Source organism: Megalobrama amblycephala, linkage group LG11 (assembly GCF_018812025.1).
Source record: "Megalobrama amblycephala isolate DHTTF-2021 linkage group LG11, ASM1881202v1, whole genome shotgun sequence".
Lineage (NCBI taxonomy): Eukaryota > Metazoa > Chordata > Actinopteri > Cypriniformes > Xenocyprididae > Megalobrama > Megalobrama amblycephala.
The window spans coordinates 18,911,681-19,055,859 of record NC_063054.1 but is presented as its reverse complement, the minus strand read 5'-3'; the positions used below and the strand labels follow the sequence as shown (position 1 = coordinate 19,055,859).

Below are 144,179 nucleotides of genomic sequence, written 5' to 3'. Positions count from 1 at the left end.
TCCCAACTTAATTTCATTTTCTTCACTTGAATTTCAAATATATTTAAATGGATCGAAGACAATGAAATTAAAGGTGCAGAGTGTAAATTATAGCGGCATCTAGCGGTGAGGATGCGAATTGCAATATAGAGAAGCTACGGTGGCCAACACAGGACAAAGATGTCGTCATCTGAGACAGTCAAGCAAACACGCTCTATAGAGCAGTTTGTCCATTTAGGGCTACTGTAGAAACCGAATGAAATGCAGGCGCAAAATGGCGACTTAACATGTAAACATAACAGTTCAACAATAAGGTCTTTATACACCACTGAAAACATAGTTATGCACATTATATTGCATTTCTGACAATAGATCCTCCTAAAATGTACACATTTTATCTTTAACTTAAATATATTTGAAATTGAAGTTTACTTAATCCATTTGTGTTGGGACTACATGAATGATTTTTGTTACATTGACAGCTTGCACCTGCGAGGCCTTGAGAAGGAGCTTGGAAACTTTGTGAAAGTTACAACTTATGTCAAACAAAAAGATTAGAATCTAACTACAGTGGGAAAAACAGGAGTATAAAAGACTGAAGAGTTGATTGCCTCTTCGTAGACACAAGGCTGCTTGGTCATAATTGCTGACTCAGCTGTATTTTGTTCTGACAAGTTAGTTGCTTGTGATCCATACAGTGATAAAGAAGAATAATTCTATAGACATAGCCAAAGGTGTTTAGAAAATCCTGAAGCCATGATCAATTATGATGTTTTAAAGCTTCTGTGGAGAGATGTGTTATTATGAGATCTTGGACCATTTAATAAGCATTGGCTTTCTTCACAAAAGCATGAGATTCTTTGCCTCCTGTTTACAAAAATTCACAGTGATCATGAATGGAATTTGTTGACTGGAGCCCTTCAAGGCCTTAAAGAATTTCAGTCACTGTATGATTTTTACAAGAATATAACAAATTTACAATTCATCGTGTTTTATATTCAACCACATCAACAAATTATAAGGCCTAGTTTTTGTAATTCCATAATGCTTACCTTCCATTCGCATAAGATGATTCATTGTAATCACCCAAGACCAGTCGCTTCACATTTGCTGGTGCTATTCGTCAATGATTGGGTGAAGGGAAGCGATTAGTGAGATTAATCAACCATATGGTGTTTCAAACATATGTTGAGCCGACATTCTGTTTACCGTTCCCCATTGATCACCTCTACAAATGCAGTGCGTGAGTCCTATGACAGCCTGCAAGTGTGTGCTCATGAAGACAAAGCCAATAACATAGCCGATAACAGAAAACGGGGCTTATAGGGTTTTGAGGGGCAGATGAAAAGTTAAGTCCTTTAGACAAAAAAATAGCTCACAGTCTGTGAGTCTTTTTTCTGTCAATTATTTTCACCTCTCCAGTGCATTGGAAATGATGTATCATTTACAATAAACACACCTGAATGGTTGCAGGTGCATTGGGTGCAGGAAATTAGTGATGTCTGATTCTTTAACGAATCGTTCTTTTGAGCCAGTTCTCAGGAAGTAACCAGTTGAGCTGGTTCACTAAATGAACTAAACTGAACTTTAGTTCCAAGCGGATGATGCAAGACGCGCAGCCTAAGTAGCACGTCCGACTCAAAAAGACCAGAACGAGCCGGTTCAAGTCGAAGTTTGCCAAGGATTACAGAGGAGTCTGATGAGTGAGTTGACGATAATTTGCAAGCCTTACTAAGCCTTAAGGACCTTGAACTCTGCATTTGTTTGGTGTGCAGATTCCCCTTTTCTACTTACTTTGCTCATTGATATAGCATTGACACGGAGTTGTAAGAAAAAAAATGCATATAGTGGCATCATTGCATGATGACGTATAAGGAACGGATGACTTTTTTTGAACCGGTTCACTGAAACGAACTGTCCAAAAGAACCAGTTTGCGAAAATGAATTGGCCACTACAGGAAATATAAAAATACTACACACAGCTGTACATGAAAAAAGCAGGAGCAAGAGAAGGCAGGCAGAGATGGGGATTTAACTGCAGGGGTTTTAATAAAAGTAACAAAATAAACAAATAACCCTTCCAAAGGAACAGAAACACAAGCAAACAGGCAATCATTACAATCAAAAACTGACAAAGCAATAAGAGAAACACAAGGGTTATATAGCTATACACAGGGGCTAACAAACCTAACAAGTTAACGAGGTAACAAGACACATCTGGTGGAGACAATCAAACAGAAAAAAATAGCACAAAAGGACTTCAAATATGGCAGACAGAATATTAATCAGGAAGTATAACAAATGTACAGGGCTAAAACAGAGAACATATGACAGTACCATTGCAACAGGATTATTATCATTAAAGTGTAACTTCGCTAGTTTTCAATCTGCTTTGTTTTGTTACAATGTTGGTGGTATACAGGTGCTGGTCACAATTAGAATATCATCAAAAAGTTGATTTATTTCACTAATTCCATTCAAAAAGTGAAACTTGTAAATTATATTCATTCATTATACACAGACTGATATATTTCAAATGTTTATTTCTTTTAATTTTGATGATTATAACTGACAACTAAGGAAAATCCCAAATTCAGTATCTCAGAAAATTAGAATATTACTTAAGACCAATACAAAGAAAGGATTTTTAGAAATCTTGGCCAACTGAAAAGTATGAACATGAAAAGTATGAGCATGTACAGCACTCAATACTTAGTTGGGGCTCCTTTTGCCTGAATTACTGCAGCAATGCGGCGTGGCATGGAGTCGATCAGTCTGTGGCACTGCTCAGGTTGCTTTGATAGTGGCCTTCAGCCCTTCTGCATTGTTGGGTCTGGCATATCACATCTTCCTCTTCACAATACCCAATAGATTTTCTATGGGGTTAAGGTCAGGCGAGTTTGCTGGCCAGTTGAGAACAGGGATACCATGGTCCTTAAAGCAGGTACTGGTAGCTTTGGCACTGTGTGCAGGTGCCAAGTACTGTTGGAAAATGAAATCTGCATCTCCATAAAGTTGGTCAGCAGCAGGAAGCATGAAGTGCTCTAAAACTTCCTGGTATACGGCTGCGTTGACCTCAGAAAACACAGTGGACCAACACCAGCAGATGACATGGCACCCCAAACCATCACTGCCTGTGGAAACTTTACACTGGACCTTAAGCAACGTGGATTGTGTGCCTCTCGTCTCTTCCTCCAGACTCTGGGACCCTGATTTCCAAAGGAAATGCAAAATTTACTTTCATCAGAGAACATAACTTTGGACCACTCAGCAGCAGTCCAGTCCTTTTTGTCTTTAGCCCAGGCGAGACGCTTCTGACGCTGTCTGTTGTTCAAGAGTGGCTTGACACAAGGAATGCGACAGCTGAAACCTATGTCTTGCATACGTCTATGCGTAGTGGTTCTTGAAGCACTGACTCCAGCTGCAGTCCACTCATTGTGAATCTCCCCCACATTTTTGAATGGGTTTTGTTTCACAATCCTCTCCAGGGTGCGGTTATCCCTATTGCTTGTACACTTTTTTTTCTACCACATCTTTTCTTTCCCTTCGCCTCTCTATTAATGTGCTTGGACACAGAGCTCTGTGAACAGCCAGCCTCTTTTGCAATGACCTTTTGTGTCTTGCCTTCCTTGTGCAGGGTGTCAATGGTCGTCTTTTGGACAACTGTCAAGTCAGCAGTCTTCCCCATGATTGTGTAGCCTCAGAACTAGACTGAGAGACCATTTAAAGGCCTTTGCAGGTGTTTTGAGTTAATTAACTGATTAGAGTGTGGCACCAGGTGTCTTCAATATTGAACCTTTTCACAATATTCTAATTTTCTAAGATACTGAATTTGGGATTTTCCTTAGTTGTCAGTTATAATCATCAAAATTAAAAGAAATAAACATTTGAAATATATCAGTCTGTGTGTAATGAATGAATATAATATACAAGTTTCACTTTTTGAATGGAATTAGTGAAATAAATCAACTTTTTGATGATATTCTAATTATATGACCAGCACCTGTATGAAAATGAACAATGTTTACTTGTTCTCTGTTACTGGGACAGAGGAATTCACGTATATATTTGCCGGATGACATGTTTTGACACTTTTGACAGCTCCTGGGATTTCGTGAAAACTACAGATTATACTTATGCATTTTCATGAACAGTCGGATCGACAGAGGATTATTAAGAGAACAGTTATTGTAAGGGTAGGTTTATCACTGAAAAATTGTATTGTACTTTGTCTACTCTTTAAATAGCATTATGGTAAAAATTGGACACTATGGCAATAGCTTTCTTACCTGTACTCAACGGCGTCAGAGAAGGTCTTATTGGGAGGCACGAGGGTCTGTGGCTCTACCATTGGATAAAGTGGAATGGCCAACTTGAATCATGTGTGCCTTGATAACCAGTCACATTACAGCTTTGACGTCATTGAATTTCATTCAGAATTGTGCAACAGTCAATCACTGTTTGCGGATCCCATAGAAATGAATGAGAAGTGCCATAAACTGAATCATACCGGTCATGCAATTGTCCATGACTTCTCTTATAAAACAGCATTTTTTTCGCTGTAAACCAAAACCAATGTTTAAGAGCAAACATGTTTAAGATTAGCCGAAAGGCTGTCGATTCATTAAATGATAAGCTGTTTTCCCACAAAAGCAGCTGATTCAGCGTAGTGAAACCTCTCCTCAGTTGACATCCATTAAAAAAATGGCCTCTGGTCTCCTTCCATGAATACCACAGCGCTACACTTTTTTTTTGCTAACCTTGGTTGGAGGCTTGTCTTAAAGTGGCTTTGACGTTTTTTGTTTCGGGGGGTGTTCATAGTCATCCAATTTGAAATGTTGACCACAAACACGGAAGTTTTTCAGATTTTCTGTCACTGCATTCTCTTTGTATTTAAGATTCTTTGCAGCCTTTAGCCACTGCCTACAAGGCGCTGGATCCTTCACTGGAAAACGAAAGTAACTCACTCCCGGTAAACGTTTACTCTTTGAATTCTTGCACCCAAGAACCATACAAGTCAACAGCATTATGACTAAACTTTGCTAAGAAGTATTTCCTACCAAAGCAAGGCGGTATTTCACTCTGGTAAGTGTATACATAACAGACCAGTGGGAGTGGCCTTGGACAGTGACATGCTCAGTGCATTGTGGGTGTTGAAGTTTTCCTACCTATTTGGCAAAAGGGAAGATTGTTTTCTCTACTCAGGCAGCACCGGTTTCAATATATATTTTTTCTTTTTACCTTTCTACTGTATAGGCAGCCAAGTTTTATTGAAAACCCATTTTGCCAGCAGTGTAGTACCCCTTTAAGTTAAACTAAAATGATTAAAAACATTTTTGTTAGGCTAATTGAAAGCTATAAATAAAATGAAATATAAATATTACAAGACAAAAAAAAAATTAAAAATAGATATGTTGCCTTGACAACTAACTGAAATAAGTTTAAGTTTAAGCACTGAATTTACTAACTGAAAAAAAAAACCTAAACTAAAACTGAACTAAAAGTTAATTTAACCTAAATATTAATATAAATAATAATATTTATTTATTTAAAAAGCACATGGTAAAATTACTAAACATTTAAACTAAAATTGAAAGGAAAATTAATAAATATAAATACTGATTCAGAATATTCATAATAACTATTATACTATTATATTAGTATATAAAATACTAAAATAACAGTGCCTTGAGTACAATGTTTTGCTCATGAGACACCAAGCAGTGAAATTCAAAACTTGGTCTCTAACCCAAGTAAAATATTAAATTAATTGCTTTCAACAATCATATTAAAAGTTAAAGTGGAAATATGCAATTTCTGCACTACTAGCGTCATCACATGGAATTACAAAATAATCATTTTAAAACAGGTTTCAATAGTGAATGGTAATTCACTAATATAAAATACTAAACACAAAATACAAAAATACATACTTTTTTACAGCTTTTAACCATTACTGAAATACTAAAGTACTAGTAGATATATTTGGCTCTCTAATTAGTATTTTAGACATGTCATGTTGCTTTACTATATTTGGCTCTAATGATACTTTGTTCAAAACAACTGCATAAAAATAATTATGGGCTGTCATTAATCTCTCATTTTTGGACACACGGCCGTTGTGGCGGGACACAACAACAGGGGAAGCAGTAATTGGCAAAGAAACAGTTGAGATAGTGGCAAACAGCCTCACGTTCTGTCTCTCTGGCTTTGTATGATGTGTGATTAAATCCCTCTTGTCTCTTCATATCCTCTCACTCACTCACTCACTATCACACACTTATACACATGGCCCCGTTCCATAGCAACACAAAATTGAATTAGATCTCCTGGACCCAATCTGAAAATGATTAAAGCTATCTCTGGAAGGCCGGAAATAACATTTTATTCTAACGCACCTGGCACAAGCTCATAATCTCTCTTTTGAATCACAGAGTGAGGAACTAACATTTCCCCCTCTACAGCTTTCAATATGTATGCTAAAGTTGTATTAATCCATTACAGGTTAATTTATTGTTTACAGTCTCTCTATTTTTGTAGATTTTGCAAAGAGCGTTTGATTTAAAAAAAAAAAAATATTTTCCTTAATGTCAAAAATCTCCTTTCATTAAATTACTTCAGAGTCTATCATGAGTTAAAAAAGATAAGAAAATTTGTTTTTTCAAGTGTCATATAGCAAAATACAGGGCTTTCTGGAATACTTGATTCTGATTTGTCCCTCGCGACATTAAGTAACTTGGTATAATATCCACCATCCATATCAACTCTTTGTGTCAGATCACTCAATCAATATATTATATAGACCATTTTACGATAATGTTTGACTAACCTAATAAATAAATATGTAAAAATGACATTTTATATAATTTTACCTGTATATTACATTAAAGCTTCAGCTGAGAATATAGTCCATTGTAAGAAAAATGATGAGGACGTTGAAGATCTCTATGAAGAAGTTTATTGCAGCGTAGCAGTGACAAAGTACAAGTAGCACCTTGGGTTCATCAGAGTCGGAATGAACCCAGAACATCCAAATCTCAAACCTTTTATCCTGTTACAGTTCACCACTCTTCATGTAAATGTAGTTTCTCATGTTTTACCAGCTGTGGTCTGTATGTTAATGAAGTTGTGACACCTCATTGTCTGAGATGGTTCTCTGTGTCCCACACCCATACCCATTCTACAATTGATTACCATTTGCTCAGGATTTGATCAACCAAATGGTACATAAACAATATACTAGTTGACTTTCTTCTTCTCTATGATAATTAAGCCATTTTGGGGATGAGCTTATTCTAAAATATACTTTGGAGTGGAATCTGGGTCGAGGCAGACTACAATTTCTTACACCATTACAATGTACAAAACAATCAGACTGGCAATAAAACAAAACTGCAAAAATATTACAGTAGCCTAATATTAATATACAGAAGTCCTCAGTGGCCATTTACTCTACGAGAGAGAGTCGATAGTAGGGGTGCACGATTATCGCCCGATACGAAAAATAACGTTGAAATCATGCTTAAACATGATTCTTAGTGCGATTATGAAATCGCAAAGGCTGCGACTGTTTTTTTATGTGCAGCTTGTCAATGAAGTATGGCTCCAAATGCCAATCCATCTGATGCACTGCGAGTTTGAGTCGCTTATAATGTACATTTGAAAAAGCAACAAACATCTTTCCAAACATGAGAAGCATTTATTAACATCTTGTCCAACAAAACACATGTTTTTACTCCAAACTCACTTCATAACGACAGTTGAGCATCCTTCTGTGAGATGATGTGGCTTCATCACAGAATAATGCAGTCGTGTGTTTATTAGTCATGTTTAATCGATCAAAGTGTTACAATCTTCTGTTTATTCAGCTACAGCGATAGTATGGCATTTCCTTTATCTACTTCTGCAGCAGGGCATATTTGGAGTTTCTGCGCGAAAGCACCCTCTGGCTTTCAGATGGAGAAGCATTTACTACTGATCACAGATTCGTACAGCTCTGACAAGCTGCGCATAAAATAAATCACAGCCTTGGCCAAATCGCGTGTGATAAAATTAGCGTGACATGAAACTAGTGTCAGTTCACACCATGAACACAAAAACTACAATGATAACTTGTAGGAACCATGGACGAACCAGACAAATGAATCATTCAGATAATTCTTTCAAAACAACAAGAAGAACAGACAAGCCGCTAATTCAAGCCATCCAACCTTCACTCACTTTTCTTTTACTTAATTTTTCTTTTCCGCTGAAAGTCTTGTGTTCTAAGTCTTTCCGCAAAGTTCAACCAACGACTTCTGCCGCTTCAACTTTAACTCCAGCGACAAAGAGACTTCCCTTAAATTTTTCAGCAAGCTCAAACGTGATTGGGTTCTACCGAACACAACACGGACCTTGAAGACCCTGCGACAAATCATCGACTTGGAAAACCCTTCTCTACATGCCAACGAGGGATATTCACATTTAAAGTCGACACAAGCAAGTACCTCCAGATTAAAACTGAGCTGGTGCATTTGAATTATTGATTTATGGTTCGTTCAGGTCAGATCTTCTGAAGAGCATAATTTTGCTAGGAATTCATCATATCATATCTCTCTTAAAACTCTTTCTCTCTCATTTCCTTTCTTACTGCAATGCGTGAATAAATGTGTGTGTGTATATATGTGTTAGTTTGTGTTAGATTAGTTTGTGCTATAATAAAATCTTTTGTAGATTTTTAAAAGAAAGTGTCTTGTATTATGTGCTTCTAAAATTTAATGTCTTAAACTGTGATTTAGTTACCGTGCTTTAATCAGTGTTTTCACGATTGTTGGATATTCATATCCGCTACAAGAGCTTAGGGAACTCTCTATAATTCCCTATAAATTATTTCATTTGAGCTAATTTTACTTCCTAGGGTGTGTTTTCCCTACAAACTATAATTATAAAGTTTTAATAATCATTCCAATTCTATGAGAATATCGAAGTCCACACAACATCTATAACAATTACAACACAGAGTAACAATACTGTTGAAATCACTTTCAGAATATTTTCCAGCTGATGAACAATAAAAACCATCGACAGCCAATCTGAATCCATCCAGCTTTAAAGAGTTTGAGAATTTAAAGCGGCAGATGTTGTCTGTAGCATGTTTATGATAAATTAAATACATTATCTATTAGTGTGGATGCTAATTAGTTACCATTATAATTATCATTCTTTGTATGAACTATATCCTGGAAAGATGGAAGAAAGAAAGAATTCAAATGTTCAGCCATTTAGAACCTTTGAAGGATATAATACAAAATACTTCTTCCTTATATCCATGAAATATACATATATTAATAACAGAAAGAGATTGAAAACTGTAGAGATGAAGAATGTTTCTTACTAACAGTGCACCTCTAGTGCCTAATTTAGCAGTCATCTCAGCTTTGAGGAAATACCCAATGTGACCATACACAAATATCAGGAAAAAAGGAGAAACAACCAGACTCAATTATCTTTTGAAGCGATATAGCCACTCCAGGGACTCCAGTCTAGTGTTAGAGCCTCTTAGCAAACTGTCTATATCAATATGACGCCCCTGTTTGTTTCCACTACAGTCTTCCATGAATAAAAATTACAGATTTTCATGGACTTCATGCATAATCTTTTATTGGTACTTTTTTCCTCTCTATGAATAACTGAAGCTCTGTACGTCCCCTTCCTGTAGTGCTTCTCTTTTCAAGCCTCCCTCATGTTTTAAATTGTATGCAGGGGCGAGTCAGTGCCTCTCATCCTAGTGTGTGTCTCATCCCAGAACGGCATCAGGCATCCATATCATTACACCATGTATGAGACCACTTTTACATTGTATATTCTCACAGTGTTTCTCTGGTGCATAGACTGCAGAAGGATGCAAATCAAGGGTACAAAGTGTATCTGATTCTTGTCCTCAATGACATTGCTAAAGTGTAAAGGTTTTCTGAGGCAGTGGCTATACATTTATGAGGTCATTCAGGGTGCTAGGAACATAGACACAGAACAATACAACAATTTTCGGTCTTCATAGTTTCACCATTTCCTTCACCCTGAGTTCAAATGAGCTCATCCTGTATTAGATACCTTCTCTTTCTCTATTATCTCTCTCATTCTCTCTTTATGTAGCTGCTGTGTGCTGACCAGTGGCCATGCTGTATTAATAGTGGCTGACATGGCTTCAGCCTCTTTCCCACAATGCTCTATTTCTGTCACAATTGCTGCTTTCATGCATAACATGATTCCTGCTAACTGATCTTCATTTTGGGATTCAGACTGCCTTTCTTTCATACACTGCCACTTTTGTGCATAAACACACACACACACACAAAACAAATGAAGAGTTATTTTTGACCAGCAACATAATACAAAAAAATAAAAGTGCTTATGCCATTAGAGCTAATTTACTTTTGAAATTGATATTTGCTGCATTAACAGCTTAAATCTCTTCTGTTATTGCTGATAGCATTTTAATTAGTCACTATGTTTCAACTCGTTAAGCTCTGTAGATCAATGCTGACTCTTGTTTTGGACCATTTAAGTCTGCATTGCAGTATTCAATGGTGCTGATCAATTTTGCTGTGTTTGTTTTTCCTCCTTTGTTTTGATTTAACTTGAGGTTTTATGCCTCCATACAATCTGTCAGGTAGAGTGAATTCAGGTAAACTGGGACACTTTTTACCATTGAGATGACTGGGAAAAAACGTCACAAGTATCTTGAATTAAAGGTACAATATGTAAGAACTTTGCATTAAAATATCCAAAAACCACTAGGCCAGTGTTATAAATTTTGTTCACTTGAGTACTTACAATATCCCAAATGTTTCCAACTATATGTAATCGTGAGAAAATTGCAATTTTAACCAAGGCTCCGGGACGTGTGAGGAGTCGCCTGTCAATAATAAAAGTTCCGCTGCTCGTGAGGCGTGTGTTGCACAATCGCTCCAGCGGCCTCGTTCAGCTCCCACAACACTCGGTCCTGCTCTGCTTCATACTACAATAACGTTAATAATCGCATCCATGAACATGATTTCTTCCCGAGTCCTATCCCTAGTCTTTTGCACCATCCGTTGAGGTGAAGACTATACGGCTGCGTCCGAAACCGCCTACTTCTCTACTATTTAGTAGCTGAAAAGCAGTAGGCGAGCGAATAAGTATGTCCAAAGCAAAAGAGCAGGCGAAAATTACCTGGGTCGCGAGATTCGGCCGTGCGCCTACTTAAAGTGCGCCCGACTCCGAAACCGCCTACTTATATAATAGGGGAAAAGCAGTAGGCGAGCGAATAAGTATGTCAGAAACCTCAGCAATCATAGTTGAGTAGTTGAGAAGTTCCCGGATGATCTACTGCTTCCGGCGTGATTCTGAAGTGCTCCTCGCTGGATACATTTCTATCCCAGGAGGCCACGGGAGAGGATACGTCATAATCGAACACGGAGGAGAAAAGCGACGCGGATGCTGTCAAATGTGAGTACTGAAAACTAAAAACACGGTTCCTTTTGTTAAAGTCACATTTGTTGAACTACTGTAGAGGAAACTACTGAATGTGTAAAGATGCTGGACACTATAGTTGTGAATTTACTGTAAAAACACGTTTTATTGTGTATAGATAACGGGGAGCTCTAGTAAACACATATAACTTAATTCTCCTCCGAAGGATACATCTTAAAGATGCTTACTAAATGTTTATTTAACCTTTGACAGGAAAATATTTTTTAAGTATTATGATTTATGAGTGACGGATTATGTTCTATGTGTGATGTGTGTGTGTGCTATTATGTAAAATTCACTGTTGTCAACACTGCATTACATTAATGAAAATAATGTAAATAAACAAATGTACACTTAACTAGACAGACATAAGTTATCTATTTTATTTGTCTTGGTACTGTTAATAAAACAAGGAACATTTGTGTTGGATAAAAAGTGAGTTAAAACAAATCTTGAACTACCTCAACGTTTAAATGTAGTGCTGAGCACATAAATCTCAGAGGATCTTGTCTGATGTTACAGGGACAGATGATCACGTGTGTTTATCCGGTGATGAAGGAATCATGCCATCAAAGGCTTTGAGTGAGTATACTACAGTAATGAATATACAGTCTATTTAAATCTTAAGTTGTAGTTTATTTTAATTATTGTAATTTCAAACATTGCATTACAGCACTTTTCTGATTATTAATTTCTGTATGTTTGCTGCAGAGCTTTTGTGGTGGAGCAGGACCTACAAGGAAAGGTGATGGTGGCATTTGTGAACAAAAAAGAAAAGAAAAGGAAAACCTGAAACAAAAATATAAAGTAAGATCATTTTGTTACTTCTAATACAGAAATCAGATGACATTGTGCTGCTAAAATGATTGCTTTTGTATTATGTTTGTGTAGGATGTGAAATGTCCTCAGACTGGTGTGAGCACTGAGGACGGAGAGCCACAGCATATCCTGGGAATGGCTCAGTGCCATGGATGAGACCCTCCATCACTCCTCCTGCTCTTACTGCCTCATCTGGACTGATGTTGATGTGATTTCTTCATCCTCAGTGAGTCCAGAGCCAGCGAGAGCATCTAGACAAAGACCAAAGGACATTGAGGATGTGATTTTGTCCAAGTTTGTTCTGCTGGTTTCTGTTCATACAATGAAGCTTCAAAAGCATCATCAAATAATGTCATGAAGCTTCGGGAAGTCAGGCTCCATTGACTGATATTGTATGAACAGAAACTAGCAGGAAAAACTTGACCAAAATCACCTTTTGTGTTCAGAAAAAAAAAAAAAAATGAACAGGGATTGAACAGCGTGAAGGCGAGTGAATAATGACTGAATTTACAAACCCGATTCCAAGAAAATTGGGACACTGTACAAATTGTGAATAAAAAAGGAATGCAATAATTTACAAATCTCATAAACTTATATTTTATTCACAATAGAATATAGATAACATATCAAATGTTGAAAGTGACACATTTTGAAATGTCATGCCAAATATTGGCTCATTTTGGATTTCATGAGAGCTACACATTCCAAAAAAGTTGGGACAGGTAGCATTAAGAGGCCGGAAAAGTTAAATGTAAATATAAGGAACAGCTGGAGGACCAATTTGCAACTTATTAGGTCAATTGGCAACATGATTGGGTATAAAAAGAGCCTCTCAGAGTGGCAGTGTCTCTCAGAAGTCAAGATGGGCAGAGGATCACCAATTCCCCCAATGCTGCGGCGAAAAATAGTGGAGCAATATCAGAAAGGAGTTTCTCAGAGAAAAAATTGCAAAGAGTTTGAAGTTATCATCATCTACAGTGCATAATATCATCCAAAGATTCAGAGAATCTGGAACAATCTCTGTGTGTAAGGGTCAAGGCCGGAAAACCATACTGGATGCCTGTGATCTTCGGCCTTAGACGGCACTGCATCACATACAGGAATGCTACTGTAATGGAAATCACAACATGGGCTCAGGAATACTTCCAGAAAACATTGTTGGTGAACACAATACACTGTGCCATTCGCCATTGCCGGCTAAAACTCTATAGGTCAAAAAAGAAGCCATATCTAAACATGATCCAGAAGCGCAGGCGTTTTCTCTGGGCCAAGGCTCATTTAAAATGGACTGTGGCAAAGTGGAAAACTGTTCTGTGATCAGACGAATCAAAATTTGAAGTTCTTTTTGGAAAAGTAGGACGCCACGTCATCCGGACTAAAGAGGACAAGGACAACCCAAGTTGTTATCAGCGCTCAGTTCAGAAGCCTGCATCTCTGATGGTATGGGGTTGCATGAGTGCGTGTGGCATGGGCAGCCTATTCTGGAAAGGCACCATCAATGCTGAAAGGTATATCCAAGTTCTAGAACAAAATATGCTCCTATCCAGATGTCGTTTCTTTCAGGGAAGACCTTGCATTTTCCAACATGACAATGCCAGACCACATACTGCATCAATTACAACATCATGGCTGCGTAGAAGAAGGATCCGGGTACTGAAATAGCCAGCCTGCAGTCCAGATCTTTCACCCATAGAAAACATTTGGCGCATCATAAAGAGGAAGATGCGACAAAGAAGACCTAAGACAGTTGAGAAACTAGAAGCCTGTATTAGACAAGAATGGGACAACATTCCTATTCCTAAACTTGAGCAACTTGTCTCCTCAGTCCCCAGACGTTTGCAGACTGTTATAAAAAGAAGAGGGGATGCCACACAGTGGTAAACATGGCCTTGTCCCAACTTTTTTGAGATGTGTTGATGCCATGAAATTTAAAATCAACTTATTTTTCCCTTAAGATGATACATTTTCTCAGTTTAAACATTTGATATGTCATCTATGTTGTATTCTGAATAAAATATTGAAATTTGAAACTTCCACATCATTGCATTCTGTTTTTATTTACAATTTGTACAGTGTCCCAACTTTTTTGGAATCGGGTTTGTATATGTTTGGGTGAACTAACCCTTTATGCCCCCAAATAGAAACTGTATGAAATGTATGTATGCATGTATATTATAGTAGTACCTTGATAAAGTAAACTTTAAGAAATAAGCAGCTTTAATTAGCATTTGTGCCCGAGACACTAACAAAAAAAGGATTTAAAAAAAATCAAAAATATACTTTTGGCAGATGCTTTCATCCAAAGTGACTCACAGTGCTCTTATTACAGGAATGATCCCGCTGGAGCAACCTGGAGTAAAGTGTCTTGATCAAGGACACACTGGTGGAGATGCTGTGGAGATCGAACCAGCAACCTTCTGCTTACCAGCTCAGTGGTTTAGCCCCCTACACCACAAAAGTAATGAAGCTACAACAGAAATTATCATGTAATTGTGTAAAAATATGAAATGAAATATGGCAAGAAACTGAATGCTGACATGAATGAATTGTAAAATGTTTTAATCTGTTTATTTAATCATGCTGATGGAGAGCACATGAATGTTTGCAGCAGCCAGATTGTCCTGCACATCTTGTTTCACTTTTGCTTCAAGGTTGTGTGGTTCAGAAGACCATCATCATGGTCTTCCTTATCCTCTGGATCAACATTGTCCCCATTGAGCAGAGCAGCAGTGAGGGACATGATGGATGAAGGTGTTCATCAGCTGTTTGATCAAAATAAAGCTGCAGAATTGGCACAGCTGTGTGAGATGGCAGCAGGACTGTAAATACGTGATTGTTAGATCAATACATTTGAATAAAGCTTTGTGTTGTTGACTTGTATATGCATTTATTTGTCATTATTACTTTTATTAATTTATTATGCTATTATCAGTAAATTTATATATTTTATTTTCATTCAGTATCAATTTTAAACTATCGGTTGATTAATTGGTTCAACCTAGTTATCATTATCGGTTGACCTCTATTATTGACAGATTTTTTTTAAGTAAATAAAAACAGATATACACAGATGTGATATACTGTCTATCTTTTAAAAGTTTTGGGTCAGTAATTTTTTTTTTTTTAATTAGAGAATTTAATACTTTTATTCAGCAAAGATTAAATTATTTAAAAAAAATGCTTTCTATTCATCAAAAATATATCACAGTATCCACACAAATATTAGGCAGCACAACAATTTTCAATTATAATAAAAGTTACTTGAGAAAAAAATCAGCACATTACAATGATTTCAGAATGTGACAATGAAGAATGGAGTAATTGCTGCTAGAAATTTTGCTCTCACAGAAATAAATTACATTTTAAAATATATTAAAATAGAAATGATCAAATTAATGCAGCCTTGGTGAGCATAAGAAACTTCTTTCAAAAAATCATATATGTAGACACGTGTATAAGATTTTTTTTAAACGTTAAACTACTAGATTAATTGATCCAGTGCTTTAACAAATGTATCTTAAAAAAGCAAACCATAGTTCATGCAATATGCCAAATGAATCCATTACCAACTTGTTCAGACATCCATAACGTGAAGTAATGATGGAGTTGATGCCGCAGATAATCCTAGAGTAATCTGGTACATATTGATTTAGCAAGCGCTTGATAAAAACACAATCAAGTGGGCGGCAGAGTGTGTTCTGCTTGGACAGATGTGATGGATGTCTTTCCGCCCTAATGACAGATCCCCTGCAGAAACATTAGGCTGATGCTTTTTCATCATTTCAATGCATTAATATCATTGATGTTATTTTCAGAACAAGTTTGCTAAATAAGCTGTAGATCAGGGGTGTCACTCAGTTTGTTGATTTAACTGTAATTTGAAATTTTTAAGTAATTTCATCACATGAATATAATAATTATAAACACTGTGCACAAACTTGACTTCCTAAATATGTTAAGAATTGGTACTGCTCGTTACTTTGCCTTCAGGATACTCATAATGCTTAAAAAAACACCACATCACCAGAGAGTTTGATTGATGAAAAGTCGACTCCATATCTGCTCTCTCAAATTTGCTTATATAACCTGTAAAGATATAAGTGCTAAGTAATTTTCAGTGAGAAAATAATAAGAGAAACCTCATCTATGAGGGCCAGATAGAAATGATCTGCACTGGATTATCTGCGCTGGAAACAGATATTGAAAAGGTTATGGATGAAAAGCTTGTTCTGGTGAAGGATATTAAATATTTAGCTTTCTGAGCCTGGAAAACCTAAACTACTCCATAAAACAAAATGTTGTGTTTTTCTTTCTTAATTGTTACCCAGAATGCTTCATCTTGGGTCTGGATTAATGGTTACAAATAAATGAAAAATAAAATAAATCACAGTATGTTCATGTGTTTGTATGTGTGCTTGTGAATGTGAGTGTGAACACCGTATGGTGCAATTTTCCTGGACTATTCTCTTATGTCTATAGTTACATGTGAATATTGGCCCCCTGGTTCCCATTGAGGCAGGTGAGTAATGTTTTAACATTGGCAATGGACCGATCAACTTTATTGCAGCTGTAAGGTGCTTTGCATTTGTGGGCACTTACTGCTTGCAACATGAATAATGCAAACTGGTTATCATTTTAGTAAAACGTTGTGTGGGAGCACTTCAGATGATTCATGTACTGAAAGAACGTGCAGTCATGGCACAAGATCTGACTGCCTGATGAATTCTGAAAAGAAAGGGATTTCAATGATTTTTTTTAGGTTGTATTGTAGTCTAATCTTCAACTTGCGGGATTACAATCACAAAATAGAGATGCATTCTAATACAGATGCTTTAAATGAATGCATTTGTGTTGTAAAATTAAAGATTAATTAAAGGCTTGAATGTGGGCATGACAGAGTTGTTCATATGAAGTATAATAATTGGCGCTCTGCTTTGATATCCGTATCCGCAAATTTGTTCAGTTTATATCTAAGTTGTTGAATCATTTTATCTTTATACAAATATTTACACGTTAAAGGGTTAGTTCACCCAAAAATGAAAATAATGTAATTTATTACTCACCCTCATGCCGTTCCACACCTGTAAGACCTTCGTTAATCTTCGGAACACAAATTAAGATATTTTTGTTGAAATCCGATGGTGCAGTGAACTGCATTGCCAGCAATGACACCAAAAATAACGACTTATATAGTGATGGCCGATTTCAAAACACTGCTTCATGAAGCTTCGGAACGTTATGAATCAGCATGTCAAATCAACGGTTTGGAGTGCCAAAGCCATGTGATTTCAGCAGTTTGGTGGTTTGACACGCGATCCGAATCATGATTCGACATGCTGATTCATAACGCCCCGAAGTTTCATGAAGCAGTGTTTTGAAATCGGCCATCACTATATAAGTTGTTATTTTGTTTTTTTTGGTGCACCAAAAATATTCTTGTCGCTTTATAATATTAATATTGAACCACTGTACTCACATGAACTGATTTAAATATGTTTTTAGTACATTAATGGATGTTGAGAGAGGAAGTGTCATTGCAGGCAATGCAGGCCTCACGGAGCCATCGGATTTCAACAAAAATAACTTAATTTGTGTTCCGAAGATCAACGAAGGTCTTACGGGTGTGGAACGGCATGAGGGTGAGTAATAAATTACATTATTTTCATTTTTTAACCCTTTAAGAAATTTGCTAGGAAAAAAGCATGAGACATTTGATGTCGGAGGACATTTGTTTTTTTGCCGAGTTTATATTTTTAAGCCTATAGAGTGCCCCAGGGATGATGCGTTTTTGTAGGCCAACCCGGAAGTTAGCGGTGCACGGTTCCCTCGGTTGAAAGCCTATGCATTTTTCCCATAGACTTTTGGAAAATCACAGAAAATAAGCTCTGTGTTTAACAAAGGGTTATGTCACTTACACGTTTTGTCTATCAAGATAATCTTTACAAGTTAACACAACATTTAAAGATTTTGAAGCCTAAATAAAGTCGTCAGATTTAAAAGGCTAACAGTAGGCTATAAACGGACTACAGCACACCATGGTCGCGGATCAACGTCGTCACCACCAAACTTCCTCAAACTGTATTTAAAAAACAACTTTATTTACAAACATGTTCGCTGATTATGATATGCGCTGTATATGAATACTTATCCACTTTTTCATGAGAAATGTCCCGTTTTTAATGATGACGTCTAAAGTCCCCGTCAAAGGAAGTAGTCCCTTTTAGCAATTTGTTAGCAACCGCCGATTTTAAGACACAGTAAAAGTTTAAAAAATCACAAGTGGGTTATAACTGGTGTGTTTTATATCATAGATCAAAACGTGAAAGTATTTAGAGGCTTTGTTAACCACAGACCTTATTTCAGGCGATTTAGCAAAAACCCATTCAAAAAACCCATAGACTTTATGGCGTTGGAACCGGAAGTCCAAAAATGCTAACTCGCTTCCGGGTTTTGCCTACAAAAATGCGTCATCCCTGGGGCACTCTATTTACTACTCTAAGGCAATAGAGAGCAACAATGACTTTCCAGGTTTATAATTTTCTCCATTGTGATTTAAAAAAAATCCTCACTAAAGCATTCTAAGCCATGAATCTAACCAAGCAGCTCCTTAAACATCAAACTTTGAGGCAATAAAGAAAAAAGAAAAAAGACTTTTAAGACACACTGAACATTGTATAGACATGTATAGACACTTATCACAAATAATTAAAATGCAAAATATTTGAAGTTTTTTGAAAAATAGTCAAATATAAACAAATATGTAGTGGTGCTGCAGGATATTTCTTAAGTTCTTTGTATTATGTTATACATTACCCACAATGTTTTGACTTATGGCTTATACTGCAACATTTAGAGCTCAATGTAAGTCAATGAATGGTTTACATTATTGCTAAAAATCTATTTCTCTATGAAGAAAGTGAATGGGACTTTTATAACTATTTTTATATTCATTTATACTTATATAGTAAAATTACAAAATTTTAAAATTTGACTATTCAAAATAAATCTTTGTATCAATACCCGAATGATTTTTTCAGCATCCAAACGATTGAAGAAATGACTGGCATTGAATAAATGAAAAAAGCAAATGGCAATGAATAAAAACAAACATTGTATTACCATATTTGGAAATTGTATGAAAGAATTGCATTGTACAAAAACATGTATGACTATATATGAATAAGCTTTGAGATTTGATATCGGCATGTATATTTATGTATGACATAAAAGGATGAGACATGAGGGTCTTCCATCAGCAGAATGTTCTCAAAGAGGATTCCTTTGTGCAGGTGTCCAACCTTTGATAGCCCCTAAGACGAGTCAGTATAAATTACAACTGAGTTTGGAGTGAATGCATTGAAATGTTGGGTTGATGCATGTGGAGTCTGGAACTGAGTTTGAATTATATATCTTGTTGAGCCTTAGTTGTTAATGTAAATGGACTGTTTGGATTTAGTAATGTTGTTATTAACTGTTAAGGTTAGAAATAGATTTAATACATTTGCCATTACCGTGATTCACACTGAACAAAAATCCTTATATACTGTACAACAACCAAGTGTGATGAGAAAGCATACTGTACACCATATCCAAGAGGACTGAATGAATGTATGATCAATATTAAACGCCTATGCTTACGAACACCACTCAGAAATTTAATGGACAGGGTGTTTTGAACACACAATTGTATCACATCAAATTTTGTGATCGGATATCATGTCACAGAGAAAAATATATTAAGTTAAAACTTAAAGGTGCCCTAGAACGTCTAATTAAAAGATGTAATATAAGTCTAAGGTGTCCCTTGAATGTGTCTGTGAAGTTTCAGCTCAAAATACCCCATAGATTTTTTTTTATTCATTTTGTTAACTGCCTATTTTGGGGCATCATTAACTATCATCATTAGCACCGATTCAGGCTGCGGCCCCTTTAATTCTCGTGCTCCCCACCCCCGGAGCTCGTGCTTGCCTTGAACAGCATAAACAAAGTTCACACAGCTAATATAACCCTCAAAATGGATCTTTACAAAGTGTTCGTCATGCAGCATGTCTAATCGCGTAAGTATAGTATTTATTTGGATGTTTACATTTGATTCTGAATGAGTTTGATAGTGCTCCGTGGCTAAAGCTAACATTACACACTGTTGGAGAGATTTATAAAGAATGAAGTTGTGTTTATGAATTATACAGACTGCAAGTGTTTAATAATGAAAATAGCGACGGCTCTTGTCTCCATGAATATAGTAAGAAACAATGGTAACTTTAATCACATTTAACAGTACATTAGCAACATGCTAACGAAACATTTAGAAAGACAATTTACAAATATCACTAAAAATATGACATCATGGATCATGTCAGTTATTATTGCTCCATCTGCCATTTTTCACTATTGTTCTTGCTTGCTTACAGTCTGATGATTCAGCAGTGCACATCCAGACGTTAATGCCTGCCCTTGTCTAATGTTGGGAACATGGGCTGGCATATGCAAATATTAGGGGGGCGTACACCCCGACTGTTACGTGTCGGTGTTATGTTGAGATTCGCCTGTTCTTCAGAGGTCTTTTAAACAAATGAGATTTATATAAGAAGGAGGAAACAATGGAGTTTGAAACTCAGTGTATGTCTTATGTACTGAACTCTTGTTATTCAACTATGCCAAGGTAAAGTCAATATTTAATTCTAGGGCACCTTTAACATCAAATCTTCCTTAAATTTAACAAATAAACAATACATCATCTTTCTCTTTCTATATTGACTAAATCATCATTTATTTGTGTGCATGTGAAAATCAATAACGGAGACATCTCATTAAATAAAGAAGAAAAAACTCACAACGGAGCTCTTCAGAGAGAAAGGAAAGCAAGCCTACACTGAATCAATGAGAATGATTGGAGTGGTTGGAGCAGCAGTGAGGTGTCCATCCTGCTGATCTAAGCACCGTCCACACTAGAACCATCAATCTCTGCTCAGCTGCAGATTTGGCCGTAACTCCTCTATCCTAACTACCTGCTGTTCTGCCCCTGCTCAACACATCCTCTAGGAGGTCACAAAATCGAGTCCCAAATTTCAAATCAAAAAGCTCAATCCATATTTAATCTGATTTATTCTTTTTATTATGAATAATTGAAATTCATTTAAAAAGGAGTGCAACTTTTTTGAGGCCTATGAACATAAACATTAGCCGAGGGATACAGGACATAACAGTCTCTACAGGCATAATGTGATTCACACTGTTACAGGACATGTTCTAACATGAAAAGTTTTTGTTTTTCCTACTATGATTAGCTGAGAGAAAAGTTGGATGTTGAGCCAGGAACATGTCCTACTTGGGTAAATCAAAGTATACAAGCCAAGGGAAAAGATAATGAAGGATGCACCGATATTAAATTTCAATTCAATACCAGTAACTGTTTTCATGTTATGGCTGGTGACTGATAAATGGTCAACATTAAAAATTCTATACTAATTTGTCTAAATTTACTTCAGTAGTACAATAGTTTTGAGTTATCCTCTCGTTCAGCTCCTGAGTTTGGCATTTTGTACTCTTTTCTAAGTCACTTACAGTATGTGCGAGCTCTGGGGCCTATAAAGACAGTGTTCACAGCCTGCCAGCCTTTTTATTCGTAATGGCACTTGCTTGTTCAAGAACATCTACTATATATGCCCCGTAGCAAGAGGAGAACTTTATGAATGACGGGCTTTTCATCTGCATGCAGATTCATTGTGGGCTGCTTCTGTCTCATATAAACAATGGTGAATAATGTTATGGGAATGAAGTAGCATAGTCTAATGGTGTATTGCATCTGCTTTGAATTCTCAACAATGCTTTCCCCTATTCAGATCACTTACAATGCATTTCAGCCATTTATGATTTGGCTTTTGCGGTGTCTGTAAATGTTAAAAGCCGTCCAGACGCGTATCGATTCAGGCTTGTTCAAATTTTACTAGCTATAACTGTCAGTGGCTCGGTTTCACTGGCAGTAACAGATTTCAATGCCTCTTTCTGGTGTCCAGATTTTCTCTTTACTCTCTCAAAGAGTGAAAAAGGATAACATAATAATAATAAAAACAAGCATATTTATAATTATAAAAAGACTAAAATCTAAGTGTGACAAATAAACTGAAAATATACGCAACATAATAACACCAAATTCTCAAATTTGTATGGAAGCCAGTTTCCCTATCATAGTAAAAAGAAAAAGGTAATTGTGAGAATTTAAACTATGATAAAGTCACATTGCAAGATATAGTTTCACAGACAGGGTTTAGGCTAAGCCAGGATTAGGCTTTATTTCAATTAAGGTAGCTTTTATAAACATACCCTAGAAAAAAACATTACTGGTGTGCATCTTGAGACAAAACAACGGCTCTTGACATTTTTTAAGATATGTCAGTGCAAGTTACTTTCAGTTAAAGCAGCTCAAACATGCATTTTAGTCTAGGACTAGCTTAAGTCTTGACTGTGAAACTGGGGGATAAAGTCACACTGTGAGATATAAAGTTGCAATAGTGGCAAAGCTGATCTAAAGTTTATAATTTATTTCCATATATTTGTGATATTCTCATTTCTGTGAAAAAAGAATGGATGTCTAAGTGCAATGACTTTGCATGAGGTTGGTTTTGTTTAAAAAAGACAAAAAATAATCCATGCCAATTAGTGAAAACCTATTTCTAATTACCTATTATTAAGGGAGATGATCTCACCCAGGAGAAGCTCCGTTAAAGAAGGAAAAATAAATAATAAGCATTTCAGAAGATCTCATCTATATGAGAGATATCTCTAATTGCCTGCTGAAAGACAAATATATTGAACTCAAATGATAAATGCCACTGCCAGTCCCTTTCAGGGAGGAGAGATAGTGATTTTTCCTGCTGAATGAGTTATTTCTCCACATCTATGGTAATGGATCTTTTAGGTGGGAATAAAACAGCAGGCTTATATCTGTCATGTAGTGAAGATGTTTTGTGAACGTGAATGGGTTGAGACCGATTTTATGAACAATAGAATGCAGCTAAGCTGGTTGGAGCTCTCTCTCTCGTCACGAGAGAGACATCGCTCCATTACTGGGTCAAAGTGTATTAGTGTATATTTTCTAAAAAATAAAGGTAACACTGTAGTTTAGAGTCCAATACCCACTATTAACTTGTTGCTTATTTGCATGCATATTGCTAGGATATTGGCATGTTTATTAGTTCTTAAGAAGCACATAATGCCTTATTCTACATGACAATATTTTATATCCCTTAATCCTACCCAATTCTGACCCAATACCAAAACTTAACAACTACTTTACTATTAATAAGCAGTATTTAGGAGTTTATTGAGACAAAAGTCATATTTAATAGTTAATAGTGAGAAATGGACCCTAAACTAAAGTGTGACCATAATAAAAAATAATAAAAAAATTTTTTTTATAAAATTTGCAGATTTCAGAACACATTTCCTTGGCTATTTGACCAATTCTCACCAGACTCCCTCCAAGGTTGTGCATGGAATAACCCTCATGTTTACAGATTGTTTGGAGCCGGAGGTTGTACTCCCTTGGGTAAAGTATGCACAACGTGTCACGTCTGCTCTAGCCCTCTGTGTGTCCCGGTGGACCCTACTTCAAGGACACAACTCCATCAGCCCTGTTCACAGAGACACCGGCAAAACACATTAGCATAATTGGGTGTGAAAATTGCAACTCAAATGCCTGCATCTCCTCATTCTCCAACCCATGAACCAGGAATAAGATCTTACTGTAACTAGTGGAGTAAAGCACTCTTGAGGAGGAGCAGGATTGAAATGAAAATCTTCTATAAGATTCATAAGCAAGCCGTTCATAAGCAAGAGTGTGTATCTGTGTCTTCACTTTGTCAGTGCGTCTGCTAGTGTGCCATTCTGTGGCAAAGATCCGTAAACGGCAGGGAATCTGCAGTCCCAGCAGGAGGCTGTTGAGCTGAACAAACCCATGGTGTTATGACAGACTGAAATTAATGTGGTCTCGCTTCTGTGGTCATTTACAGAAACGTTCTCATCCTGGAGATATATAAAGGGGAAAAATGGAAGATAATGATTTGATTTATCATTGATCATTTTGTAAATTATGTTTTACAAATGTTTATCGAACAATATCACCAAGCAAGGGATAGCTACACATTTAAATTATTAACAGTACAGAGAATTTCTTAATTTTTTTGTTAGAAAATTGTAGATTTTTTTTTTTTTTTTTACAGAAAAGTACAGTAAAATGCTACAGTAAAAAAAAAAAAAAAAAAAATAGGTTAAACAGGTCACTAGGTTAGTGGTAAGTTACCTGACCATGTAATTGTAAATGGCTTAAAGAGGACCTATTATGCCCTTTTACAAGATGTAATATAAGTGTGAGGTGTGCCCAGAATATGTCTGAAGTTTCAGCTCAAAATGCCACACAGATCATTTATTATAGTATGTCCAATATGCCTCTATTTGGGTGTTTCAGCTTGATTTGTTCGAACCTGATTCGGACACAGACAGAGAAGTTACAACTTTTAGAATGCAACAACAGTTTCTGAATGGTTAGTTTCTGTAGTTGTTGTGGAGTTAACTTTATTCAAGAGAATAAAGAGAATATATGCTGCATGGAGATAGAACAGGTATCGTTTTGTTTTAATATGGTTATAATTTATATAATCATCTTTAGCCACATTAGCCGTACAACATGATAACAAGCATATTCAGAAACACGATTTGGAAAATGTGATACTTACTTGTTCTGGATATGAAGTTTGAGCAAGAACAGTATCTTTCAGAATCAACTTTTGTGCAAATACAGTGTTGAACTGACCATCGTTGGCGAAAAACCCCCCAAAACAAAACAACATATTTCTCTTAATGTCTTCGGCACATTTCCTTCATGTGCGACTCACTCAGGGCAGGATCTATGCTAATAGGGCAGATCGTCACTAGTCATGGGCGGGGCATATTTTCAGATATTTTCTGATTTATGGGGATTAGAAAAAAAAAAATTGTGGGTGGGTGGATTTTTACCATTAGTTGTTTACACACACTGTGGACACACATTCATGTTCAAACACCATGTAAAAATGAATTTTGCATAATAGGTCTCTTTTAACATCTCATTAATTTTTACATAAAAATCAATTTTTTAGTTTATATAAGTAAAAATTACATAATTAACAGTAAATAAACAGTTAAAAAGGACATTATCAGAAATCTACTTTACATATTTTGGGGTTTTATCATATAACTTAATGAAATATACATTCTGTAATACTTGAAATATTGTCAGCATATTTTTTATGGTGAATTTTGCCATCCCGAAAGACCAGAAACATTGTCAGCATATTTTTTTACAGTGATTTTTACTGTAAATTTAAAATTTTTTACTGTGTACAAAAAAATCCTCCTCAAGTAACATACAATGCTATGTTTCAACAATAGAAGGTGAGAGAGAAGCCAGAACTTCATAATGTACCTTTAAATGACCATTGTGGAAGTCCTGATCATGTGCAACAATTTCATTCCATTCTTGAAATGAAGTACTTTGCAATTTAGCATTGTTATGAATTATCTCTAATGTCCAGGACTCAATAATTAAACCCCATGAATACAAAAGCCAAAGTTATATTATATCATTGCAGTTAACTCAATAATGTACGTGAATTAGAGTAAGTATATTCCATTAGATTCTTTCGTGCAACCAATGCAAATAATGTAAGAATCAATATGTCAATACCTGTTCTCCATTTAACAGGGTTAGCTGGAAGTTTTTGTTGAAGTGTTTGTTAGCACAGGTGATTGTAAACTAGCTTTACTGGGATCTATGATGAATGAAATCTTAAATGCAAACATGAAGTCTAATTATAGTTTAAATGGTTGAGTGTGATGTGTATTTCCTTGCTAATATCTAATTCATATAGATGTAACTGCAGAATAAGGTAGCTAAACCGCAGAGTTTAGAGTGGGATTGGTCTCCGATTTCTTTTTACTGCAGCAAGGGGAAACTGCACACCCCATTACTCATGCAGTACTTCTACAAGACAGGGACATCAGCTCACATCACTCAGACTGTGGACGTAACACTCAGTAACACCTCTGGACGTTTCTAGTGGCAGGTCTCGGCATGGCCTAGGTTTAGAGAGTGAATATGATTCATTTCTCGCAACTTCTGAATCTGCCTCTTTCTTTCTCCTTGTTTCTATATATTCACTTTTCATTTGCAATTTTACATATCCTCTTATCTGAGATTTTATTATCCAGCCTGCATAATATCTAGGTGTCATTTCACTTTCTCTCTCCCTTCGCTTTTCTTTCCATTTCAAGGACTGGCACTCATGTTAATACTAACACACACAGACACACACAAAAACAGCGAATGTATATGATCTTCCCAACTCCACCTGAGCAACTGAAGCCCTTTCCGTCTTCAAAGAAATGTCTGAATCTGTACTTACTCTTGAACCATTTAGGGATAGATCGCCCTAAAACAAAAGTCATTTAGTCCTTCATCATGTTTTAAACTTACATGACTTTCTACAGAACATAAAAGGTGAAATTTTTAAGAATGTACAGTACAGGTTCCTCTTTTCCATGAAATTACAATAAATTGGGTCTGGAGCTTTTAAGCTTTAAAAAAGACACAAAAGTACCACAAACATATCATAAATTAGTACATATGAATTGTGTTCTTTATTTAAGCATATTCACTATTACTTATGTTTTGGCATTGCTCATTTCTAAGAGTATATCTATCTGTTAAGCCAATATGAAACCTTAAAGGATTAGTTCACTTTTAAATAAACTTTTCCTGATAATTTACTTACCCCCATGTCATCCAAGATGTCCATGTCTTTCTTTCTTCAGTCGAAAAGAAATTAAGGTTTTTGATGAAAACATTCCAGGATTTTTCTCCTTATAGTAGACTTGAATGGGCACCAAAAGGTTGAAGGTCATAATTAGTTTCACTGCAGCTTCAAATTGTTCTATACGATCCCAGATGAGAAATAAGGGTCTTATCTAGTGAAACCATCGCTCATTTTCTGAAAAAAATTGAAAATTATATAAGTTTTAACCAGAAATGCTCATCTTGAACTAGCTCTCTTCGTCTTCTCTATTTGAATTCCAGCAGTATAGATGCTGCTAAGCGTAATACTGCCCTCCACAGGCCAAAGTTTTAACTAATGTTTATATGCAATATGCTAGTTCAATAGTATATAACAATTAGTTCAAACATTGACCTGTGGAGGGCAGTAATACGCTTAGCAGTGTCTACACTGCTGGAATTCAAATAGAGAAGACGAAGAGAGCTAGTTCAAGATGAGCATTTAAGGTTAAAACTTATATAATTTTCTTTTTTTTTTCAGAAAATGAGCACTGGTTTCACTAGATAAGACCCTTATTTCTCATCTGGGATCGTGTTGAACAATTTGAAGCTGCAGTGAAACTAATTTGGACCTTCAATCATTTGGTGCCCATTCAAGTCTACTATAAAGAGAAAAATCCTGGAATGTTTTCATCAAAAACTTAAATTTCTTTTCGACTGAAGAAAGAAAGACATGGACATCTTGGATGACATGGGGGTGAGTAAATTATCAGGAAAAGTTTATTTAAAAGTGGACTAATCCTTTAACACTGTTTCAGAATCAGGTGCTTAGGTGTAATTTTCTACACAGTTCATAAATTCTGTAAAAACTCCAGGAGTCCTATTAAATAAATTCAGTATTCCCCACAGCTCAAACACAGCTGCACATGACAGGTTTACACAGCAACTGAATGTCAATATGTCCTATACATACTTCTCCAAACACACTGCGATCATAAACGCAATGTAATATGTCTCCTGAGAGTGATATCGCCTGCCATTTCAAGTGTTCCCATAAAACTACTGATGCTACAACATAAACTCAACATTGTAAAGCCTTAAGTGAATTTACAGCATGAACACGCACCCTACCGTGCTGTACCAGGTGTTTAGCAATCAATCAAGATTACTGACACCGTTAAACAGTGTGACTGCTGGTATTGCAAATCTGTGGACTGCAATGCCTAATGCAAGTGGTTAAATAGATCATCCCGTCTCTTTACAGCAGGTTAAATTTAGTTTAAATATTAAAGATTTCTTACTTTTTTCTTGCACATGGTTCAAATAGTATATCATGCAAGCTGAGTCAGTGTATGAGAGTTTTCGTATCATTACCTGAGATTCATGAATATTCAAAGGCTGACTGCATATACATAGGCCTTGAAACTATTTTAAAGAGCACAGCTGCTAATTACTGCCTCTTAGCAAACAAAGATCCCGTCTTTTCCTGTTTCTTACACCTTCCGAATTTTAATTAAGCCAGTAATGTTTTCTACTTATACATTATTGTAACAAAAACAGCTAATTGGATTCTGAAATAGAGCAGACAAACTCTTCCGTGATGCATTACAGTGTATTACATAAAGCAATAAAGCGAGATGGCATTTCAATTTTATGTGACAGATTTGTGTGAATTTAAAATCTAAAAGTTAACTTTATGACAGCTAACGAAGTACAGAATAATCCCTCTTAAATAATTATTTAGCAATCATGACTTCCTGACAAATTCCTTGTATTAATAATTTATTCTGTCTTTCAAGCAACGTAATTGTGTACTGCCTTTGTGTGCTAAAAAGATAAATGACCTTCAAAGGCATAAATAAATGCCATCTGAATACCAGAGACAAAACATTAATCTGGCATTTTAATATACAAACCCTATTCCAAAAAAGTTGGGACACTGTACAAATTGTGAATAAAAACAGAATGCAATGATGTGGAAGTTTCAAATTTCAATATTTTATTCAGAATACAACATAGATGACATATCAAATGTTTAAACTGAGAAAATGTATCATTTTAAGGGAAAAATAAGTTTCATGGCATCAACATATCTCAAAAAAGTTGGGACAAGGCCATGTTTACCACTGTGTGGCATCCCCTCTTCTTTTTATAACAGTCTGCAAACGTCTGGGGACTGAGGAGAAAAGTTGCTCAAGTTTAGGAATAGGAATGTTGTCCCATTCTTGTCTAATACAGGCTTCTAGATTCTCAACTGACTTAGGTCTTCTTTGTCGCATCTTCCTCTTTATGATGCGCCAAATGTTTTCAATGGGTGAAAGATCTGGACTGCAGGCTGGCTATTTCAGTACCCGGATCCTCCTTCTACGCAGCCATGATGTTGTAATTGATGCAGTATGTGGTCTGGCATTGTCATGTTGGAAAATGCAAGGTCTTTCCTGAAAGAGACAATGTCTGGATGGGAGCATATGTTGTTCTAGAACTTGGATATACCTTTCAGCATTGATGGTGCCTTTCCAGATGTGTAAGCTGTCCATGCCACACGCACTCATGCAACCCCATACCATCAGAGATGCAGGCTTCTGAACTGAGCGCTGATAACAACTTGGGTTGTCCTTGTCCTCTTTAGTCCACCTTGTCCTCTTTAGTCTGGATGACTTTAGTCCCAGTTTTCCAAAAAGAACTTCAAATTTTGATTTGCCTGACCACAGAACAGTTTTCCACTTTGCCACAGTCCATTTTAAATGAGCCTTGGCCCAGAGAAAACGCCTGTTTAGGCTTCTTTTTTTACCTATAGAGTTTTAGCTGGCAACGGCGAACAACACGGTGGATTGTGTTCACCGACAATGTTTTCTGGAAGTATTCCTGAGCCCATGTTGTGATTTCCATTATAGTAGCATTCCTGTATGTGATGCAGTGCCATCTAAGGGCCAGAAGATCACGGGCATCCAGTATGGTTTTCCGGCCTTGACCCTTACGCACAGGGATTGTTCCAGATTCTCGGAATCTTTGGATGATATTATGCACTGTAGATGATGATAACTTCAAACCATTTGCAATTTTTCTCTGAGAAACTCCTTTCTGATATTGCTCCACTATTTTTCGCCCATCTTGACTTCTGAGAGACACTGCCACTCTGAGAGGCTCTTTTTATACCCAATCATGTTGCCAATTGACCTAATACTGTAAGTTGCAAATTGGTCCTCCAGCTGTTCCTTATATGTACATTTAACTTTTCCGGCCTCTTATTGCTACCTGTCCCAACTTTTTTGGAATGTGTAGCTCTCATGAAATCCAAAATGACCCAATATTTGGCATTACATTTCAAAATGTGTCACTTTCAACATTTGATATGTTATCTATATTCTATTGTGAATAAAATATAAGTTTATGAGATTTGTAAATTATTGCATTCCTTTTTTATTCACAATTTGTACAGTGTCCCAACTTTTTTGGAATTGGGTTTGTAAAAGAAAAACAATAAATGAACGAGTTCCCGTTAGGTTCACATCCAGGTTTTTAAACGGGATTTGCTGTTGTTTCCAGAGGCAGATCTCTCTGACCTCCATACATATGAGATGCATTGTATTTGTGTGTGATGCTAATGCCTCGAATTATTTCCAGTTGAGAAATAAACTTTTTTTTTATCATTCATTTTAACTTTTATCCATTTCTTTTTGTAGTGTGTTATTGTCTGGTCAAAGAATCAGACTTATTTCTTGCCAAGTCTTATTTAAAGAAACATTCAAAATGATTTTGAGGTCAAGCACAGACTACAATGCAGTTTATTACAGGGGAGAGAATATTTAACCTGATTACATTTTCTGTCATTTTGCATTTATAAACTGGAAATGATTCCAGTGCATCTCAGGTCAGACTATTGCGATGGTTATTTCACACAGAATCTTGTTCTGTTAAATGTGTTGGAATTGTGATTTTTTTTTAATAGAGTAAATTTGGTGTGAGAAAGCCTGCTCATCCAAGCAATGGAAGACAGGATTATTACTGAATAAAACGTTCATTATATTTGCAATTCTGTTTGGTGCCACTAGTGGTGCAGAAATTACACATGCCACCTTTAAGACAAAGAAAATATGAGAACAGCTACATGAGACTAGAAATGGTTTATTTAACACTAGTTTTGAATGGTTTTGAATTAAATAAAGTGATCGTGTTACATTATATGAGGCCTTACTGTCAGTGGCTGTAGTAATCCTACGAAGATGGAGGGAAAAAAAACAGTCTTTAATAAATCCAACAGGGAACACACAGGAGATCACAGGAACAGTTATAGCAAACAACCACATAAACTAAAGACAAGAACAAACAATGAACAGAAGTAACTAAGGACTTAAATACACACAGGGTATTTAAGTCCTAAGCTAAAAATGGAAAACATTTTATGCGTTTTGGCCATTCATTTACACGACAATGGCATTTTGGTGGCCTGAAAACGCAAAATGGGTTTCAAACATCAGCTAAAGTTGGTCCTCGTCGGCTTTTTTTTTTCAGCCGATTCGACATGTTGAATCAGCGTCGGAGCTTGTTGGTCCGTCGTGCCATCTGATCATTCTGATTGGCTGTTCAACTACTGCTACCTGCTGGTACGGAAAGGCATTTCATCTTACGCAGGCGCAGAACGGACGTGCTACTTGGCCGTCGGCTGTCGAACATTGGTTTGGTGTGTCAGGGCAACTTTGGACCCAGATGCTGCCAACGTGAGGTGGTGACGTTTTCGTCACCACTAGTTCTTGGTGTGTTCCTGCCTTTACATGTTTAGACTATCCACCTTATTTTTCAACGCAACGTGTTTTCTGTGAATGTGCGAGACTTCCGATTTATTATAGGGAAATAACGAGAAGAATATCAAAGTGCAGTAAACTGTAAAAATAAGGTGGGCATGCACATTTGGTGCAAGTGCTTTGTAAAAGAATGCTGTACAAAGAAAAAAACTATTCAGTTTTTAGCACATCATTGTCATGTAAACATACCCTAAAACACAATGGAACTAAACTGACAAATGACAATAAAAGGTATAGTCTAGGCTATATAAATTGAAGAGTAAAGTAAGTATATAAAATATAAAACTTTGTAAAATAACTACATTGAAAATAAAATTCCTAAGAGTAAATACATGAACATATCCTCCTTTATTTAATTAACAGCCATTTTTATTACCTCAGCAACCATAACAAACAATTTTGAACTGTTTCAGTAAATAGTCAGACTTCATAGTGATGTATACAGTTTACTCTCAGCGGAGACAGAGGAAACACAGCCGGATGGTGCAATGCAATTAGTATACTGCTCCAGCCAGCAGCAATCAGCAGAACCTAACCTCATTACTGTCTATGGACTACACGATCTGTTTCACTGAGAGGTGAATTAATTACACCAAATTAACCTTGCCGGGAATACATGACATGTTCAGTATGAAAATACACAGAATATTCAATATCAATGTAAACGAATGAGAACCTTTGGAAATATACTGCATCCAAATGCGAGAACTGAAATTGATAGGCAAGAAATATTTTTCCTTTCCTGTGTAATGTCAAAGTTAAGAGAAAAAACATGTGAACAAAATAATTAAACATGCCAGAGCCTAGACAGATGCTGATTATCTCATAACACCATTATACTGGATTAATCAGTGGTAAATCATATTTAAAGTGACTGGCTTTGAAGAGACTTGAATGAGAATAGATATTGGCATTTCTGTTTAACCCAGAGGTCAGATTTTTTTCATACACACACTGCAATAGTTTATAAGAAAATGGCCTTGATTAGATTCTCCTATCCAATTACTCTTCATGTCATTATCATTACATCAGCCTGCTTTGGACTCAATATAAAACAGCTTACCTTCGTGTGGTCTTTCTATTAGTATGAATTAAGCTTTTATACAAACCCCCCCCCCCCAAAAAAAAACAAAACACTACATCTTCACTAAACTGGTGTTTTAGTGAGAGCAGAGAGTCCATCTCTGAAATTCACTTAACAACGGTTTAAAAATAAGTTATGTTTCTAATGAGGAATCATAGTTGAGACTAGTCCAGAACATAATAGGATTATAAGGTTTACAAGCTTTATAATGTCCAGAATATTGTAAAAACACAACCACAATTCATATTCAATGTTATCAAAAAACGGCTCATTGTTTGGAATTAAATAGCATAATGAAACATGCCCCAGAATGGTGATTAGTGCTAGTAACTTACACCAGCCATCACATTCTATTAACCTCTTCCTCTCCACAAACAGTCAGTGCGTCACCTCAATTTAACTCACTATCTGGAGCTAAACGACCAGCGTCATATTGACCACGACACATGCATTCCTCCCCCTGAAACCTGAACGTTATCCAACCATGAAGTCACAGACTAAAGGAATTAAAGTCATTCAACCCTGAATGTAATGGAAATGCATGTGCCGATATCATGTATTTATACGGAATGTAATTACAGAAGAGCAAAGTAAATTGAAGCAAACAAATCAATTCTAGACTTGTAGTTGTCTGACAGTAAATTAAACTGAGTTATGGACTGTACTTGACATAAGAGGGAATGTGGCCATCATATGTTTTTCTAGGCTATTTTCTAGGTTCCTCTTTTGCCAAATGTGTGTATGCACAGTGCCAAAAAAATAATTTAGCACCAAGGATTTTTGAGATAAAAATGGAGCATTATTAGAAATCAAGAGTCCATAAAATGAGAAAAAAAAAAGTTAATTAAAATGAAACATATACACCTTAAATAAAAGTTTCTATAAACCACAGGCCATTTGATCTTATCTTATGTACCTTTTTTTATTATTTATAAAAAAACAAACAAACATGTAAGACAAGTATAATTTAAGTTGCAAGTTTTGCACATTTTTTTTTTTTTTTTAAATAAAAAGTGAAAAGTAAAATCAAAACTTTGAATACTGGTAAGGTGAATAAATGACTAAATCTAATTTAAAAACTTTACATTAAACACCAGCATCATAAAGTTTACATATACCTTTAAATATTTATTCAAAATTGTCTATAAATATTACAGGGGTTTTCTCCTTTGGAATTAATACTTACTCCAAATAAAACAAACAATTCCAAGTAATATTTACTTTCAAATTGAGTACATTTGAATTTAGGCCCCATTTTCACTAGTGTCTTTTTGTTTTAAAACGGCGTTTTAAAATGAAAACGATCCTTGTCTACAATGGCGTTTCCACAGCATTTCAGAAACGATCTCCGTCTACACTATACGGCCAAAAACGCATGTCACATGACCATTCATGCACACTGGGCATGCGTGTACAAGTGTAAACAGTTGCCTCTTGCGCATGTAGGCACCAGTATTAAAAAAATGCAGTGTTTAACTGCACAATGGCTGCTAAAAATTACAACAAAGCCAGCAAAGATTGCAGTTCAGTCTCCATGTTATTGTTTACACGGTCGTCAAGGATACGCAGAGTGAACGTGGGCAGCCACGCCATCGTTTTCAAATTTGGTCCGTTTACACTGAAACGCAACTCCGGTGTTTTCAAACTAAAACGGGGTCTACAGCATTTTCGAAAATATCAAAAACGGCAGTGTAGTGTAAACGACAGGTGTAACCGTAGCAAAACGTATGTGTTTTAAAACAAAAACGCACTAGTGTAAACGGGTCCTTAGTGTATTAAATCTTTGTTGCTGTACTTCACAAAAAAACTATTTTTTTTCTGTAATTGTATGATAACGTATTTTTAAATTAATAAGAAATGTTTTGTTTATTATTATAATTATTATTTAAAAAAAAAAATACATTTACAGCATGGATTTCTGTGATCCTATTCTACCTCAATTCAAATTCCTGAATAAGTGGAATGTAGAAGGAATTCTCCATCCAATTCTGAATGGGGCACAATCCAGGCCGCATTGCAAATTCAATTCAAACTGCACTAACATGTTTTTGCTGCAACATGCTTTCTTAAATATGTTCAGAAACAGGTATGAAAAAAGTCAGATCAATCCTCATACAGTACTTGTGGGCAGATATACGTTTCATTTAGAATTCAAGCACTCCTAACTCTTTCATGCATCAAATGCGCCTCAGCTTCATATGAACCGACAGGGCATGAAGCGACTGAGATTGTGTGAGCTTGTATCGCCACACTCTGTGTTGTACAATCCAGTACCGGAGCTATGAGTTAAGCACTGCAGTTGTGGATGTGACGTCCAATGGCCCTGCTACTGCCAATACATACAGAACACAACACGCTGCTGTGAGCAAGTAAGACATGCTCCTATTGTACAATATATCATACATGAATTACCTGTAGCAGATCTATACAGGTGGAGCTGGGGAAGGTGGAAGGATTCTGAAACTGCTACAGCAAGTACTAACCAAGTATCTGAAGGTTGAGCAGCAAGCTCATTGGCTACTGATACAGCAGGAACCAATCAGCTGTGCCCTATCCACCTGTTTCCACGGGGCGCTACTGTAAAAGAGAACGTGGGTACAACTTCCGGTGAGGTGGCGGAAGTAGCATACCAATGGTATTTTGTGTGCTAATTAGCAAAGAGGCTAAGTGTTTTTTGGATCATTGTTTACTTTGTAAAGTTACAAATCTTTATGAGAGATGTCGTTACGGCGCTCAGGGACAACATCTCAGTTTAGTACATTTATTAGTTAATAATATCACAATGCAATAAACAGTTTTTGTGCCCTTAATTGCCCTTATTTACTGACCTTACACAAAAGTGCTGCTGCATGACTAGAGCATCCTGACCCTGCAATACTTGAACAACCCGCTGTCTGTACTTCACCTGTCACTGATGCTAGCACCAAAGCCATATGATGTTATTGACTCCTAACGTGTCGTGCGTGCCAGAGCCAGTCGCGTTTCCACTGTCATATATGCCATGCTAAAGGCTACTTATGTTAACCATTGTGATAAATACACACGTTTATGGAAAATATCAGAGACTGCTTGAAGACAATTCTTATCTGATTATAATCGTGTATTTATTTGGTTTAATGTTTTATCTGTCTCTTCCCTGTGCCTGTTGATTCCTGACAAATGCATATCTTTCACAGATTCACACACTCCAACTCCGGTTAACTCGTATAACTCATAACTCCTGTTGTCTTCTCATGAGCTCCCTCTGTTGCTCTGGCTGAAAGGATCAGGATAGGCGGAGAGATCGCGCAAACGTCCTCGGATTGCAATCATCGCATAATTTAGAGGAAAATCAATAGAAATGCTCAGAAAAGTGATGTAAACATAGGGTATGTTATCAATATATTTCTAAATGTGTAAGCCTTTGGATTTAAAAGCCTTAGTGGAGTTGTTTTGTGCATTCTTGTGATCGTAAATAACTGGAAGCAGGCTGAATAGGTCTGTGTTTTCTTTTTATGTCAATATAAATATCAGTTAGATTTAGCATGATTGATGTGCACTCCTGACAAAAATTAATACATTACTATTACTGTAACATTTTTTTATTGTAAAACATTGTTCAAATATTGATGCTGCAATTTTAAATCTTTAAGTAAAAAACAAACGTTCGCAAGTTTGGATCGTTAAATCTTGAATGACTGTCAACTGTTGAATGAATGAGTGTCACGTCCAGCTTGTTTACTTCGAACCGGAAGACACTCCCACGTTTGACGCAAGGCCTCATGGGGCGTAGGAAACTTGTGGATAGAGAATGATCTGATTGCAAGCAGATTGAGTTAAGAATCTATCTATCTTGTGCCATCTAGAGTTTCATGAAAGTTGTATTTAGAACAAACTTTTAAACAAAGTTATTTTCAGTAGTTGATTGTTTACAGTTACTCGCATAATTTGTGCTAAGTGTCTTGGGATGCAGAAGAAAAGGTGAATGTAATGTACATTCCATTTATTCATTTCGGTTTCAATGTCCAAATACTTTTTGGAATCACTCTTTGGGGCCACTGTATGTCAGAAGCTTATTAATTTCAGGCTCCAGCTCTCGATGGTTTCATACTGATAGACCTCAACTGTTTCATAAATTATTTCTCCTTTGGTCTTCAAACCGGTTGCTCATCCTACAGTTGGGCAGCACATGCAAGCCTCACTAAAGCTGTCTTGGCAATTGACAGGCCTGCCCTATGTGAGAACATGCTGTCTGAGAGACGTGGATAGCAGCCAGGATTGATCGGAGCTCAAGGCAGTAGCTGAATCTTTCAGGGGATAGTGTGTATGAAAACTCTCTGCTTTTCTCTTCCCTCTTTTCATCGGCACCATCCTCCTTGCAGTGGATAATTGAGGTGCACGGGGATGGAGACAGGGGAATCTATTTCAGCACAACATCAGGCGAAAAGGACGGTTGAATGGATAGCCAGCCGTGTCCTGAATGCTAAAGCCTTATGGCTTGGTGGAACGTGGCGGGTAATGGTTGCCTTATCTTCTCAGTCACAGCTCCTTTGTGCCCGTTAGAGTGACTTCTGAGGCAATACAGATGCAAACAAAATGAAACTGGAGCTGTTTGGGTCACACTAGTAGGACAGAATCAATCCAGGTACAGCAGCATTTTCACATTGTTCAGGGTCCAGTTGCTTCGACTGACAATCTTAAGATTATAATAAATATTCTCGGCTGGATGTCAAGATTGGTAACATGGAACTGGACTAAAGTTTCTTAGCACAAAACTGGCAAAGTAAGGTCAAATATCACTCACAGCTTCATTGCAAGATACACCCAGTGACCAAGTCATTTACCATGGATAATGATGACTTAAGAGGAGTCCTCAAATCAATACAGTGTCGAGACAGCCCGAGCGTGAAAGGGACTGAGTGACAGTACACCTATCAGAAGCCACAGCTGCTTCTTAAAGCTGTCATTTCTGATCATATATTTACTCACCCTCATGCCATTTTTGGGTCCTGCCCCTTCAAAGTCAGCAACAGTGTACAGGTTCTAATCAAAAATAGCTTCTTGTCATTCAGAGCAGCACTCAGAACAGCAAACCTTTATTGATTTTTTTGCTGTGCCAGAAGGCAGCACTAAGTCTGCTGTCAGTCTAGTAATTTCTAATATTACAATTTATATATATATATATATATATATATATATATATATATAAAGTGTCATATAACCTAGATTATAGCTATTTGATGTATAATCCCATTAAATGTCATGAAAATACTTGTGGATAGAATACCTTGAATTAGAAAGAAAATCATTTACCATTATGTCATTGTTCATTGTTGTCACTTCCACATCTGGCTAAATGTCAATTCAGACTCTCCACTGCTAGGCCTAGGGTCATTCCGTGTCAACTCAACCAGAGATTCCCGGCTCAACTTTTTGATTTTGTTAATATTTTTTTCTGTAGAAAGACAAACATAAATAGAGATGAAAGCCAAAATATTAAATGTCACAGATGTATATTTACTGAGTAAACCACTATTTTGTAGAGGGGCGCCATAATGACAATTTACACCTGAGATTTGGAGCCAATTTGCAGGGGTGTAAAAATGACTTTAGAAAGATGGCAGCATCATTATTTTATTTTTACACAGAGATTGGTAGGTCTATTATATGCCATAGGTTTCATTATATGCCAACAGTGACAGTTCAAAAATAGCAAAAAGCACTTATTGTGTTTTTTGCCATAAGTTTGCATGCCTGTAACTCAAGAAGTATTATCTTAATATCAGTTTAGATTCTGGATTTTAAACTTTATTTTCATTTTTAATCCTGCCCTTAATGATTCAAACCCTGAGATATGGAGATCTTAATGTGGCTCCATGAGTATATTGGTAAACTGTACACAATTTCAGTGCTCAAAAACCAAATTTGGTTCACTTTGCATACATTGATCCTGCAGAGTGTTGCTACTCTGCACATGCTTTTTGATCATACAAATAATAATGCAAAATGATTATCTTAGAAAAGAAGATATGCTGTCTCTCGCATCACATAAATTATCAACAGTTATGTACATGGTCTTGAAGAGGATTCTTTTTTTTCTGTCTCTGTCTTGACTGTCTCATTTGGACTCGGTCTTGACTTGGACTCAAACCTCTTTCTTTGGACTTGGTCTTGACTTGGACTCGAACCTCTTTGGACTCGGTCTTGACTTGGACTCAAACCTCTTTGGACTTGGACTTGACTTGGACTCGAACCTCTTTGGACTCGGTCTTGACTTGGACTCAAACCTCTTTGGACTTGGACTTGACTTGGACTCAAACCTCTTTGGACTCGGTCTTGACTTGGACTCAAACCTCTTTGGACTTGGACTTGACTTGGACTCAAACCTCTTTGGACTCGGTCTTGACTTGGTCTCGACTAGTCCTGGACTTGGACTTGGACTCGGCAAAGGCGGACTTGACTACAGCCCTAGTTGCAACAGACCTGCAGTTTTCTGGAAGTTTGTTCCAGATATATTGTAAATAAAGACTGAATTCTGCTTCACCATAGTTTTGACTCTAGGGAAGCAGACCTGCCTCCGATGACCTGAGAGGTCTGGATGGTTCATAACGTACCAAAAGATCAGAAATGTACTTTCATGTGGTCACAACGCAAATCAGAAAATTAAAAAAAATTCCCTTTACCGGTCATTTTTTAAATGTCATTCCTTGTCTGCAACTGTTAACCACCTTAAATTGTATTATATTTTAGGGTTTTAAAAAATTCCTTCATGTCAAACTTCAGTATGAAGGGGGGTGGATCGCTGCAGAAGAAGGCTTTTGAGAACACTGCATTGTTTTTGGTCATTAGAGGTATGTGTGTGCATGCAAACATTGACCAGACAATGTATCTCTGTTTTTAGGCTGAATGGTGATACACAATGTTTTTCTTTTTTTTTTTTTAAGAGCTGGTAAGGAACTGTGTGTGAACTCGTAATGTGACATCAGTCTATATTGATATAAATGATATAGTCTCAATCTATATTGCTTTGAAAAATATGTCCATATATTCCTAAAAACTATATTGCCCAGCCCTAGTGTGCATCCAAACAAAAGAGAATGACTCCCTGATGTCAACAATGCTTTTCTCATGAATTTATTTTTTTTTTCTTATTTGGCAGATGAACTTTCCAGCGGCAACAGAGTTTGAGTTAAAGAATGCTATGGAAATAAAACTAACAATTAATCAGATTGTTTTATAAACCAAAAAACATTGTTAACCTCTTTTATTTAACTTTTTTTTTTGTCATTTTTTTGTAAAGTTGTAAAATGTTTCATATTTAAAAAAATAAATAAATAAAAAAATGTAATTGTATTTGTAATTTTTTTATATATTAATTTGTTTGAATGGATTGTCATTTATGAGAACCTGTTATATTTAAGTGAAAAGAATCCTTTAGACATTATTTTGTTGTCTATAACATGTATATATGTAGTCATTCATTAGCTGTATATCTGATGACTAGTCTATTCTTGGGCTGCGGTTAGACGTCTATTAAATTTTCACTGACAGCCCAAATTCAGCCTTTGTTTTAGCCTAGACCCATATTCACTGTCTATTAGATATAAATATGTAGTCGTTCAATAGCGGTTTAACTGATGACTAGTCTACTTTTGGGTTATGGTTAGACGCCTATTAGATTTTCACTGACAGCCCAAATTTTGCCTCGTTTTAGCCTAGACGTCAGGGCTGTGTTTTGACGGCGATTAGACGTCTTTTAGACATAAAATTGCTTGCTGGGTAGTTACTACATTTGAATTTGAACTTTGCAACCTTTAAAAAGTATGTTATATATAGTAGGAATAAAATACAGACATACTGCTTTGTTGTTACTGTCACATGACCTATCAGCAACTGCAATTTATAAATCCTCTCCCGTGGCCTCATGGAATAGTAAAGTCAGAGATTGTATTATTATAGGGAGATGAGAGGATCTGTATCTCTTACCGGCTAATATAATCACGTGCGGCAACTCTCAGCCTATCGTGTAATGGCCTCTGGTCTCCTTTCCTGTGTACTGGGAGTCTTTACCGCAGCATTAGCATTAGCATTAGCCGTTACGCTTTTTTGGCTAATGGTTGAAGGCTTGTCATCTAGTGGCTTTGGTAAAGTGTCCATCGAATGCACAATTCAGAATTTTGGCGAAGGTAGTACTTTTCCCCTACTGTTTTTCAAATACTATAGATTCGGAGATACTACACTGTTGGTGTACTGTTTTTGCATACATTATAGTATTTGATTAATATGGACTCAGCATTAAACCTTAAAAAATGACCGTGATTTTAACAGTAAAAGACTGTAAAAATGCTGCGGTGAAAAACTGTCAATTGGTTTACAGAAAGTTTCCGTACTATATACGGTGAATAACTGTAATAGATCTAACGGTACATTTAATGTAATTTTACGGTAAAATACCATTAAATTCACAGTTTTTGGAAGTGAAAAATAACAATTCATTGTCAAATTTACAGTGAAAAACCGTAAATTGACATTCCCACAATTCCCTGCGTGACACTTCACATTTGATATATTTTCGTTGAAATAACTCTGTTTCTTCTTAGTTTTTCTCATTTTTTTCTAATCAGTTATGTACATTAGGGATTTATGTTACATCTAATGTTGTTAAATTAATGTTCATTGCATTTTTAAATTTCATGCATGTTACCATGATGGTGTTTAGTGTGTGTGTGAATGACACTGTGTGCACCTTCTATATGTTAGTGTTGTCCTTTTCAGCTTGTGGAAAAGCTGCTTGTGATGAACTTTGATTCATCATGTGACTCTTATCACCACTGTGTTTGGTGACTGTCAGTGTATTATAAAGGTACAAAACAGATATTAGTACTTCATTAGGTTGGTAAATTAACATTATATCAGTTAATGAAATACGTTATTTTACCGTAAATTTAACAGATTTTTTTTTTACATTGCTACTGTATTTTTTACGGTAAAGTTCTGGCAACCACAGCTGCCAGTTTTTTACCATAAATTTTACTGGGATTTTTTTTACAGAATGCAGCAAAAAGCTAAACATCTGGTCTTCGTGTGTATATTGAAGTCGATGGAATGGAAAAGTGTAAATACAAACCAAGTATCAATTGGGAGACAAATGTAAAGTTGTATTGTTAATTTTTTTTAGCAAGTTATGGATTTGTCAACAAATTATTGAGTAGCACCAATGGACACCAGATATATTATCTTTGTGTGCTATTAAGTTGTTATAAGGAATTCAAGAAATACAATATGAATTCCCTGGTAGAAGGTATAGACTGTATAGGCCATTGTAATCTGCTGTTCTGAAGGTTTTGATACTAGGCGGCCAATCCTTTCTGTAGGTAAAAGAAAGAAAAAGAAAAGCAGTTTAGTGATGCACTCCAATTAGCAAAAGAGGTCATGACATTGCCAAGGAGGTCAACAACAGAAAAAAATACATTAAGGAACATGCCACTTCCCACATTATCCTCAATCCCTTTCCTGTCGCAATTTAGCCTTCATTTCCATCTGCCATATCTTATAAATATAACATGCTTTCGAGGTCTTTGAACAGAAACAAAGTGTTCTTTCTGGAAGCAGGAACACACAGACCCCCTGCAGAGAAAGTTCAATTGAACTTTGGAATGGAAGAGACATTGGACAGCTTCTTAAACCATAAAACCCTTCTTTCTTTTCTACTCACGCCCGAGTTTAGGAGGCTGTGATGTTCTAGACCCTTGGATGGTGACAGGCCCAGACTGTTAGATCCAGGGCTCTGTTTGATATCTGAGGCAGAAGTCTGTCTACACAATTGACTCCAGGCACAGAAATTGGGCCTTGATTTTACAAAGCGGTTACTGCTGTATTTTTGCAATATTTTAAAGGTGCACTCAGTAGTTTTAAACATAAAAAAATTCATAGAATAAAACATAACATAATATGATCCAATCTTCTAAAAAATGTATTTCATTTTACACAAAGCAGGTCAAGGCACTTTACAAAGCAAAAAACATGACATCTAAACAAAATAAGCAATCCTAACTAAATAACAACATAAAAGACACAATAATACAAGGCCAAAAATAAAATCCAAGTAATAAGTCCAGAGGAGCCAGGAAAACATAAACAAAGCATTTGGTACTGGAAAAGAGTGAAGGAAAACTGAATAGAAAAAGAAGATATAATACAGGGGAAAGATGAAAAGCAAACGAGATGAACTTGGGACATTCAGCATTCAGATTTGACCTTGTTCTGTCTCAGATGGAGCCACATTTTCCACCTTGAGGATCCCAAGAGCCATTTGAGGGATTTTCTCCCTCTGTGTCTGTCCAAGCATGTTTATTCCTTGAGGACCCCAGTGGGCTTCAATGTGAGAGCAGCTTTTTCCATTCCAATACGAAAGACATTATCATGGTAAATGGGCTGGAACAAGAAATGGCTCAATGTGGGAATCGTCTGCGGATTTAAAACTGCAAACTCAAAAGCCTATCCTCATTTTACAGCAAAGGATGGAGAAAAAAGAGAACAAATGCATGCACATTTATATTACTTAATATTTATCAGCTTAGTTATTAGAAAGGGGACTTTCCAGAATGCTAATTTTGGTGGTTTTGTTCCACTTTTAAGTTAATGTAAGAAAATGCTGAAATGATTATAATAATCTATTACCACTAGACCTTGATTTTATGAAAAGGACAAAGAGCAACGAATGCAGTTACAAACTAATTAATGCCACAAATTAAGACCAAATCATTAAGGCAATCAGTGGACCTCCAGGTAAGTAAAAAAGAACTTAATCGGCCACAAGTTCATTCAAGCTCAAATCAAATAATAATTACAGGCATGTTTAATTAAAGCAATATTCCCACCCAATCACACAAAAGCAGCTATAAATATGTCCTTACAAGTTTTACAATCACAACAAGGTGCCTTACTGTGCTTCTTTTTTCAAAAGATTTTCAGCGACCCAAGCTTTTTAATCAAACTGGTACCATGTCCAGTGCTTATCAGAACACTGTGGGTTTTTTTTTTTTTTACGACTGTGTGATTTACACACACTCCTGACATGAGCTAGACTCAAACAGCATCCATATTGAAATCCATATTTGAAATGGTACAAATATAGCACAAGACAGGCCTCTAAAGTACACACAAAGGTCAGGGGTCAGCAGACAGGGGAATTGGATGTGGATTAGCAAAACTGACAGGAGATAAGAATAAGTGCTGGGGCTGGGGATGCTGGAGGTCTGCTGTGGAACATTATACTTGAGCACAGACGCACAGGTATGCTCATCAAGCCGGTGCATGTGCACGCATTCACACTGTGTCTTGATTCTAACACAGGTGTTAGTGCGGCTGAAATGCAGCTCTTTGTTTCAATTTAGAGTACATAATAAAAGAAAAATAAAATAAGGATCTCTGTAAATTATTTATCTCAGAGTGATTCCCAAACAGGGGTATGTGTACACCTGGGGGAACACATTTTATTAAACTGAAAAATAATTCAAATAGTTATTTATCTTTTAAGACACACACACACACACACACACACACACACACACATATAAGGGCTAACTTTAACGTTAACGCATGCGATTAATTCAAAATCCTTAACATGTTAAAATAATTTAACGCATTTAACGCAAATAAATTACGGAAGCATGTGAAATTTGCTTCATAATGTAATTTACGTTAGATGATCATAATTAAGTTACAGTAGATGATCTTAAAGTCTGTGCTAAAGTCCATTATATCAGAAATGGCAGAGAGAATTATTCATTCCAGTGTCTGTTTCGCTTTAAAACACGATATTCTGTCATTGTATCTGAAGAGCGCGAGCCCTCCTGCATCGCGCTGTTCCTGTCTGAACGGAACGTCAAAATATCCCACCGCTGTATGGCCAGATGATATGAAATAAGTTTCTCGGCTGGATAAAGCAACCAGCTTCTTGTTATGAAAGTTTTGATGGAAGATAATTGCGGTGACGTACAGGAGTCTGTTATATTGATGGGCAAACAAATCATGTATGAACATTTCAGTACACTTACATTGTTTTCACACACATTCAGGATAATGTTTGGATTTGTCCTGCTGTGTACTTTAGTATATATGCACGTCAAGGCGGTTGGTTTATTTATTTATTTATTTATTGGCATCTCCATGTAGTCCTGTTCAGTATCGCAACTTGACTTGTCTAAAATGTAAACAAGCTCCTTGCTGTTGCACATACTATACACTGTGAATTCTGAAACGTTTTTTTGCTGTTTTTTTTTTTTTTTTTTTTTTTTTTTTTTGATGGGTGCTTTGGTGTACATAAATGTTTGAATTATATGAAATCATATAATTTGGTTATTTGGTGTCCTTTTTTGGAAAGACATCTAAATTTACCTTTAAAAAACCTGAAAAATAGAGTTTTGTGAAAATCACACTTCAATCTGTTGGTTTACTTTGCTGGACATAGGCAATGATGGCAAAATGGACATGTTAAACAAGATAAATGGTGTATGCTTAAAGGTGGTACAGAGGACTGAGTTTTTGAAATGAGCGCATGCGGAAGAACAATTCCCCTCCTTCACAGCTCATTTCAAGTGAACGCCTCCCAAAACTCGTGCATGAGTGTTTGTTTACCACCGGCATTCGCTGTGTTATTAAGCCGGGCACACATTTTACGACTAGCTAAACATTCTGACCGTGCTCAATATACAGCGATAGTTTCCTGCTCCTGAAGCAGATTTATATACTTTCACATGGAATTTGAACACCGACTGTATTCGCAGACTGAACGCAACTGGCTCTGACTGGACGCGTTTGAGCGCGATCAGTCATAAGTATCAATTTACATTCATAATCGGCCTTACAATAGTTAAGCCGCGCACACACTTAGTGGATTCATTATGTCGGACTCACCGCAGGTAACTCATAATCTGCAGTTGTTACTCCTGTCTCCTGACAAAAACATTGCATGCGGCGCATGTAGAGTGTGGAAAGTTACTAGAGCGCGCAGCCGTGCGTCTCTCACAAGGAACGTCATGGCAGTGATTGACAAGCCAGAGGGCCAATCCGCGCACGTCTCTCACAATGGCAGTGATTGACAAGCCAGAGGGCCAATCGTTCACACGATGATCGTGTAAACGATTGGCCGATGTTTTTAAGGCCCTACCTTGTGCACAGATGATGTATATTAATAATATTCCTTTCAGTGCACCTAATAAATAGTCTTTTATCACTTAGTAAAGACAGTTTCAAGTAATATTGCAAAAATGTATAAAACAAAACATCCTCTTTACCACCTTTAATTCCACGATAACTGTGCAATTTATCATGATTAAGGGTGAGCAAGTAATCGCAATTAAAAAATAATAATCTATTGACAGCCCTAATATATATATAAACAACTATCGGAGTGTTTGGCATGGTAATGGGTATGAGAACGTTGATATGTTTGATCTTGGCAGAATAGATATGCTATGCTGTAGCTGCTGCTGCTGTACAATATAGCGTACATGAATTACCCATAGCAGATCTATACAGGTGGAGCTGGGGAAGGTGGAGGGTTTCTGAAAGCGTGCTGCACTGCTAAGGCAAATGCAACTCATGTATTTGAAGGTTGAGCATGCAAGCCCATTGGCTACTGATACAGCAGGAACCAATCAGCTGTGCGCTATAGATAAGGATTTGATTACAAGCAGGTTGAGTTAAAGGGCTTATTAGCCTGCGCCATCTGGAGTTTCATGACAGAACTTTGTGTGTGTGTGTGTGTACATATATATATATATATATATATATATATAATAAATGTTGTTCTTTTAAACTTTTATTTTCAACACAGAATACTGAAAAAATATGGTTTCCACAATGCTTGCCGGTTGCCTGCATTTGCATTAAAGCAACACGAGCTCTTATTGCAATGTGCAGATATGCTGAACACTTCCTTCAGATCTTGACCTGAACGAACTGTGCCATTAAAGCAGTTGACAGATAATTGACACAAACAGTTTGGCAGTGGTCATATGAGAAAGTTTAATTAAGATTAAACTTAAAGGGAATCTGCACAAATACTCCGTTTGAGGAAGTGGAAACAAAATAGATCGCTCCAGGCTGTCTTCAGAGCAGAGGCTAATTTGCACTGAAATGAGTCAATAAACCCATTTCATCTGAGCTGGCAAGACACACCAAACAGTAAAAATGATAAATAGTCTCCTTTCCTAGGATGTGAAAATATCTATTTCAAACTGTAAAGGTATAAACAGCTTTCTATGATCTATATGCATGTCATCTACCTTTCAGACTGTGACATTTTTTGAGTATATTGTTTGTACAATATTGTTCTATTGCAGGGTGCATTTTACCCAGTATAGCTGGCAGTCCAAAAGGTCTGTTCTTTCACAAAGTGATGTACATGTACAAAGAAGGAAAATATCCAAGCCCAGTCTACACCGCAACTAAAAATGAATTTTAAAACTATTACCGCAGGCTAGGAAAGGCTATATTCTCAAATGGGAGTCACAGCAACCGTTGCCATGCATTTGATAGGCACATGCTGCCTCTGATGGGATTAATGCAATAGGCGTGACAGGCGGCACAACAAGGAGCAATTAACCCCACTACTATTCACCCTTACATTTCAATGTGCCAGTAAAAGAAGGATACCTCACCCTGTCACCGCTATGTGCCAATCAAACTGTATTCACCAATGCATACTCACAGTTTGTACTGTCACTGCAGGAAATAAGCCTTGTTCATTGCAAATGACTTCCCATTGCTTGGTTCAGTGCTTCAGCTCTCCAGTCAAGGTGTCAAGGCAAACTCAATCATAATAGCAGCCAATGCTTTGAGAACGAGCATTCTTGCTGTCCAAAAGAAAAATGCATGTTCAGGCATGAGCAGGAAATATAAGCAACATTAAACAAAACACAAAGCACATAAAAAAATACAAATAAAACATAAAACAATGGTTATTGCTTGTGGAAATCACATTTCTTCACAGTACATAAAACAGCAGAATTAGTTGAGCTGAAGTCAGAATAAACTATGAGTTTGTTGTTTGTACATGAGCTTTTTCATTATTCAATGTAATAATACCAGTTTCACATAAATGCACACTGATATTTGGCTAATATGGTGTTGGTGTGGTTTTATATCATCATTGTCCTGCTCATTTTATAAGTATATTATAAGTAAGTAATATTTGTGCATTCTGTAATGCTTTTCAAAATGTTTTCCCATTTATGGTAGTTTTCAATATAAATGCAAGAAGTAGCATTGTGACAGAGGATGGAATTGAAATACCACGTCTCCACCTCCATTTTGTCCATTTCTGTTGCGCATATTCAGAGGGTGACGGAGAACTCAATCACATTCAGAGCCTGGGGGTTGGACTGTCTGCTTTTGAACCTGCCTTCCCCCATCCATGTATGTAATGAACAGAGGGAAGCAGAATCCGAAAGAGATGCATAGAAGGTACTCACTGTAGGAGACCAACAACTGGGGGATGTGTTGAAGTTTAGGAATGACGGGTGATCAAATTCTCCGGAGCTTTCTGTGGGAACAGATTCTGTGTGTTCCTAGTCAGCAAATTTGACAGGGTCACTTGGTGACTCTCAGTGACACATTATGACATAAATGACTAGATGTCTTCAGAGAGACTGATTAAACCATCTCGATCCGTTTGATGAGACCATCTGCTGAGGAGAACAGGAGAGAGCAGGTGGAATAACCCGCCAATGGAATTACTCATAAAGGGAATTTACCCTGTTGGCCTTTAAAGCTCTCAGGTCTCTTCTGCGTGGCTAATGTTATTTTGTAGACTCACATTGCCCGCGAGCCTAAATTAATCTCTAAGCCAGTATACCATCATTTATAGTGCTAAAAACCTGACGGAGCTCAATCTGTGGTATGATTAAATTCTCAAATTTGTTTTGGCTCCAGCCATCTGTGTAGGAGCATCTCTTCACCGGGCCTCTTGTGACCAATGACAATTTAACAAGTCCACAGTGAACGATTGCTTTAATGTCATTACTTTGCATATAGTCTCTTCTCCTGCACATATGAAATGATCAGGGGATTTGATCTTTTTCATCTGGTTGGTAACTTGTACAGTTTTATGGACATATCACATTATACACTACCATTCAAAAGCCTGAGTTTGGTAAGATTACTCTCGGTAGCACAACCGGACTCTCTTATGCTCACCAAGACTGCATTTATTTGATTAAAAATACAGTGTTTTAGTTTTAAAAGTCACGTGATATACAATTTTTTACACACGTGAAAAACACAAAAGAGAATTTCTCAAATTTCTCACAGCCGGCCGCGTTCTTTGAGATACACGAATGTCCTCAAAGACAGTCTTGGCACCTTGGACAAAGACACCGCACACCAATTTTCAAGTCAATCAGACTTAGGGTTGCGTAGTTATAGCCATTTCTATTTTTTTTCCATGCTATAGCATCACCAAGTGGCCAGTCGCTGCATCTTTTTCAACAACAACAGAATGAGCTCTTACATATGTGTAAGAACGAATCTAAATTTCAATTGTTTTTGATAATCATTGACAGTCAGACTCCAGGGAATCTTGCTGCACTGGTTTGGTTCCGATCGGGTCAAAAACCTATAGGACTATTTCGCAACAGTAGGTTTTTCAAAAATTCCAAAATATACCAGCGTTCCAAAAATCAATCGTTTTCTTGAGCTAAGGATTCCAACGATATAAGACACTTGAGCCGTTTATGAGTAATAAACGATTTCATACTTTTCACCACTGTAGCGCCCCCGTCAGGCCTATCGGGGCGAGCCTTGGTGACATTGTAGACGGTGTGAGTAGCCTACTACCAGCCCTCAACAGCCGCGTTTCCACTGCCGGGCCAAAGGCGGGCGTTCTAGTGCGTGCCAGGGCCGGTCGCGTTTCCACTGTCACTTCCGGGGCTTGATTGTGCCTCTTCGGCCCGCCGAAAACCTTAGTCCAAAGCGGGCCAGCTGGGGTTTGAGGCGCGGTCGAGGTGAAAGGCGGAGCTAATCGTAGTCAGGTGATGGTCTACACGCTGAAATGGGTTGGGTTGTGTGACGTTTGATCAAGGGAGGTGTGTTTAAGGGCGGTTTTTAGATCAGCGCTGCAGAGCTAGCGGACCGACAGTGGAAACGCAACTTGATTTTGGTCTCAGTGCCTAAGGTCTGTGGCCACAGGCCCAGCCAGGCACGCTGTTAGCCCTGGCTCGCACTAGCCCGACAGTGGAAAAGCGGCTAATGCCTCTACAACTTTCAAGTCTCTACGACTTACGGGTTGGCCTGCCCGGGAGAATGCTGATCCTTGGAAATTTTAGCTTGAACCCCTAATTTCACTAATATTGTGAAAAATTATTGACATTTAAAATACATTTTAAAATATGCTGAAATAGAAAACAGATACTTGTGATGGCAAAGCTAAATTTTCAGCATCATTACTCCAGTCTTCAGTGTCACATGATCTTTCAGACATCATTCTAATATGCTGAATTAGTGCTCATGAAACATAATTATCATCACCATTTTTATTATTATCAGTGTTTAAAACAGTAGTTTTACTATCATCCTGCCACTGTGTCTTTCCTTTGTTTTAAAAATCCGATCAAGTGTTTACATGTATTATCGAACAGATTAGAAAAGGTTTAAACCACCCCTTACAATCTGAATGAAATTTCAGTTGGATTTGGCCAATTCATTCCGATTGACGTGGTTAAATGTGATTTTTTTATTCTGACTGTGCTACTAGTCCAATTAAAATGGATTATCATGGTCCATGTAAACGTAGTCGCTGCTTAATATTTTCAGGATTCTTTGATGAATGGACAGTTCAAAAGAACAGCATTTATTTGAAATAGAAAATCCTTGGAAAAAAGTCTTTACTGTGACTTTTGATCAATTTGATGTGTCCTTGCTATATAAAAGTATTAATTTCTTACTTACTAAAACGTACTTGCCTCAAACGTTTGAATGGTAGCGTACCTCTGGTAGTGTATAACCTGGTAAAATGCAACATATATATGGAAGCACAGATACTTTTAAAGTCTGTTAGAAACAAGTATTATGGAATTAATTTAATTTTCCTGTGCAAAATATTTTATGTGACTTCTACTCTGGACTTTATAACAGAAAAACCTCAATGTTCTTTAGAAAATACTATTAAAAAAATCTGTAGAAAAATGAAATAGTCACACTGCACAAAGAATTATAAAGATGAGACATTCTTTTTATTCATAATTTTATGTTAATGCAAACTTAAGAGTCTATACATGATTTTTAAAAAGGATAAAAAACTGTACAATATAAAGCAGGAACACTGATAAAATGGCATAGACATTGAAAAAGTCTAAACGCTTGGCAAATTTGTTAAACATAAACTATTAGTAGAAATCACAGACTAACATATAAAACAAAGAGAAATATTAAATTAATTTTACAAAGAACAAATAAAAGATGTCATGCAGCAACTTGGAAAAAGTCTTTTTTTTCCCTCTCTTTTAAATAAAGAATCATTCAACAACAGCAACAAAAAGAACTTTGTAAAAAAATAGCCACAAATTCTACTTAAAAACTTTTGCAAATTCAAATAATCTCTTTTAATTGTTTCTTTATGAGAAACAGCAGTCACACTTCTCTGCAGAGACACTTTAAGGATTAACATGACAAAAACAAAAAACAAACAAAAAAAATCAAACATCAGAGGCTGAAGATAAATCACTGGACACAGTGAGGAGGAGGTCCTGTGCTGTGAAGTTGTCAACAGATGATAGCCGTTTGTATATTCAAATATTTTGAAGTTCATCTTCAGCGAAGAAAGGCAAAATCTTTTGAAGTTCAGGTAGATACAGTGGATTTGTTTACCACGTTAAAAGAAACCAGCTTAACGCTGGATGTTGCATGATCAGAGAAGAACAGACACATGCATAAATTACAGTATGACGCATACAGCACACACTGTAAATACAAAGTACAAACTCACTTCGGTTTGATGTCCTGAGAAGTGTTTGAGACGAGCTCTAATTTCTGATCTGCCACCGTCTGCAACAATCAGTTAAAGTAGTAGAACCGGATCCAGGGAAAATGGTCTGAGAGCCAATCATTATGCAGAGCAACTGTAACTAAATGAGATAGACGACAATGTCACAGCTTCAACATCTTTATCCAATCGAGTGACATAACATCTGTCAGGGGCAAGCACATTTTTCTTTATGATGTTGAAGAAACATTGCATGTTAAAGTCGAACAGTTGTAACTGGGTAATTTAGATATCAGGAAAGGCAATAGTACGGGGAGTTTTTCTCAACTTTTTTATGTTTATTACCTAAAACTATATTTTACACACGTTAGCTTTTATAAATACACTATACACTGCACTGCAATGCAAAATACTTTGTTTTTCAAAGTGTACTTGGGAAAGTTGGTCTCAATACTAGCACCAATCATAAAACAAAGATAGTTCTTGGGATTTTTTGGTTTAAGGCACTTCCTGGTAACGTTAATGAAGATCTCAGGACACAGTCTTGCTGTTATTCTATTCTGTCTCTTTTTTCCCTCAGCATTTCAGGGAGTTTCTAACTATGCTTGTTCAATACCTTCACTTGTTGCATTGCTCAAAGCAGGACAGTCTCAATCCCAGAAAAAAAAAAAAAATCATGTTCTTCCCACAACTCGCAGCTAAACAATGTCTTGTTTTGTTGTCTCTTAGACCTCCATTTCTTGTTGTCCACTTTGTCCTGGAATCGCGGGCACTGCAATATCGAAGCAGGTCTCCATCATTACACGAGACTTGCATAGGTTGACACAAAACTCCAGGTCTCCTGTGGCCTGAGCCAGAGCCTCCAGGTAGGCCTGCGACTCCTGGTCCAGATCAGGGTCCACATCAACTTATGGAAAAAAAGGTGAAAAATGTTAACAAATTTGTTATTTCGAAACTTTCAGTTTATTAACTAAGGTTGTCAATTTAACATGCTAAATGGATAGATAGATAGATAGATAGATAGATAGATAGATAGATAGATAGATAGATAGATAGATAGATAGATAGATAGATAGATACCATCAAACATCTCTAAAATAAATAGACAATTATTGTACGACACAATAAGGATGTGACTATGCACCCCCACTGACACACCTAGATTGACAGTTTTATCACTCAAGACATAAACAAAAATCTATGAAGGTGATGGTTGGTTGATGTGGGAGATGGGCTTGCAGAAACAGTCTTCATTTTACTGGGCTCTGAAGAGGAGCTGATTTATACAGCATGACAGCCCCAATCATAGCTTTACCCAAGACAGCAGTCACAGATGAATAGTAAACATCACCTGGCCAGTGGGCAGGTAGTGATTGCACAAGAGAAAAATAATACCTTATTGATTCAAGAACACACACAGACACGCATATACACTCGCTCTCTCCATGCGCCTGCCATTTTCTCAACATTATTCTTTTATGTCCTGTGATTTCTGTTTACAAATGTGTGTCTTCTAGCCAAGCAGAGACAGATACTTTGCAGTATCAAGGTTCTTGTATTGGTACTTTATAATAGTTGTTATTCTTTTTTATAACTGAAACTTAGGGATGAATACAGAATAAAACAAAGAGAGAGAATCAGCACATTTTTTTTTTTTTTTTTTTTTGCTGCAGGCAATGTTCCTTTTCATTCTCAGTAGAGTAAACAATATTAATAACATAATTCAGATTTGATACTGAAAGCTTTTGAATTTGTTTCTGAAATGCAATAATAAATCATTTGCTGAATAGTGTGCTGTGGTGATTCTGGTCATTGTTAACCTGAAGGTTAAGTGTAGTAAAGTTCAGAGTTCGTTCTTACACCTAACACTGTGTCCAACAGCTTGAGGCTGTCTAGTTCAGGGTTGCCAGGTGTTCACAACAAAACCTGCCCAACTGCTACTCAAAACTAGCCCTGTTTCAGGGGGGTCCCCTGGTAAAAATTGTGTTACGGAAGGTAAAATCTGCTTTTTGATGGGGTTCTCCTGGTAAAATTCACATTCAGGGGTGAAATATCATGTTATTTGGGGTTGCTTCAACCTGCAGACAGTGTTAATGTAGCCCAATTCTGTGGGAAAACTGCAGACTTGGCAACACTGGTCTAGTTTCATCATCAGATGTCACGCCCACACAAAATTGGAAACACTTCAATTGGAGTTTTGTAGTCGTCATCTGATTGGTTAAATTCTACAGGATTTCCAGGAGACGTGTGTCACGTTCTTTAACAGTCCACCTTGAAACAAGCCCGCTGTGCGGGCAAAACCGCATGGAACTGTGACAATGAATGCTTATCAGGATCAACTGAATGCTGTATTTTCAAAAGTATGTCTAGTATGTCAAGTTCACAGCATAGACTCTTTAAAATAAGTCCAAGAGTTTTACATGCCGGTCTAGGGACAGCGACATTACATTTCCTAAACATGACACTGAACAAAGCAAACTGTGATTGGTTGCTTGACATGTCAGTCAGACAGCCTCTGGACGGTCCAATGAAAGCTGCTATGGAGTCCTAACCTTCTGTAGTCAGTCTGAAGGTCTGGCTACGCGAGACTAGAGGTTGTCTACACTACACTTCTTCATGTCAGAAGTAGCGCGAGAGCTTGGCGTACATCAGAAATAGAACAGGGCTTCAGTTTACTATCAGGGATTTGTTGTGTCGAGTCATGCTGCTCACGTCTGGTGTAGACACGTGTTAAGCGTTGAAGGCAGCAACAGAAAATGAGAATTACAACTACAAAAACCTCAACAAATTATTTTACAGTTTAGGTTTATGGCGAATATTCTGGAAAGCCAATGTCATCCATTCTTGCCATACATTTAGGCACCAATTCACAGTAGGCAAATGCTCAAGACATTTCTGTGAATGCACCATTGCCTCAGAATTTTCTTGCAAATCCACTGCCACTAAATTCAAACACTAAAATTAAAGTCATAAAGGGAGCCATTCGTCTACATCACATTACTGGGAAACACATGTTGTTTAAGATGCATGGTAAAATTAATTATCCTTGATTCATGCTAGAGCATCATTGTAAAAATGCCAAAAGAAAGTCCTTTTGGCTAAAAGCATGTGAAATTGAAGTGTTGCTCATGTAAACCACACCACTAATTTGTAACAAAACAAACAAAATGTACACACTTTTTTGTACACACATTTTTTGGGATAATTGACATCAGTATTGAACAGCACACATATTGTAAACATGCCATGGTAATACTTGACTATCTTCAGTGTTACATAAATCAGGGGGTTTCAAACTGGGGTCAAAACAGGCAAGAAAATTAGCATAAGTCAGGCATCAAAGTTAACTTGATGCCACAATTTTAAATAAATCATAGTTATTATTTTTTCTGCTTTTTAAAGACAGAAATAATTTGAATAATTGCACATTTTATTCTATTAACAGTCATAGTTTTAACAATAAGTGGATAGAAAAAAGACACGCTACCAGCTTAATACAAAGTAAATATTCTCCAGATAATATTTTAATAATTCACTTTGGTTTTAGTGCAGTCATAACATAAAATTAAATTATTTAATTTTAAAAACAACATGTTATTTATATCATGCGTCGATGGGTGGTCATACATAAAATATATATTTGCCATAATACCTTAAGAAGGGGGTCTCTCATAAAATCCCTGACACATACAATAATAATACAATTGGGAACTTACATTCTCCCATCCATTTGCTGGGGTCCAGCATGAGACGAATCTTGGCATCCTCCAACTCCTTTTTCAGCTTCTCGTGCTTGGCTCTTAACTCTCTGATCTGCTGCTGCCTCTTCTCCAGCATCCTAAGACGGGCGTTGAAGTACTGCAAACCCTGCAAGTGTGGGACAGAAGCGTGAGTTGTGCACAGTGAACCACAAACCTCTTATACCTATTTCAAGCACCTGCTAGACTCCTCAGGGCTGATTTAAAGTGCCGTGGCTTAAGCTGAATTGATTCAATCCTCCTGCTAACCTGTACAGAGGATTTAGGTCCTCAGCGCTTTGGTCAGATTAATTAGGGCCAAGCTGCAAATAAAATTAGTATCCAGGTTAAACACTCACTGGTCTTTTAGAGGCACGTTTGCTTAAGGGACTAAAAAGTGAGATTAAGTTCAAGAGGAACTGGTTACTGAAAGGTTGAATTACAGGATAGGTTCCTCCTGTCATGTGCATTCTGTCATTTACAGGTGGCCAGAAAGCAAATGAGGAATAAAATCACTTTTTCTTATCTGCAAATATCTGTTTTGTGAACTACAGATGAAGAAAAACGTATTCAAGTTGTTGTTACTACTGTATGCCCACGGCCTAAAACTAACTTTCTGCCACGTCTTCTAATGGCCGGTGACTTGTACTAGCCATAAATATTTTTTACAGGCCATGAAACAGTTTTTGCAAAAACAGGCAGTTATTAAAACTCCATAGTCTTCATCTTTATTATTTAATCCTTTTTAATGATACAAAAATTATTCAGACAAGAGCAGTGAGGTAACTTTTCTTTGTCCTTTGTTGTTTGATTAACTTTAATAACACAGACAGTAGCAGGCATATTAGGCTGCTGTCACTTTAAAAGTAAATGCACGGATCTATGGCTATGTTCACACTGTCAGTCCAAATCCGATTATTTGTGTATCTGATTGGAATCTGTTCTAAAATTATTGACGTTTCATGTGAATTTTGGTCATTCACACTCGCTAAATCTGATCAGATTTCAAACGGATATGCACAAAAATCGGATTTGGACTGACAGTCTGAACGTAGCCTAATACACATACTGTACACGTGTTTACTTTGTCAACTGTTCACATTCACAGACATAACAGACTATGTTTACTAGGATACTCTTTTTTTTTTTTTTACATAATCCCCTCAAGTGCAAGAAGATGTGAAAGAGAGCTCAGTTTAGTATTCACGCTCTGTCTGAGATGCGGCTTTCTGGGCGCGTGGTTTGATTGTGTGCGCATGTGCTTGAATATTTAAATTCTCAAGGCTTAAACTTTCGTGACGATGCAGCACTGGCCAACTGTCCCAAGAGTCGTTCATGTTTGTTCACATTCATGCATTGTTAGAATTCCTAAAAATGTTACCGGCCAACTGGCGTTTCATATACTCACCAATGCCGATTTCTACTCGAATTTGGCGCTTGGCGAGTGAGTGTGGCATATGTATGCCACAGCAAAGATTTAATTTCACGAAACATAAATAAACCTAGAAGTTATACAACCTCCTACACACACACATACATACAGATTTGCATAAAACAAGAGGGTGAACAGCCTAATTCCTCATGAGCTCTAATATGTGAGCTGAGATCATTTTTTCTTAATTGAAAATAAATCAGAGCGCCATTCGACTGAGTTAATATCTTTTCCTCTCGTCTTGTCCACACAATTGACTGTGTGATCAGAGTTAGAAACGCACAGAGAAATGGTTAATGACCCATGGACACGCTGTGTGGAGTGGGCCATAAAGACCGATCAGGCGGGCCACAGATTGTGGAGCCACACCTCATTCATCATGGCACCCATATGACCCCTCCCCAATGCTCTCTCTCCTTCTATCTCTCTCACTATCTCTTCCTCTTTCTGAAAAGACCTTTACTAATCTTTCCACTTCTTTCTGCTGTACAACACCAGTCATCTTGGTCTAACTAAAGCTATCAGTGCAATCTAAAATCAATTAGCCAACATAAGTAATTGTCACAGAGATAAGCTTCATTCCTGACAACTGAACTTGTCACAGGATGTGAGAGAAATCAGAGCTAATGCTCTGATGCTTTTGAGATTAGCATAAATGAAAAACTGATTTTACTCCATCATACTGGGACTGTGCCATATGCTGAACTCTAAAGTGAAAGGTATGATGAAAATCAATTGTAGTTTTGTTTTAGAAAGAATAAATATTAATTTAAAAAGTCGGATAAAGGGGGAAATATCTTCTCCACTCCTATTAGCATATTAGCTAACACTTATAATTATTATTTTTAAAAAAAAATTTTAACCAATGCCTTGGCAATGCATGACATAAAACATATTCAGTTTATTTTTCATTTCTCTAGACTTTTGGTATATATACTTCAGAATTGAACCAGAATGAGATTGAATTCATTGGGGGGTACAAGGCACAGCAAACAATATAGAATGCATACAAATAGCATCTTACCTCTGCCAACCCTTCTTTGCGTCTCTGAAGGCGTTCTACATCATCAATCTCGTACACTTTGATCTCAAAGGGCTCCTTCATAGTACCCCCCAGTGGGGGTAGATCAACCCACTGGCCTGCTGAACCAACCTTCCTGCCCAGAGAAGAGGTGTCTGGCAGAGGAGCAGGAATCAGACGCCGTCGCTGGAGGCCTAGAAGGGTCACACAAGGCAATGCTCTTCATGTGGGCTGCAAATGAACAGCAAACTTTGTGGGCATGCTTTTAGAAATGTTTATATCAGACTGTATGATACACATCATAGTGGAGAATTTGAACCCAACTGTCCTATCATACTGGATGACTGTAATGTAAAAATCATTCTGTCAAAATCATTTGAAACCATTTTGAAGTCGAAAATATTAACCAATATTTGTGGTTCTCTATCAAATGTATATGTATGTATAGTTAATTAACAGATACATTAAACATCTTAAGTATAGAAACAGTCAATTTCAGAGACTCTCCAATCTAACTTTTGAAGGCCATCTAATAAATTAATCTTAAATTGATCACCATAAATAATGTCCGGAGTGTCTTGACAGTAAAACCTACCATTAGATCTCTTTTTGGGAGATTTTGAGGCCTTTGTTCGACTGGATGTGGACACTCCACTCTCACTCATGGAATCATGGGCAGACGATGCACTGCCTGTAGTTTCACTGTCTCTGATCATGCTCTCATAGCCACTGCTGCCTCCACTGTGATAAAAAAGTGCAGTGCGCCCCATGGCAGGGGGCAGTTCACCACTAAGTACACTGCTGTTGTCACTACCGTGGCCACTACTGTAGCGCTGTGGACGGCGAGGGGCAGTGATTTTGCTGTATGGAGAGGGTAAACAAGCTGCCAGTGTCATCTCGCTGGAAGTTCGGTCATCATTGTTGTCATCTGCTTGGTCAGAGCCCCTGAGGTTTTTCTTGGAGCTACCAACTGCTAATTCACTGACCCGACTGTTGGCTGCACGAATCGCTTGCTTTGTGCCCATAATAGTGCCTCTTCCTTGTTTAGCATTGGAGCCTGTGACAGAGCGAGTTGGGGGTTTTCCAGTTGGAGGTAGACTGGTGTTCCGAGCAGCTGAGGCGGCAAGGAACTTGGTGGAGGAGCTAAGGGCCTTTGAACCAGTACTCAACAAGGACTTTCCTTTGTTGCCATTCCCAACAATGGCTCTAGGAGTTATACTGGCCTTTATCTGTCCAAGCTTACAAATTCCACTAGTAGATGGAGGGGAAGTGGCGGTTGGTGTAGATATGGAACAGGGAGTCCCAAGTTTTGGCACCATTTTAGTAGATTTGCCAGTGCTACTGATACTGACATTACTGCTCTCCCTCGAGGTTACTGGTTTGGAACCCACTGAGGTTAAGCTCTCACACCTTTCAAGGGACATAAGACTACCAAAATGCCTTCCATTGTCTCCTTTAGCACTATGTGATCTGAGACTAGAAGCTGTCTTCAGGCTAGATGACTTAAAGCTAAAGGATTCCCCCCTAACTCGAACATCAAAGTCCTCCTCAGAAACCGATGCTTTGGAGGAAGACAATCTTGTTCCATCATTACCCACAGACTTTAAGGCACTAGGAGACAACAAAATTCGTGTTTTCTGGTCAAGGCTTGACTTTCGAACAGGTGGAGCAGGGGGTGACATGCTTCCAGACTTAGGAAGCATACTACCCTTCTGTCCATTAGCTCTCTTTCCTAAGGACGAGAATTTCAGGCTACAAGTTGTGTGCGAGGGATCATTACCCCATTTCATCTCAGAGGAGCTATGGGGCACTGAGACCATGCCGAGAGTGGTGGCCCCTCGCCTGAGCTGAGGCATCTTGCTTAGGTCTTTCTTAAAACTGGCCTTCTCACAACCATCTACAACCCTTTGAGATGTGGATGACACATGCATTTTGGGAGGACGAGGTACACTGTTGCTATTCCCGCTTGTCTTTCTAAATGGAATCCCACTTGTGCCATTTTTTGGTGGTTTACTAACAGAGCTAAACTCAGAATTCCTGGCTGATGTTAGCCCACTACTACTGTGGGTCAACTGTTCATCTATTCTGCTACCTTGGCGTTGTAGCTCATGGGTGTAGCTATTGCTAGAAGATGCAATTTGGGTGCTCTTCCTTGGGAGTGTAGAAAGATATGAGATCTGGGCAGACTGTGAAGTCATGAGTCTATTAGATTTGATTGACTTTGGACCACTGAGGGATGCTTTGGTACTGTCATGAGAAAGATGGCACTTAGAAATGGACAATTTGTCAATGGTTGCAGAATCATAGTCTTGTTCTGAAAAGCAAATTCCACTGTCACCCAATGGACTATTTGTTCTTTGCTGGGAGAAAGATTCAACTTGTAAACCACCAGGTAAATCCATCATGGAGCTGCTGACCAGTCCCTTGCGCACTCCCTTTGATGAGAGGGTCCTTTCAGTCTCATCACTACTTGGGGTACAAATATTTGTCTTGCAAGACCAGGAGCTGATTGAAGAGTGTGCAGTGGCATGTCCATCTGTAAATTCCTCTTGTGACTTAGAAGCAGCACCTTGGTTCAGCTGGGAACTGTTCATCTGGCATGTGTAAGCATCAAACTCATCATTGATGCTGCTGATAATGCTAACAGGCCGTGAGTAAGATGCCAGGGCCTGCAAAGAGCAGTCACTATTGAAGCTAATGATGCTGGAGGGTCTCCCATTGTCTGGAACCAGACCAGCAGGCAGCTCTTCAACCACTGTAAACACCAGCTCATCCTCTCCATTGAGCTCCACCGGCTGCTGCAGTGTAACTGTAGTCCTTAAAACATCCCTATCAAGGCACCTGTTCCTCAGAGTAGCACGTAGGTGGCTCACCTCCATAGGACTTCTACTGAGGTTATGGAATCTGTCAGTAATTGGGGAGTCATTTCGTTCTCCTTGTCTTAGGGCTTGCTGGCTCATACCCACTGGAGGTGTCCGTGTGGCTAAGCCACACTCTGTTTTAAGAACTGAGGTCTTTGAGATGTTCTGTGAGGAAGAGGGTTTTTGTATAAGCCCTCTACTAAAGACTTTCTCCCTCACAACAGGCTCTGAATCTTGCCTTAAAGTTGTGTTAATTTCAGATACGGCCCCATGTTGCAGGTCTGGAAGCTTTTGAAGAGAGGACTTGGCGGTCCTGGATGATACAGAAGCACCTTCTGACATTTTGTCCATTCCACTTTTTGAGGCCATCTGTTGGCCTTTTCCTTCACTGGTGAAAACAGATGTACTCTCACTGCCATCAATACACTCAAGCCGTTCTTGTAACTCTGCAAAGGTGTTGCATTTGAGGTGGTCCCCATCAGATTTAGGTCCCTCTTTTACACGCTTCTTGTTTAGGGAGGGAATGATAGGAACAAATGCTGGAGGGCCTTCATTATCGCTGAGTTCACGGTCAGAGATAGGGGCCCCACCAGGCCCCACATAGATCACTGTATCACATGAGTGCTCACTGCTGGAGGAGTAATCTGGGTCACTGGATAACACTGAAGGGTGGTCTGGGTCAAGAGCCACAGTCCGAGGATGGAAGGGTCTTCGTCTAATGTGTCCCTCTTCACAGGAGCTCTCCCCTCCAGAGGAACTTGATGCATACTGAACAGAATAAAACCAATAACCACACTGACATCAATATACTGTCTCTTTGCAGATAGTTCATTCATAGCATGCAATAAATTCAGAGAGGCATCCCTTTATGAAACAGCCTGTCAATATCAACAAAGGTTAAAAGTGCACATCAAAGTAGAAGCTCAAATTGTTGCCAATACTATGCACAAGTTAGGCAGGGAAAGGATTTTTTTAGATCTATAAAATATTAATATATTCTGTCAAAACAGCTTAATTATGGTGAAAATTGCCTGTGTGATGGGAAAGGTTACATGCTGTTCTCCCTTTGGAGCAAATGCATTGATTACATTTGTTGATTACATGACATAGGTCACTGAGAAATTTTGCAGTTGAATTATCACTTTATCATTTGTTCCTCTGACAAAAACCAAATCATTATTTAAATTGTGGATGGTTCTGATGAATAAAAGCCAAAAAGTAATTTAAGAAAACAACAGTCATGATCTATTCTAGAATGTATACAGACAATAACAAAATGTGGACAAAATTCTGACAAAAATAAATACTTTTTTTGTTTTCATTATAATAAAGTCAAAAGAAACTTTTAAAAATATATAAAAATTATCTGGAAAATATTGTTCATTCAAATAATTATTAATTCAAACATAGTTATATATTGTTTTCACAATAAAAATTGGTCCAAAACTTTTTTTTCATCATTTTCTACTAAGAATAAAGTTTAGTGCAGTACTTGCTGTCTTATACGGTTACCTTAGTAACACAAATCAGTGCTCGGTAAAGTTGTTTTTAAAAAAAGACCATGAATACACAAGCATACATAAATGATCCATATATCAGTTTGAATTACATACCTTGGATTTCTTCTTTCTCATGCGGTGAATACGGGAGGCAAGCTGCACAGTGGTAAGAGATTCGGCATAATTGGCTGGCGAGTCAGAGATGTGGGCGATCATGGTGGTTCTACAGTTGATGTTGCCCAGCGATTCCCTCAGCAGCATGGTAAGCTTGCTGTCTCTGAATTATACATCAAAAAATCTTCTCGTTAGCCAAAAAGGAAGCAGGGCCTTACAACGTTCTGCCTCTCTCCCTCTAAGACCACTGAGAGGCTGTCTTAAAATAGAGGATTATGAATCATACTTGAATAAAAGAAATCCCTCCTTTTGATGCTCACTTTCTAGTGACCTGATTTGGAGTGTTTTTATTTTAATCTGTTGTGGAGGATGTCATTTTCTGAAGCCACATTTAAAAGAAAAAGATTTCTGCTTGTGCCACTGTATTTACTATCCCACCTTCTGATAAGTATTTCTTAATTTTCTTTCAGCATAAATCTGTTACTCCCCAACCCACATTCCTATCAATACATCCCACCTCAGTGCAATTCACACTGGCTGCCTTCTCTCTCTGCAAAGCTGGCTAATTGGCTTCATTGATCTGAGGTGGGTGAGAATGAAACCCCTGCAGATGCAGATCAGGAGGACTCAGTGGGTGATCGGTGACATATTACTACCATTAACAGAGATCTATCATCTCCCAGTATTGGTCTGTATTGATTAATTGAACCACAAAACTCATACCTGTATGGCACATGCTTAGCTCCATTGGCCAAAGCTAGGATGACATTTCCAAGGGCACCCAATGACAGACACTGGCCTCTCCCTCCATCTCGTGTTTGGCTCAGATCAGACTCGCAACTGCCTAAGTCCAGAAGGTGCAGACGGCTACGATTTCCAGACACTGCAAAGTTATACACAGCCTGTTAAAAAAACTTGACTTCTAATGTCCCTGTAAAAAAACTCATTAACATCCCATTTAAACACATAGTTTGACTGTTTACAGGGCACATGTCTATATTTCAAGTCCCTAAACATTCCAGAAATATATAAAAAGTGTAGACATCCATGACAAAAACATGTACAGTAAAGCTCCATTTTACAAAGAGTTCTGTCCTGTTTAAAAGAGTAATGCTTAGTTTCTAGCACAGTACCATCAGCAGTACCAAAATAACCATTGTTAGGACAAACAGAAAATGTTGCTACTATATGTCTGGCCACTCAAATAAACAGAGTGTAACTGTTAAAAAACCAGCCTATGAATGGTTAGTTGTCTCTGTGCATTAAACTGAGAAAGGAGAAAGTGTTTTGTTATCAAAAAGGCCACCGGTCACATTGTTGCAGGGGACCTTATGAGATGACAGTTGGATATAACATCTCTGCTAAGTGGTGATTCAATATTCTTGGCAGTCCATCAAACAGCAAGCAATAAAAGTAAGTACAGCTAGTTAGATTACAGTCCCATGTAGGTCACTAGACTAAAATTCATTCAGGATCATTACAGGAGATGCATTTATTTCACACTGAGATTGAGGCCATTAACCTCACGTCGGCAGGATTTACAAAGCCAGCGCTCAGAACCGAAAGCCTCTGTGGAGCAGGAATGCAAACGAGCTTCTCATTTCATGCTGGGCTCTATAAACACCTCTGCAGAAGAGACTCCAGCCTCATTACATATTAAAATCTATTCTGGCTAGTGTCAATGGCCAGCACCCAGCCCGCATTGCAGTCATGGGAGTGCAATACTAATGATCATGCTAATGTTGAGATACTGATTTGACAGGATGGCTACGCCCAGTATGAAAATGTGCTAACCCTTCTTGTTAGCATTCTCGTAGAACCTTTATCAGCGGGACTAAATTGAGGTAACAGATACTCTCTGTGAACATGGAGAGCATGATAATGGAGTCAGGTATCGGCCGCCCTGGGTAACAGTCTTCTCAAAATACTAATGATGCATAAAGACATATGATATGAAATCTTGGATAGTGATAAGAGGGTAAAACTTAATTTGTGAGGTTGAGCTAAATTACTTTTAAAAGCATTTTAAGGCCTTGATATAATGGTATAGCTGTTTAAAAATATCTTTTAGCATTTCTTGTCAATATAAAAAGTAAATAATATTGTGCTCTTAAAGGGTTAGTTCACCCAAAAATGAAAACAATGTCATTTATTACTCACCTTCATGCCGTTTCACACCCGTAAAACCTTCGTTAATCTTCGGAACGCAAATTAAGATATTTTAGGTGAAATCCGATGGTTCCTTGAGGCCTGCATAGGGAGCAATGACATTTTTCAAAACACTGCTTCAGGAAGCTTCGGAGCGTTATGATTCTTCTGTGTCGAATCATGATTCGGATTGTGTGTCAAACCGCCAAACTGCTGAAATCATGAGGCGCTTTGAACTGCTGATTAGACACGCTGATTCATTATACTCCGAAGCTTCCTGAAGCAGTGTTTTGAAATCGACCATCACTCTATAAGTCGTTATTTTGTTTTTTTTTGGTGCACCAAAAGTATTCTCGTTGCTTTATAATATTAATATTGAACCACTTTACTCACATGAACTGATTTAAATATGTTTTTATTACATTAATGGATCTTGAGAGAGGAAATGTCATTGCTGGCTATGCAGTCCTCACTGAACCATTGGATTTCAACAAAAATATTTCAATTTGCGTTCCAAAGATTAACGAAGGTCTTACAGGTGTGGAACGGCATTAGGGTGAGTAATAAATGACAGAATTTTCATTTTTGGGTGATCTAACCCTTTAAATAGCTTACTTATGGTTTTCCTAAATAAAATGTACACATAGCTGTGAAAATGAACACAGTGAGCCATACTTCCTGCTTTGGTGCTCTTCTCCATACGGTACTGGGAAATATGTAGGGTGAAGAGCATGTGAGAATTCCAGCGGTCCTCTTCCTTACAATCAGATCTGCTGGTGCTGCGTGCTGCCAGAGCTGCATCCAAGAAAAAAGCCGCCCTCTCTGCAGAGTATGCCCGTAACTCGCTCTGGTTCTGCAGCTGGACATATTTTAAAGAGAGAGTGAGACAGAGATAAAGAAAGAAAGACAGAAACAATTTGTCAGTAAATTGGATACTGTTCAAATGTTTGATTCAGAAATTATAGTGTACACTATATTGATCAAAAGTGACAGTACAGAAAAGTGGATTCGGACAAGCCCTAAGATCGTTAAAATAGGGTTAAAATTATGTTACATTTACATTTTTTTTAATCACACCCATGACCTTGGCACTGCTAGCACCATGCTCTATTATTTGAGCTACAGGAACATTATGTAGACCTACACATACTAAAAGAAACTCTAATGCACCTGGGATCCACAGACTGGGTCCTCTCTCAGGGAAATTCCTGCTCCCTGACTGTCCTGGGAAGTCCCTTTGGAAAAGTCAGCCAACAGGTCTCTCAGCACCTCCTCCCTACCACAGATTTCCACAGCGGACACACGGATGGAGAATCGTGTGCCGGCCTTCTCTTTCCTTTCCTCGATGAGCTTGAAGAGCCAAGATATAGCACAGGGTGCCACACCTAAGCTCTGTGTTGAGCTATCCCTGCCGATCATGGTGTAGCTTTTGCCTGTGAGGTAAAGGTGAATTATGGTGAGCTGGCATTGTTGATGAAAGATGTAACTAAACATTCAGGATTGTGGGACTGAAGGTTAAATATTAGTTTTTACTAAAAGTGATAAATACTACACTATATCATGTTTTAATGATCTTTATATGGTTCTTAGTTAGCTAAAAAAGTAATAAAATAAGTGAGCAGCATTGGTCAACACTGTGACATTGTCACCTGATTAACTTAGCTTGACTTAACTACATAATGATATAAGAGCAGGCCTATAATAAGATTTGTGTTAAAATTAGCACTGTGCATGTAAAATGCCCCTGAGCTAATAAAATTAACCTAACAGGATGTTAGTCATGAGAGAATATACCACACTAAAGCAGAGCAAATGAGCAGCCAAGCTAACTATGGGAGATTGAAGCAGCACGGTGGGAGGCAGACATTCTCTCACAGTCAGGGGCTGAACAACAAAAAACTGAGCGCTTTTCAAACACAAAGTGTAAAACGAGGGCACTTTGTGTTTAACAAACTGCTATTACTGCTCAAACACATATGCCCTTTCCGCGTTTTCTCTGCCTCCTTGCTAGGCAATTTCAAGTGCAGCCAAAACATTAGTGTATTTCGCATCACTTTGCCTTTCGCCTCATGTGAGTAATGGCTACTCTATCTGAAAATGGATTCTGAACAATGCATTATCTGTCAAAGCATGAGGAGTTGTGACAGAGGGAGGTGGGCTACAATAACAATTAAGTTAAAGGATTAGTTCACTTCAGAATTCAAATTGTCATCCAAGATGTTTAGGTCTTTCTTTCTTCAGTCAAAAAGAAATTAAGGTTTTTGAGGATTGCAGATTGCAGTTTCAAAGCAACTTCAAAGGGCTCTACACGATCCCAGACGAGGAATAAGGGTCTTATCTAGCGAAACGATCGGTCGTTTTCTAAAAAAAAAAAAATTATATAGTTTTTAACCACAAATGTTCATCTTGCACTGCTCTGCAATGCGCCACTCATTACGTAATCATGTTGGAAAGGTCACAAGGGACGTAGGCGGAAGTACTGAGTAAGTGTTTACAAAACAAATGTGCAAAGACAAACGGCCTTTACAAAAAAAAAGGTAAAACAACGATTTTGGACAATTTTGAAGTTGGGGGAGAAAACGATATACTACTGCAGTACTTCCGCCCACGTCACGCTTGACCTTTCCAACATCGCAGAGCAGTGCAAGATGAGCATTTGTGGTTAAAAAGTATATAAATATTTATTTTTTTAGAAAATGACCGATCGTTTCGCTAGATAAGACCCTTATTCCTCGACTGGGATCGTGTAGAGCCCTTTGAAGCTGTATTTAAACTGCAACCAGTTGGTAGACATTGAAGTCCACTATATGGAGAAAAATCCTGGAATGTTTTCCTCAAAAACCTTAATTTCTTTTCACCTGAAGAAAGAAAGACATAAACATCTTGGATGACATGGGGGTGAGTAAATTATCAGGAAATTTGAATTCTGAAGTGAATTAATCCCTTAATTACTGTAAAAAGTGGATACTAGGTTGAATCGATGTTTACTAACCGAGGTTGGCTTGACCAAAACAGAAGATGCAGCCATCTGCCCCGTTGACCACAGATTGGATAACCTCTGCCACTGTCCCTGAGCACACCTCCGCCTGAGGATACAAACAAAGATTTAAACATCAAATCAAACAGTTCTATTAGTTTTACGAATTTATAATTCACACAGACAGAATGATAGAACGACAGACAAAATAAGACAGGTAGAATGACAGAGAGATAGGCAGACAGAACAATAGATTGAATGACAGACAGACAAAAAGAGACGAAGATAACAACTGACAGAACAACAGAACTATAGATAGATGGATTGATAAACAGACAGACAAAATGATAGAATTACAGATAACACAGACAGACAGCCAGAATGATAGAGAATGATTCCCCTTGTAACATCTTGCTTGTCCTTGCCAACTTTCCAAACAGATGAAGAATACAGTAAGGACACAGATGAAGATTTTAAACCTTGGAATTATGTGTGTGTATTTTGCAGCTTGAGGAAAGCTTTGACAGTGTTGTTGTAAGAACAACCTCTGATGTGCGCTCGCTCAAAGCCTCTTTTGTTCTGAACAATGTGAGGTAGTCATTGATCATCAGACCTGATGTTTCTAGGACAGGAAACCCAAAGACTCCAAACTCCCAAAGAGTTCAGGAGGAAGCAGAGAAAAGAGCTCTGTTATCTTTTCCTCTGAGATTCCTTCAGGCACTGTGGGCTCAGAACGATAACCCCAACTCACCAACCAAACCTTTTATCTCCTTCACAAACCAAGTGAAGCTGAATATCTCCCTTATGAATGGCTTTGATCTCAGCATGGATGTCCTGCCTGTTTGACATCAATTCTATGTAGATTTTTGCTCAAAATGAAATTATAAGTACAGACAGGAAATTGGGGACATCTCTTTGGTATAACTTGCAAAATGCTTGCTTTTATTACTCTGATTGCCCAAAATTGACGCATTTATACCCTTACTGTACCTGTGAAGCATCTTGAGTGAAGACGGCATCAAAGGTAAACATCTTTGGGGCGGTGGCAGAGGTGGAGCGTGTGCAGGTGGGCGGCTCACAAAAGGTCAGCTGTTTCTTATGGGCGTCTACTTTGAGAAAGGACATGGATTCTGAGGTGTCTCGCGATCCTTTGGCAGGGCATATCCGCACCATTACTTTCACCTGCAAAGCACACAATTACACTCAAATCATAATTATATTATTACATAATTTTTTTGTGACAAGCGCCTTTTGAATTGGCAGCTATTCGACTATAATTGCACCCTCCTACCAGCTAATTCTCACAATTATTGAGTGGTTTGTTGCAAGAATAATGTCTTTCAGTTTTCTGGCCAAGGACTCCCCTCATACTGGCAACTTGGAAAGCATGTAATCAGCGGAAGATGAATGCTGAGATTCCCAAAGCCCTTCTGTTCTCAGAAAGGAACATCCTGCTGTAAAGTGTGGCTGGATTCACAAAACAGACCAGCCATGTTTTGACCAGACACTTTAAATCAAAATGAAACTGATCATCCAAGCATAAATATTAAAGGTGCCCAAGAATGCTTTTTCACAAGATGTAATATAAGTCTAAGGTGTCTCCTGAATGTGTCTGTGAAGTTTCAGCTCAAAATACCCCATAGATTTTTTTTTATTAATTTTTTTAACTGCCTATTTTGGGGCATCATTAACTATACACTGATTTTGGCAGCGCCGCCCCTTTAAATCGCGTACTCCCTGCCACACGAGCTCTCGACTATATTACAGTGCATTTACAAAGTTCACACAGCTAATATAACCCTCAAATGGATCTTTACAAGATGTTCGTCATGCATGCTGTATGCATGCTTCGAATTATGTGAGTAAAGTATTTATTTTGATGTTTACGTTTGATTCTGTATGAGTTTGAGGCTATGCTCTGTGGCTAACGGCTAATTCTACACTGTTGGAGAGATTTATAAAGAATGAAGTTGTATTTATGAATTATACAGACTGCACGTTTAAAAATGAAAATAGCGACGGCTCTCTTGTCTCCGTGAATACAGTAAGAAACGATGGTAACTTTAACCACATTTAACAGTACATTAGCAACATGCTAATGAAACATTTAGAAAGACAATTTACAAATATCACTAAAAATATCATGGATCATGTCAGTTATTATTGCTCCATCTGCCATTTTTCGCTGTTGTTCTTGCTGGCTTACCTTGTCTGTGCACAGATCCAGACGTTAATACTGCCTTTCCTTGTCTAATGCCTTGAACATGGGCTGGCATATATGCAAATATTGGGGTCATACATATTAATGATCCCGACTGTTACGTAACAGTCGGTGTTATGTTGAGATCCCCGTGTTTTCCGGAAGTCTTTTAAACAAATGAGATTTATATAAGAAGGAGGAAGCAATGGGGTTTGAAACTCAATGTATGTCTTTTCCATGTACTGAACTCTTGTTATTTAACTATGCCAATATAAATTCAATTTTTGATTCTAGGGCACCTTTAAGGAACACAACTGTTTTCAACATTGGTGATAAGAAATGTTTCTTGAGCACCAAATCAACATAGAATGATTTCCATAGGATCATGTGACAATAAAAACTGGAGTAATGGCTGCTGAAAATTTGTCCTCACAGGAATAAATTACAGTTTAAACTCAAAATGGAAAATTGGGAATTAAAATGGTAATAATATTTCACAAAAGTACTGTTTTTATTGTGTTTTTAATACAATACCCTAACAGTTTGAACATTAGTGTACTTTAGAAGCATTCAGAAGTCACCTGGAACATGGCACAAAGAACTTGATCAAAAGTGTCCTTCAAAATCATATGACTAAAGCTCCTCACATCGATAGCAATGTGGTAAAGCTATGGTTATTGTTATGTCGGCCATTGTTCATTTTCATCTCTAGGGATACTTTAATGCATCAGTGTTATTTTCAATCTAAGATCAATGCTTCTGGTTATTACTGTATAAGAAATCATCATCTTCCTTATTAAATCAAAAACTAATTTAAGTTCAACTTCATTTAGGGGCCATAAATCCAAAGCTATGTGTCTGATAAAGTAACATGAACTATCTATAATCACTATGAGACACATGATAGACTTAACACAATAAGGTTCCAGACGGTAGAGTTAGTGAAACATGCATGCAACATCCATCCATTTTTTACAGTCTTAAACACAAGCAAATGAACGATAGCAAAATGAAACGACACATCCCGTATGACTGAGGCAGAGCAGTTTATTACTACACCTACTCAGTGAAGCAATAATGTACTTGACTGTTAGTGTTTAATGCCTTATTTTATAGCTCTGCCACTAGGGACACTTTTAGAGTAGACAGCAACAAACAGCCCCTGAAGTTTACAGTCCTCCACTGAGATAAAGTATTCAATTGGCAGACAATATAGATCTCTGTTGCCTGATCAGACTCTCTATGTTCCTTATTAATAGTGACGTTTGGCATTAAAGACTGTTAGCTTTCTCTTCCAAGAAATAGATAGAAAATCAGCAGTCTTTCAAAATCACTTAGTATTCTAGGCAAGATAAAACTAAAAGACCAAATTAAAATATAAAATACTTTTACAACTATAAAGTACTTTTACAATTTAGGGTTGTTAAAAAGTGCTAGTCTAGAAGTATAACTGAGGATCCAGGTCCAATTCTGACATTAAAATAATAAAATAAAATAATAAAAATATTTTTTTAAATAAACCAAACGCAATTGCAACTGAACCTGATAGCAAGTGATCACCATATATTTAAGAAAAAACACCTTTGACATTATAATAGAAATTCCTTTTGTGTTTAAAGGGTTAGTTCACCCAAAAATGAAAATTCTGTCATTTATTACTTACCCTCATGTCGTTCCACACCCGTAAGACCTTCGTTAATCTTCGGAACACAAATTAAGATATTTTAGTTGAAATCTGATGGCTCAGTGAGGCCTCCATAGGGAGCAATGGCACTTCCTCTCTCAAGATCCATAAAGGTACTAAAAACATATTTAAATCAGTTCATGTAAGTACAGTGGTTCAATATTAATAAGCGACGAGAATATTTTTGGTGCGCCAAAAAAAAAAAAAAAAAAGTGACTTTTTTAGTGATGGCTGATTTCAAAACACTGCTTCAGGAAGCATCGGATCATTAATGAATCAGTGTGTCGAATCTACTGTTCGGAGCGCCAAAGTCACGTGAATTCAGCCGTTGGCAGTTTGACACGCGATCTGAATCATGATTCAATACACTGATTCATTTATGCTCCGATGCTTCCTGAAGCAGTGTTTTGAAATCGGCCATCACTAAATAAGTCGTTATTTTGCTTTTTTTGGTGCACCAAAAATATTCTCGTCGCTTTATAATATTAATATTGAACCACTGTACTCACATGAACCGATTTAAATATGTTTTTAGTACCTTTATGGATCTTGAGAAAGGAAGTGTCCATTGCTCCCTATGCAGGCCTCTCGGAGCCATCGGATTTCAACTAAAATATCTTAATTTGTGTTCTGAAGATTAACGAAGGTCTTACGGGTGTGGAACGGCATGAGGTTAAGTAATAAATAACAGAATTTTCATTTTTGGGTGAACTACACCTTTTAAATTACGAGTTTTTTAAGCAACTAATTTCAGTGATACAATTCAAATATAATTTTTGGGGGGGGGATTTGCAATAAAAATAGAAAAATGGCAAATCAAACAATTCCCTTGAGTGCAAAAGCACCATTTGTCAATCAGTCAATTCCACACAGATTAACTTCCATTAGCGCTGCCTTCCCACAATCACCTGTTCCTCTCTACCTGCCATCTTCTAAGCACTTTGACATTTCCTTCCTCCAAAAAAAAGAAAGAAAAAAAAGAAGTGAGAGTGTTCATACCCATTTCCTGCACAAGTGCATCAAAATCAGTAGGCAACGCACTTACACTCAGTGGGGCTTATTAGCAATCACTTCACTGTCTTTTTCTTGATAAACCTCATTAAAAACTTGCAGCTGCCTGCCTTTGGTGTGACTTTAAAAAACTTTTAATGCCTGTTGTAGCACATTTTCTAATGCTGTGTTTGCACAATGCATCAACACAGTCAGAAGGGAATGAAAATGCTTTATTTACATATGGTCTTCCAACTGCAATGGATATGATTGATGTAATAAGCTTCTCTTGAGATTTTGAGGAGTAAGTCAGGTGACCTCACTGTTTTTAATGAGCGAATTATCTCCCTGCAGACATGACGCCATAATAAACCTGCACCACCTGCTGGTGTTTATGAGTCAGCAGTCTATTATAGTATCTAATGCTAAGAACACACATTATCTTCTTACTTTCCCACAGAGAAGTCATCTTAAACCAGACTCTAATGGGTCCCATCTCTCTGAATTTATTTAGAGTACATCACCTGTGCTGGTCATACATGGGTCAATGCAATCTTCCTTGGCTTTTAGACCTCCAGGGGGTGTTAAGGAAAGGAATGAGTTTGTTACCCAAAATAGCGGCAACATGCTGAGATGTTCTTGATGCTCTATAGAGTCCCATAAGGGAATATATATATGGAACTGTCAGTTACATGGCAAGATACAGCAGTATATGTACAAATGTTTCAGAGAAGACAGTGAAAGGGCATGACCTCAGCTCATTATGGTTAGCAGGTTAATATTAAGCAGATTCTCTTTATACAAAGTGACTTAAAGTACACTAATTGCAGTAACAGTCCCCCTGGAGCGACCTGGGATTAAGTGCTTTGCCTAATGGGAAGCAGTGTGCTTTAGCATGACAGTAAACATAGTAACTGTCCAGACACTGAGAATTATGGCATTTTACAGGCGAAACAAATGGTCAACTCATCCCCGTATTGCCTGAAAGACTACACGAGGGAGATGTAGGAATTCACAATATATCGACACCATAACGATTTTTGGCCTATATTACAATTTTTTAAAATTTAATTGGTATTGGTTGATATTTAATACTGTTTTTACATTTAGATTACGTTTGCTGTCATCTAATGCTGTCATCTAACGTCACTTAAAGTTAATCATTATTTAAAAACACTGTTAAAAGTAATCTTTAGCAAATCTCCAAAATTAATACGGATTTTCATTCTGTACATTAAAATTGTGGGTATATTAAAGTTGTGAAGTCTAAAATTCACATGTAGAATTTCAAACAATTTCTTTTTTTTTTTTAGTGTTTTATATGGAGCCCCGCACATGATGTGTGCATGATTTACTATTTTATTTCCTCGATTTATAAATCATGTGCATGATTTTTAAAACGAGAGAACGAAATAGTAAATCGTGCGCACAATTTAGTAAATCAAGGGGACGAATTAGTAAATCGTGCGCATGTATAGCCTACTATTTTTTTCCTGCATATCATGTCCGGGGCTCAGCTCCATAGTTTTATCTTTTATAAATTGTATAGAAATTTACCATTCATCAGTTGTCTGCCATAATAATTATCGGCTTATCATATCAGACAGAATTTGAATACTGTGCATCCCTAAAGGAGATGGAATATTAGTTATTTACAAAGTTCTGTCATGAAACTCTAGATGGCGCAGACTAATAGGTCCTTTAACTCAACCTGCTTGTAATCACATCATTATCTATAGGGCACAGCTGATTGGTTCTTGCTGTACCTGTAGCCAATGAGCTTGTGTTCTCAACCTTCAAAATACTTTGGTAGCATTTCCTTAGCAGTGCAGTTCGCTTCAGAAACCCTCCACCTTCCCCAGCTCCACCTGTATAGATCTGCTAGGGTAATTCATCTGTGCTATATTGCACAGCAGCAGCATCTCTTACTTGCTCACAGCAGCGTGCCGTGTATGTATTGTCAGTAGCAAGTCCCGTACTTGCTCTGCAGCAGCAGTAAAAATCAACAGCAGCAACAGCAATAAAAGCAACAGTAGCAGCATAGCAGATCTATTTCGCCAAGACCAAACATACAGCATTGTCATACCCATTACCATGCCAAAAACTCTGAGAGTTGTCATGACAGTAAGCAGACAGGAAGCGAAGTGGGAGAGAGAGAGAGAGGGGGGCAGGATCAGGTGCTATATATCGGCGTGCTGCCTACGAGACTATCGGCACCGACCACAAACACATACAAGTTCTGATACTAAACTTCAGCATTGATACTAAACAACCAACATGGGGCAGCAGGGATGTCAGTTTGCTAATTTTATCCCTGCTATCTTAAAACAGTGTTATTTTTTACAATCCCAAATAGCAAACAACAACATCGGATCTGTCGATTGTTTTTCATATACTTATAGGGAATCCTCAAACACAATAATCCAGATGACAAAAAGTAATGCTCATAAGTCTGGTGTTCAAATAATCCAAGAATGAGACCCAGAAATGGCCAGTGGGCCATCATAAGCATTTCTATACTCAGACTGTCCAGCATTAACAAACAACCCTATTCTGAGAGAGAAATATGTCTTTTATCCAAATGCCCCCTGATGTCATTCTCTGACCCTTCTGTTTTCATACATTGCTTTTCCCACTCCCACGGCCTGTCAGTCACTTGCAGCGAAGAATGCTGTCTGGCATTCCGAAGGAGCTTCTTGGAATACCAACAGCCTGGGAAATCAGGACAACTGGGCCAACCCATGCTGTCACACACAGTCTGCTTTGATGGTAACCCGAGAACTAGCCAAATTGATAAACCCACTGAGAATTCTTGAGCAGAGGGCAACCAGAGGTTTACACATGATGTCAGTTTATTAATAAAAAAGAAAAATAGTTCCTATAATTATGAAGTATAAGTTGTCATGGCTTATTATTCACTTTGAGTTTACAATGATTTTCACAAAATGTTAGGCTTGGATCATGTTTTATAAATCAAAAAGCTTTTGAAGAACTGGTAAAGGTGAAAGAAGACTTTATTGTACCTTTCCCATCCCGGGGCTGTCCTTAGCCTTTGACCCTGCCCTGAGGAGACATGGGGGTACAGGAGGGGGCGAGAGCTGCAGGGCAGCGCTGAAGCCATCAGTGTAGAAGAACGACTCTTCTGGATCAGGTGGGGAGGGAGGAAGCGGCTGAGGCTTCTTTCGTTTGGAGAGGTTCAGCTTCTGGGCAGCCCTGTGAAAGATCAGCAAACAAAAAGTTAGGTCAAGGAGTCATGTCCAGAAGGCACTTCCTGCATTAGACCTGCATTGCTATTCGACTACATATCTGTCCTCCAAAGATTTGATAGAACATATTTTGAATGGATGAGTTTGCATGAGTTTGAGTCTGTGACAAACCAGCAGCAAAAGAATTTGATTACGAGCAACTACATTTATACACAATGAATTAAAGGCTGCATTCATCTGATCTAAATATACTAATAACAAAAATACTGTAAAATTAATACAATTTAAAATGTGTTTTTTACTTTTATATATTATATAGTAATTTATTCCTGTGATGGCAAAGCTGAATTTTCCACAGTCATTTCACTCCAGTCTTCAGTGTTACATTATCCTTTAGAAATCATTCTGATTTACTGATTTGCCACACAAGAAACATTTATTATTATTATCAATGTTAAAAACAGTTGTACTGCTTAATTTATTATTATTATTATTATTATTATTATTTTGGTGGAAACTGTGATGCATTTTTTTCAGGATTCTTTATTCTTGAAAAACAGCATTTATTTTAAATAAAAAGCTTTTGTAACAATGTAAAAAATGAACATTAATTATTTTATTCAATTAATTCACTGCTTTACTTGACCTCAAGTAAAGCCTTACTGACCCTAATACAGTGTCTTCCACTAATATTGGTACCCTTGGTAAATATGAGCATATCCCTTTGATCTTTCATTCAAAAAGTTCACAAAATTGTAACCTTTCATTGAAGTAAATCAATTGAAAGTGGGCGGGAAATCTCATTATGAAATAGACAATTTTCTCCAATGCACGTTGGACACAATTATTGGCACCCCTAAAAATTCTTATGAGTAAAATATCTCTGAAGTATATTCCCATTCATATTTACATTTTTTTTTAGCACACCAGGGTGACTAGGAGCATGAAATTGTCCAGCCATGACTTCTTGTTCCACAGGAGTATAAACATGTGTAAACACGAAGGCCAAAATCCCTTAATTATTCATCACAATGAGAAAAACCAAAGAATATAGATCTGATGTGCAGCAAAAGATTGTTAAGCTCCATAAAATAGAAAGTGGCTGTAAGAAAATAGTTAAAGCACTGAAAATCCCCATTTCCACTATCAGGGCAATGATTAAGAATTTCCAATCAACTAAAGATATTACAAATCTGCCTGGAAGTGGACGTGTGTCTAAATCATCCTAACGCACGGTGAGGAGGAAAGTTTGAGTGGCCAAAGACTCTCCAAGGATCACAGCTGGAGAATTGCAGAGAGTCTAGTAGAGTAGAGTCTTAGTTGAGTCTTGAGTCTAAGAAAGCCTAAAAAAAATGATCAAACAGCACCTATATCCCCACAAGTTGTTCGGGAGGGTTTCAAGAAAAATCCTCTTCTCTCATCCAGAAACAAACTCCAGCATATTCAGTTATCATACACGACTGGAACTTCAAATTTGACCGGCTTCTATGGTCAGATGAAATTAAAAAAGCGCTTTTTGGCAGCAAACCCACCAGATGGGATTGGTGCAAACAGGGATAAAAAGTACCCCATGCCCACAGTTAAATATACTGCTGGATCTTTAATGTTGTGGGCCTATTTTGTTGCTGGAGGTCCTGGACATCTTGTTCAGATACATGGCATCATGGATACCTAGCAAATACCAACAGATAAAAAATCAAAACCTGACCGCTTCTGCTAGAAATCTTATAATGGGCAGTGGTTCGATCTTCAGTCAGGGCAATGATCCAAAGCAAATATCAAAATCAAAACAAAAATGTGTCACTGAGCACAAAATGAAGCTTCTGCCATGACCATCCCAGTTTCCTAACCTGAACTCTATAGAAAATGAGTGGAGTGAACTGAAGAGAAGAAGCACCAACATGGAGCTGGGAATCTGAAGGATCTGGAGATATTCTGTATGAAGGAATGGTCTCTGATATCTTCTCAGGTGTTCTCCAAACTCATCAGGCATTATAGAAGACGATTCAGAGCTGTTATCTTGGGAAAAGGACATTGCAATAATTGGGTTCCAATAATTGTGGCCAACGTGAACTAGAGAAAAACATTTATTTCATAATGAGATTTTCCCCCACTTTCAATTGTTGTCCTTCAATGAAAGGTTACAATTTTGTGATTTTTTTTTTTGTGAGATTGTTTTTTTTTTAATAAAAGATCAAAAGGATAAACAAAGCAGATTTATTTTCACAGCTGCCTTTGCTCATATTTACCAAGGGTGCCAAAATTACTGGAGGGCACTGTAAATGTGCTAATGTGAAAAGTCAATAAAGAGTGGGATGCAGAAAGCCACAGAGAAAAACTTAAAGTCTTAAAAGAAAAGACAAAATGTTCCTCTCTAGCTACAGAATACGTATGGGCACAAGATTGCTGACAACTGGTAGTTAAAATTTGAAGAAGAAGAAGAAAAAAAAACAACTCATACAGTTAATGGTTTATAAAGACATAATGTCTTTGTTATTTCTAAAAATGCTAAATATTTTACTTTAGGTTTATGGTTAGGCTAAAGAAATTATAATTAGCTACATAGCCAAAAGTTTGTGGAGACCCCTGGTTTGGCTTTCCAATTAAGTCAAATCTTAACGTATACCAATGGCATTCGGCATTCTTAAGAAATGTGTGCTTCCAAAAGTTTGTGGAGTGCCCTTTTCCATATAGAAATGTTTGAACACCTTTGAGATTAATTGGAACAGTGAGTCAGACCCCATCACCCAATGGCAGTGTCTGACCTCACTGTGTAAAAACCTGCATCCATGTTCCAAAATCTAGTGGAAAGCCTTCCCAGAGGAGCAGAACCTTTTAAGAAGTACATGCTAATGAAAAATAAGTGTTCAACAAGCACATATTGTTGTGGTGTTAGGCTGTCCACATGCTTTTGGCCATACAAATGTTGTAATTGTAAAAAGGTGCAGGCTACCTAAAGCTCTCTGTGTTATCCAGCTCACATTCATGTCTCTATGCCTGTTAGCATGAGGCTGAAGGGCTTGAGTAGAAAAGATTGAGCTCATTAAATGCCTCACTCTTCCTCACATCCTTTCTCTCTCTCCCTCCAACTCCTTCAGCACAGCCTCTTCAGGGGTGAAAAATCACAGCGAACACTGTGTAATTACAGTCTCCATGAAGGACACAAGAGGAGGCCCCCACAGGAAATGTGTATGTGCTATGCATTAAAAGGTGTGAGTGGATGTGTGTGCAAACACACACAAATTACAGAAAGAAATTAGCACTGAGCATCATCACCATGTGTATGTTTAAATAGGGAAAAACTATTAAATTAGAATTTTTGGCTAAATTGAGAAAATTTAATGCCAATAAATATGTCTTACCAGCTTACTAATATAGAAATTAACATAATTTTTTTATTAATAACAATGCAAAATAAATCATAATATAACAACATAATATGTGACCCTGGACCACAAAACCAGGCATAAGTCGCATGGGTATATTTGTAGCAATAGCCAACAATACATTGTATTTTTTTTTTTTTTTTTTTTTTTTTTGCTTTTATGCCAAAAATCATTAGGATATTAATAAAGATCATGTTCCATGAAGACATTTTGTACATTTTCTACCATAAATATTTTTTTTGTGAGAGGATATGCATTGCTTAGGACTTCATTTGGACAACTTTAAAGGCGATTTTCTCAATATTTTGATTTTTTTGCACTCTTAGATTCCAGATTTTCAAATAGTTGTATCTTGGCCAAATATTGTCCTATCCTAACAAGGGCATGAAAAAGTGTAGCTACTGAATATTTCATATAATTGCTAAACATTTATACAAGCATACATTAGTATGACATACTAGCTTATTTATTCAGCTTTCAGATGATGATTAAATCTCAATTTTAAAAAATAAATTGACCCTTATGACTGTTTTTATGGTCCAGGGTCACATATATTATAAATTATACAAATATAATATGTTCTGAATGGCCAGTAGGATAAATAAACAAACAAGCAAACAAACAAACAATATAAAGTAACCAGCAGGGCATTTTACTTTCTCACCAAAGCCAATTTTTATTCTCATTTGGCACTTGTCGAGTGTTAATTTTGGACCCTGGAGTGTGAATGAGGCAGAGAGACTGAGAATGAAAAAAGAGAGCTTGTAATAGGGGGCATAAGAGGTTGGAAAAAAATACTTGAGTGAGAGGAGGAGGGTTTTATTAAAATTAAACCCACCTATGGAGACAAAGCCTCTTTTTTTGCCTCCTCCTCCTCCTCCTCCTCCACACACCTCACCTTTTCACACACACATACATACAGCGCATCCTCTAACATAAAGAGGAAACCCACGCCCACATGTAGGGCAGAGAGCCGCATTCACAGCGTCTGGCTGCACGACAAATGCTTTACAAGCTTCTTATGAAGCACAACACAGTCACATACACAAAAGATTGAGATATCAGTCAGGAGGGAACAGAGGTGAGTGACCAGAGTGGGAGAAAAGCAGCATGGTAGAGTGAGCTCCGATACGCTAGGCTGGGCTTTTTCCAGATGCACCCACCTGTTAAATCTCCCTTCCCTGCCCTGCAGTGAGCAGTCTCTCTCTCGATTTGCTATTACTGCAGGTGATGTTTTCGGGTTGCAACTGAGAGCAAACCAATGCACTGTGGTTACCAAAGCACTTTTACAACCTTAATGATGCATACTTAGGTGTTGAACAATGGAGCAGCACATTAGAGGTATAGTTCACTCAAAAATATAATTTCTATCATAATTTACTCACCCTCATGTAATTCCAGAATTTCTTTCTTTTATAGAATCAAACAAAAGAAAAAAAACTTTGAAAAATATCTCAGTGTTGTTTTGGCAATACAGTGAAAATCAGTTAGGTTCAGTGTTGTTTTGGTATGGACAAAAGCAATTGAAATATTCTTTATATTATTATTATTAAATATATTATTTTGTGTTTTTCAGAAGACAGAAGGGCACACAGGTTTAAAAAGACTTGAGGGTGAATAAATATGGACAGAATTTACATTTTATTGGACAAAACCCTGGGAATCAAACCCACATTCTTGGGCTGCAAACACCAGTTAAACTGCACATACCCTACAGAAATACACATGTAATGGTAAATGAGCAACTCAAAAGAGTCCACTATACTTACAGTTCTCTCCAATCCATTATCTCAGTTCAGAGGTCATATCAGCACAGCAGTGAGAAAAGCAGCTTTTTAACTTGTTCATTCCAGACCCCGGTAAGAGCACTCCACGGCTCCCGGCACGTGTGAGAGCAAGGCGGGGCGGGTGCGGAAGGCGTGCTGGAGATGGGGGACTAGAGGTGTCTGCTGGAGGACGGGGCGATGTGATTACTGTCACTGTCATCAGGGGTCCACTTCATGCAAATTCCCAGACGAGGAAGTGGATACAGGTGCGGCGAGATGCGAGAGGCAAGAAGCAGATGTCAGAAACGCTCATGATGACCCCCAAAAGTTTTCTGCGGAACGGACGGGTAAGTAGCGCTCCTGCAGTGAAGCATTTTCCGCCACGCTGTACTTCCACGGAGCACGTCACCAACGGTTGACTTCTCAAAGTTTAGCTCTTCCGTTCACCTGTCGGAAACTGATGTGTTTGTAACCCAAAACCTCAATCAACTTTTCATGTTTCTTTTCCACTTCCCTCCAAGGTAGCCCTCACTTCACCTCTGCATCGAGGCTGGGCGGGGGCACATCATCCCTCTCTGCTGCGTTCCTTTCCTCCGCTCTTTTGCGTTCCTCTCTGCCACTAGCCCATTGACAGAACTCCCAGGGAAGACAGAGGAAAAGGCAAATCCCCTGGGATGAGGGGAAAAAAAGAGTCGATTCCTGCTTCTGCTGTTGCTGGGAAACCCTGGCAGAAGTCCAACGGTCCTCTCCGTCTACTCTCCGCGTCTCTCCCTCAATCTGGTGAGTCGCTCTCACCTTCTCCCTCTCGCTTTGCTGCACCCGCTCTCTCCCTCTCCTCTCCTCAGCCCAGCCCCCTTTCCATTCCCCTCCCAGACACAGTGTCAGTACACAGCTGCTGTGCAAAGCGCCACTGATAGGCAGCATGCTCCACACACACTTGTCTGCGCACGCACACACACATATTCTCTCTTTCAATCACACGAACACACTTCGCTGACGTGCAAAGCATGCACTTTCACACACACTGGCATGAATACTTCATGAGTGCTGAGGAGCCCCCTTTCCTCATTCTGCTGGACTTCAAAGAGACTGAGTTAGTGTGTGTGGAACAGAAGCAAGGAAACAGTATAATAAGTGTCTTCCTGCTCTTACACATGTCAATCTGTTTCCTATTATTAACATAACAAAAAGAGAGCAAAGATGAAAATGAAACTTATTACAGATGATATTCTGACAACTGTGTGAAAATCAATCTAATTTGTACTTCTAAATTTGTTTTTGCCATACAGTGAAAGCAAAACAACATTGAACCCCTTTGACTTTCATTGTATGGACAAACAAAAGAAAACACTGAAGAAGAAATAAAATCATACAGATTTGGAATGAAATGAGGGTGACTGAATTGTCGTTTTTGGGTGAACTGTTCCTTTTAGGATGGCGATTAGCAGAATACAAATAAGGTCTGGTTGGATGAATGGATGGCAGCACTGATAGATAAATCAATGGCGCAAGATAAAACAAACAGGTGTGCTGCGAGATGTTAATGAGGACATTAGCCCGCAAGCAAAGCTACAGACCTCCACTGCTTCACTAATAGTCAGAAAACAATGCTGTTAACTATTAACTATGCAGACCCAGCCTTTAGGTGCTTGGGGAAAAGAAGAGTGCCAATTAACATGTAATATTTATGTGTGTGGGTGTGTGTGTGTTTGGGATGATGAATTGGTGAATGAGGTGGAATGAAAGAAGAGAGATGTTCTGTTCCAGCAAAAAGTATGACATATAGCCTTGCAGGACTTTGTCCAATAGTAGATTCACCCGCTCTGAGTCGCCATTCCCTCAACAATATGTAATATGGCCATCGGTCAAGCTGACAATGCAATAAACTCAGATAACTCTGTGTTTGCAGGTGGGTGAGAGTTTGTTTCAGTGTCTCTCCAAACTCGAATCTTTCCAAAAAAGTATTGGTCTTTTCAGTTTTTGAGTTTTAAAAAGGATTCAAAATCTAGCGTTTTTGTCTTGTCTTTTAAAAAGCAACAAATTTGTGACAAAATGTTTAAATGCCAACTGTTTTTAGCATGATATATGTTTGGCAATGGTTCTTTTAACCCTTAAAGATGAAGTGTGTAGCTTTTCAGTTTTTTTAAACAACCATGTAGGAAGACACATCATGGCCATATTCCAGGATGACAATGTCAAGATTCACCAGGGTTATGGGAACTCGAGTGAATGGGAACTCGAACAATAAGAGTCGAAAAAACTTGCATAGAAAAATCCAAATAAAACCCTGCAGCTCGTGACGACACATTGCTGTCCTAAGACATGAAACGATCGGTTTGTGTGAGAAACCGAACAGTATTTATATCATTTTTTACCTCTAATACAACACTATGTCCAACTGCGTTCAGCATTCGCTTAGTGAGGTCTGATCGCGCTCTGACAACGGCAGTGATGTCTGACACTCATTGAAGTATATGCGCGAGACATCACTGCATTTGTCAGAGCGCGATCAGACCTCACTAAGAGAATGCTGAACGCAGTTGGACATTGTGGTGTTTTAGAGGTAAAAAATGGTACAAATACTGTTCAGTTTCTCGCACAAACTGATCGTTTCGTGTCTTAGGACATCAATGTGTCGCCACAAGCCGCAGTGTTTAATTTGGATTTGTCTGTGCATGTTTTTTCGACTCTTATTGTTCGAGTTCCCATTCACTCGCATTATTTGACTGACAGATGGCAGCGGTTGGAGTTAAAAATCATCATTTGTGTTCTACTGAAGAAACAAAGTCAACTACATCTTGGATGCGCTGGGGGTAAGCAGATAAACATCAAATTTTCATTTTTGGGTGAACTATCCCTTTAAGCATTTGCCTATCAAAGTCCAAACAGCAACTTTTTTGGGGCCGGGCAGTGTATATTTAAAAGGCACAAAAAAAAAAAAAAAAGATTAACCCTTCAGAATTCATTTGAATATGTTGATTTGGTGTTCAAGAATAATTTCTTATTGTTATCAGTGTTAAAAACAGTTGTGCTGCTTAATATTAACTGACTTTTGAACAGTAGTGTACATGCATTCAAATCGTAAATAAGGTCAATTTTGATTTCATGCTGACGAGTGGCATCTTGCCCACTGGAGTCTCGTCATTGCAAGCAAGAGCCAACTTTGCAGCCTGGTCATTAGCTGAGACAGACTTTAGATTACTTAAGGACAATTTGTCACCAACCTCTCTAATCCCCTTGCAACCTATATCTTGAAGCTCATTATGTGACTAGACGTATAACACATCCTTAATTCCCCCACTTCATTCCTCTCACTTATTTTCTTTGCTTCAGTCTCCTTGAATCATTCAACTGTTCAAGAAAATCCTAAGCAAACCATGGCAGTAGATCAATCTAAAACTGAAAAATCAGGTGTCCTCACCTGTGTCATGCAATCAGAGATTTCTGCAGCTGAAAAAGAAGAATAGGCAAGAAGTTGACCCAAAACCCTCAATATGGCAGTATCAAGCTTTTTGCTATGAGTTATATTTCAAATATCAAGTTCTGTCGTGAAACTCTAGATGGCGCAGGCCGGGTCCTTAACACAACCTGATGATATTTACATCATTAACTACATGGCACAAACTGATTGGTTCCTGTCACACCTGCAGCCAATGAGCTTGCTGCTTAACATTTAAATAGCTGGTTAGTGTTCACCATAGCAGTTTGCAGCACGCTTTCAGAGTTCCCCAGCTCCACCTGTATAGATCTGCTACAGGTAATTTTATATATGCTATTTGTGCAGAGGCAGTATGTCTTACTTGCTCACAGCAGCACATCGGTGTATGTACTGGCTGTAGCAAGTACCTGTACTTGCTCTGCAGCAGCAGCAATAATCTACAATAACACCAATAATCAACAGCAGCAGCAGTGTAGCAGATCTATTTCACCAAGACCAAATACATTAACATGGTCATATCCACTACCATGTTAAAAATCTTCAGAGAGTTGTCATGATAGAAATATGTTTGACAAATTTCCACACTGAATCAATATAAGGCAAGTCGAGATTGGAAAGAAATTTCAAATAACTTTGAGAATTTGTCCAGTTGTCTCTATATGGACTGAAAAGCTGCTGTTAAACTGAAGATTCCTGCTGAAGACCTCCAGCAAAGTTGACCAGAGCTGACCCGTCGAGGCATGGACTCCACTAGACCCATGAAGGTGTGCTGTGGTATCTGGCACCAAGATGTTAGCAGCAGATCCTTTAAGTCCTGTAAGTTGCGAGGTGGGGCCTCCATGGATCGGACCTGTTTGCTCAGTACATCCCACAGATGCTCGATTGGATTGAGATCTAGGGAATTTGGAGGCCAAGTCAACACCTCAGACTCATTGTTGTGCTCCTCAAACCATTCCTGAACCATTTTTGCTTTGTGGCAGGGCGCATTATCCTGCTGAAAGAGGCCACAGCCACCAGGGAATACCGTTTCCATGAAAGGGTGTATATGGTCTGCAACAATGCTTAGGTAGGTGGTACGTGTCAAAGTAACCTCCACTTGAAAGGCAGAACATTGCCAAAAGCATCACACTGCCTCTGCCGCCTTGACTTCTTTCCATAGTGCATCCTGGTGCCATGTGTTCCCCAGGTAAGCGATGCAGACACACCCGGCCATCCACATGATGTAAAAGAAATCAGACCAGGCCACCTTCTTCTATTGCTCCGTGGTCCAGTTCTGATGCTCACATGCCCACTGTTGGCGCTTTCGGCGGTGGTCAGGGGTAAGCAAGGGCACCCTGACTGGTCTACGGCTATGCAGCCCCACATGCAACAAACTGCGATGCACTGTGTATTCTGACACCTTTCTATCAGAACCAGCATTAACTTCTTGAGCAATTTGACCTACAGTAGCTCGTCTGTTGGATCAGACCACACGGACCAGCCTTCGCTCGCCACATGCATCAGTGAGCCTTGGCCGCCCATGACCCTGTTGCTGGTTCACCGCTGTTCTTTCCTTGGACCACTTTTCATAGATACTGACCACTGCAGACCAGGAACACCCCAGAAGAGCTGCAGTTTTGGAGATGCTCTGACCCAGTCGTCTAGCTGTCTAGCTTATGCTTGCCCATTTTTCCTACTTCTAACACATCAACTTTGAAGATAAATGTTCACATGATGCCTAATACATCCCACCCACTAACAGGTGCCATGATGAAGAGATAATCAGTGTTATTCACTTCACCTGTCAGTGGTCATAATGTTTTGCCTAATCAGTGTATAACGTGATTTTGATTTTGAATGCATTAAATAAAAAAAACACAGAAAAACAAGCATGCACACGGTATCTCTAAGTCTTCGTGTCCTACAATGTACAATATGTTGGTGGCATTGTTATTTAACATAATTCTGCACAGTGTTTGGTATTACCTCACAATGCATATGTGACTGAACAAGGCTAATCCGCTATGCTGTTTCTTTCCTTTAAATCTCAGCGAATATACTCAATCTCTTAAATTATGAATACGAAGTCCTCCTCTTCAGTCATGGCATGCAGGGTCTCTTTCATTTCGACTATATTCCCTTGGTTAGAATCAGCATGAAACCACTGATTCATATATGACACACCATTGAGAGGCTTCAATGCCTATGGCTAGAAAAAGATCAGCTTAAAGGGCACTGGGGCTCAATAATTGCTGTGAAATCTAAATGGTGTACCCAAAACACCACGACATCACTCAACACCTTCTACTTCTTCCCGACACCTGTGTTACCTGCTGAGCCGCCATGCTCTCACTCGTTCAGCTCTTTGTCTTAATGTTGTATGGCAGCTGCTTTGAGCTCCCGTCATTATTGACTTCTGTTTCATGAATTGTGCACCGCGACCTTGCCCTGAGGTACACGAGAGCCTTTGTCATGTAGTGCCAGGGGGCATTACCTCCACAAATTATGAGGCAGCTCTTTAACAGCATGCTAGCACATCTGAGATTGTTGCCAACTATTAGCACGCATTCATTTTGATTCAGCCTGGCAGAACATATTCTGATTCTGTTTGCTGGCAGAGGATGAAAACAATAAAAAGATAAAGTAGAAGCCACTAGGAACCGATTCCAATCAAACATTCACGTTCAATATTGTGGCCAACAACAGGTTGAGCAGTTGGAGACATCAGGAGCTACCGGGGCTCAGCTGCTTCAAGGACATGGCAGCTCTACTGATCGAAACCCTGAATCCCACCGTTTCCCCCTTAGACATAATATGGAGAAGGGGGAGTTCAGTCAGTGGGGTGGAGGCACAGCCCCTTTTCATTTTCAAAGGAATACTGCCCTACTGGAAAACATCAAATAGTCCAGCTCAGAGACTCAAGGATCGACTCTGTCAATATCTGCCTGCCATGTGTTCTTTATTGTTTTTCCTCCCTCTTTTTCTACCCTTTTGAATGACAATGAATAGCTACTGTATGCATGAAAAAACCTCTTGAAAGGAGGTCAAAATGCAAAAAAGAGGTGGTTAAAAATGAAAAGCAGGTAATCTCCAGTGATCTTATTAGCATTCATCTATGGTGACATGGGGTGTGAAATGAGAGAGGCAGGTTTTTAAGGGGATGCCTCAAAATCATTAGAGGACATAAAAAGTCTGAATTACAAAGAGTGAGACAAAAAAAAAAAATTAAATAATTTTTAGATTTGAAAACCTGAATAAGGCCAAAAAGGATAATTTACTCCCCCTTATGTTGACTTTCTTCTGTGAAACACTTTCTTTTTTTCCCCCATTTAATTAAAGTTAAGTTTTTTGGACCCATTGACTTACATTGTGTGAACAAAAACTGTTAAATATATTCTTTTATGTTCTACAGAAGAAAGAAAGACATTCAGGTTTGGAACAACATGAGGGTAAATACAGTCAAACCAAAAATTATTCAGACAGTTTTGATATTTTTTATATATTTTTACTAGTGGGTGCAGGACACGATAGTTCATTTATGTAAGTGAGGATAGCAAAATAAAGTAAACTGTGACATATTATACCCAAAAATTCTTCATACAGTGGACTACCAGTAAAATTGATACAAATTTGGAACCAAAAATTATTCAGACACTTTGTCTTGATCATGTTTTCCATCCACATAAACTAAATCAGAATCGATTCGCCATGTGATTTCAAATTGGCTCCATCAAAACAAAATAACTTTTATTAGGCTATTGATATGGTTGGAGTCTTATGTGAGTTACATGATTTTAAACACATTTTTTCAAAAGTACTATTCATTTCATGTGTCAAACTTTTTTTATGAGGAAAAATTACAGGTAGTGTCCCTTTAAATACTCTACTTGGTGAAGTACAGGAAAGATTTGGCTGGTAATAATTTATAGCATTATCTTTATGATTCTTGAAATACTTTCCCCTCCAATACTGTTTTGCCCTTTAAGAGCTGACCTGGGGGAAAAAAAGCTTTGCTGCATTTGTGTAAGCAATTCATTGTCTTTCTTTTCCTTTTTCTCTCACTTTCACAGTCTGTGTTGAGATGTTTCCACTTTTGCTCAATCTGAAGTTTTTATGTCTTTCTCTCTCTCTCTCTCCATCTCTCTCTCCATCTCTGTCAGCTGTTTCCTGAGTGTCATTGTTCTACACACTCGCAGACTGATGTTTAATTACCACATGCCTTTACATACAAATAAACACACACGCGCACACACACACACACACACACACACACACACACACACACACACTGTACAGCGCTGTCAGGCAGCGTTGGTGCTCAAAGCACCTGAGAATATTCTCTCTGTAAATAGCATTTTAAACAGACTTCATGTCATGAGCTACTTACTGCGCTGGAACGAGGGTTGAGGAAGGAGTGAGGGAGCAAGGCAAAACAAGGCTGGAGGAACAAGGATGACAGGGAGTGATTGTAGAGAGAACTGAGCGAATGAGAAACAAAAATAGAGTGATGGGTGGAAATAGAGAGAGAATACACGCTCTTTCTCATCAGACTTTTAAAATTACTTATTCAGCTCCATCTCTCTGCAAACAAACTGGGTCATGGACTGAAACTTTGGCCCAGAATAATCACCACAGTCAGCCAGACCGGGGACATGGCTGTATGCCATGAAAACAACAACAAAACACACTCAACCTGAGGAACAAAAGCTGCCACATTACCTGCATACTGATACACACATATACAATACGTCCTCATCAGTAACATGAAGAGAGACAAGAATGAGGTGTCTAGATGAATTCATAAAAGTAATGCTAAATGTTAACTATGCTAAATGCTAATAATAAAGTACAACTAAGCATATCATCAATCATCATTAGGGTTGTAATTTAAATAGGCTTATCAGTCTTTAAAATGAAGGTGAAAACTCTTCCCATACCTTTTGGCTATTAATGTCAAAGGCCACAATATTACATTATTTTAGTGCTAATTCATGTCACTTGGAAGAAGCTAGCCAAATTAGCCAAAACTATGTATGAAAAAAAAATGAAAGAAAAAATGAAAATTTTGCTATTTGTTATTTTTTTATATTGTTGAAAAGTTCAAAGTAATGTTAATAAATATTAATATTTAATATTAATATAAATAAAAAGTGTGTAGTCCACATAATAATAAACACAATAATCAACACAATCAATATAAAACAAAAATACTCTTACTGTACATGCAAGTTACATGTTATTCTCATAATACACTGCGATCACTGTGCATTTTTGTACACCATGTAACTCAGTTTGTTGAGGAAAAAGTTGAGCTTAGACAGCTGATAAAAAAATATTCTTTTGAAACATTAAATATTATGCAAAATTTGCAATTTGATTGGACTAACCACATTTACACATTATTTGCAGCTTTATAGACAAAATGGTTTCGATTTCATAATAACTGTGAAAATCAAAAATGAAAATAGACTTTTTGAAAGGTTATTGAAAGTTCACTTGGCTCAGAAAAACAAAAACAAGATAAGCATAATGCAAAGTGATAAACAAAACAGAGAGAATAAGAAGCGTGGAGAGTAGTAGTAAACAATGTCAGTTCATACTACAGACGCTTTGTATTTATACTGCTATGCAGCAGTAAATCTCGTTACATTGGATTTTGTGTTGAAGCTTCAATGCTCCGTCACAACAAATTTACATATAAGCTTTTGTTTTAGGAAGTTTTGCAGGCGATAACTTTTCCTAACCATGATAAGCTGACACATATAAAGTGCATATAGTATCACACACATGAGAGAGCTAGGTTATTGTCAAACCTAAAAGCTTTTGTTAAAAGCAGGTTACAGAACTTGTTAAAAGCAGAAATGCGTGTTCAGCCACATCAGTTACATGATGCATTCCCAACCCCTGCATTCATTACGAGCACTGTCATTCAGTGCAAACAGGTGTCGTCTCTGTTGTTCCCTGACGATTATGCATTTCAGCACAGCAGTCAGCAGGACAATAATGCGGTGCATGACTCCAGCAGATAATACACACTCAGCGTGCCGATGAAAGCCCATGGAAAAGCACATGAGAGAGCCCCTCAGTCACAAAGCGACATCAAAGCCGGGGAGAGACGGTCCCCATCTACGGGGATGGAGAAGCCACTCTGCTTTTATCTGTAAATCTTTAAAGGCGAGATTACAGCTGGCCTTCAGTCGTAAAAACCCACTTGTTCCTGGTACTTGCTTTTTGCACACCTCTGCACAATTCAGCAGCATCATGCATGATGCGAAGTATATCACACACAATAAATGACACATATATGTTTGCCATAAAACATATCACTGATCTGCTTTATCCAGTCGTGATCCTAAAGGTCACAGGGCTGTTGATTGCAGGAGATAAGTGTAAAAATCCCTCCATCACAAAAGCTGAGTGTTTACCTCTTTACTTAAGGTTATGCTGTGCTATATCAGAAAATAAAAACAACCTTATACCTGAAACCTCCGAGGCAAATCTGTGAGTGAGAAAGTGTGTGTGTGAGTCTATATCTGTTCTTACACTCCCTCTGGCGTGTTTACTAGACTTGACACTTTCAAACAGATGAGAGGAAGGGAATCTGTCACAACAACCATCCTTGATCTGTATCTGTAAGGGAAACAACTGGGGTTAAAGGTCACTGAAGCTGCAGTATGCCTCTCCTGTGGGCTCTCTTGCTGCAGTGTAAACCTTGATTCGCACAGACACAAAGCTTGGATGGCCCAATGGGAGCGCATTAGGAATTTGGTATGCTCTATATGGGTCATTCTCAAAAAATGTTGACTGTCAGACTAAATGAGTAACTTGAAAATGAATACATTACATGGGAAATTTTGAACATTTAAACAGCATTTTCTTACTATGAATTTTTTAATTTTTAAAGTTTAACATTTTTAACACCAATGACATGAAATCCATGGACAAACATTATTTTAATTTATGCATAATACTAATGATAGATAGATTTTTTAAGGCACTTGACAAATTAAAATATATTTAAATGTGCAAAACAAAATGAAAGTCAAAACCTAAATTTATGAACGAATAGTTTAGGGAAAAGAGTAATTTGCCTTTATGCGCTACTTTACTGCAGCTACACGTGACAGAACACAGAACAAACAAAACGAGTATATTTAAACATGGACACAACAGCAATCTCCTCCTCCTCCTCCCAGAACAAAGACCATATTTAGAAAATTTGTTTTGGACGCTCAAGCACAGAGGATCCATTTTCACAGCCTGCTAGCCAGAACCTAGCCAGGCACCACCCATGTCCGAGCAGCAGCCAGAGCCCTCCGTGAACATCGAGACCCCAGAAACTGATGTTGTCCCGGAGTTCGAATCAGTCAAGGTGTGTAAACCAGCAGCAACATTGGCCATTGAGGGCATGTTAGTGGAGCTCACGGGGATAGAGAGGAGCCCCTACCCCTATCCCACCACTGAGGTAAATTTGCCACTGGTCTCTGGATATTTGGAGGAATGTTTGGAAGAGGTTTTCCCCCTCTGGTTCAGTCCAGCCTAAGATCTCCTGCGTCTCCTGTGTGGTCACCCAGCCTCCCTCTCCCACCCCCTCCTCCAAAGTCTACCAGTTCTCCAGGCCTGCCTTCGCTGGTTTCTGTCAGCCCCTCGAGTTTCCTCAGCTGACTCCATCATGTGCTGATGATCCACTTCAGGTCTTCCAAACCCTAGCAACGTCTCGGTCAGAGGATCCCCTGTCTCCGCCTCTAGCCATCGCGCCCCGGATTCCACCTCAGCCCTCTGACCCAGCAGTTTCACCATGGCGCAATGCTCCCTCAGCTCCACCACGGACTGTCATTCCTCAGGCTCCGCTGGGCTCCCTCATCCTTCTGACCTCATCTCATTCCATCATCACTCTGGCTCCACCTCAGGCTTCCAGGTCAGTGGCTTTGCCTTGATCCTCCACCCCTCTGGCTTCACCGGGCTCCTCCTTCCCTCCGGTTCGGCCACTGTCCTCGATCACTTAGTCTCCGCCTCAGTCACACCCACCTACGCTCCACCTTGTCCCTCCGGACTTTCAGCATCACCCTGGCTCTTTGGCTCTTTCTCACTGTCTCTGCTTCAGTCAGTCGTCCCCCTGGTTTCATCTGTGCACCCCAGGTCTACATCATGGCTCCTCCCTCCATCAGCTCCACCGTGGACTGTTATCTCTGTTTTTGTTTTGTTTTGCCCCTCTCTAGCTCCACATCCTCCAGGAGCCCCTCCCTCCTCCTTTGTGGCGCAAGTATGTGCCTTTGGGGATGGGGAGCTACTGTCAGGGTTATGCACTGTCTAGTTAACTTTTGAGTTTTTATTCAGTCCTCATTGTTTTCTGTTTGCCAGCTTCTCTTTGCCTTGTTTGTTACCATAGTCATTAACTGAGTTATCCAGGTGAGATGCGTTATGTTAACAATCTCTGTGTGTATTTAAGCCCTCAGTTTTCTTAGTTCAGTGTTCTGTGCTGTCTAATTCACGTGGTTGTGTTTCCCTGGTTTGGATTTATTAAAGACTATATTATTGAGTCATTCGTCTTCGTTAGCTATTTTACTGCAGCTACACATGACACATTTTGAGAACGACCCATTTAAAGGAGTATAGTCATGTAAACTTACTGGTTGATCTGAGCTGATCCCATCCTGTCATTCCTCCCCAAAATGGCAACAGAATTTTTTCCCCCAAGCAGTCTTTCCTATATCTGTTTTTTTAACTTCATCTCAACATTCATGACACGACAGCCACATTTACAGTTTTTTTGTGTGTACAATTAATTTTTATCATCTATGATCCCATTCTGTTGTCAGTACAAACAATTGGTGAGCTAATAATTAGAAAAAGGGAATATATAAATATTCTGATTCAGTTTTAACAAAACATGCCTTCAATAAATAAAAAAGCAAAAGGGGTTCCTAAATTATATGTTTCTGATCACCTCTCTACCTCCTTTCTCATTATTATTTAATCTTTTCTGCCTCTCTTTCTCTTACAACTGTGCAACCATGGCAACTTGCTTTTAAAGACACTGTGCAAGGTGTGCGCTCCAGGTGGAAGTCAAGGCCAGGGAGAGGACACAAGTTCTACCCCTGACAGTTGAGCTGCTCTGACTCGTATAATTGAGGAAAGCATGAAAACATTTTGCCATGAATATGCATATTTTGCCACAGGCAGTCTAAGCAATATTCAAAATGTCTATTTGTCAGTCATGCCTCATTTGCATAATGGCACATTCTTTCTTTCGCAGGATTTTGGACTGACTGAGTATACTCACAAATTACTGCCAAAAGCTTCCCTTATGACCCACCTTATTTATCAACCACTGTGTGCACTGGCCATCAAAAAGACAGACGTGCTTTTGCTGACAGTGCATACTAATTCACTAGATTTGGGTCAACTCAAATGGAAAAGATTAGCAGTAATCCCCAATGATGTGCACAGAAGCACAGGTCATACAGTGATCAGTGTCTAAAATCAATGGCATGACTAACTTAATGGCCAAGGCAAACCCCCTGGGGTGATGTCTGTCAGTCATTTACAGAAGGTGGTACTGAAGGTGGCGAGCCAGAGATGAGGAGCGCTGCTGTCAATAGGCTAATTGTATGCAGTGTCACATAGCTATTAGTGTCTCACACCTCTAAGCATCTCATTCTATTCCCAGACATTTGGCCATGAAAACAAATTCCTGTTTGTGTTTATTAGGTGAGCCACTGTCGCTTGTTCCTTTGTCTTTTTTGTTGACCGAAATAATGATGATAAATAGAGATACAGTATTCTGAATATCTGTCTCTTTATTCATGCTCCCCTGTGCACCTAAGAAAGTGCCTCTGTTTTTTTGTCAATATATTCATGTATATTTAGTGGGGACTGAGAGCACATTGGAAATCTGGGAATATAAAATCTAATTTAAACACAATTTTAACACATTTAAAAACCAAAAAAAGATATGAAGAACTTTGTCTGCACTAATCCAATAAAAAAAATGTAAAGACATTGACTATGAGAAGTTCTTTGTACATATGGTCAGATGTTTTTGCTTCAGTTGAAGTTCAAGATGCTCTTTGGATCATTCAAAGAATTTAATTGAAAATTAGAAATTGAAATTAAAAATGTAAATTTCTCAAATCAACTTTCCAAAATGTTTCTAAATTGTAATTTAAAAATTCTACTAAAATAGGAAAAAAAAAAACTTTTGGACCTCTTCCCAGAGAGAGTTAAATGCACACATCCTCTAAATGTTACACTAAACCATCAATCCTCAAGAACAATATGGCAAATAATTTGTCTGCTACATTGCGATTAACTATTATGCCTCCCTATACATGGACAATCCAGCTCTGAGACCCCTGCCATTTGGATTTTGCACTCTCTCTGACTGTTAAGCCTGAGCATTGATCGATGACATTTCAACATTAGGCTGGACTACTCTCAACATTGCTGCAGTCTCCACCGGTGCTGAGAAAGCATTGCTGTGACGCAACTGCCAGAGGCAATGGAGGATTCTGGGTCCTTGTGAGCAAGGGCCTGAAGAGGTGCTATGGGACTACGACATTGAAACTGGGATCCACTGAGCACGATTAGCTGAACTGATGGCTGTGCACTGAGTAAAACACATCCCCAACAGGCTTTTAGGCTTACCTGAGGAAGAATGAGGCTGCTGAGCTGGTTTGAGGTGCTGGTGGGATGGCTGGCTGGTCATGGTGGGTTGGTTTATGTCCTGATGGAGAAACCAAGGGTACAGCACTGGCCTGACTGGACCTGGAGGCTAGAGTTGCCAAACTGTCCTTCTCCATGGTAGGACTCTGTTGGGAAATAAATCACTATTAGAATGACAAAACAGTGTAGTAAATGTTCCTTTAAAGTCAGCATAAAAAACAGAAGTTGCGATTAGACTTTTCTTCTTTATTGTGACGTATATCTGAGTGAAACTTAATTGTAATGTTGCTGTGATCTCATGTGAGTGAAGGTTGTCCCGTCCTCGCGCCAGTAACACATCATCAGAGAAGAAAAGAGATGTCGGTGTAAGAGAAAGGGGAAGTTATTTTGATTTAAGACTTTGAGGGCACATGAATTTAAGGGGTGGTTGATTATGATTTCACTTTTTTAACTTTAGTTATTGTGTGATGTTACTGTTAGAGCATAAAAAACATCTGCAAAGTTACAAAACTCAAAAAATTAACTTGACGGCACAAGCTAGTCGATGAGTTGAACTCCAAAGCAACTACATAAATTTATCCACTAACCATTCAGAAACGTCCAGATGCATTGTATAAGTTGTAACTTCTTCCTGAGTCTCTCCATCAGTGTCCGACTTCGGTTTCAACAATGTAAGGCTGAACACCGCTATTGACAAGATTCTCCAGCTTTGTTGTTGTTGAGCAACTGAAGTGTTAAAGCTCCGCCCTCTTCTGGAAAGCTAGCTGGGAGCAGCAGCTCATTTGCATTTAAAGGGACACACAAAAATGGTGTGTTTTTGCTCACACCCAAATAGGGGCAGATTTGACAAGCTATAATAATGATCTGTGGGGTATTTTGAGCTGAAACTTCATAGACACACTCTGGGGACACCAGAGACTTATGTTACATGTTGTAAAGGGGGCATTATAGGTCCCCTTAAAAAAAAAGTAATGAAGTGCACAAATAAATAATTTATAATAAATACTGCAATATTCCATAAAAATAATAAGAAATGTTCATTTTGATTTCATGGTGACTTTAAAGGGATAGTTTACAAAAAAAATAAAAATTATAATTTTCTCACCCTCATGTCATTCCAAACCTGTATGCACAAAAAAAATTTACACAAAAAAAACAACAACTTTTTTCCAAAATATCTTCTTTTATGTTCCACAGAATAAAATCATACAGGTAAATGACAAACAGACTCTTCATTTTTGGGTGAACTATGACTAGGTATGAGATAAGGATGTGAAGTATGAGAACAGTGATGATCAAAGCAAATGATCCATCATAAGCATGTTTCTGTGGGACAAACATGAGATGGGTGGAGTTATGGAGCAGGCCGCAGTAGAACAAAGCATCAGATTTGCTCCTCAAGAACATTTTGACAACTTTTCCGACTATTTGAACAAGTAACTGTTTTACATACACCCTGAATATTTTGGTTTGTTCCAAAATGAAGCTAATCTCCCACAGTTCTAGTGAGATATGTGACGTCGCTGAAAATTTGTTTTGAAATTATATTTTTTCCAATGATGACAAAAAAAAAAAAAGTACTTTTAATCCTTTTATCACCCTGTAGATTAAATGTGTCATTGCTCTGGTTTACACTGGATAAACACTACAGTCATGGCATGATTGTGTCTGGAGGAGAGTAGGTTGCTGAAGAGTGTGTTTTTCTCTACACTCAGTCTTTGGCTAACAGGATTACAAATACATTCCATAATATCAGAAGCACAGCTTGCAGTAAAGTAATGAAATTCTGCGGGATACTTAGCAAATACTGGTGTCAAAAAGACAAGGGCTACTCATACACAAGTAATATGAAAGCAGCCAAGCAGCCCATGAACTATACATGGGGCCATTTCTCAGTGATACTAATAAATATAGCAAAACCATATTCTCTTTATAACTGCTGTAACACCCATCTTCTGAGCTTTATGGGTATGATTTTTATTTAAAACAGTGGTTGAAGAAAAACACTAGAAATCTGTGCTTATGAGCAAAGCACTCCAGAAAATGGTCTTGAGGAGTTTAATAAGTAGCTCCAGATCAAATGCACCTGTACAGTGTACAGTAAAAATTTACATTAGGTCTGGATTTGAGTTCCCAGGCATGCTGAATTAAAAACTGCAGTACTAGTCTAACAAATCTTAAACTCTCGTGATGAACCAATGAGTTTCTATCTAAATTATTTCTTTGGTCATGTGTTATTTTGCCTAGGGCACTGAAGAGGGCCAGGACTGGTGTCCTCTCAAATAATTATAATAATAATTAGGTGCATGATGCCCCTGGAACTAACACAGATCTGGCAGCTAGCACAACATCCTAAAATAACTTCATCTTAGCATCCTCCATATGTATATGCATTTGTGATGCAAGTTTTAATTAGAATTTTCCAACTACAAGAAAAGACACGAGTAGAACATGACAGTACACGCATATACACATGTACTCATGGATAGAAGTGGAAAAAATTGAGGAAATGAGAACGCATGAGTAGGTACAACCGCATCTGGGAAAACTGGAGTGGCTGTGATCTGCTGACAGCTTGATGTTGAGATAACGAGCACAGAAAAATCTCTAGCACACACGTGCAGGGTCTTCTGCTCCAGAGAGACTCATCTCAAACACCCACCATGGCTGTGTGCTAATCTACCTCCCTTCACTCCAGCCGTAATTACAGTCTCATGTCAGGATCCACAATTAGAACCCAGAAGGATGCTTCGTTCCTCTTCGGAACACAATTTAAGATATTTAGGATGTTTTTGATGAAATCCGATGGCTCAGTGAGGCCTCTCTTGCCAGCAATGTCACCGAACCTCTCAAAATCCAGAAAGGCATTCAAAACATATTTAAAACAGTTCATGTGAGTACAGTGGTTCTACCTTAATATTATAAATCGACGAGAATACCTTTTGTGCACCAAAAATCAAAACAACAACTCTTCAAAAATATCTAGTGATGGCCAATTTCAAAAACACTGCTTCGAAGCTTTATGCATCTTTTGTTTCGAATCAGTTGTTCGGAGCGCCAAAGTCACGTGATTTCAGCAGTTTGGCAGTTTGATATGCAATCTGAATCACTGATTCGAAACAAAAGATTCGTAAAGCTTCGAAGCAGTGTCTTGAAATCGGCCATCACTAGATATTGTTGAAAAGGCATTATTTTGTTTTTTTTGGCGCACAAAAAGTATTCTCGTCACTTTATAATATTATGGTACAACCACTGTACTCCACCTTTCTGGATTGTGAGAGGTTCGGTGACATTGCTGGCTATGGAGGCCTCATTGAGCCATCGGATTTCATCAAAAATATCTTAATTTGTGTTCTGAAGATGAACGAAGGTCTTACGAGTATGAGGGTGAGTAATAAATGACAGAATTTTCATTTTTGGGTGAACTAACCCTTTAAATTGATCAAAAGTGACAGTAAAGACATTTATAATGATACAAAAGATTCCTATTTTAAATAAATGCTGTCCTTTCACACTTTCTGTTCATCAAAAAAATCCTGAAAAAAAAAAGTTATCACGGTTAAATATTAAGCAGCACAACTGTGTTCAACATTGATAATAATAAGAAATGTTTCTTGAGCACAAAATCAGCATATTAGAATAATTTCTGAAGTGCATTCCGGGAAGAAGGCAAATAGGAATGAACCACAAAACCATTGTTGACAGTGCAAGCCTATTTGAACTCCAAAAATGCATCAATTCAACTGACTTTCTTTGCTTGTTGGTTCGATTTCAGAGTAGGCCTATATCATTTATATGCATTACCTTAGAACTTCAAACAAGTAAATAAAATGTAAATATATATATATATATATATATATATATATATATATATATATATATATATATATATATATATATATATATATATATAGAATAGTAAAATTCTTAGGTTATTTCAGCATTATTTATTTACGCTCGCCTTTAGAATAACTTTAACAGTGTCTGGATACTTGTTCAGATACTTCATCCAGTGGAAAAAAGGAGACTCATCCATCAAATCATCAACAAATCTGCATTTTGTATAACAGCCATGACAATCCATTTTAGTTTATGTCAAATTAAGTTAAATTGCATAATGACCTTCCCCTTTAGTCAACATTTCAATACAGACCTTTTCACTGTCCAACATTGTTTTTTTTCTTGCTCTCTCTCACACACACAGACTCACAAGTGTGTGTTAGATGGGCACAGCTGTGTTCCAATAAAACCCAGCAGCAGATGGAGCTCAGTGACAGCAAAGAGGTCACATTGGACTTTAACTTTGACATTTATAGAGCATTCACTAGCACAAGTGGTGACAGGAGAGAGCAGCCCCTCTGAAACGCTATTAATTATCAGGTTATATTAATGTTGTCAGACAACAGTAATCTGCTAGCCACGAAAACAATTTATAAAACGCTGCTATCAAATCAAATATACCCAGATCACATTACTATCAAAAATCACTGTAAGTAATGAGTGATTCTCCACTGCAGGATAGGAAAGGAGATTAAATTGTTAAAGTTGGTCTGCTGTTTTTGAGTGCTGCAGAGGAGGCCCTTAACGTCCTTCACAGGATGAGCCCACTGCCAAGTTAAAACGGGGCAGCATGTGCAGTCTAGCAGACAACCATCCCAGATGGATGTCAGGTGGCATTTTTTCACCCCAGGTGAGACTGCAGTCTCATCTGTTGACAATTTGCACTTTTGGCTTCCTCCACACATTCAAATAAAGCTTGTACGGGGCTCCTCAAGGCCTTATAAGAGCCCGGCTGCCAGAGGAGGCCCATTAGTGGGCTGCGGGTGGCACTTAGGCCTGAGGACAAGCTGATGAGGCCCGTCCTACACTACAAAAACACACGGGCAGGATGCCTCTGGCTCCCTCCAAGCTGATATTATACTAAGTGGGATGTATGGATAAAAGATATGACTGTCCACCCGTTTCCTGAGACAGCTTTGCGGTTTGCTAAAGGTGTATTATAGGTCTTTACAGTGCTGAAATATACAAAACAAAACATGCAGAAATGACAAAACACTTTGTCAAAGATGGCTGCATTGAAATTCATGGCACAAAGTCTTTGTCTACAAGGGTGGAAACATTCTCAAGGGTGCTAACAGCCTTGTGTTTCTGTGTGGTTTGGATGTGCTGTGACTTTCAAGGTCTAATTGCTTTTCATACCCTGTGAGATGAGAGGGAAGACAGCATCCATTGTGTTCCTTTGACACAGGGCCAGTCGGCCTTTCTTTACCACAATATTCTGTATTATGCAGAGGTGTTACAGGAGAGACTACCAAATGCACATTTGTTGGCATCAGAAAGAAAACATACAAGTGATTCATTCCAACAAACATGATGGAGGGGAGCCCATTTTCCATCAATAATTGTCATACTCACAGCTCATGAACAATATTTTACACATTTGATTTATTTTTTTCTATTTTTGAAACAATATTTATATCTAGGATTAGTTCCAGTCATTTTAATCATGACTGGATATAAAAACATGAAGGACTTCAGGGGGTTGTAACATTGCTAAGCTTGATATAGTTGCATGCATCCATAACTTATAAAAATTTATGATGCAGAAATGTATAAAGCTCAGGGGAACACTAACCACCACAACAGTGACTATAGGCAACAAACCATTTCACACTAAAAATATTATAAATAAAATAATAATATAAAATAAAACATTTTCAGGCTGTAATTTGCTAATTACACAGTTGCATGGGATTATAGATGTATTGATTGCTATGGTATGATTTGGTATGATGTAAATCTTAACCTATGATCACAAATACTAAACAATATTGAGAAACTGACCGGTCAAATTCTATGTTTACTATGCAAGCAAGGTCACTCATACAATCAACACTTTATGACTTGAATGCTGCATTTCCATGGAAACCTTGACATTCCAAGTTATCATTGACAAGAAAAGGATGTGAACGATCACATCTGCGTCCTTTTGACATAACATGTTGCCGTCCTACATAAAGTGCATAAAACTAGTGGTAACTCGCATTCACAGTGCTTAAGTTTTTTAATCTTATTCATCTCTCTAAGCATCAGCCATGACAAATGGCTCATCTGTGACAATGGGGTCACAGCGAGCCATCCAAATGCCCATCAAATTGCATTCCATATCAAGATGACTTAATGCTCAATCTCCTGACGGGAAGGTCAAGTAGAACCAAGAAGGCCAACACGAGACAAGCAGTGGCTAATCTACCTGATAATAATGTCTGGCTAATGCTAAGTCACTCAGCACACAAACATATCAAGGGTGAAATATTAAAAGAGTTTCATTTGGACCTTTAATAAGGATAAAGTATTTAAATTTGTGGATGTGGACGAAATTTGACTTTCTGATGTGCCACACATATTTTTACAGCATGCGAAATCAATTACGATTTCCATGATAATCTTGAACCAACTCATAGAAAAGCAATTCATATGCTTAAAACATCTATAATATATAATGTTTGCCATTTTAACATTCTGTTTGATTAAGGCAACTTAAGCCAGAACACTACTATATGATTGAGACACACATAATCAAAAAGTTGACATCTTATTCTCTTTGAGAAGGGTACTTGAGTCCTGTCTTAACAGCCTGATCCTCGGCCCTGAACTGTACATGGGCTCCATAATGGCATAAATATAGTCACATAAACCCTACGATGAGGGACTCTTTTATATAAGCTAATACTCTGCTCAAGGTAAAACCATAAACCAAATCACTAGGCCATAATCACAAAGATATTTGCAATGCAACCATGTTGTGCTCAGAAACAGTCCCCACAGTGGCCTTGGCGTAGTAATGGACACAAGGACCACCAGAGACGATCTCAGTAAACCTCTTACAGGAGTTACAGATTGTTCAGTTAATTTCGCTCATCTTGATATTGAACGTTTGAACAAATTTTGGGAAGTAACAAAAAAAAATTAAATAACATTCCTGAAATTTTCATGAATCCTGAAAAAACAGCACAACTGTTTTCAAAATTAATATTAATACAATAAGTGTTTTTGAGTACCAAATCAGCATATTAGAATGATTTCTGAAGGATCATGTAACATTGAAGACTGGAGTAATGACTGCTGAAAATTTTTGCTTTGCCATCACAGGTTAAAATTACATTTTAAAATACATAATTTCACAATATTACTGTTTTCACAGTATTTTTGGGGAAAAAAACAATTTGTTCAGCTTAGTCAAAACAACAAACAAAAAGACAGGTTGCTGCAAGAAAATGGATCTCTACAGGAAATGGAAAAGCAGATCTCTACAGGTGGTGCTGGGGAGGAGGAGGCTTTCTCAGAACAAAAGCTTTCATAATTGCACAACATGCTGATTGCAGGCTATATATGGTAACATGGATTTGGAAGTACTTTTGATTGGCTGGTGCCACAGCGCTGAAAGAACCAATCAGCGTTTGGTTAAAGTTTCATGCCTGAACTATGTATTTCTGCAAATCAGACTGGACTAGAGGGCTTATTGAATATTAATTAAATCATTGATGCCACATAATTAATATTCATGAGAGTAGTTCATTGGTTTTAAAATTGTGTCTTCAGATTATTTCTACACTCCTGATCATAAAGAGGTGGAACCAGCACTTTTTTTTCAGTAAATAGTTTTTAGCCTCAAAAGTAGAATAATCAGTTTGTACAGTAGGGCTGCACGATATATCGCATGAGATTGTCACGCGCATTTCGTCAGTAAAGCCGGTTCCCTGATTACTGCTAAATCGCCATCACCTGCTTTCAAATGGAGCGGCATTTAATAGACAGAGCCGTAGATCACTGAAAAGCCACGCAATGTTGCGTTCATTATCGAAGGCGTTTCATCTGCGATATGAACGCGATATTGCGTGGCTTTTCAGTGATAGCTTCACATAGCTTCACAACTAGTCATGCAATAGCTACTCTTACCAATGACCGATGATGTTCTGATGTGCTTGTCACACGCCACACTCCCTCCAGGTAGTGTTGTGCATGTAGAGGAAGTGGTGTGACAGTGGCCAAACAGGTTCGTTTGCCACCCACTCTCGCTGCTCCGTCTTGATTCCAGCCCATTCCCTGCGGTTTCTCCCTGGATATCGAACCACAAGGATGTCTGGAGAGGTTTTGACTGCTATGTGTGGGCCATTCCCAGGAAGCATGGGGTGAGGTGGCACTGTGGGATGCCACACGTGGTGGCAGCAGGCCAGAAAGGGGTCCGGGCTGCAGGTCAGGCATGTCCTCGAACGCCAGCCCCAGGGCAGAGCGCAGTGCCAGGCGCCTCAGGTGGTGATGGGGGGTTCCACACACTTCACAGCTGCTCTGGGATTCCCAACCCCGAAGAGGCCATTCCAGAGTCTGGAGCTTGTCAAGAAGGAACGCCGCAAAGCTCGGGTCCTGCAAGGAAATTCAGCAACATGACAAGTTATTACAGCACAGCTGCTAAAAACATCTTGGTTTTGTTCATGCTGCATTCTGGTTAAATTAACAGGCTGATTGTATTTTCTGAGCTTGTGCATTAATATTCTCTATTCACAAAGCAAAAGCTGGGCTTACAGGATTAGTTCACCCAAAAATGAAAATTATGTCATTTATTACTCACCCTCATGTCGTTCCACACCCATAAGACCTTTGTTTAGCTTCGGAACACAAATTAAGATATTTTTGATCAAATCTGATGGCTCAGTGAGGCCTGTATCACCAGCAATGACATTACCTTTTTTAATACCCAGAAAGCTACTAAAAACATATTTAAAACAGTTACAACAGTGTTTCAACCTTAACATTATAAAGCGATGAGAATAATTTTTGTGCTACAAAAATAACAAAATAGCGACTTTATTCCACAATATCTAGTGAAGGCCGATTTCAAAACATTGCTTCATGAAGCTTCGAATCTATACGAATCAGTGGTTCAGAGCATTAAAATCACATGATTTCAGTAAAAGAGGTTTGGTTACGTCATCTGCGTTTTGAAACTTCAATAGTTCACGTGACTTTGGCAGTTTGATTCGTGCTCTGAATCACTGATTTGAAACAAATGATTCATAAAGATTCAAAGCTTAATGAAGCAGTGTTTTAAAATCGCCCGTCACTAGATCTTGTGGAATAAAGTCGTAATTTTGTTATGTTTGGCGCACAAAAAATGTTCTCGTCGCTTTATAATATTAAGGTTGAACAACTATTGTCACATAAACTGTTTCATAAATGTTTTAGTAGCTTTCTGGGCATTTAAAAAGGAAGTGTTATTGCTGTCTATGCAGGCCTCACTGAGCCATCGGATTTGATCAAAAATATCTTAATTTGTGTTCTGAAGATCAACGAAGGCCTTATGCATGTGGAACAACCTGAGGGTGAGTAATTAATGACAGAATTTTCATTTTTGGGTGAACTAACCCTTTAATTTATAGTTAATTAGCTCGTAAATCACATGGAACACAGTATGATGCTGTACAAACTTTCAAATAAGAACCAGTGACAGCAACAAAGCCCACATGAATACATATACTACAATAACAACCATTTAAAGGTACAATTTGTAAGATATTCGCAGTAAAATATCCTAAAACCACTAGGCTAGTGTTATATATTTTGTCCAGCTGATTACTAACAATATCTCTAATGTTTTCAACTACTTGTAAATCATGAGAAAATTCCCATTCTAAACAGTGACACGGGGCAGTGCAGTCGCCTGTCAATGACGTCAGTTACCCTTTGTTACCGCCTTTACTGACGTAGAAACCACATGACAACAGTGTCGTGGACAAATGCGGAAGTAGTGTCTAGCGTCCAGCAAACCACTAGCTTGCTTGAAGCAGTTCCTTATTTACTTCTTGCACGTTTTATGGTGGATTGTGTTACTTATTTATGGAACATAATTACTGTTTACCATCTGCCGCTGGTTCTGTCGACAAGGACAGCTCCCGTAAACGTAAGCGTACGGGCCAACCAAACGACCCAAGAAGAGTTTGGGACAAGAGGAGAGAAAATGCGAGGATCAATATCGGTGTTGCATTTTCTAGATGGAGAGAACTTCGCGACAAACTTCACCTAGAAAGAGATGCCGATCTCGCTTGTGTTTTACTCGACAGGTGAGTTGTTTTGATTCGTATCTTTACAGAAAACGTATGCCATTATAACGATCAACACGATTAGTATTATGGGGCATACACACCAAACGCGGGGCATCGCGTCTCTAGACCCGCGCGAGGACGCGTCTAAAACTTTACCTCATCCTTTAAATCCATGATTTATCTTTCCGTCTGATTGATGGCCGTCAGCGGTTGGGTAGAAGACAACAAATCCCATCGTTCCACGCACCTTCTTAGCATCATCAAACCACGCGATTGTTATTGGTTTGGTAGTGCGCCCTCTAGTGGCAGGTCCTACAAATTGTACCTTTAACCTTCTCTGAACTATGCAAATGTTTCATGAGCATGAGATTTTTTTTTTTTTTACAAATATAAAATACTAGTTTTATATCTAGAGATACAGAAAAACAACAGCAACAATATAAACAGCAGTCTAGTGATATTATTAAATAAAACTAAAACTGAACTAAAAATAAAGCTAAATAGACATATTTAAATATAAAAATATACTAAACTCATAACAAAATTACTAAAACTTAAACCAAAAATAAAATAAAAACTGAACTATGAACCAACAATAGGTTAAAAGTAACCCAAATACTTTTTGTGGCCACTATAAAAATATTTAGATGAAAATATATAAATTAAGGTAAACTTTTGGTGAACTTTGTCAAATAAATGTCACTTCTAACAGCTGCTCCTTTTAAAAACCATAAAATCAAAGCTCTCTCTCCATACAACATTGTGTGTAGCTTGATTTAAGGATTGTAATAATAAGCTTATGCTGCCAACACCCTAAGTGTATATTTTGCGGGAGTGAAATGGAGGTCAGGGGACAAAGCCCTGACCTCAGCACAACACTATAACACTATGATTGAGTGCTTTTGTCTGGGACTGGAGGACTTCTACAGCAGGTTTATTCACTAAGGGGGGAAACCATACGACATTGGCATGTCAGATGCCTGCAATCTGCTTCAGTCGGCATGCAGGCAGCCCCTCCAACCTGTTAGAGCTGCCTGTGGGCATTAGACTTTACATTTATTCATTTAACAGAATCGACTTACATCTTTACAAGGAAGTCCTAAGCCTAGTCCAGAAAACTGATAATATTATGATCATGACTGAGAGTACAGAAAATGATACTGAATGAAAGTGAATTAGTTGGGACTGAATAGAGCAGAATAAAATAGTTCAAATTTGACTCAAAGATGTTAAAATAAAGCAAAAAGCATGAAATAATATGAATAATAAAAATAAAATAAAAGGATGCAAATATTTAAATAGTTCTACAGATTTTGGATGTTTGTACTTTGTTAAAGGTTTTAATGTGCTCTGCTTCTCTATTAGAAACATGAAGAATCTAGTCATTAAAGGGTTTTGGAGCAGTTCAGCCAACATGTGTCCTCAGAAGCCTTCATGTGTGTACATTTAAACACTGCGAATCGTAAAAATGCAAAATGACAGCTGCAGAATGCAAAATGACCAGATGACACGAATGCAAGCACAACATGGCGTGTGTTAGTGAGTCCATCCACCCACTCAACAGACACAAGCTGCACTTGTTAAGTGCTAGTCACACAGTGCTATTGGAGAGGACCTTCCTTTGTATAGAGATTTAAAGCCAGGCTGCCGTCTGCATCCTTTATTGTGTCTGTGGCTTCTGTTGTCCTCCTAGGCAAACACGCAGTGGTTATTCACGAGTCAATGCCTTACTATGAGCCCGTGCCCTCTGAGCCCCACCCCACATGTGCTCGCGGTGGCCACTGCATTCTGATAGATGGGACAAAAGGGTGAGGGTGAGCAGGCACACTTTGTGATGACAACAACATTAAAGATTTGTACCTATCCACTTGGAGTAAGATTTACCAGAGGCCCCACAATGGCTTATTTTAACAATTCTTAAGCCACGATATGACATAATTGCAATTTCCCTGCAATATCAACACAGGGGAACCAGGAATGCAATTTAAATTGAGGAGGGCCCACAGCAACAACCTGGGGCCCCAAATACCCCATGGCCACATGTATTGCAATATATTGGAATGTATTACCTTTTTCAACTGCAAATTTCCACAAAGTAAATCTTTGTCGATATATGTTTTTATCGAATAAGATAAAGTTTTCAGTCTGTTCATTTCACATTTTTCATATCCATCTCCTCCATCACGTCCTTCGTCAATATTTTCCTTTATCATATTTCAGACGTTTTTTTTTTAAAGTGCCCCTATTATGCTATTTTAAAGGTTCCTAATTATCTCCTACAATAAGTTTACATGCATCCAAGGTCAAAAAACACTTTAATTTTCTAATAACAAACGTTGCACAGACACATTTCTCAAAAGAGTGTGAAAATGGTTTGTTCAAAGATTCAGTCCCTGTAAACCCCTCTTTTCTGCGAGCCTGCTCTGATTGGTCAGTCTTGTGATTGGTCTACCACTTACAGTGTGTGTCAGAAACGAATTATTACAATTATTGCCTATTACCATATCTAAATTTCAACTCCGAAGGCTTCGTCAGTGCTTGATACACAGTGATATTACGAATGATGGCGTCATTTTTTTCCATTGCAATTCCAGTGTGATTCCTCATCCTTTTGAAGCCAAAGTGGATTTGCAGCGTTGAAAACAGCATCTTCTCAACATGTCGACAACACAAACCGAACTCTTCCAGGCCTCAGCTACAACTACACAGTGTTTTAGGGCAGGTCAAAGTAGATGCCATTTGCGGGCAGCACATTTTACGCTCCTTTTCAGATATGAAAACGAATAAATCATATTTATATTATTGTTTTAGGAACATACATTTTCCATTAACAGATACAGCATAAAAATTGGACACTAGATGGCGCTATGGGGTTATTTTTGTTGTGTAATAGCCTACACAATAACGCAAGAAAACTTTGATTTCAATAGAGTATAACCGGGATCACCGACCATATAACAGTATGTAACAGCGAGAATGAGCTTCCTTTACACACAGCTCTAAGAGAGAATGAAACAGAAATGCAGTAGTGAAGATTTACTCAAGCTGTTTGTGAAATTACAGTCTGAAAGAAATATTTCCCACTAAAATTATGCACAACGCTCGCAACCCCAAGCCAAAACTTAGGCCCTGAAAAAAATCAGTAATCGGAAATTAATAAAATATCACTATATTATGTTGTATAGATTATTTTCCCCACCCCTACCATCCACCAACAGTGACTTTCTTTTTAAACCTTATAAGGCACAATGGAAAGACTGAAATGGATGAGAAATGTAAGATCTACAACTGCACCTGTGATAAATCTGAAATACTAGTTGGTAGGCAATACTGGTGATAGACTACATTCCCTGTTCACAAAAATAATTAAATAAAGGCATAGCTTAAACAAAGAAGAGTGTGACATACTGACATGCAGTTAAATAAATGATAGGATCACAGAGGCTGTCGACTATGATGCTGTGCTAGATATGAGGCTAAGAGAGAACTGAGGCCTTCCTTCGAAGTCTTCATCCATGCTCCACAGAGGAGAAAATTGCTGGTGAATTGCAATTTTCTGTTCTGTTAGGTAACAGACAGATGATGGAGGTACTGAAGGAAAAAGAGGAAAGGAACAGGAAATAGAAGGAAGGCAGGCAAGGAATAAGTAAGGACTGTCACTAAAGGTTGGGAAAAATCCAGTGTGCATGACAGAACACAAGAAGAGGGCACACTGGAAGTGACTGGAATGACAGAATGCAGGAAGTTTGAGAAGATTTATATTATGAAAAGTTCTGAACACAGTCAAATGGGCCGTTCATAAACAGAACACTCTTAAGTTTAAAAATGTGAGGGGCAGGAGAACAGAAAAGAACACTGAATGTACCTTCTTTTAAATGGATGCACAAATAAAATGAAATAAAATAAAATATATTCTTCTGCCAAGAAACTTCCCGCATTCATACACAACATGTGTTTACAGGTGTGTTTTATCTGCATTTTACAGCAGCTTTGAAAAGGGCTGAATCAATCAGAATTGTGAACCTCAAAAATTCATATCTTAATAGTTCAGTCTTAAAAATGTGACGCTCATCATGCAAAAGACACTTAAAAAGCATTGAGGTGATGCAGTCAAAGACATCCATAAATGTAATCCATTCAACAGCTGTGTCAGACCCTGTTTTTTGACCAACTGCCAAGTCACACACACAGAATTGTGGGATACCATATAGTAGGCAGTGAATGATACATCTATGCTGGATAAATTGGATTTGGATGTGTCTTGTGGTCTCCAGCATTCTTAATCTTTGGGAAACAGCCACAGTCTCAACAAAAAACAAAAACAAAACAAATAAAACAGATATTGCAGCTTCTCAACAGAACCCTGTGGTAAATTTTACAGCTTCAGCAAAACAGACAAAAATGTAAACAACACAAGATCTTTATACTTTTACCCTGAATCCAATCCTTGTTTACCTTTTTTTTTTTTTTTGAATAATCACAATATGAAGACAAATTTTTAAATTACCTGCTATTTTCCCCTCAGTAATCCGATAATAATGGCTGAAAAAACTTGACTGGTCCTGTCTTTTGACTTCTACAGGTTCTCGTAATCTCTCAAGCCATGGATTCTGGTATGCAGTCAGACCACAACTGACTGAACTCAGAGACAATTCTATACTTACTTGCAAAGCAGTGTTGTAAATCACTTCACACACACACACAATTGCGATTTATCCTCATAAGCAGCAACAGACGGAGTGCTTTGTATGCTGGAGGTCAGGGGGAGACTGGATCCTCCTCTATCAGAAGTCTAGAAATGAGCAGCTTATTTCAGAAATGCCAAAAATACCTGATGTTAAACTTCAAAATGATAAGATACTAAGACATTAAAGACAAGAGAAGATATTCAAAATGTCATGCAAAATGATTTCAACAAAATGGCCGGTTAAAACATCAATTTTGAGAGGGGAATATATTGGGCTCTGCTAACATGGTACACAAATGCAGCATGAATGCAGTCTGGTGTTTTGTGTGAGGTGGAAAGGGAGAAAAATGGGAATAATGCACAGCACAAAAATGAAAACAAATAGAAAAATTAAGAAAATGACTTTCTAAACCATAAATATTTCTAAAGTAAACTGTCCAACAGTGACACTAGAGGATATCAGGGGATTATTACAACAAAAAGAAGGTTTCCAGTAATAACAAAAGATAAAAAGAGCAAGTACTATTACTCATGATGAAACTTGATGAGACTATATCAAGTAGTAAAAAAATAACTTGACAGCTATGATACAATTTTTCTTATCCAGGCCAAAAAAATCAAAAGTAAGCAGATTAACCAGCTAAAGTTAGTAGTGTTGATGTAAAATAAAGTATAAGACAGAGTTCAAAAAGTACATCCCCTCTGCTTGGTCTCAACCTAATTTACCATCTACAAGTCAGTTTCATCCACACAAGGGCTGCCCCCCAGACAACCCTCATGAATTCGCCTCTTTGCATATTCATGCTACCAGCAATCTTCTCATCAAAACACATCTCTTCCCAATGAAACCTGTTCCATCCCTCAGTGGAAGTGTACCTCATTAAACAAAACTCATTATAAAACTATGTATGTGTCACGAAATACTTTCAAATAAGAGACTCTAATTAGTAATGCAAATTAATCCTGTCCACAACATTTGTTAGTTCACCCAAAAATGAAAATTGTGTCATTAATTACTCACCCTTGTGTTGTTCCAAACCCATAAGACTTTCGTTCATCTTCGGAACACAAATGAAGATCTTTTTAATGAAATCTGAGAGCTTTCTGTCCCTCCATTACACTTTGAACCTGGAAGCCTAATTCGTTGCTGGTTCCTTCGAGATTTTACTACGGGGTTTTTCGATTTATGTGTAAAATAAAGCCTGTGGTAAACAACTTGACTATTATTTGACGTTTTGTTCTACAACATAAATTACACATGACACACCCATAGCAAAAACGCGCATTATGAAGCAGTTATGTTAATTTTTGAAAATGTAAGTTTTTAATTATTAACTACAAAAGCTTGGGGTGTGAGTGTGTGCAGTGTACGTTGTAGAACAAAACATCAAAGTATCGTCAAGTTATGTTTACTACAGGCTTTATTTTATTAAAAAAATATGGGGGTTAAATTCAAAACCCCATAGGAAAATCTCAAAGGAACCAGCGACAAATTAGACTTCCAGGTTCTGACGTCATACCTTCACCACTCTATTGCAAGTTTATATCTTGCAATTCTGAGAAAAAAGTCAGAATTGCGAGATGTACAGGTGCTGGTCATATAATTAGAATATCGTGAAAAAGTTCTTTTTTTTTTTATTGTAAATTATTTTTAAAAATGAAACTTTCATATATTCTAGATTCCCTACATGTAAAGTAAAACATTTCAAAAGTTTTTTTTTTTTTTTTTTAATTTTGATGATTAGAGCATACAGCTCATGAAAGTCCAAAGTCCAGTATCTCAAAATATTACAATATTTCCTAAGATCAATCAAAAAATGGATTTTCAAAACAGAAAAGTTCAAGTTCTGTAAAGTATGTTCATTTTTGCACTCAATACTTGGTCGGCAGCACATATTACAGCAAATGACTTGCTCCTAGCACAAATTACAGCATCAGTGAAGTGTGGCATGGAAGTGATCAGCCTGTGGCACTGCTGAGGCACTATTGAGCCTTCAGATCATCTGTATATTGTTGGATCGACTGTTTCTCATCTTTCTCTTGAAAATATCCCATAGATTCAGGGGTCAGGCATGTTGGCTGGCCAATAAAACACAGTAATATCATGGTCAGCAAACCACTTGGAAGTGGTTTTTGCACTGTGGGCAGGTGCTAAAGTCCTGCTGGAAAAGGAAATCAGCATCTCCATAAAGCTTGTCAGCAGATGGAAGCATAAAGTGCTCCAAAATCTGCTGGAAGATGGCTGCATTGACTTTGCACTTGATAAAGCACAATGGACCAACACCAGCAGACGTCATGGCCCCCCAAATCATTACTAACTTCAGAAACTTCCCACTAGACTTCAAGCAGCTTGGATTCTGTGCCTCTCCAGTCTTCCTTCAGACTCTGGGACCATGATTTCAACATGAAATGCAAAATTTACTTTTATCTGAAAAGAGGACTTTCGACCACTGTTCACTGTCCAGTTCTTTTTCTCCTTAGCCCAGGTAAGATGCTTCTGACGTTGTTTCTGTTTCAGAAGTGGCTTGGTAGTCCTTTTCCTGAAGATGTCTGAGTGTGGTGACTCTTGATGCGCTGACTCCGGCTTCATTTGACTCATTGTGAAGCTCTCCCAAGTGTTTGAATCGGCTTTACTTGACAGTATTCTCAAGCTTGTGGTCATCCCTGTTGCTTGTGCACCTTTGCCTACCCAATTTCTTCCTTCTAGTCAACTTTGCATTTCATATGCTTTGATACATCACTCTGTAAACAGCCACCACATTCAGTAATGACCATCTGTGACTTACTCTCTTTGTGGAGGGTGTCAATGATTGTCTCCTGGACCATTGCAAAGTCAGCAGTCTTCCCCATTAGTGTGGTTTCAAAGAACAAGAGATACCTGGAATTTATACTGTAGGGATGGTCATTTAATGAAACTCAAATGTAAATATTCGAATATTTTGAGATACTGGATTTTGGACTTTCATGAGCTGTACGCTCTAATCAACAAATTAAAAAAAAAAAAAAAAAACTTTTGAAATGTTTTACTTTACATGTAGGGAATCTAGTATAAATGAAAGTTTCATTTTTTTAAATAATTTACAATAAAAAAAAATTAACTTTTTTCACGATATTCTAATCATGAAAAATATTCTAAACGATATATGACCAGCACCTGTAAACTTGTATTTGTGAGAAAAAAGAATGAATTGTGAGATAAAATGTCGCAATGACCTTTCATTTTTTTAATCAGTGGCGGAAACAAGCTTCCATACTTCTCTTCCCAAGTGAGTAGTGTAAACTTACATTTAACGTACTTAGATTACAATATCACATTAACGGTATGAGTAAAAAAATAAATTAAACATTAAAACAATAACACAGTGAGCTGCATCATTTATTCAGGCCCTTTCAGGGCTCCAGACTGCACCTAAAACCAATTTGCGAGTGATATTTTTGCTGAGATTGCCACTGGCGACAATACAAATTTACACGTTATGACAGTAAAATTTGCGTTACTTGCATGTTCTGTGACCAGTAGCCTATCACATAATTTGTTGTGTTGACATAATTAAATGAGCCCTGCTCTTGTGCGTTGCTGGGAACTGAAGTATTTTGCACATTTGACAAAAAAAAAAGCATAAAATTTGCTTACTTTGTGGCGTAATGTTTAATCAAAATATTATAACTGGACCTTCTTGTGAAAGTGACAGATTTCCCTGTGGTGATGTATGCAGGACTTTATTTATCTAGTCCTTTTAAACCCCACCCCTGAAAACTTGCGTTTATCTGCTTCCACTTGAATGCAGCACCCACATATCAAGATCCAATCAAAAACCAACGCATAGAACCAAGCCCCCATCCTAAATTTACTCGGATGTACATCACAATACAGAATAAAAGATCTGTCGCAAGACTCGCAACTTTCATTTCATGGCAACTTGAAACTGGTGGTCCACAGACTTATAGGCCATTCCTAACTGAATGCCATAATGTTAAAACAAATGCTTTCCTACTGTTCTTCAGCTCTGGTACTGTCTTGCTATAAGTTCTATAAATTCCAGGATCCCTCACAAAATCTATTGCAGATTCTCATTAAGGCTTACTCTGCTTATGTCTTCAGAGTATAGTTTGTCTCTTTGACAGTGAAAGCATTTAAAAACTTCCTTCCCAGTCAGTCATCAGTCTCTGATTGGTCATACGGCACCAATGATACCAAAGATAATGGCGTTGACGGCGCAGGCATAATTGACTATGAGATGCAGGGAGAAATTGTAATGATGGCACTTAATAGAGCAATTATCCCACATTAGGATAACATCTCGCCCAATAAGCTCCCATTAACATGAGCAAGCGCAGAGATGATGACAGCATTTGATTACATGTGGGTGGGCCTATATTATACAGTACATTTAAGTGACTGTCTATAGAAATACCCTTTTTTTATGACTCCCAAAACATTTCCACCAACCTTGTTTGTCTAATTTACATTTAGAAGACTAATTTCATAGAGATTTGTAAACAAACAGGTTATAGCAGATAGACAAATTACAGCATGCTACTTGAGTAATTGGTTGCAATTATAGTCTCCCTGGTGGGTAGAATTTATGCCAAAGATTTTTCTTAATTAGTATAACATTGTCACTCACAAATGTTTTCCTGACAATATTAAGAAAATTACTGCAATGTTCATAAATGACTTGTGTGGCAAGGAAAGTTCCTTAAGAAGGGAAAGGGAATAACATGCCTGCAACTTTGTTAAGAGCAAAGTTCGCCCTACAGCCCACAGATATTGTCAAACGATGTATGTGACAGAATACCAGAGTGGGGATTTAGTTCTGTAAAGGAGGATAGGGGGAAGAAGCAGGAATAAAAAATAAAAAAAGCCACTCTTCCACCACAGTGACTTGGCAAAGACTTGTTTATCCTGGGTTTCTCTTGCAATCCAAGTCATCCGTATCAAAGCCGAGTTCCTGTCAATGTAATGAGAATGTTACGTAACTGAGATGACACACACATACATCACTGATGCATTCAAAGGAATGCTTCCTCCATGAAGGTTATTGCATAATGTGCTGGTGGATATACACACAGGTAAAATGAGAATGTAAGAAAATCATAAAGATTAGGTAAGAGCTGCCAAATCAAATCTAAAAGCTGTGTTTTAGAGCCATTGGTGCCACTTTGATTGTTTCAAACAAACCGAAATTGAAACAGAAAGATTTGTTTCACCATGGTTGAGCTCTGTGGTCAAACAAAGAGACTTTAGAGGGCTTAATTAACATTACACACAATCCTTCCAGCAGTGATTATGAAGCAAGTATGTCATCCCTTATTGAAAAATGTAGCACTCTCATAAGAATCATTAGTGTCCCACTGATGCATATCAGCCAAGCCAATTAGCCAGATGATTAATACAATCATTCAGCGGAATGAGTCATAATAAATGAATGGAATAAATGAATTTTTCAGATGGTGCTGAAATAATTTCATACTTTGAACATAAATATTATCCTACTCCCATATGCCTGTTTCTAACTATCTGTATCTGCTAGCCAAAAGAGAAGCTGAGTTTTATGTGTAGAAAATGTTATTATAGGGATGAGCAGATAACTGCACTTTGAAACCTTACAGAGATTAAAGTGGGAATTTATCAGCAGTAGTTTTAAGTGTGCTTTTGGTCAAAAAGTCGGCTAAAAAGATATTGTTGACCTGGTTTCCTCTTAAGTGACACACAGAGCACAATGTCAGAATATACTGTCTGCAATGTTCTCTTAGAATTTATTACTTTCACATGCTAGAATGATGATATATCTCTATAGTCACAAAGATGACTTTGCATTAGTCAGTCATAATATTGTAAGTCACTCTTTGATGGATATTTTTCATCAACAAGTTACTTAATCTACATTCCTTCACAGAAAATCTTCTCCAGACTTCTATATTTAGTTCTTCTGTTCAGTTCTATAGGCAATCCACTTCTGCCACTGAAGATAAGTGACTCATGGTCAAATTTAATTTTGTCAAAGTGCTCCAAGTGTAGACAAAATGTGACTGGAATTTTCATGATTCATTTTGAAAGCAAATTTAAACAGTCAAATTTTGTTTTTATCAATCATGTGCCGAACATATACATTCTGTGTAATCAACATGCAATTTAGCTTTAGTTGTGATGTCCAAGTTTTAGTATAGTTTTGATATACAGTATTTATCAGTCTTCACTGGAAATACAGTACTTACAGATAGGAATAGTCAAAATGAGCTAAAGCAAAAACACCATTTTTTTCTTTTGCTGTATTCACATGAATGTTCTGTTTGCAAACAGCTATCAGTTCAGGTCATGCCCTCACAGTGTTCGAAAAAAAGACACTAGCAAGTTTGTTAAAAAATAAAAATCTGTTCTTCTTCTGGAATATTATCACAGCAGACACATATCGGTCTGACACATAGCGAGCGAGCATTCAAATCTGCTCTGGGTCATTCCAAAAAATAACCTAAGAGTATTCCACAACAGCAGGAGATACAATTCAATGTTCCATGTCAACAAGGCAGTCAAAGTTCCTATTTTAGGTACCTCACCACAGGTTTTGTCTTTTATGAACTTGTTTTTGAGCCAAGAAGGTCAAAGCTGAACATGCCAGGCCCCCAGTCAACAGAGATCAAATGAACGATTCCACTCCTCCCTGTGTCCGCCTGTAGTTTCCTGTTTTTACAGGGAATGGACAGTGATGGCACCTCCTTTTAAAGAAAACAGTTATGGCTAAATATTTTTTCCTTTTTAAAGCTTTGCTGTTGTGTCCTCTCACACATTGCCTCTGTGTTTCATCAGGCCGCCAGCTGAGTTTCCTCTCTAAGGCTCTCACATGATCTGTATGCATTCTGCTGGACGCACATTCAAATGTATCCATCTTCGAGAAAATTAACTTCTTATCACCAAGTGTAAGTATGAGAAACTACTTTACGCACATCTTTGCTACATTAACAATAATGCAGCAGACCACCTATAAAACTGATGTTTAGAGAAAGTTGTTTAGAAATGTCAATGCGATAATAAACTTCAAGCATTCAGTTATTTTATATGCTGCAGGTAAATGTCACACTAGGCCCAGTCAAATAAAACTGACAAGCTGCAAGCTGAATTCATACATTAAAAGATTCTTGCAGGTGCAGTAAAAGTGGCAAAAAAACTTGACCACAGGAAGTGGAACTGACCTCAACATTAGAGAAGCAATCAGACTAGAGGTTCTCAACCAGGGGAAAGAGGCCCAATAGGGGGCCTCAGTAAGATCCACAGAATGACGTAAAATTATTTAAAGTCCCCCTGCAGTCAATAATTTTATCCCTTAAAACTCATCTTTGATCAACAAAATTACATATTTAAACTATTTTTAAAAAATCTTAATGCCTTAAAATAGGTTGAATTTAATTCTACACCCTTGCCTCATTTAATATACCCGGATCACTGAATATGATAATTAGCTCCGCCTCCACTCACTCGCACAAGCTCAGACGAGATCCACTCGGTCAACTTACTGAGGTAAACGCTGCACAGTATCGCTTTTTACAACGTCGGACACATGACGGTAATTAATATGATAAGTGTTTTTATTGACTACGTTATCAAGCAGCTAATAATGTGTTGCTAATGTTACACAAACTATGTTTTCTAATAACAGCAGATATACTGTTAAAATGAATTTGGACACTAGGTTGAAATACTCTGCTAAGACCCCTGTGTAAATTTGAAGATTCATAGAAAAAATAACATTGAAATCAGCTGCTGGTTAAAATGGCTGAAGTGACATTTTGGGAAAAGTGTTTAGCAGTTGTTGCTTGGTTTGATGTTTGTATCCAATGAAATTCATACATTTACTTGACATTTTATTTGACTTCATAGTTAAAGGGTTAGTTCACCCAAAAATAAAAATTCTGTCATTAATTACTCACCCTTACATTGTTCTAAACCCATAATATCTTCATTCCTGGAAGCCTGGAACCACTAAACGAAAACAGCGTATGAGAATGACACAGTAAAGAGTGTGCTTTTTAACACTAAAATATACTGTGTGCACATATACAAGATATCAGTCTGGAAATCAATACACCAGATTTTCAATGCATGATTTTTTCCTCGAACAGAAAAGTACTATGAAGTCTGTGAAACTTTTTAATTATTCCAGGCATCTTCCTTTTGATGACATTCTGACTTTGTACTATAAGCTTAAACTCAGTCTCAGGTGCGAGAATACAGCTATCTCCTTAACACAGCTGCTATGCGTCTCCCAAAACACCAAAATCTCCCAATCCAATCTCAGAGCCATCACTAATGACAACTAATCTGAAAGTGTGACCGCCAGGCAGGCTGTGGCTGAAAGGAGATAAGGCAGTTGAAAGTAAGACATAGACAACCTGGTAGCATGAAGTGACAACAAGGACAAACGACTGATGGAAGTGACTTAATCAAAGACAAGTTAACACACCCAAAGCGGTAATCACGAGTTCAAAGTAGCCAAAATAACACCAGGAAACTTGTCCTGTGTCTGCTTCACTGGACAGCTTGTATCCCTGCTCTGCTACAGCACTGGCATCCAGAGCTCATGAGAAGAGAGCCGTAACCCTGCAGCTTTATTGCTCCGGTGGCTTTTGAAAACGAGTGTGGTGAGGGTTATAAAGTCAGTGAGAACTTAAATATTTCTGCTTTGACAAGGCTTATGGGGCCTCTTTGGGCAAACTGGTGCATAAAACTGTGGTAGTATGGTACGGAAGCATTCTCTTGGGCGTGCTTTAACACTGAAGTTACACTGCAACACTGTGAATGGATAGTGTCTAAGCTACTTCCTGCTTTGTGCTAAGATTTTACGATATTTGTCAATGAAGAGAAGCCTTTTTTCCTTTTTTGTGTGACTTGGGCTTTCAATGTGACTTATATGATGCACTTATCTCAGTGCCAAACGATGAAAGTTGATTGAGGTTCAGGCTCAGGGACAGAACTGAATTACTGCTACCAAACCACTGCATTGATCTGTTTCACAGCTCACTTAGCCTGTTATTTAATCTATTTCAGTGTGCTTCTATCAGCTTACCTGTCCCATATACTCGAGTTGATCCTGCCACATTGTCAGACTCCTATTGCCTCAGGTTAATGACAGACTCTAAAGGATGCAGTGACAAAACCTATATCTCTTCCTTCCACTGTCTTTCTTAAGCTGGATTTGTCCCCGTTTTGTTCACGTCTTCTTAGCAATGATTCTTTCTGGTCTCTTTTAACCATTGGACTTTCTCTTTTTCTCAAGGTGTACTCACACTAGACTTCCCGGTCCATACAGTTACGTTATACACATACGACCGGAACTGACCTGGAAAATCATATAGCAAAAAAAATTTTCAATAGAGAATCTAAACATCACAGATTGACGTTTAGATTGCTATTTACACTAGCTCCGCACACCAATGTCTAGTTGAGCCGCTCAAATTTTAAAAAAGATTCACAGAACGTAATATCTTCAGTGGCGCAGCAGTCGCGAGTAAAGCTCGAAGACGTGGCTTTTAACGCGATTGACGTGGGTTCAAATCCAGATTTTGCATTTATTTTCAATAAAAATGAAAATGTTCTAAAAGTAAACTGCGAACGAGTGTTTAATAATATTAAAAGTATTTATTAGGTAGGATAAGGGGAAGGTGTAGGGAGGGTTTTTATTCTCCCAATAAGGCAGCATCCATTTAATAATTTTAATAAATATAATCATTTGAAGAGTTTGGTTCCAAAACGCGATAAATGCCATTTTCCAAAAAAATTTAGTTTCCGCCAAAATCAGTATTGTATCAGGGGTGCGTTTCCTGAAAGCATCGTTGGTGAACCATGGTCGTAAGTCCCATTGAACTCTATTGGTAACGACGGAACTTGCGACCATAGTTCGCTTTGGGAAATGCACCCCTGGTCGGTATTGAAAAGTCATTTTGTGCAAAAATTCGATATCCGTCGTGTTATTTTGTCATGTTTTCTCCCTTTCTTTCCAAAACGCGACAAACACAAGTCTCCCTTCTCTGCAGAATGCGATATATCCGCTCAACCAATCACAGCGCACCATTCCACACACTGTAAACATTGAAGGCTTTTTTAAAAGCCGTTTTTAATACCAATGTACTTGGGAAATGTGTTTATTTAACTGTGCGGTGGCGCCAGATACTCTTTAATCGGTAATGACAAATAATTTATAACATTAACAAGATGACCTGTTGAATTCATTTCGGGAGCGACGACTAAATGTATTTTTAGTAAAATGCCTGTATATATAAGATAAATACTGGCAAAGTTTAGACTCTGTCATATATGTGAATCAACTTACTTTGTTGTGTATTTTCAATTTGAAAAATAACTTTTATATTGATGGATTAATTGCATTTTGAAAAAAAAATTGTCATGGATTTATTGCATTTTGGGAAAAAAAAATAATACGTTTTTATAATAAACTTTTTAAAATCAAAATGTAGATTTGAATTTTTAATGTTTTTATAACCAAAAGATGCTATGTGAAAGTTTGAAACAGAAAATAGTGGTTTTCATCTTGCCACTTTCTTGGTAAAGAAAACACATTTTTACTCAAATTAATCAAAATGGACTTATTGCATTTTGGAACCAAACTCTTCATTTGCACTCTTTGATGTTAATGTACAAAAATACTGAGGTGCAAACAGTATTTGCCAATATAAAGTATAGATAGCATCTAATTACTGTTTACTCTTATTGCAAAGAACTGATACTTTTACATGGTGTAAATAGAATCTATCGCTATTTTCACCTAGTGTAAATAGCATATCACTAAGAAAATCGTCACTTAGTGTAAATAGAATCTACAGCTATTTGCACTTAGTGTAAATACCATCTATTGCTATTTGCACTTAGCCGCTGCCTGTCCCTTAATCCTACCCGATACCTAAACTTAACAACCACCTTACTAACTATTAATAAGCAGTGATTAGGAGTTTGAGGCAAAAGTCGTAGTTAATAGTTAGTTAATAGTTAGTTAATAGTGAGAACTGGACCCTATTTTAATGCGCTATTTTAAATAATTTTATGGCATCTTGAGGCCCACTTAGAAGTTTGCTAAGGCCCTCTGGTTGAGAACCACTGCATTAGAGCCTGATGCCATATCCTGCTGCTGTTATTCTGCCGATATTTGTGTTGTCCAAAGTTATTTAGCATTTTCAAAGCCTAGTGAGACTGCAGCGAACTGCATCTTCGCTGTGTTGTTATTTTTTTACATTTTTATTATTTTTCATTATCAGGTACACACTGAATCCTGCACCCACAGAATTATGCAAAGCAGATTTTAAAGGTGCCCAAGAACGTTCTTTCACAAGATGTAATATAAGTCTAAGGTGTCTCCTGAATGTGTCTGTGAAGTTTCAGCTCAAAATACCCCATAGATTTTTTTAAATAAATTTTTTTAACTGCCTATTTTGGGGCATCATTAACAATGCACTGATTTACACTCGGCGCCGCCCCCTTAAATCGCTTGCTCCCTGCCACACCAGCTGTCGACTATATTACAGCGCATTTACAAAGTTCACACAGCTAATATAACCCTCAAATGGATCTTTACAAGATGTTCATCATGCATGCTGCATGCATGCTTCGAATTATGTGAGTAAAGTATTTATTTGGATGTTAAAGTTTTATTCTGAGTGAATTTGAGGCTCTCCTCCGTGGCTAACGGCTAATGCTACACTGTTGGAGAGATTTATAAAGAATGAAGTTGTGTTTATGCATTATACAGACTGCAAGTGTTTAAAAAATGAAAATAGCGACGGCTCTTGTCTCCGTGAATACAGTAAGAAACGATGGTAACTTTAACCTCATTTAACAGTACATTAGCAACATGCTAACGTAACTTTTAGAAAGACAATTTACAAATATCAGTAAAAATATCATGCTATCATGGATTATGTCAGTTATTATTGCTCCATCTGCCATTTTTCGCTGTTGTTCTTGCTTACCTAGTCTGATGATTCGGCTATGTGCAGCTCCAGACGTTAACTGGCTTCCCTTGTCTAATGCCTTTTATAATGTTGGGAACATGGGCTGGTATTATGCAAATATTGGGGCGTACACCCCGACTGTTACGTAACAGTCGGTGTTATGTTGAGATTCGCCTGTTCTTCGGAGGTTGTTTAAACAAATGAGATTTATATAAGAAGGAGGAAACAATGGGGTTTGAGACTCATTGTATGTCATTTCCATGTACTGAACTCTTGTTATTTAACTATGCCAAGGTAAATTCAATTTTTGAATCAAGGGCACCTTTAATAGAAAAAAACTCTAAATATTCAAAAATATCTAAATATTCCATGTCATTTAGGTTTGGTTTAATCCATATTTTGGCTAATTTGATTATGTTTTCAGCTGTCAATAAAATTGTATTATTATTGTATTGTTGTAGTATTTTCTAGAATATTTTGTCATGTTTAAATCCATTCCGCATAATACCACAATTTCCAAAAATACTGCCAGATGTGCCGATTATGTGATATTTTTGTCCTGTGAGGTGGAATGACAACTGTTGGTGGAACACTGGGGATCTTTTAACATGCAGCTCCTCTCATTTGGAGTCTCTCACACACAGGTGCTGATTTGTAGGGTTTCCGAACGTAGTGCAATACCCTGATTAGCTCCTGGCTCTCCTCCATAGCCTGGGTGGTTTATAACCCACATGTTCCCACTCACACATTCTTCAGTCATCATGTGTTAGCCGTGAATGAGCACTCTGGAGTGATTAATGCGAATGCAGCATTGATCTGAGGTCTGCACTCAGCTGCAGGAGTGTAGCCACTCTTTACCTGCAGAACGACTCACCCTGCCTCTGTGACTCCAGAGAGAATCAAAGGTCACTCTCATTAGTTTGGACTCACCGGAGACAAAACTCTATGGTGGCCAGATAAGCATACAAAAGTGCCATGGTGGCCAAATATGCTAACAATTCATTAATGTGATTAATGGACAGGACATGCAATGTTAAAAAAGAGTCTGTATTATACTATCTGTAAATATTAGGGTTATCAATTATATATTTGACAAAGTTTTTTTTGTTAAGGCCATTAACATTTATTTGTTTTAATATGTTCTGTATGATTTATGAAAAGTGATCACAGAACCTCAAGTCAGTGACATAACATTGTTAGTCAATTTTTTTAGATTTGTATTGATAAATACTGTTCTTTTGAATGTTCTATTCAAATACATTAGAATGTTTTCTGAAGGATCATGTGACACTGAAGACTGAATAATGGCTGCTGAAATTGATCATCAGATCATCATCAGAATAAATTACATTTTAAAATATATTAAGATAGAAAACAGTTATTTTAAATTGTAATAATATTTCACCATTTGACTGTTTTACTGTATTTTTGATCAAATAAATGCAGCCTTGGTGAGCATAAAAAAAATCTTACAGACCACAAACTTTTGAACAGTACTGTATAACCATTTGCTCAAAACTCAAACAGCTTTTACTTTGACACACACACACACACACACACACATTTTGATGAATACACAATCAATCAGCTGCTTTAGATGCTATAAAAGAAAAATATTTTTGTGCATTCACTAGGTGGACACACAGGTAGGCATGCAGACAGACAAGATGACTGAGCATTAGCAAATGCAAGAAAGCCTTGTGATTCTTATTCTATCCTTCAAACACGTTGTTATGACAACCACATCCCATCAGTGTGATGGATTGATCGGTGATGGACAAGCTGTGACCCCTCAGGGCATGACATAATCAGCACAGGATGGAAGGGGGAGAGTGACAGAGACGAGCACGGTGATGATATGTCATCTGGCCACAAACGTTCTGAAGATTACCTATTCACTAGAGTAAATCACACCTTTTCCAAGTCCAGATTTTGGAAGGAGAAATAACAGGAAGGAAATGGGCCTAAATAATGAACCGCTTCTGTGATGCAGATGAGGCTTTGACTGCATGGCAGATTACATGAAAGCTGTTGCGCATTCATTTTGAGTGAAAGGAAAGACTGTGATCCTCAGAAACAGCTTGAGGCTTAGTCTTTTGCCCTCCACTATGTATTGCAGTTGGAAAACTAAAAAGAGCACTTGCCGTGCCAAAAGGTCACCTGCTAGCAAGCCAAGGACAAGATGGCTGCAAGAATAATCTCAAAGAGGGAGGGAGGGTACAGGTATAGGTTCAGGCCTGTAAAAATCCCCTTGGGAAAATACCCCACTTGCTTTCCCCAATAAACTGCGGTCATGCCTGGCAGACTGACTGCTGAGGCAGCAGGGACATGTACAGGTTTAAATTTTCATCACATGGACCAGCACATCATTCCATCCCAGTTTATTTCTTTGAGATTGCTTCGCCCCCTCCAGTGAGACCACCGTGGGCCCCTTCTGAGACTTTCCCAGTCAATTTACGGTGAGGTGATTTTCCTTCGGACGATCCAGGCTGATTGCAGTAATCATCTTTTTTTTTTTACCTATAATGCACTGCTTGGTAAGTAGTCTCTCAGTACATTCAGTAAATATTGTCAGAGCTGGATGTTCCTTTGTTCATATTAGCGCTGAACACAGGGGGGCAGTCAGACGCTTGCTGTGTCATCCAAAGCTCACAGCTAGGAAAATGTTCTTGGGTGATTATATCAGTAAATGTAAAAGCACAATATGCTGGGAGCCTTAAGTTATTTACTCTGGCATTTTAAGGGATATTCAAAGAGCCAGCACTTAGAAATGTCCCAACATGCCTCAGGACCGATTGAAGGAAGTCACTGAAGTGGATGATGACAGTAAATTGAGAAAACAAAAGCATAACACTATATGTACAATAGTATTATCACTTGGAATAGCAGAAACCTAAGCAGATAGATCATGGAAGAATACCTTTGCATAAAGCTGATTAAAGGGAGAAAACAAGTCATTCGTTTTACAGAAATCATGTGTTTCTCCAGCTTTCAGAATTACGTTATTGAAGTCTGTAATGATAAAAACGGCCACAAGGAAAGTATTGTGCCAAAATGAAAACCAAAACCGCACAGCAGACTTAATAATGCTGTGGTTAGTCTTACCAATAAATACTTCATATCACATGCTTAAAAGGATAGTTCACCCAAAAATGAAAATTATCCCATGATTTACTAAGCCTCAAGCCATCCTAAACATTGTCATGGCACTAGCCCTGACAAAGAAATTTTAATGTGACTTTAAGTCATGTGACCTCAAATACTGGAAATGGGTGATGGCCTGGAGTAATTCAGACTTTTTTGCTTATATGAGAAACATTATAACATTTTCAATGGCTTTCAGAACGTTAAAAATTGTGCTCACTACATTTCAACCTAAGTGTCAAATTTCTATAACTTAAACTGGCCATGCATCAAAAAAATATAGATTTTAGATATACATTTTAAATTTTAAATATTTTTCAAATAAAAAAACATATTGTTACGTGGCTGTGTAGTTTGTTTTAAAGACCCATAGGTGGAGCTCTGGATTGGTGGAAGCACGATGACGTCACTGGGTTTCCGGCATAAAAAGCGTGGATGGCGTCAATGGACTCTCTCTCTCGCTGGGCTTCTCTCGCTGGTGTCTCTCTCTGCGTTCTCCCCTCGATGCGGTCTCCCCTCGATGCGGTCCTTTTTGAACATCCATCGTCCGCTCTCATGGGGCGCTTAGTCTGTGTTTTGTTGTAGTTTAGTTTGTTTTCTTGATTTGTCATTGTTTTGTTCGATATGTTTTCTTTATATGGTTAATGTTTAATTTTAACAGTAACGGGTAGTGGATTTGTTTAAACAGGTCACTGTTTAATAATGTAGTAAATATAGTGAAGGAAGCAGAGGCCCGGAAGACTCACTCCTTTTGCTTTATCGGAAGCTAGGTAAGAACTGTTGGTGAGAATAGCCAGGCAGGCGTTCTTTGTTCCTTTGGCTGTTTTTTCCCTACCTGTTTACTGTTAATTCCTTTGCTAATATTTTGTCTAACATTGTTTGCAACATTATTTATGAATTGTTTATTTCTTCTTTTTATTATAATTAAACGAGGGCGATTTATTGTCCTGAAAATTGACAATCGTGTCTGTGGCTCTTGCATGTGTGCGGTCCATGTCCTCATTTAGTTATTCTTTTTAAACGAGCTGTTAACTCGACATGGGCCGTAACATATTTGGGGGCTCGTCCGGGATCTGGATTAATAGGATCTGGATGATCTAAATGATCCGAATGATCTCGATTTTTGCGTGGCTTTGTTTGATCTTTTGATCTGTGCACGCGTTTCGAATTTGTTACTTTGTAACTTCGTTGAGTCACAGTTGCTTGGTGTGAATTTCGGCTCGTGTAGTACATGTTTTATTTTTCTCTTCAACCTTTCGACGTTTAAAATCTAATCATGTTTGAATTAACAGATTTTATTGCGAATCCGACGCAAGCGGAGCTGTTTCAAATTAATAGAACTGATCTTATGAAAATTGCTGCTTATTATAAGGTAAGTTTTCGCAATACTGCATCTAAACGCGAACTGCAGATTTTGCTTGTTGATTCGTTATATAAACAAGGCGTCTTTGGTGATGAGGAAAGGCTGGTAGACTATCCCGAATTAGTTGAGGGTAGTTCAGAGGATCTTGCGCTGCAAGTTAAAAAGCTGGAGTTGCAAGCTAAAGAGCACGAAAGAGGTTTGTTAAGAGAAAGGGAGGAATGGGAACGTGAGAGAGAGAGACGAAGAGAGCGTGAGAGACATGAACTTGAGTTGAAAAAGCTTGAAATGGAACAAGCGTGCCGCCTCAAAGAAATGGAGTTGAAAGCTCGTGAAAGAGGTGTAACCGATAACTCTGAGTTTGACGTGAGTCGTAACATTCGCATTGTCCCTCCTTTTCGAGAGCGGGAGGTAGACAAATTTTTTGCGCTTTTCGAACGTGTTGCTACTAATCTTAAGTGGCCGAAAACATTTTGGCCTATGTTGCTGCAGTGTGTTTTTGTAGGTAAAGCCCAGGAGGCATATTCTTCATTGTCAGTGGAAGAGTCTCTTGATTATGATCAAGTGAAAACAGCCGTTCTTAGAGTTTATGAACTGGTTCCTGAGGCGTATCGCCAAAAATTCCGTAACCATCGAAAAACTGATGAGACTTACGTTGAATTTATTAGAGAGAAGGAATCGATGTTTGATCGGTGGTGTGCTTCTATGAAAGTGCAATCTTTTGAAGAGCTCCGTGAACTGATTTTATTAGAAGAATTTAAAAACTGCCTGCCTGACCGTGTCGCAACATATTTAAATGAGCAAAAAGTTCTGAAATGTTCTGCTGCAGCTGTTCTGGCTGATGAATATGTGCTTACACATAAGCATGTGTTCAACATTGCACAGAAATTTCCATCTGTTAGCAATAGTCAGCGTTCTAAGCGTAATTTTGATCGCGCTCCGTCTGATGTCAAAGTCAATGAGAGTTTTGTCAAGTCTCTGTCCTCCCCTGTTTGTTTCTATTGTAGGAAACGTGGACACATTATTTCTGAGTGCCCAGTACTTAAAAAGAAAAATAGTGTTCCTAAACCAGTGGGTTTATTGATGACGTCCTCGCCACAGTTTGAAGGACTGGAGTTGTTAGCTTCTCAAGCTGACATGTGTGAAGATCAGGGGTATGTGCCGTTCACAATGGACGGATTTGTGTCACTAACAGGTAATGTTAGCTCGCGTAAACCAGTTAGGATACTCCGTGATACAGGAGCTGCTCAAAGCTTTATTCTGGAAGGAATATTGCCATTGTCTGAAGAGAGCTCTATTGGTTCAAGTGTTTTGGTTCAGGGGTTCGAGATGGGCTTTGTGAGCGTGCCTTTGCACGAAATTGAACTTGAATCCTCTCTTGTTACTGGCCGCATTGTTGTTGGAGTGCGACCGTGTCTTCCTGTTCGTGATGTCACATTTATTTTAGGGAATGACTTGGCGGGAGGAAAAGTTTTTGCTAGCCCTGAGGTAACTGATGTTCCTCTTCCCTGTACTACTCCTGATGAATTGGCTCAGAAATACCCAGAGGTATTTCCTTCGTGCGCTGTTACTCGCGCTATGTCTCAGAGACTGAAAGATGAGAACCATGGTAAGTCAGAAGGTGAGTGGAACTTTGATCTGAATGATACGTTTCTCTCTAATTCAGATTTTTGTGAGGTGAAGTGTTCAAACTCTGTTGACGGTTCAGACATCGCCGTTAAAAAAGATGAACACTCCATGGGGCTCGATAAATTGTCTCTGTCACGCGAGCAACTTGTTGTTGAACAGAGGAAAGACGAGACCATGTCATCCCTCTTTGAAGCTGTTGTTCCAGTTGAACAACTCGACCATGTATCGCAAGGATACTTTGTTGAAGATGGTGTGTTGATGAGGAAGTGGATACCATCTACTGCATCTGCTGAGGATGAGTGGCAAATCGTTAAGCAGGTAGTAGTTCCTTCCTCATATCGTTCTGAAATTCTGAAACTCGCACATGATTGTCCGTTTGCCGGTCATTTGGGAGTAAATAAAACATACGATCGTGTACTCCGTTGTTTTTTCTGGCCTGGCTTAAAAAGCGATGTAGCAAGCTATTGCCGAAGCTGTCATGTGTGCCAAATGATTGGAAAACCGAATCAGAAAATTCCACCTGCTCCGTTGTATCCAATTCCTATCATTGGTGAACCATTTGAGCGTGTTTTAATTGACTGTGTCGGTCCCTTACCTCGTACGAAGTCTGGTAATCAGTATCCTTTTAACGATCATGTGTACATCAACGCGTTTTCCAGAGGCAATTCCTCTGCGAAAAATTACAGCACCAGTGATTGTGAAGTCACTTATCAAATTCTTCTCGTTGTTTGGCCTTCCGCGTACCATCCAGTCAGATCAAGGTACGAATTTTATGTCTCGTGTGTTTAAACAAGCTCTGGATCAGTTGCATATTCAACACTGCACTTCTAGTTGTTACCATCCAGAAAGTCAGGGGGCACTCGAAAGGTTCCACCAGACTTTGAAATCTATGCTTCGTGCATTTTGTTTGGAGTTCCAAAAAGACTGGGACGATGGAGTGCCTATGGCTATGTTTGCAGTGAGGGAGGTAGTGCAGGAGTCGTTGGGTTTTAGTCCGGCCGAGTTAGTGTTCGGACATACTGTCCGCGGCCCACTAAAACTGATCAAAGATCATTGGTCTAATGTTTCGAGTCCAAAGAATATCCTTGACTTTGTTTCAGAGTTTCGTTTTAAATTGCACCGTGCATGTGAGCTGGCTAAACAGAATTTGGAGATGTCACAACAACGAATGAAAAAACGCTTTGATCGTGGTGCTAAACTTCGTAGTTTTTCTCATGGTGACAAGGTATTAGTGCTTTTGCCAGTACCTGGATCAGCCTTACAGGCTCGTTACTATGGTCCTTACCAGGTGAAGGAAAAGGTGAGTGAGCTCGACTATGTGATTATGACATCTGACAGAAAGAAAAAAACTCGTCTGTGTCATGTTAACATGCTCAAGCCGTACTGTGAGAGGCAGCCAGATTCGTCTGGACAAAAGTCGGCTGTGTTAATTGTTTCATCCGCAGATTCCCCGGGGGTTAAAGAGCAGGAGATGTCCGGTGCTGAATCTCTGACCTGTCCATCGCCTTCTGCAGTTCCTGATAACGCTGTCGCTTTATCCATACTTGAGGAGGATGGGGTTAATTTTCCTCCTTCAGAATTGGTGGCAGGAAGGTTGAAAAATTCTGAAATAATGCAAAACCTTGACTCATTTCTTTCCTATTTGAATGTTACCGAACGCGCTGATGTGAGTAACATTATTCGGACGTACGGTAATCTGTTTTCTGATGTTCCCTCTCGTACTACGTTGATCGAACATGATATTGATATTGGCAATTCTTTGCCTATTAAACAGCACGCGTACCGGGTAAGTCCTGAGAAACGAACTCAGCTGCAAAAAGAGGTGACCTTCATGCTTGATAATAACATCGCAGAGCCAAGCTTCAGTCCTTGGAGCTCGCCTTGTTTGTTGGTTAAAAAGTCGGACGGAACGTTTCGTTTTTGTACTGATTTTAGACGCGTGAATTCTGTAACAAAACCAGATAGTTATCCATTGCCTCGTATGGAAGATTGCGTGGATCGCGTTGGAAATGCTGCTTTCGTTACTAAAATCGACCTGCTTAAAGGTTACTGGCAGGTGCCTTTGTCAGATCGTGCGAAAGAGATCAGTGCATTCGTAACACCAGACCATTTCCTACATTACACCGTAATGGCTTTCGGTTTACGAAACGCACCGGCAACTTTCCAACGGTTAGTAAATCGTGTCATTGATGGCATGCATAATGTTGAAGCTTATCTGGATGATTTGGTTGTTTACAGCGCGTCTTGGTCAGAACATTTAGAACAACTTGATTTCTTGTTCCGTCGTCTGTCTTTTGCTAACCTCACGGTTAACTTAGCCAAGTGCGAATTTGGTCGAGCAAAGGTAACGTATCTAGGAAAGATTGTTGGTGGCGGAGAAGTTCGTCCTGTTGAGTCTAAGGTTGAGGCTATTATTAATTTTCCTGCGCCTACGACGCGCCGAGAACTTCGTCGATTCATTGGCATGGTTGGGTATTACAGGAGTTTTTGTAAAAACTTTTCTGCTGTGTCTTCTCCTTTAACGGATCTTCTTAGCCCCAAAGTACCATTTAAGTGGACTGAAACGTGTCAAACGAGTTTCGAAAAAATCAAAGCGCTTCTGACTAATTTTCCTGTTCTCGCTGCTCCTGATTTTTCGTCCCAGTTTCTACTTGCTGTTGATGCAAGTGATGCCGGTGCGGGAGCGGTTCTCCTTCAACGAGATCAATTTGGTGTTGAGCATCCTGTTTGCTATTTCTCGCGCAAATTTAATAGACATCAACAGAATTACTCCACCATTGAGAAGGAGGCGCTCGCGCTTATCCTTGCACTTCAACATTTCGATGTTTATATTGGTTCTGTTTCATATCCTTTGATTGTTTACACAGATCATAATCCCTTAGTCTTTTTAAATCGAATGAAGAATAATAACCAACGTTTGATGCGCTGGAGTTTGTTACTACAGGCTCGTGAGTTGGTAATTCGACATATTCGTGGTAAGGATAACCTTATTGCTGACGCCTTATCCCGTGTTTAGATGGAATAAATTGTATGCACACTTTACTTAAGTAAAGGAGAAGGTAAGATCATTTCTTTTCTACAATTTATTCACTTAAGGGTGAGGGTGTTACGTGGCTGTGTAGTTTGTTTTAAAGACCCATAGGTGGAGCTCTGGATTGGTGGAAGCACGATGACGTCACTGGGTTTCCGGCATAAAAAGCGTGGATGGCGTCAATGGACTCTCTCTCTCGCTGGGCTTCTCTCGCTGGTGTCTCTCTCTGCGTTCTCCCCTCGATGCGGTCCTTTTTGAACATCCATCGTCCGCTCTCATGGGGCGCTTAGTCTGTGTTTTGTTGTAGTTTAGTTTGTTTTCTTGATTTGTCATTGTTTTGTTCGATATGTTTTCTTTATATGGTTAATGTTTAATTTTAACAGTAACGGGTAGTGGATTTGTTTAAACAGGTCACTGTTTAATAATGTAGTAAATATAGTGAAGGAAGCAGAGGCCCGGAAGACTCACTCCTTTTGCTTTATCGGAAGCTAGGTAAGAACTGTTGGTGAGAATAGCCAGGCAGGCGTTCTTTGTTCCTTTGGCTGTTTTTTCCCTACCTGTTTACTGTTAATTCCTTTGCTAATATTTTGTCTAACATTGTTTGCAACATTATTTATGAATTGTTTATTTCTTCTTTTTATTATAATTAAACGAGGGCGATTTATTGTCCTGAAAATTGACAATCGTGTCTGTGGCTCTTGCATGTGTGCGGTCCATGTCCTCATTTAGTTATTCTTTTTAAACGAGCTGTTAACTCGACATGGGCCGTAACACATATACAAAAATATATTGCTAATATAGACTTTTTTAAATGTATTTAGATAATATAGATCATTTTTATGTACATATATTTCCTGATATTTTTGCCCATTTTTAAATATTTTCAATCTAAATATAGTATAATGTCAAAAGCATATTTTCAAAAAAATACATATGCATTCATCCAAATTGTATTTTTGATGATTTAGACTGCCATTACACTTTTTAATTTAAACTTTTTCTGAGAGATACGACTCCATGAGGCAAACTTACGGAGTCTGGTATCGACCGCATCATTGTGTTCTAAAAGTGGCCTGGGATTCTTTCATCTTGCTTTTGTTGAACACTCAGCCTTCGAAGGAGTATCTTACAGCTTAATCTGACTGTCTGGACCCAGACTTGATTGTCTGAGCTGACAAACAATTTAGCTCTGTCTGAGACGGCCAAGAAGAAAATGTCCTTGCACATTTTACAGCTTTACCACATCTTATCTGTAGGCTTGTAATTAGAGTCTAAGAAAGCAACTATTTGTCCATGCTTCAAGTAAATAAAAGCTTGAATAGTCTTCTTAATACATTTCATGTAGCAAGATTAAATTGTAGCTTGAGTTTCTTTGCCTTTGAGTGAATCTTTCATAAAACTGAATCAAACTAGACAGTATTGTAGTGTTCAAGATTCTTTTAGATTAATTTAAGGAGTGATGGTCTGGTCTTGGTCATGACTCAGTCTCGCCCTGCCTTAGTCTTGGTCTTGTATTGGTCTCAACCCCTCAAAGTCTTGGCCTTGTATTGGTCTCAACCCCTCAAAGTCTTGGTCTTTTATTGGTCTCAACCCCTAAAAGTCTTGGTCTTGTGTTGGTCTCAACCCCTCAAAGTCTTGGTCTTGTATTGGTCTCGACTCTCAACCCCTCAAAGTCTTGGTCTTGTATTGGTCTCAACCCCTCAAAGTCTTGGTCTTGTATTGGTCTCAACTAGGGATGTCCCGATCAGGTTTTTTTGCCCTTGAGTCCGAGTCCGAGTCATTTGATTTTGAGTATCTGCCGATACCGAGTCCCGATCCGATACTTCTATAATACATCAAAAAAAGAATAAAGAAGAGCGAAAAAAAAACAGATCCAGGACGTTCCTTATTTTTTATTTAATTACAAACAGAGCACTTCTGTGAGGTAGCTTGAACAATCAAGTAATAAATAACATAAATTGTTCACATCACTTCACTTTAGTGCAACAGTAAATATAAAAAAGGCTAATATAAAAACAAATATATTTGGTTTGATTTGGGTATGCTGCAGTCTGTGTAATAACTAAAATAATGTTTATATATATCATATTTTCTGGCTAGTTTACTTTAGTTTTTTATAATACACCATACTTTAACCCAAACTGAATAATAAAAAACAAGTTTAAATGGGTAAATCTTCTATTATTATTTTTGATTCTTAATTTTCTTTTCGGTCATACTCAAATTCTTGTTAAAACACTTTAGACATGCGTATTGTGTGCATTTTGAACACTTTTTGTGTGAAATTATATTTTGTCCTTCAAGATTGCGCTTTCACTTTAATTACGCGTCAGCAGCGCAGCGTGTTTCTCAATCAGCTCCCTAGTTCAGTAGTCAGGGCACTGATCAGGGTATCAGCCACATTCACTTTCATTATATACTGATTCACGACCTAGGGAGCTAGAGAGCTGATTGAGACACAGGGATAGACTCGGTGCCGAGACGATCGCGGCACTGCTGCTTACGCGACGCTCCGGCCTGACGCTTTACGAGCTGCTCCTGCTGCCTGTGTGAATGCATCCGTTGGTTGACATGCACGTTGAAAAAAATATGCGCTACTCACGCGCCGCTTGCTTGCAGTGTGAAACAGGCCTAACTCTGTGCCACCGCATCACTATAGATGTGTTAAAAATAATGAGAATATATATACATATATATCCGAGTCCTGATCGGGTCCGATTCCGATCGAGTCTGAAACCACATGATCGGGCCCGATTTCCGATCACGTGATCGGATCTGGACATCCCTAGTCTCAACCCCTCAAAGTCTTGGGGTGTGTCTCAATCAGTTCCCTAGCTCCCGAGCTCGTGAATCAGTATATCGTGTATACGAATTCGGGCACTGATAAGGACAGTAAAAGATGCTGGTTCACTACACATTGGGACACTTATGACTCTATTTCCGGCGACGTGACAACGTCCTCATTGTACAACATCACTACTGGTATTTATGAACAACAACAGAGCTGATATTTTCTGACATTACTTGTAATGTTATTTAAAGTACATTGTGATTAATTATTTGCTTGTTACATATACATGCAACATTTCAGCCGTGAATAAATTATAAACGTTAGCTAGATTATGTTCATTACCTGTCTAGCGATGTATGTTTATGCTGAAATATAATAAAATAACAGTTTGTATTTTAAAAAACATCTATCGCGTATCGTTATGTGTAATGAGTTGGCTCACGTGATTCAAGTTTCGCGCTTCAGAACTTCCGTTAAGGGAGCATAGTGAGCATCGATGCTCCCTGGTTTTCACGGTGCATTGTGGGACTTTTCAGGGAGCGAACGTTTCAGTGCCCTGGAAGGATTCTGCGATTGAGACAGCCCTTAAAATGGCCGACTCCCTGGTCAGTGCCCTGACTACTGAACTAGGGAGCTGATTGAGACACAGGGTTGGTCTTGTGTTGGTCTCAACCATAGACTGTAAAAAAAGATGGACGACGCGACGCCGCTTCCTTCCATTGTAATGAACTGAAGGTAAAACCATAGACAGTAAAAGAAATGGACACAGCGACCCCATTGGAACTCAATTGAGACAAGTGAAGCCCATTTTTAGCGATTTTTAGCACTTCCGTTTCTGACGCGCAGACTCAAACTAAGCTTGATGACGTCCGCAACCTGTCTGACAGATGTAAATCTTCTAGTAGCTGTGCGTGAAAACTGCCATCGTTAATCTTGCAGAGACGGCGAGCTTGAGCGGGGAGTTCTTTGGCGTGAGTAAGCAGGAGTAAGTATTCTTATTAATTATTTTGTATAGTATTTTAAAATGTAACGCCAGTACGCCATCTCTCTTGACATCTCCCCGATTGCCTGCGAGCTTCTCCTCCTGTCTGTACGGTAATTTCTCTACTGTGCAACAGAGAGTCGAGTGGTTATGACGCAATCGTTAGCCTATTTTTACAAAAACTGTATCTACGGGGCCATAATGTAACATAGAAGGTAATGGAGCCCTTTATACATTGTCGTGTATCTTTAGAAATAAATAATGGACAAATGGAGTCTTTAAACGCCTCAGATGTAAAGTTATTCACTGTCAAAGTGACGCCAAAATGAATGGGAGTCAATGGGGATGCTAACGCAAGTGAAGTTCTGCTACAAGATGGCGGCACCCGGCCGACTTCAACTTCCGGTCGACTTCCTTGGGCACTGGGTAAAACGGACGATGATGGGCGTTGACATGTTGGAACCTGGGCATGCGCAGAAAGACTCGTCAGTGAAACCAGGAGGCGGAGGCGGAGTCGCGGTATCAAACTTCCGCCCAGACGTCTGCGTCATCAAGATCAGATCACCTATTTGTTTTATTATCTATTGTTTATTATATTTTTCTTTTCCTCCTCCCTTTTTCATTTGGCTTAAACGATGGCTTAATTACATCTGGCAATAAGGAATTTACATTTATTTGAATGTTTATTAATGCACATTGTTCAGTTTTAAACTATAAATTACTCATAACTAGGTCAAAACAACATATCGTAATTGATGTATTTTAAATAAATAAATTATACACAAATTAAAATTATACTTGTAAAAAAATATTCTGTTTCTAGAGCAATAATATTTTTGAAACCTCGGTAAAGTTGAACTAACTCTACAGCAGATCGATTGCTGTAACATTAGACAGTGCTCTTTAATTAACTAGAGTAGGATTAGTTTTGTCCTGATAATTATTATTTTATACCCATAAAGATAATTAGTAACTGCCAGATTATGATCACCTGCTTTTTCCGTCATGGCTAACATTAGCCGTGTTATCTTGGCTAATAACATTTAGCTTATAAAGCCCACATTTAACGTGACCGAAAAAAACTCAGTGATCCGTCAGATCTGTAGGTCGGTTAGGACAGTTTACTGCTGAACAACAACTTTTGTCAGTGAAAAATAACACAGAAATCGAAAAATAATAGTTATTTATTAGGGGTGTAACGGTACACGTATTTGTACCGAACCGTTTCGGTACAGGGCTTTCGGTACGGTGCACGTGTGTACCGAAGCATTACATTGCAACCAATATTCACCACCAATAACCGCAATAAGCTCTGCGTTTTGTTACTTTCGATAAGAAACAAAGTGTCATCCTTCAAATTCTGTCCACGAAATCATGAAGTTTAAACAGAAAATGCCATTTTGACGTGCTTTGATGTGGGGTGACAGATCACTGTACAGGCGCCTCAGTTCAACCGGCAGCGCGAGCGCGGAGCGCAAGTGAATGTGTTCATCTCTTCCTCCTTAATACTAGTTACAGAATAAACATGAAAGAACATCTGAAGGTATGTTGCAAGATTCAGTACAACTTACTGAAACGGTCATATCTCATGTAATCGCTCATTCAGTGTTTCAACGGTGGAAAGACATCAATGAAAGCTTCCGTATTCAACAATGATGCATTTACCTCAGAAAAGCCATTCAGTGTTCACAGCTTGTTAGTTCGCTAGAGAAATGAACTCTTTCGCTTAATTAGCCTGTATTAGCCAATATATTCATTATTTTACTTAACCTTTTAGTGATATCCTGATTAGGCTATTTAATGTATGTTTAAATAAATCTGATGTTAAAATAACAGCCACTGTGTAGAAATGATTATATTTCAACAACGAATTGGAGTAAAAACATTTAGAAGTTAATGCAAAAACTGCCTTAGGTGCAGCTTACAGGTTTGCATACAATTTGTTATTTGAGTGTTGATTATTTTATCTAAAAATAAAAAGCAATTGAATTTAGGCTAATAGTTTGGGCTTCTTTCAAGTTAGGGCTCCCTACATAGTTTATAGCATTAGCAGAGATCATTTTTTTTATCCTTAAGAAACTTTTGGTTTTAATTTAATTTAATATATTTAAAGACAAAAACACAATTTGTTCAGTAAACCTCTGTTTAATAATAAAAAAAAGCAATTTTATGTTTAGTTTTCTCTCCACCTGCTGTACCGAAAACTGTACCGAACCGTGACTTCAAAACCGAGGTACGTACCGAACCGTGAGTTTTGTGTACCGTTACACCCCTATTATTTATTCATCTTCAATCTCCCCTCAAAGCTCCGACAGTTCTCAGAGAAGCTGTCAATCAACTGTAAATTGTGACGACACGCCCCGTTTCTATAGCACCAAATTGCTTGCAAAAATCAAACTGATCACAAAAATGAACTATTGAATATATATCAGCATGATAACAACTACCTTAAATGACCAAAACCATCTTTCGGAAAATTTTATTGTATGTGTAATTAATTTTTTGTTATTTTGACAAGTGCCATTAGTTTGCATTGAGAGGGCGGGTTTATGACTTGTACTGCATCCAGCCACCAGGGGGCGATCAAAGAGCCCGCGGCTTCACTTTTCAGGACGTATGAGACACACCCGGTCTCAACCCCTCAAAGTCTTGGTCTTGTATTGGTCTCGACTCTCAACCCCTCAAAGTCTTGGTCTTGTGTTGGTCTCAACCCCTGAAAGTCTTGGTCTTGTATTGGTCTCATATATGTACTTTTAATATGCAAAATAATTGACCAACACAAATCATATTTTTAGGGGATCTGTATCCATATGCATTTTAACTATATCTAAAATAAATACCTCTAAAATTACCTCAGATTTGCTGACTCAGTGATATACAGTATTGGGATGGAATTGTTATGTTCCAGTGCAAAGGGAGGGAATGGAAAGAAACCACATTTTTGTGAGCCAAATAGCAGAGCAGGAGTTTCCCAAAACAAGTTGGTGAATGACTATCCCCAAAACAAACCTTGAAATCTGTGGTGATTGAAAGGGGAGTGAGTGAATTATACAGTTCAGCTTTATGGACCAGCAATGCTGCATTATGGTACTGCCTTACAGTGTTAGCTAAATAAGTCTCTTTTTTTTTAATTTAATCTATATTTCCATCATAAAGAAGCAACACATATTCTTTCCAAAGGAGAAGAAAATCTGAAAATGTGCCGGCCTGCTCTAAACTATTCATCCCTGTGGCTGGTCTAACATAAATATGTTTTAAAAATGTGTTGCTAATGTTATTTCTGAACGTCCCAAAGTCCATTTTTTTTTTATTTTAAAAGCCCTTTTTTTACAAGCTCTTTTTTTCTTGGTTATGTGAACGTTAAGGGAACATTCCGTTCTATCATTTCACAAACATTATAGGAATGTAACTTTTGAATGTTCTCTAAACATTCAGAAACAAGTAGCCTAGTATCATATAAAAACATTAGACGAACATCCAACTAAAATGTTTCAGAAAAAATAGACGTTCATTGAATGATGTATAAAGAATGTTTTTATGCAAACTTTTTGATAACATTTTTAAAGACCAGATAACTTTTAGGCTGTGTGTCCACCAAAGAGGCTAGCGTACTTTTCCAATTGCTTTCAATGGGAGTGCCGGGAGCGTAATAAGTGTTTTTTTTTGTTTTTACCGGTCGCCTCAAGTTTAAGAATGTACAACTTTGAGTAAAACGCTGCGCTCATCACTGTCAATTTTTAGCCAGCCAACAAGTAGAGAACGGACTAAATGGATGAGAAATGAAGATTGCTGGTCTTCGAACATAGGGTTAGGGTTAGCAAGTACTCTACACTGTGTCGACATTTTTAGTCTGAAACAAATTATCTGCGAAATCACTTACAAGTAACAGTGCCGCGGATATTCAAGTAGGGCTCGCTGTAGCCTGTGGTGGACATCCAACCCACATCCAAGTGTGATGTCAGAAGTTCCACGTCACCTTGTGACTCCCCACTAAACCACTTTGCCAGAAATCCCGCCCAGCAGGTAATTTCATTGGTTACAGGGACAGGCAGGTTTAGGGATCAGTGTTGGGTGTGTAAGCAATCAGTACTGTGATTGACATGACCAATAAAATCTTAAGAATCGGCTGCAGGATGGCATGGGCCTGGCTTCTGACATCACACTTGGATATGGGCCGGGTTGGATGTCCACCGCAGGCTGCAGCTAGAACTTCTATCATAGCAACAAAGCATCTCAACTGAAAAAAAAAAAAAAACGCTTCACTGCTGAAGCGCTCTCAAGTGCTCCACAGCTAGGCGTTTTCAGCATAGAGCCTAGCATTTTCAGCTGGCTAAAAACGCTTTGGTGGACACACAGCCTTAACGAATGTTCTATTAATGTTACTGGAATTTTTGTTCATAACTTTGAGAGAACATTGCCAGAACGTTCTGCCAAACGTTTGCCAAAGTTCTGAGAACATTCCCTGTTAGCTGAACAAATCTTCAAAAACAGGAGGTCCAGCTCTTTATATGCCAAGTCAACGTGAAGGAATGCACAGCCTCTGGCCATTTGAGGAAATGCATTACCATGCCAACAGGATCACACTTTCATTGAGTAGTAAAATTTAGGTGGCTTTAACTTCCTTTCCAGATGCTATCACTTCTACACCTCCTTTTACATGCATTGTTCCTAAGAACAATAGCAACCAAGTGCTGCTGTATACAAGCATAGAAACAAGACAATATATATAAACACTCATAAATAATGATGTCACTGCATAATAAATATAAGCAATAACAAAGGAAACAAGTGGGTCAAATCTAAATGACTGTAAGTCAATGACAATGTTTAATCTCCAAACTTTACCAGTCACAAAGGGACTGGAGATTTTCATTGAAAGTTACGCTTCTGCCATAAACCTAGCTTACTTGCAGTTTAGTTTGAGCTGATTCTTTAGTGAAACACTAAGTTGGGCCCCAATGTTCTCTTTATGCACTGCCAGAACAGTTAATATCATCAGAGCGCTCATCACCAATGATAGGCATGACTGCTTACATTCATCTCAGCAGTTCTTCTCTTGAATATAGCCACCCGAAGTGTGTCATCACTCAAGATTAATGGGACCATAAAATCCTGCTGAGCTGGACAGTTCCACTGGTCATTGAAATTTTTTTTACCTGCAATATATCTCGCTATCATCTAAAATAATCATTGAGGACAGTGGAGATGCTGGTGGCTGTGTCAAATACATGCAGCGCACTCGTCTTTTTTTGTCTAGGAGCATTAGATGCATGGTGGGCTAAAGAGGCAGATGAGTCAAAATACTCTGTCTTTCTTTGTCTTACAATTTCCTCTTCATAGGATCAGTATTATCCTCAATGACAGCGATATGTCCAAAGGTGTCTATGTCAAATGGTGTTCTGAAGTTGCAATGCATAAAAATTAATAAAATTCATACGCATATTGTAAATTTTAGACGGACCAGCCAATGGTCCATATTAGAGAATGGATTAATAAACATACTAAATGAAGTTTTTTTGAAAATGTAAAAAGTTTTCTGTAATGGGTAGGTTTAGGGGTAGGGGTAGTGTAGGGGGATAGAATGGACAGTTTGTACAGTATAAAAACCATTACGCCTATGGAATGTCCTCACTTTGATAGCAAAACAAACCTGTGTGTGTGTGTGTGTGTGTGTGGGTGGGTTGGTTGGGTTGGGGGGTTATATGTCAGCATTTTTGTGACATATCAGGACACAAATTTGTATAATGACATGGGTATGACATAGGTATTACAAGGAGAGGGTGACTTATGAGGACATTACCACATGTCCCCATTTTTCAAAAGGCTTATAAATCATACAGAATGAGTTTCTTTGAGAAAGTAAAAATGTGCACAGTTTCCTGAGATTGGTAGGTTTAGGTGTAGGGCGTTAGAAAATATGGTTTGTACATTATAAAAACCATTACGCTTATGAAATGTCCCCACAATTCACCAAAATAAACCTCTGTGTGTGTGTGGGTGGGTGTGGGTGTGTGTGTCAAAAACTGATATGGATATTCCAGGCTTTTTTAAGAGATAGTTCATCTAAAAATGAAAATTATTTCATCATTTACTGCCTATCATGTTGTTCTGCACCCGTTTCTTTCATCTGTGGAACACAAAGGAGATGTTAGGCAGAAAGAATCTCTGTCACCATTCATTTTCATTACATCTTTTTTCCATACAATAAAAGTGAGAGGAGACTGAGACTGCCTATCTGCCGAACATCTTCTTTAGTGTTCCACTAAAGGAAAAAAATCAAACAGGTTTGTAACAAAATGAGGGTGAGTAAAGATGATTGTTTTTTTTAAAGGTTTTTGAACTCTCCTAAATTCCTTAATCTGACTGCAGTGGGAATTGTTAGAACTTTTATTGCCTTTAATTACAGTTTAGTCTGCAAAGATTAAAACAATGATTTCTACACCACTATCACTGTCTTCATGGTGTAACAGGCCCTGAGATGAATTGATTTAATGGTTTAGTTGAATGCACAAACCTTCAGAGTTCCTGGCTTGGCCAGCTCGCGCGCCTGCCTGTTCAGTTGGTTCGCAATGATTTGACATCGCTGACACAGGCTTTCCCTCCCGTGCTTGTTCTCGGAATAACTTAACTCCGTCATGGACACTGAACCAGCACCCTCCGGGTTTGGCCGGCTGCCGCATTGCACTTCTTCTGCCGAATGAAGCCTTTTCCTAGGATTGAGTGCTGGACTCTGCCCTGATTCACTGCTTGCTGATACCTCAACCACCTTATGTGAGAAAAGAGCAGAAGAGAGATAAACTGAACTGAGAGGTTGAAAATGAAAATGAGGTTGCTGGAATAAACTGTAGTAGACTGTTAAAAACAGAAAAAAATACTGTAAGACTCATATGGCCCTCACAAAAACAACAACAACAACAACAACATTGTCCTGCTGATTAAACCAGCTCTAAATATTTTGCTGGTCTTAGGTTTGAGATGATCACCCAGACTGGCTAAGCTTAGCATCTCTGTCAAGTCTTAAGAACTAATTAGTTTGACCAACTAGCAGTTAGACGAAAGTTAATCAGACTTACTTTTCCGATTCAAATCCAATCTTACTTAACTGGCTTAAAAAAATTTAGGACCAGTCTTGAAGAAAAATAGATGACTAAATTTTCAGACTAGTCTGTGCAGAACTGGCCACTGGTCTTCAGATAGTCTAGCTGTTCTCCCAACCAGATGAAAAGTGCCCAAAGTCTTCCTAAACCAGCCAAAAGACCAGCTAAGACCACCAAACAAAGTATTCCTTTAGTTTAAGCATTTTCCCCCAGTAGGATAAACAGAATGAAGAAGTATATTTCATTAATCAATAACAAATGCTAAGACACAACAAAGTTAATAAAACCATTAAAAATAATCTGAAAAGTTTCATCATGCTATATCTCACCGTGAACCTCCTGAAATCTGGTCTGCGTCCTTCGCCTTGAACCCAATAATGAGAACGCATGTTTCTGGATTTAAATGTCCCCGCGTGTCATACAGAGTCTGGTGTGCTCCGACTCACTGAGAGATTCGTAAACTATCCATTTCATGGATGTTAACTCTAACTTATAACTCTAAAGTTTAGTTTTTCTAAAGTTTAGGTTGTCCAGTCTTGCTTGTTAGCGCGCTTCTCAATCCCATGTTGACGATAAATGAATTTAAATCAGGGATCAGTTAGACTGATATTGAGTCACTGAGGGGCGGAGCAGAATCGCAGAATAGCGTTCTCTTGTGAGTAGGGGGGAATGTATCCTTTTTTAATTCATAATGTGGTGGTTGGCGTATGTAGTATATAACCTACTGCATTTTATTTTCAAAGTATCATATTGCACGCCGAGACCCACTTTCTCATCGACTGCCAGAAATTCCATAGCTGAGCGAAATACTTCAGAAAAACTCCTAAATCGCATTCCTAATTTTCCTAAACTGTCAGATACTCGGGAGTTAATGGGACAGTCGTGAGAACCTGTCACGAATCTGTGGTTCATGATCTCACGAGTTTATTCACTGTCTGTACAAGAGAAGTCATAATGTCTTTATTTTATATGTACATATATTGGAAATATTATTTTATTACCAATAGGCCTACTGGCAGTTAAATTGTTTTTCATTATATTTTTTCTCTTTTCTGTCACAGTTTATTTTTGTGTATAATATGCACTGTATGTAAAACAAGCTTGCTAATAAAGTACTTTGAGACAGAGAGAGAGCTAAAGGGGGATAGAGAGGCGCACTATAACGTTATGTGTAATTTCAGTGAGGTAGTCAACTATTTGACTTTAGCGCCACCACATGGCCATCATCTGCAATTGCATGTCCATAAAACAATCGATTATGGAAGTTTTTTTCTTGGTGAAGGTTAAGCTTATATAAACATATTTTACTCCTCAAAAATGTGTGAACTGGTCTAGAAATATTAAGAGATGTATTTTAGACTACACTGTGACCAGCGCACTTCGATAGCTGTTAAAAGGTGTCTGTGAGATGCAAAACATGATATGATAAACAGTGGGATTTGCTGTGGTTACAGTAGACACACATTTATGGGTCTTTTCGGGGGAGCTGTTCATGGTTCTGAAATATTCTTGATCTTTTTGCATGTGTTCGTTTGACAGGTAAGCTAGCATCTTGACTTAAATGTGATATTTGACAGCTATATGAAGTTAACAAAACATGCAAACGGACAAGGAGTTATTACCTTCTGTTTTCTCTTCAGATAATGACTGGTCAATCCAAATATTATATCGGTATCCAAAAGGAGAGTGTCATATTCCACGGGTGATTCCTTCTGCTGTATTTTCCCTGAATCTTGTGTTGAATCACTTAAAGCCATGGAAACCTCTTTTCATTTGGGTCTTACAGCCAATTTCTTTACCAAAACGCGACGATTAATAAAACCATTTGACAGGCACCAGAATAAGACCAAAGACTTGTGACTTTTTAAATGGAAATGATGTCTTTCAGATGCTTCAGCGTATGTTTGACCATTTCCATCCCTTGCTCGTGCTTACTCCAGCCGCGCGCGCACACCTGGTAGTCCAAACAAAACTAAGCGTGAACCATGTGGATCAATTCAAAGCTGCGCCTGTGTCTCCGCCTCTCTCCCTCCCTCTCCATCCTCAAATGAGTTGTATGAATTATTGTCACTTCTCATCCCACTACTTCACCTGTTACCATTATTTTATTTAATTCATAATCCAGTGTAGCCTATAGCCTTTCTTTCTTTGGACATTGCAATGGTCTCATACATCAAATCTTACTTTAGTGTACAATGTCTTTTGCAGGTTAACACACTGCACTGAGTAATTATTTACTATTTGCATAAATAATGTCTGACCTTTGCAGGCCTTTATTTCATACTTCCCTGCAATGAGCAAAACAATTAAGTCACACGAGTCTGATTGGGTAAAAATTTACATTGTATG

General features: G+C 38.1%; 1 protein-coding gene and 1 long non-coding RNA gene across 5 annotated transcripts; one reads left to right on the top strand and one right to left on the bottom strand.

Moving 5' to 3' along the window:
• Nucleotides 1-11,017: 11,017 nt before the first annotated feature.
• Nucleotides 11,018-15,381, top strand: LOC125278747. Of its 2 annotated transcripts, XR_007187256.1 has the most exons (5): nucleotides 11,018-11,445; nucleotides 11,992-12,051; nucleotides 12,181-12,276; nucleotides 12,361-12,514; nucleotides 14,618-15,381. It is a non-coding gene; the product is annotated as an uncharacterized LOC125278747 (long non-coding RNA). The 2 variants fall into 2 exon arrangements; XR_007187255.1 differs by having other exon boundaries at nucleotides 11,018-12,051.
• A 35,795-nt stretch (nucleotides 15,382-51,176) lies between these two features.
• kif26aa (kinesin family member 26Aa) lies at nucleotides 51,177-142,475 on the bottom strand. 3 transcript variants are annotated; one of them, XM_048206549.1, is made up of 15 exons: nucleotides 142,160-142,475; nucleotides 141,248-141,499; nucleotides 103,011-103,475; nucleotides 95,034-95,197; nucleotides 75,634-75,823; nucleotides 68,727-68,918; nucleotides 67,752-67,845; nucleotides 65,930-66,192; nucleotides 65,435-65,618; nucleotides 63,335-63,494; nucleotides 62,612-62,774; nucleotides 58,733-61,766; nucleotides 58,141-58,331; nucleotides 55,664-55,814; nucleotides 51,177-52,854 (listed from the first exon to the last, which is right to left on the bottom strand). In XM_048206549.1, the coding sequence occupies exons 1-15, from the start codon at nucleotides 142,217-142,219 to the stop codon at nucleotides 52,673-52,675; spliced, it is 5,745 nt and encodes a 1,914-aa protein (XP_048062506.1). In that variant the 5' UTR covers nucleotides 142,220-142,475; the 3' UTR covers nucleotides 51,177-52,672. The 3 variants fall into 3 exon arrangements, with proteins under 3 accessions (XP_048062506.1, XP_048062507.1, XP_048062508.1); XM_048206550.1 differs by lacking the exons at nucleotides 103,011-103,475; nucleotides 141,248-141,499; nucleotides 142,160-142,475 and adding an exon at nucleotides 95,639-95,699; XM_048206551.1 differs by lacking the exons at nucleotides 95,034-95,197; nucleotides 103,011-103,475; nucleotides 141,248-141,499; nucleotides 142,160-142,475 and adding an exon at nucleotides 80,972-81,105.
• Between the last annotated feature and the right edge of the window lie 1,704 nt (nucleotides 142,476-144,179).

Coding starts and splice junctions, on each gene's coding strand:
- kif26aa (XM_048206549.1), bottom strand. CDS start 142,219: ATGCGTTCTCATTATTGGGTTCAAGGCGAAGGACGCAGACCAGATTTC. Junction 68,919..75,633: donor ACAGCCCCGGGATGGGAAAG/GTACAATAAAGT, acceptor TGTGCTTTGCAG/GTGAAAGTAATGGTGCGGAT. Junction 61,767..62,611: donor TGAGAAAGAAGAAATCCAAG/GTATGTAATTCA, acceptor TATTCTGTTCAG/TATGCATCAAGTTCCTCTGG.